At 39.4% G+C, this 144,179-nt stretch overlaps 5 protein-coding genes across 12 annotated transcripts in view; all 5 read right to left on the reverse strand.

The window, feature by feature from the left end:
• Positions 1 to 10,317: 10,317 nt before the first annotated feature.
• LOC134332161 (lysozyme C-like) lies at positions 10,318 to 13,584 on the reverse strand. Its single transcript, XM_063013683.1, is given in 5 exon segments — positions 10,318 to 10,510; positions 12,534 to 12,609; positions 13,199 to 13,292; positions 13,294 to 13,358; positions 13,458 to 13,584. Coding segments are annotated over 5 exon segments (429 nt in total). The 3' UTR covers positions 10,318 to 10,443.
• Positions 13,585 to 21,904: 8,320 nt separating this feature from the next.
• On the reverse strand, positions 21,905 to 25,171 carry LOC134332168 (lysozyme C-like). Its single transcript, XM_063013695.1, is given in 5 exon segments — positions 21,905 to 22,097; positions 24,121 to 24,196; positions 24,786 to 24,879; positions 24,881 to 24,945; positions 25,045 to 25,171. Coding segments are annotated over 5 exon segments (429 nt in total). The 3' UTR covers positions 21,905 to 22,030.
• Positions 25,172 to 35,204: 10,033 nt separating this feature from the next.
• macir (macrophage immunometabolism regulator) lies at positions 35,205 to 38,964 on the reverse strand. 2 transcript variants are annotated; one of them, XM_063014370.1, is made up of 2 exons: positions 38,879 to 38,964; positions 35,205 to 36,500 (listed from the first exon to the last, which is right to left on the reverse strand). In XM_063014370.1, exon 2 carries the CDS (start codon positions 36,491 to 36,493, stop codon positions 35,861 to 35,863), a length of 633 nt encoding a protein of 210 aa, XP_062870440.1. In that variant the 5' UTR covers positions 36,494 to 36,500; positions 38,879 to 38,964; the 3' UTR covers positions 35,205 to 35,860. The 2 variants fall into 2 exon arrangements, with proteins under 2 accessions (XP_062870440.1, XP_062870441.1); XM_063014371.1 differs by lacking the exon at positions 38,879 to 38,964 and adding an exon at positions 36,937 to 36,950.
• Positions 38,965 to 41,122: 2,158 nt separating this feature from the next.
• On the reverse strand, positions 41,123 to 72,266 carry ppip5k2 (diphosphoinositol pentakisphosphate kinase 2). Of its 4 annotated transcripts, XM_063014596.1 has the most exons (32): positions 72,013 to 72,266; positions 70,785 to 70,980; positions 70,283 to 70,373; positions 69,804 to 69,889; positions 68,058 to 68,212; positions 66,750 to 66,851; positions 66,331 to 66,492; positions 65,606 to 65,727; positions 64,255 to 64,356; positions 64,031 to 64,117; positions 63,681 to 63,756; positions 63,491 to 63,600; positions 63,326 to 63,411; positions 62,974 to 63,099; positions 62,080 to 62,201; positions 61,790 to 61,972; positions 60,900 to 61,041; positions 59,828 to 60,051; positions 59,558 to 59,685; positions 59,128 to 59,242; positions 58,779 to 58,886; positions 58,565 to 58,681; positions 56,632 to 56,802; positions 55,635 to 55,676; positions 55,329 to 55,502; positions 52,927 to 52,999; positions 51,384 to 51,503; positions 48,717 to 48,779; positions 47,129 to 47,149; positions 45,803 to 45,946; positions 45,597 to 45,701; positions 41,123 to 43,285 (listed from the first exon to the last, which is right to left on the reverse strand). In XM_063014596.1, exons 1-32 carry the CDS (start codon positions 72,166 to 72,168, stop codon positions 42,771 to 42,773), a joined length of 4,224 nt encoding a protein of 1,407 aa, XP_062870666.1. In that variant the 5' UTR covers positions 72,169 to 72,266; the 3' UTR covers positions 41,123 to 42,770. The 4 variants fall into 4 exon arrangements, with proteins under 4 accessions (XP_062870666.1, XP_062870663.1, XP_062870664.1 ...); XM_063014593.1 differs by lacking the exons at positions 47,129 to 47,149; positions 48,717 to 48,779; positions 51,384 to 51,503; XM_063014594.1 differs by lacking the exons at positions 47,129 to 47,149; positions 48,717 to 48,779; positions 51,384 to 51,503; positions 55,635 to 55,676.
• A 10,829-nt stretch (positions 72,267 to 83,095) lies between these two features.
• Positions 83,096 to 144,179, reverse strand: part of pam (peptidylglycine alpha-amidating monooxygenase) — a 96,551-nt gene continuing 35,467 nt past the window's right edge. For 2 of the 4 annotated variants that reach the window (XM_063013614.1, XM_063013612.1), the window contains exons 6-26: positions 138,613 to 138,704; positions 137,946 to 138,029; positions 134,394 to 134,442; positions 133,205 to 133,272; positions 131,462 to 131,542; positions 131,236 to 131,312; positions 126,356 to 126,459; positions 122,668 to 122,861; positions 122,055 to 122,117; positions 112,843 to 113,142; positions 107,643 to 107,769; positions 97,955 to 98,071; positions 97,784 to 97,856; positions 97,370 to 97,580; positions 96,189 to 96,392; positions 95,457 to 95,575; positions 93,809 to 93,908; positions 93,273 to 93,326; positions 91,143 to 91,433; positions 89,568 to 89,630; positions 83,096 to 83,907 (exon numbers count right to left, since the gene is read on the reverse strand). In XM_063013614.1, the coding sequence (XP_062869684.1) occupies positions 83,729 to 83,907; positions 89,568 to 89,630; positions 91,143 to 91,433; positions 93,273 to 93,326; positions 93,809 to 93,908; positions 95,457 to 95,575; positions 96,189 to 96,392; positions 97,370 to 97,580; positions 97,784 to 97,856; positions 97,955 to 98,071; positions 107,643 to 107,769; positions 112,843 to 113,142; positions 122,055 to 122,117; positions 122,668 to 122,861; positions 126,356 to 126,459; positions 131,236 to 131,312; positions 131,462 to 131,542; positions 133,205 to 133,272; positions 134,394 to 134,442; positions 137,946 to 138,029; positions 138,613 to 138,704 (2,650 nt within the window). In that variant the 3' untranslated portion in view covers positions 83,096 to 83,728. The remainder of the gene's footprint in view (positions 83,908 to 89,567; positions 89,631 to 91,142; positions 91,434 to 93,272; positions 93,327 to 93,808; positions 93,909 to 95,456; positions 95,576 to 96,188; positions 96,393 to 97,369; positions 97,581 to 97,783; positions 97,857 to 97,954; positions 98,072 to 107,642; positions 107,770 to 112,842; positions 113,143 to 122,054; positions 122,118 to 122,667; positions 122,862 to 126,355; positions 126,460 to 131,235; positions 131,313 to 131,461; positions 131,543 to 133,204; positions 133,273 to 134,393; positions 134,443 to 137,945; positions 138,030 to 138,612; positions 138,705 to 144,179) is intronic. The other 2 variants (XM_063013615.1, XM_063013616.1) reach the window with 2 other exon arrangements.

Here is a 144,179-nt window from a genome sequence, read left to right on the forward strand (position 1 = left end):
CTGTTATTAAGATTACATGTAATGGAGAACTCATTGATGATTTTTTTTTAAAACTGTTGCCTTAGCGTGGCTGCGTGGCTGGTATCTGTCAAGGTCAGTGTGTGTGTGTGTGTGTGTGTGTAACCACAAAACCTTAACAGCCATTAAAAGAGGTTATTATTTAAAAACAAATATAATATGTAAATAATCCTTCATGATTTTTGTGTACATCACAGGGCAGGATGAGTAAGAGAAGGCGGAACAGTCGGAGGAGGAAGAGTTCCTGCAATAGTAAACGTGAGTACAGTTCTATCTTGGGCCAGGATGTGATTGACTTAGTAAATCTTAATAGGATTTAAACACACTTCATCCAAGCCTTTGTCTGGACGCCAACACATGGACACGAGCAGGTGGAGGATTAGGTTTAATTTGCTGAACAACTTGAATAAATGCACTTAGTTGGATGAATATGGTAATCTTAAGATATGAATGTGCTAGATGTAGAATGTACAGAGTCAAAATGTCAAAACGGTTGTGGCCTTGGGTTTTAATTGATTTCTGCAACTGTTCCATTTCTGTAAATAAGTTGCAGGCCTGAAATGCAGGTCATACATCATGAATATCATTGCTGTTCTGTAGGTGCAAGTTTTTTGCTTAGTTTTCACAGGCCAAATAATAAAAGGCAGTGGGCCATAAGCTTTCCAGATGGCCTCATGTGTTGAATTCAATACTTATTTAATATTTTGTGTGTTTACAGAGAGCCTCTGTCAATACAGCCTTCCAGTCAAGAGTCCACAGGACAGTGTGGTTCAGGAAGACAATACTGCTGAGAAGGGAGAGACAGACTCCTTCTGCAAAGAAAACATTTTGTTGGATGATGAGGAAAAAGAGATGGAACCTACCGGAAAGAACAGAATATTTACATGTAGACGTCACACAGATGTGTACAACAGTAACGAGAAGGAACCCCAGGCTACAGTGCAGGGTGGTACAGACAAGGAGCCAAGAATCACACATTCATTGACAGTTCACGATTTGGGAAGGTCTATCCCCAAAATTGTAATTCAGAGAACAGGTGAAAAAGCTAACATTGAAGTAGCGGTCAATACATCAAACTCCATGAGCTCCAGTATCACATTAGAGATCAGTGAGGTGGAACTGTCGGAAGATACAGATGTCAAAACCATTTTTGTTTTCCGAAATAAGAAGGAAAAGGAAACAGAGGCTTGTAATGAAAGCTCTTCCCACCATTACTCCTTCAGTCAGTGCAGAAAAGAATGTAAGCAACATTACAATCACTGTGAGAACCAGAGGTTTGAAGTCAACCTTACAGAATGTAAAGACTCAGCAAGCAATTTAAGTTTTTTAAGCAGCCAAGAAGACAGAGACTGCTGCAAAAGCTGCTGCAAAGATCACAGCAAACACTGCGGAGGTGAACACATGGACACTGACTTTACACTAGTGGACGGATCATCTGTCTGCTCGTCACCTTCTGGGGAAATAACAATATGCAACAGTCTCAGCAATGAGATCTTATGGGATATCCCTGTTCCACTTGAGTTTGCCGATCAGGAAACCAGTGTGTTCCAAGACCTGACAGAAAATATAGAATCCTGTCATATAGGTGACAGTTATGTGTTTAAACAGCAGCAGGATTCTCAACATGAACCAGGACTGGACGATCCCCTATGGAAGTTAGGATCTAGGAAACAGCTTACAGTGAATAAGTTAAAAATAACTTCTAAACTAGCTTACTGCAACACACCACTCAACCCTGATCCTCATAAGTATGACTTAGACACTAAAAAAGTAATTAAAAGGCGGAGGACTTTCCCAGGCACAACATTTCAGTCAGACCAAGAGTCAGAAAACATTTTATGTAAAGGGGCATTTAGCTCTGGTCCACTAGCCTTTCAGGATGTACTAGCAGCTAGATCCTACCCTGAGGATGACATACTTTGTCTTTTACAAGATGGAAGTTGCAAATTCTCCAGCAGCAGCAATGTCCCACCAATTTCAAGTTCCATCTGTGGTGCCAGTACCATCAAGGAATACAATTCCTTAACATCTGATAAGACTTCTGATGAGGTCTTTTTCAAGGTTGGACATGAACAAGTAAAGCCAGAAGAGTTTGCAGAGTTACTACATGAGGACAGAGTAAACTGTAACTCCACAGCAGGCCCCATGGAAAACAAGGAGGTGACCGAAAGTGGCTTTGATGAAGAAATGGTTGAGATGGAAGATTACAGTGAAGAAGTTCATACTGAGGATACTCAAAGAAATTTGCTCATTCATGTCACCCGACCCTCACCTTTCAATTCTTTTGAGAACAAAAGTGACCCCCAAAGAGTCCCCCAAAACACCAATATTCAAACATCTAATCTGCAAGTCGGTGTTAGTACCCAAAAGAATCGAAGATGTTCGGTAGTGACCATAATTAAGGAGGAATATGAGCAGAGAGTCTTGCACAGTAACTTTTTAGGGGAGAACTTGGTGCAGAAGCATCATTCAGCAGCAGACACGCAGAATTCCAGTACAGTGGTTGTCTCTCCAACCAAAGAGCGTGGGGTCCAAAAGCAAGATGCAAATATGGACCCTTCTCAGCAGGACGATCAGACACCATCAAATATGATCTGTTGTCAAAAGGAAAGATGCCTGCATAAAAAGACACTGGTGGATAACCAAGCCGGTTCAGCTGATGGACAAACAAATACTAAATGTGAGTTTATCTTCGAAGCTGTTCAACACTTTCACTTTTAAATTTTATTAGTGATATGTTTTATTTGGTTAAGTTGCAGTAATCTTAAAGTGCAGATTACACATTGGTGCTCTTGATTGGTTAAAATTAGTTCAGTAATACCTTATCATATCATAGCTTGTTCTTTTTTTTTTTATCCAAGCTACCTCTATCAGAAACACACAATACTTTACCATGATTTAAAATGTATTGGTTGCCAGGTCGCTGGTTCAAGCCCCTCCACTGCCAGGTTGCTGCTGTTGGGCCCTTGAGCAAGGCCCTTCAATTGCTCAAACTGTATACGGTCACTATAATGTAAGTGGCTTTGGATAAAGGTGTCTGCTAAATGCTGCAATTGTAAATGATATCTGGGAGGCATTCTTTGACATTAATTGCCGTCATGAGTGTACTATTTTTCAAGAATCCATAATTGTTTATATTGAACTATATATTTATATTATTGTTTGATGTAGTCATCAGCACATTTCTAGTAGGCATCTAGCAAGCTTTCTTTAATCACACACACTCCTGTACCATAGCTACAGCAAAAAATGATGTATATAGTGCCCATCTTTACCTCACCCATAATCTAACCTTCATTACCTTCAAACCAGATTGCTGCATACCACTGATATTACCAGAGCCCTCAAACATATTCTTACTGATTTCTTTACAAAAATGAAAGTGCCAGGGTTAAACAACTTTGCTATATGATTTTTTTGTCATTCACAGCTTCAGCTGAGTTCATGGAACACCTAAGGCCCCCAGGGGGCTGCATCACTAAAGCTTCTGAAGAAAATTCAGACCACTGGGCAAAGAAACGCAAGCTTTTTAAAGAGAGCAGACAGTATGGATCAGCAGAAGAAAGTTCCATGACTAGTAACATCGCAGATGAATCAGGTAATCTGCTTATATTAAAAATCTAACAGTGGACAGCTGAGATTTGAAAAGATTTGGTAACAAACAGTCAGAAATTACAGAAAGTCTTATTATTCTGAATGCTGCACTGTAAGAGGTAAAACATTAGACCTACACTCAAACTAGACAAATATTTGTAAAGTACAAAAACTGTAGAACCAAACCTGCAATGCTTCAGAAAACACATAACAGGGCAAGCCGTAGCCTATAGTGGTTAAGGCACAAGATTAGTAATCCAAAGGTTGCTGGTTCAAGCCCCATCACTGCTAGGTTGCTGCTGTTGGGCCCTTGAGCAAGGCCCTTAACCCTCAGTTGCTCAGACTGTATACTATAACTGTAATGTAAGTCGCTTTGGATAAAGGCGTCTGCTAAATGCTGAAAATGTAAATGTAAATATCTAACATTAGCCGAATCATAAATTACATCCAGTCTGTGCAATGCACTACTTAAAGTGGGGAAAAAAACATTATGTTGTACCCAGTGTACTGCAGGTATAGTTAGTTGGATGATATTTGGTATTGTCTACCCTGGAATTTATTATCCTAGAAAAAGCCTTAAAATATTATTTTTTAACTGTTGAAGACATAATTTAAAGCAAAAAAATCTAGCTCTGCAAAAAAGTTTAAAGTTTAAGTCACAAATCCTTATTTCCTTTAGGGAGGTTGAATATTTTCTATTGCAACTGTATGAACACCTATCCTAATTATTAAGTTTAGCAACAATGTTTTCATCAAAAACATCAGTTGAATAAGATACAAATATCCAATCAAGATTAAGCTCAGTTTAAAAGCATTATGTAAAAAATCTCAACCCTGTTTGTTTTGACACTATGAATTCAGAGGACAACCGCTCAGTTGATGTGTCACTCAGGGACATTGAAGACAGAGGTTTTTATACTGAAACGTTCCACTCAGCATCTTGGATTTATCGGGGGGATGATGTCAGCTCAAACAAAGCCACTCCATGCCTTACTAACCACCCTCGACCTGTTGCAGGTGAGCATTAATCATTTAACTTATAAAAATATGTTTATGTGGGTATTGGTTTGTTTTTTATATTATGGTATTATGAAAAAAAAATCTGACTTTTAAATGTTTGTAAAAAAAAAAAAAAAAGACCCCATGTACCTACCCATAAAGAATGTTTCTGTAACATTAGCAATATAGACAATTGTCAGTTCTGGGTTTTTTTTTAGTTCGAGAACGGACTGTGAAAATCAGCAAAGGCGTGGGGGAGTATCCATGGGGTTTCAGAATTCAGTTCTCCAAGCCAATTATCGTGACAGAAGTTGACACGAGTAAGTGAACAAGATCTCAACAATTTACCAGCATAAGGCAAAACGACCTGGTTTTTGGACCTTATTTGACCTTTCATGTCTGCAAATCTTGAAAAGACTGCAGGAGATATAGATAGATGCCATGTTCAGGTCATCACTGTGCCACTGGCCTGGACATGTGCTCTTTAATTAAATTGGCTGAGCGAGAAAAGTCCGGATGAGGAATCTCCTGCTGTCTATTTAAGGCACCGGTGGCGAAAAATTGAAAAAGAAATATACTGCTTTACTTTAAAGCTAAGCACATTTTCTTGATGCACAGCGCCACAGGTTCACAATACACACTAAACTGTAGATTTAGAAAGCAGGTACGATGACTCCTTTGTACGCCAATGTGAGCTGTGCTTACTAATGAACTCCTTCTGTGTGTCTCAAGCACTGAATGTCACAATGTTTCTCTAAAACTGTGAAACATAACAGCCTAAACTGTTTTTTTGGACAATTTTAGATGGTGCTGCGGAGGAGGCGGGCTTAAACATAGGAGACTACGTGCTGGCAGTAAATAGCACTGATGTCACAAGCGTGCCACACTCTGAGGCAGTTGACCTCGCATGGCAAGGTATGGCAGGCTCACAGACACAACACCTGTCCGTTGTAGGATTATCAGCACATGGACAGGATGTATTAAAGCTCCCTGAAGTGCAGTTAGGTCCACAAGCAGTGCTTTACTAGTAGGATAAACCATCTGGCATGTCTAGAGGTGATGTTGGTTTAAACTTAAAACACACTACAGTTAGTAATTTATTTCAGTATGCATGTAAAATACAGGCAAGTATGACAAAAACAATTTGATATGTTTTAAAAAGTTTATTCAGGTTTCTATTATGTCGTATGTCTTGTTTGCAATCACAAAAAGGCCCTGATCTTCTGACTCTGACTATTGGTTCGGACATCAGCCGTAGTCCGAACACCCCTGGGCCTGCATGTCGAGGCTACCTGCACAAACGAACCCAGTCCAGTCTGCTAAAGGGCTGGAGAAAGAGGTGGTTCGTACTGAAACACGACTGCTGCCTTTACTACTACAGAAATAGACGAGTAAGTTGTGCTTGTTTTTTTTTTAAAGTTTACTTGCTTTGCACACAAAGGGAACAGTCATACTCATACAGGAAATGGAATTTATCAAACTGTTGTCACCAAGTATATCATTTATTTTATGAAACACCTGTTAGCAAAGGGTGTGATGGAAACACCTATAATAAAAAGTGATGTTGAACACATGCAAATCATATATTATAAACTAGTTTCAAATTAATCAAGCTTTAGTGCACTATCAGAAGTAATTAAACAATATTTCAGCAAAAAAACTCTTTATTTTGCATAATATTTGCTAAGTTGAAATCACATCTAAGCTTTTAAGATAAGAAGCAGGTCATTATGTGTGCTTTGTGTATTTATTTTTGGTTGAGCTAGATTGTGTGTGTTTATAACAGGACGAAGGAAAGAGACCTGCTTTGGCTGCCATGAGGCTGGAGGGTGCACTAGTGGGTGTTGACACCAGTCTGGGAAAGCCCTTTGTCTTCAAATGTTCTCCTGTGGGTGGGAACCGTGTTTACTACTTCTGTGCCACATCAAACCAAGAAATGAGAAGGTGACATTACTTGTTTTAAATAAATATATCTAGGGTTAGGGTTTTCCCTGATCTGTGCCTTAAATTTGATAGCTGAGATCCACAGACATAATCCTGGACTTAATGGTTTGGTTTTTTTCAAACAATGCAGTGTAAATTGTAGGCCCTTACAGACCCAAATGTACCCAAGTGTGTACCCAAGTGTGTCCAAACTATGTCCACTCAATACAAATTTCAGCAGGTGGACTCCAATGGAGTTCTAGACACATATCAAGTAACTAAGCAAACAGGATGAACTGGACCTCAATCTGAAGTACCACAGCAAAGGGTCTAAATACTTATGTGAATAAGAGTTTTTTAAATGCGAATTACATCCATTAAAAATACACAACAAAGTGGGAATGGTTTTTTTTACCATTATAAAATTATTTTTTCCTTTTTTCAGGTGGTTAGAAGCTATGGAACGTGCAGTACAGCCCATTAATCAGGTAAAAACATTATTATTCAGAAAACCCCATTTTAAAGATACCAGATATGACAGTATGTGCAAAGCAAAACAACTCAATTCCTAATTTCATGCCATATTGCAACATATTCGGAAAAAAAGCTGGGACAACACTTCACTCTGCTCCACTTTTACATCTAGATCTAGACTGGATACCACATACTTTATTGAGTTTAGGTGTTTTAGACACATTTATTGTTAACTGATGTAAAAACTTAATTATTTGAACTAAATAATATGCCCTCAACAGGAAATTCCAACAGAAAGTTGGTTTTATATTTTAACCTGACATTGCTTCAGTCATGGCCATGGTTTTGGAACAGGATGTCCAACAAGCTAATAGTCAAGTGTCTACATACTTTGGCCATACAATGTAACACATTGTTCAGAAATGGTGTATGGGTAATCTAAAATGATAACAAATGATGTTTCTGTAGCATGCATCCTAATACAACACAGTGCAAAGTTTGGTAGTTTAGCATTTAAGCATTTATATAAAAGCATGACTTACAGTAGGTAAATGGCCCAGCTTGTGTTGGCATGGTAACCATGAGGCTACTCACACTGATGACTCATTTTGCAGCATCATGTGTGGGTGGACGTAACACGCCACAACTCCAACCTGCCTCCACTTGCTGTGAAGAACCCTGAGTGTCTCGGCCTGCTGAACCTGCTGGACAGAAACAAGGACTCGTGGGTACAACGCTACTGTATCTTAAAGGATGGGTGTCTCTACTTCTACAACAGCATCCGATCTACCTATGCACTTGGTAAATCTGTTTGTTTTATGTTTTAAGACCTGTTCAATTCCTAAAAATAATGACTAAACTTACAACTGACAAATTAGAATTAACCTGGCGAAGTTAGTGTTTAAAAATGCCTATTGTGCCCCTCATCACTTTATCAGCTCCTCACAGTTTATGAATATAATCCATTATTCAAATATATTTATTCTTCATTAAACAAATCAGGTCACTGTAAGTCACACAAAGCCACTGTAACAGTCACTGTGAGTTGTGAAACTGTTTCTGGGTGCCAATTTATTGCAGGGCATTACAACTTTTTTTTATTTACTTACCAACAACCTATTGGCATCTTAAGATCCAGCCCACCCAATATACTATTTTGGGAGGTGGGTGGTAAGTACGCATCAAAGTGCCCCTACAGTAATAGGAGGAACACACCAAACTACTCACACATACATACAGTATATACCCATAAAAATGGGACTAGTTTGACTGCACCCATTAAGATCTTTGGTCTCCTGCTAAGGTTCAAAAGAAACCCACACATTTTATATGATGTTACTGCTCCAGATTAAACAGGTTATTGCTGGGTACACATTGCTGGTGTTTCACATAAGTCATCCTCTGCTTTCTGTTGTTTAACACACAGGTGGGATCTATCTGCATGGCTACACAGTAAGAGAACAGCTTTTAGGATTTAAGAGGTCCATTATCGAACTGAAACCTCCATCAGAGGAGTTCAGAGTCTTCCACCTGTGTGCTGAAAATGTCAGTGAAAACAAAAGGTACCAAGCTACACACCAAAGACAAAAGAGATTGTGATAATGCTCTCTTTCAGACAGTTTCAAACATACTTACAGAACATTAATTTTCACCATCCGCTTCATCCTGGTCAGGCTGGAGGCAACACACATTTGACAGAGTCCCAATCCATTGTAGTGCAACACAAAAATGCACTTACTCAAGTTTACACCTTTATGTGCTGCCACGCTTACACATAAATTGTAGCCCACTGTTTGCCTGCTAGAACTCCCAGCAGCTGAAACACTTAGCCCCACAAGCTAACTGGTGGCAGATATGTAGTGTGCATTATTTTTCTGTTTGACCATGACACCATCCTAAATCTACATTGTTTCCTTCTTTACCGTGTCAACAGGTGGATTGGAGCAATAAAAGCATCTATAGGAAAGTGGTTGCCGTTTCATAAGGCACTTCAACATTACATTAATCACCCTCCTGAAGAGACCAAAATGTGAGCCATCTGCAACTGAGTACCAGTTCTAGTCTTCAAAACATATTCTTGTTTCTTGTTTTCTGACATAAATAACCTGATATAACCCAGAAACATGAGTCCTTTATGATCATTATCAAGTGTTATAGCAGGAAACCACACAGAATAATAAATACCACAGAGCCACGTTAAGCTGATCCACCTGCATGTGTGAACATTATTTATAAAGCTTTGCACACATCTCAGTAAAGTCACCACGTAAACCTGAACATCAGCAGAGCACAGTACAATGACCTTGACAAAGAATATTTGTTTTATATTTGCATTAGAATTGCCTTTTAAGACACATATTTGGTCATTTGTGATATTTTGTACAAAAAAAGGGCATCTAGATCCAGATGAACAGTATAAATAGTTATTTATTATCCTCCACTGAATAAATAGTAGAACAAAAGCCTATTTTCCTTCTTCATGAACATGGAACACATTGCATAGTTAACAGTGAAGACGTGGTTAAAGTGGCAAAACATCTTGCAAAATTCGAAGATCACAGTTAAAAAGTCAAGCTACAACTAGATCCATGTTCATGCACCTGGGGAACATGACAGAGGAATATCTAATCACAAAAGTAAGGACCTGAAGTTTACTAGCCATTGCTGAAATTTTGTCTTTAGCCTTTAACACAGCTTTGGCACAGGACACACAGCAGAGGACCTGAAATGTTTAGAGCTATTTTATTTCCAAAGGCAGAGGGAACCTATTCGAAAAACTGGCATAATGAACTGGCTCTGTCTGCCTCTGCCAAAAAGCTAAAATGATTAAATGCCCACGAACTTTAAATCTTTAGATGGCTCTGCATTAAAAACTGACATGCTACTATAACTATTATAGCCTCATAGGCTTGGACATACTTTTGTTAGTAAACACCTTTGTAACGAATGCAGGTTGAGACTTTACATAAAGCAGAAAGCCGATATCATTCAATAACATTCAGCAATACAAGACTTCTCTGGTCCTAAGATTTTTTTGATAAATACAGATGCTCTTACTGGTATGTTCTTTGTTTTATTTACATTTTTTTTACATTACAATCATAACTTTTTGGGGAAAAGGTATGTTAATTGACATTTTTACAGGATTTTAAATAATTAATTATTAAAACAATTATTAGTATTAGTAAAGGTTGCTTTTATTATCAGTGCTTGTTTATCTTCACCAAGATGCAAATCATTCTGCAGCTGACCAAAATGTCAAATAAAAACACAAAAATACATATTAATGCTTTATTAGATGCTTTATTTTGAAAGATGTTTTAGTGTTGATCCAGATTTATTTTTAATGGTGTAAAATCAATATAAAGAAAATGGCTCTGCGTGATAAGACAGCTGGTTTGTCACTTGTAGCAGATGTTTGATTCAGATCTTGACTTAAACTCCACAGCCGGCAACGTATGAGCTCAAATTACGTCCCCTGCAGTAGTTACGCCAAGTAACCCTGCAAAAACAAAAGAAATAAAATATTTAATAAAAAACAATGCCTCTACATTACATTTATACTCTAACAACACACAAACAAGTGCTTCTCAAACCAGACCTCTAACATACTTCTACTTTGCTCCAATTTGTTCACCTTATATACAGTGTATCACAAAAGTGAGTACACCCCTCACATTTCTGCAAATATTTTATTATATCTTTTCATGGGACAACACTATAGACATGAAACTTGGATATAACTTAGAGTAGTCAGTGTACAACTTGTATAGCAGTGTAGATTTACTGTCTTCTGAAAATAACTCAACACACAGCCATTAATGTCTAAATGGCTGGCAACATAAGTGAGTACACCCCACAGTGAACATGTCCAAATTGTGCCCAAAGTGTCAATATTTTGTGTGACCACCATTATTAGCACTGCCTTAACCCTCCTGGTCATGGAATTCACCAGAGCTGCACAGGTTGCTACTGGAATCCTCTTCCACTCCTCCATGATGACATCACGGAGCTGGTGGATGTTAGACACCTTGAACTCCTCCACCTTCCACTTGAGGATGCGCCACAGGTACTCAATTGAGTTTAGTCCATCACCTTTACCTTCAGCTTCCTCAGCAAGGCAGTTGTCATCTTGGAGGTTGTGTTTGGGGTCGTTATCCTGTTGGAAAACTGCCATGAGGCCCAGTTTTCGAAGGCAGGGGATCATGCTCTGTTTCAGAATGTCACAGTACATGTTGGAATTCATGTTTCCCTCAATGAACTGCAGCTCCCAAGTGCCAGCAACACTCATGCAGCCCAAGACCATGATGCTACCACCACCATGCTTGACTGTAGGCAAGATACAGTTGTCTTGGTACTTCTCACCAGGGCGCCGCCACACATGCTGGACACCATCTGAGCCAAACAAGTTTATCTTGGTCTCGTCAGACCACAGGGCATTCCAGTAATCCATGTTCTTGGACTGCTTGTCTTCAGCAAACTGTTGGCTGCCTTTCTTGTGCGTCAGCTTCCTTCTGGGATGACGACCATGCAGACCGAGTTGATGCAGTGTGCGGCGTATGGTCTGAGCACTGACAGACTGACCTCCCACGTCTTCAACCTCTGCAGCAATGCTGGCAGCACTCATGTGTCTATTTTTTAAAGCCAACCTCTGGATATGACGCCGAACACGTGGACTCAACTTCTTTGGTCGACCCTGGCGAAGCCTGTTCCGAGTGGAACCTGTCCTGGAAAACCGCTGTATGACCTTGGCCACCATGCTGTAGCTCAGTTTCAGGGTGTTAGCAATCTTCTTATAGCCCAGGCCATCTTTGTGGAGAGCAACAATTCTATTTCTCACATCCTTAGAGAGTTCTTTGCCATGAGGTGCCATGTTGAATATCCAGTGGCCAGTATGAGAGAATTGTACCCAAAACACCAAATTTAACAGCCCTGCTCCCCATTTACACCTGGGACCTTGACACATGACACCAGGGAGGGACAACGACACATTTGGGCACAATTTGGACATGTTCACTGTGGGGTGTACTCACTTATGTTGCCAGCTATTTAGACATTAATGGTTGTGTGTTGAGTTATTTTCAGAAGACAGTAAATCTACACTGCTATACAAGCTGTACACTGACTACTCTAAATTATATCCAAGGTTCATGTCTATAGTGTTGTCCCATGAAAAGATATAATGAAATATTTGCAGAAATGTGAGGGGTGTACTCACTTTTGTGATACACTGTATAGTGCTAATACAGACCACAGGTACTTTTTTATAGATTCTAAAGCTTTCCTTTATTATACATCATGATGGCCCAGCTCACATGCTCTGAAGCTATTTTTTATGTCATAGACTTGATTCACCACATGTACTCTTCCAAAACTATCTAAATCTTTTTTGCTTAACACATAGTTACAGGACATTTCTGAAATGTTCTTTAAAGTTTGGCAGAGGGAACAACTTATTTTATAAACCTAAATTTTCACAGTAAAATGCATTCAGCCAAATACACAAAAATAGGACAGTGCCTTACCATGCAGTAATGCCCTGCTGCCTCACAATGGTCTTGGCACACTGGGCAGCTCTCGAGATGTTATCAGTCAGAAGCTCTGTTTAAGAAAAAAAAAGTTATGACAACTTGTAAACCACAAACCTTTTCTTGTTCACCACTGTGACTGTCTTGACTTTATGTTAATGTTATTTACTTGATAATGAATAAAACAGAATTTTATATAGAAATACAGTCATTTTATTTAGTGGTTCTCAACATTTACTTTGAGAATCTTTTTAAACAAAACATTAGTATAAATTCGTTGGCATGGTCCTGTTCCTGAGGCCCAAAGTTTAATCAATGCTTTCAGTTACTGTCTGCAAAAAGTACCCCACACCCTATTTTACCTTTTGACGGCATAGGTTTTCTCTCACCAACCAAAAACACAATGGAAAATGATATGTGTCAGCGTGTGACAGATTTGCACTCTATGCAAGACGTGCTTTTAACTTTTGCTCAGTGTTCCTGGGTGGCCCCAGAACTACCGCGTCCCTGACCAGGATGAAGCGCTTATCAAAAAATGATAAATAATTGAGCATAAGGATTTAAATCATAGACTGCATATACAAATGGTAACACTGTAGACAAACACTACTACATTGTTTAATGACTTTGCTACATTAGAAAACAAGCCTGTTGTGTCTTACCACTACAGGAGATTCCACAGCCATTAGCACTGTGAAATACACCATTACTACACCACCAACGGTTGTTGATCTGGAAAATGCCATAGTCTGTTGACGCCATCAGAGTTGTGGTTTGTAGCCCGGGTGTTGAAGTCAGACTCATGTTTGGTCAAGCAAACCCCTAGACAGTAGTGAGCATTTTAGAGAATACATATGAGATTAATGTGATTCCTATTTTTAACTTATGTATAAAAAAGTATATAAATGCCGGACTACTCACAGTTTGCCAGGCTGATGCCATGATATCCATCCATACCATTTGCTTTCAGAGCTCTTGCCAGCTCACATCTAGAATACACCTTGGCATTTGCAACTGCCAGGAGCAGCATAAAAACCACAGTCTTCATGGTTTTGAAATTGGAGTGCAAGTTGCAGTTGGAGTTCTGTGAAAGCTGGTGTGGATGTAGTGATCCAGTCCTGAACTTATTTAAATACAGGACGATTGCTCAAGCTTTTTGAAGGTTGTGTCAGCTTTTTCTGCCCTTGATAATTCTGCTATCATATTTACATAGTACTGTACTAAATCTAAATAAAAGTTATATCTACAAAGAACACATATCTGCACTTCTTTGTTCTCAGCTTGAAAAGCACCTCACTTCTGTGGTTATCTTTTTAAGATAAGAATCCTTTTAGGTAGGTGTAGTGTTGAAGTGAAGGGAACAAGGGTGTCATGAGCTTTTGTCTGTTATATCAGTATTTATTTATTTGGGTTTTACAAAAAATGTATGTGTTTATTCGTTTAATTCTTGAAACTGGCCTAAGAAAACATATATAGTTTTTTTTTTATATTTCAATAAATTTAAGCTACATTTTCAAATGAAAAAGACATACAATACTAAGATTTACTAATTGACTAAAATAAGACACACAAAATGAGACAGTAAATGCTTTGTACTGTTATTTAGTTCGCAGTGGTCACGTGTTAATATCTGTATGGACCAGTATGGAGCTGTATACTGTAAACATAAAACTCATGTATTATACTCATATACTATAAACAAACAAGAACATGTGATGAAGGAAAAAAAAAAGAGTTTACAGAAATGCATCTTCAGCGCTGCACCTAATTTAACTAATCTGCACAAATAATTAATAAATAAAATGTATTTTACCCAGTTGGTTTGTTTACAGATTCTTAAAATAATCCAACTGATTATTTAATAAAAATCTATAATCACTACACTCCAAAGGTTTTAGCTCTATATGGCTTCTTGTAGTGAGGATTTGTCTGTTATCGTAATAAAATCACAACTATATGCTGGTTATTACTATTACTATTCATTTATAAGACGTGCTATAACAAATAACGATGAATTCTGACAAACTGCTGAGGTTAATAGATTATATCATTATTATCAGCAACCTGCATGATTGCAATGAGTGCATTAGATTAACCAGATTTGCACAACTTTCATTAAAAATGTATGTGTGTAATAAGAATAAGAACAATTCATTTGCAGACATACTTCACAACCATGGTAGGCAACCCTAATTAAAGAGCTCCTGAACATTTAATCTAATGGCTGTGACATGCTAAATAGGTGTTTCTTTCTCAGTATATAATGTAAGATCCTGTTGGCCGGTGTGAATCGTTTGCAAACTATAACTATTAAAATAGAATAAAATGAAACAAAATGTGTCCATCAAGTAATCTAAAAGTCATTCAACAGTTTAAAGCCTATTTTTCAGCTCTTTTGATTATTGTATTAATACAAACCCCTTAAAGAAAGAGTAACACGTTTCACAAATTCTCTGGTGTAAAAGACTCTTCACTTTCAAATACTGTATGTCTTACTGTTAAATAATTTACCTACACATGGATTATATGGCCAAATATGTAGACTCTCCTCATTACTGAGTGCTGGTGTTTTAGCCACACACATTGTCAACAGATATATAACATTAGTTATATACATTTTATGCTTTAGACTTTGGGAAAGCCTTGTTCTGTTCTAGCAAGACAATCCAGTACTGTAGATTGGAGGCTGTCAAAGCATCAAGTAAGAAAGGAAACCCCACATCAATGCACATGTATGTAGTATGATATGTACAAGAAAGCTTACAGTCGGGTGTTCAAATACTTTTGCCCATTTGTGTATATCAAAACGATGTTATCTGACGTGATACGCTTTTTATTTACTATGGTAATAAAAATACTTTTATGACATCTAGTGGACGAAATTACAAATGACAGTCCAACCTGCAGCCTAACATTTACTCTTAAATAGCCCTAAATAATAATTAAGGGTGTGATATTGTAATTGTTAAGTGGTAAGGCTTATGGCAAATGTTAATAGCAATAATTGTTAATGTATGTTTGCATAAAATACTGAGGAAAATTATATTTTGATGGAATAACTAAGTATGGAATAAAATGTAACTGATAAGATGTAATAAAGTGTGCACCACCTGGCCTTTTTATTTAGTAATACTGATGACCTTAAAATAATCATTAACATTAAGAACAGGCCACTGCTGGTAAAAATGTACTTTTTGGGTTATTATTTGAGGACCTTTGTTTTTTAACTTTCATTCAAGTAGGCATAAAGCATGTTTAAAGGGGGGAAGGATAGTATACTGTTACTACAGCACCAATGTTGTTGACCTTAACACACAATTTTTTGTTATCCACACAAAAAGTGTTTATTTTTTAAATGATACACAGGAATGTAAGACCAGTGCATTGATACCTTTTGACTGAGACATCACAACAGCCTGAAAAACTGGGAAGGACTGATTGTTAGAAAGTAGTTGGAAGTTTTGGACCACCATTTCATGTACTTACAATAGGTGCAATCAGACTAGCCCGATTTAGAAAAATCACTGGCTGTATCCTAGCATCAACGATAAGTTGGAAAGTCATGCCACAAGTACTTACTGTACTTACTTGTAAGTCTCTTACACTTGGACTCTGACTTTTATTTAAAGTATTTATTTAAAGTAGCCTATGGGTCATTCTATAATTTGGGGTACATTTCACATCTCCAAAAAAGTACAAAAAAATTGTTCTCTCTCAATAGAACAATCAGTGGTTCAAATTAATATATTCCTTTAGTGTAACATATCCACTAGTTGCAAAGCTTAAACATAATTATTTTTTATTTTATTTAAAAGGGCAAGTAGATGTAGACTACTAGGTAACTTAGTTGACAGGTAACATAGTTGACAATTTCCCTATTTTGACCCATAACTTCAGTGGTAGACCTTGCCTGGCTGACCACATGTCATTTCTTGAACAGAATAATGTCTAATTTGAACATACATTTGAATTAAAATTATTAAACAAATTGTAACCATAACAATGTATGTAACATAGTTGACGGTCAATTAATATACTCATTGACAATGTTCTATTATAGATAAAATATTTTAAAAAATAAGAGGACATTCACCACAGTTTGTTCAATATGCCCTCCACAGAGAAAAATGATATCATGTAATGCTGGTCACATAGTTTTAGAACAAACCATTTTTGAGTTGCTGAGTGGAGTTCTGTTAGTAACATAGTTGACAGAACTTTTGCGGACAATAATAAATAAATATATTTAAATTATTTAAAAGAGATATTTAAAATATAAAATATTATTTTTCTTTAGTATTTAAACTATTGAAATAAATTTAAAAAAAGATGTTGATGCCCTTAATAATTTTATTCATTATTTTGAAACCAAGGCACCCTCAACTTAAAAAACAGACACAGCAAAAACTGTTCATTTAGGAACATCATGACAAATTTCAAGCTAAATGAAGCATAGGATGCACATAATGTTTTTGTGATATTACAACATGTTTTTCATTAATAGGTAAAATATGAAATTTTTAAAGAAAATTGTTAGAATAAATATAATTATCATCACTGGACATGGAATGTACCCCAAATTATAGAATGACTCCTATACGTGTTCCAATCATTCAGTTACAGAAAAAGAAAATTACAAAAATCATTAAAATCCCATCCATGTCTGTTTACCTTTGACCTTATATTTTTGTGTACTAATGGATCATACCATTTAATTTAGGTTTAAAGCAGAAAAGCTAGAGAACACACGCCTTATTCACCGGCGGGTTTAAATAATGAATGTAATGCATGCTATCTCACACTGTGTACATACTTTTAAAGCTGTAAAGCGTCAGATACAGACAGAACTTCAGCTGCGGTTCATCATGTTTCATCAGTGGCAACAGTATCCATCAGTGCTGACTGATGTTCTTATTTAAACACGCCGCCATAACAAAGAGAAACGTGATTAAAACAGGTGAAATCACTGACCACACCCGATAACCACATACTGCAAATACAAGTTAACCCCGCCCCCAGTTATCGACTGACCAATCATGGCTTCCGAGATATGAGCCAGAAACAAATTTCCTTACGTTAAGCTTCACTCACCTATCACTGTATTAGAAACACCACATTGCACACATAAGCACTATAACTAGGGTGATCATATTTTGGTTTTTAATGTCGTTGGTGACACCATGGCAATGTGTATGGGGTAGAGGTTTAAATAGTTGACAAATTAGTCAATAACCATTCAGCTGTGTTACTGAACTTTAATAAATGTACAGCTGTTCTTTAACAAGGGCCTTTATGGTCAGATAATCTTATTCCTTCACATTCAGCGTTAAGCCCTAAACAGTAATAACAACAAATAAAAAAAAGCTCTTTCTGTTGCACTGAACATGTACTAAAAGTTACTTCCATCAGCCCAATATTGAAAATATCTCATGATAAACTCAAATTAACAAATAGGCTAAAAAGGAAGAAAATTGATCAGACTCCAAAACTTAACCTTATTTAAATGCTTTTGCATGACCTGAAAACAGCTAATCTGTTAATAACTACAAACATTTACATCCCAAGAAGAACTGGAAGATGAACGAGTTTAGTAAGGAACTGGACTAGTAAGCAAGAAGGTCGCTGGTTCAAACCCCACCACTGCCAGGTTGCCACTACTGGGCCCCTGAGCAAGGTCCTTAACCCTCAGTTGCCTAGACTGTATACTGTAAGTTGCTTTGAATTAAAAAAAAAAAATGTAGTAATACTTGGAAACTAAAATTGTGTACCTACACAATCTCTATTATTATGACTTGATCGATAACATTTTATATACTATTAGTAATTATTATGACCAATCAGGGACAAAGTTTTCCTGCACCTGTAGCTGTTCATTAATGACAGAAACGTGCAAAGTACAGTGTAATGTTTTAATAATGTCAACTGTAAAGTTAAACCCAGGACAGATGAAAGCAATGCAGGGCACACAGACACTGAGCAGGATAAAGAGCTGAGAACTGATATTTAGTTATTGTACAGAATACCTATTAATGAAGCACAACATTTGCCTTAAGTATAAGTATAAATATGCATAAGTATGTGTAAGTATGTGTAAGTGTGTGTGTGTGTGTGAAAGGTGACATACAGTGCAAAGTACTCAGTTTAAACAGCGCTCAAGGCACTGGGACTTAAAATCACTTATTATATAAAAGTGTTACAGAAAAATAAAAACATGTTGCACTGTAAGCTTTGTGATACCAGAAAGGTTTTTCTTTTAGCCATTAGAATTCAGTACTATTTCATTCAAGCAGTGCTACTGTATTATGATAGCATTAAGCCTGCACACTTTAATGTTAAATTAATCGATAAATATCTGTTTTTACCTGGGTTACATTTTTGTTACTTACACAATATTACAAAACTAGAGCAGAGTAAGCAGTTCGACACAAGCTGAAATCTGAGAGGAAAAGTCTGGCTCAGTCCTGAGACGCAGTAATCATTACCTATACTGTACATGCACAACAGCAGATATTAATTCAGTCAACAACAGTCTTTATCCATTACATTAAAAAAAAGCAAGCACAACATAACAGTATTCCAGCCTTAAAATAATGCAACCAACTCAGACTCTGTTTACACTCATCGTTTCATGTTTTTAAAGTACCAGGATCATACTCAGATAGGGATTTTCCAAATAAATATGCAAGTATAATTGCACATAGTTAATACAGATTTAAATTCAATTGCTTAAGCCAATTCAAAAATGTTTAAAATGCAATTTAGCCACATTATTTACATTAACGCATCATAATATGCATTCATTAAACATCCATAAAGCCTTATATATCACCATAAACTTGTTGTGCATGGGCAGCAGCCCCAACTATATTTATTTATTAATTTATTTATACAATGATAAGCCAAAACTTTAAAACCCCACAAAAATGGCATCACAATGCCTCTTTCATAACAATTGTGCATGTCACGGTCAGGGACGTAGTCAACGTAAATGTTGACTGCAGCAGATATCATCAGCATAAAGACCTGAGTGACGAAGACCAAATCATTATGACCAAACAACTGGACTGAAGTATCTATAAAACAGCAAGGGATGCTTACAGACAGATATGGTGAATACCCACCAACAGAGGTCTGGAAATGGTCAGATCACAGACCGCCTACAGCTTTTTGTCCATGATAACCTGTTCATGTTAAAAGCACCTACACTGCGCATGCAGAAATATTAGAACTATATTGTAGCAACAGAAGAAGGTCGACTGGTATGCCGAATCCCAATTTCTCCAAGATTATCTAGAAGGGCAGGCATGTGCATGGTTTATCTGCAGAAGAGAGGGTACCAGGATGCACTGTAGAATGATCCACCTTGCAACATTCAGAGGTTATAGGAAACTACTAATAATGTCCTGGGAACAGATACCAACAGACTCCTTCTGATGTCTCTGCGGGTCAGAGCTGTTTTGATAGCATATTAAGTGTCTGGTCCTAATGTTTTGGCTCATCAGCATATAATTAATTAAATACAAGGAAATACACTCTTTACAAAGTGCCAATTCATTCCAGTGCATCACACATATTAAGGCACTTACACCTAGGGGCATGCAAATTTGCCATTGCACTTAATGCATTAATAACATTTTGCATAAAATAGTGCTAACTAGAAATCACAATGTTTATGCTGTTTATACCAATTTGAAGTTCTAAAAAGCATAAAAGAGAGGTGAAATGGAGTGCAACAGCCATTTAACAGAAAACACATAGTTAGATATACAAGGAAAGGTATGTAATGAGCAGATTTGGCTACAAACACTATTGACAAAATCTTAAGTTACTAGAATTAACTTTTAATTATGCAGATACTGCTTGGAAGCAACCCCTCAAAACACAAGCCATCCTGTACACAACAAGTGCTATAACTGTAAAATCATGACAAGGTGAGGTACTAGAAAGTTACCTTAAATTGCTATTTAGTTGTTAGACAGAAAATTATTTACAAAACCTCTGTTTTGAAGCAAGATGACACCTACCAAACTGTCCTGTTTTAAGTAGACAGACCTGAAGAAAGAAGCATCACTCCACTCTGTGTGGTTGTTTTTCATCCCAGACTTCACCATTATTTACTCAGAACAAGATCAAGTTTCCTTTTACCACATCCTAATGTTGGTAAGACACATAACTACAGAGTGTAGTTAAAGTGTAAATGCATGTGGTTCAAAATATATCAAGAAACATGAAACGAGCAGCTGTAAACAGAGTCCAATCATTTAAAAGAAACAATGTAGGGTCAGTAAAGACAGAATAAAACATGAGCAATGTGTCACTACAATACTTTCAGTCTAAGGTGCTCAGTATATTCCAACAACAGATCACTCATCTACAGGAAATCAAAATAAAACAGTGCATGATGCAGGAATTCAAGAACAAGACATATTGGTACATCAGACCCAGTTACATTAATCCAGTAATGAACAGTCAATAGAGTGACATAGCATTCGAGAACAGAGCACTATAAAACGTTGCATTAGGTAAGTATTGTCTGTGATAATGTAACAGCACATTGCATAGTTAACAGTGAAGACGTGGTTAAAGTGGCAAAACATCTTGCAAAATTCGAAGATCACAGTTAAAAAGTCAAGCTACAACTAGATCCATGTTCATGCACCTGGGGAACATGACAGAGGAATATCTAATCACAAAAGTAAGGACCTGAAGTTTACTAGCCATTGCTGAAATTTTGTCTTTAGCCTTTAACACAGCTTTGGCACAGGACACACAGCAGAGGACCTGAAATGTTTAGAGCTATTTTATTTCCAAAGGCAGAGGGAACCTATTCGAAAAACTGGCATAATGAACTGGCTCTGTCTGCCTCTGCCAAAAAGCTAAAATGATTAAATGCCCACGAACTTTAAATCTTTAGATGGCTCTGCATTAAAAACTGACATGCTACTATAACTATTATAGCCTCATAGGCTTGGACATACTTTTGTTAGTAAACACCTTTGTAACGAATGCAGGTTGAGACTTTACATAAAGCAGAAAGCCGATATCATTCAATAACATTCAGCAATACAAGACTTCTCTGGTCCTAAGATTTTTTTGATAAATACAGATGCTCTTACTGGTATGTTCTTTGTTTTATTTACATTTTTTTTACATTACAATCATAACTTTTTGGGGAAAAGGTATGTTAATTGACATTTTTACAGGATTTTAAATAATTAATTATTAAAACAATTATTAGTATTAGTAAAGGTTGCTTTTATTATCAGTGCTTGTTTATCTTCACCAAGATGCAAATCATTCTGCAGCTGACCAAAATGTCAAATAAAAACACAAAAATACATATTAATGCTTTATTAGATGCTTTATTTTGAAAGATGTTTTAGTGTTGATCCAGATTTATTTTTAATGGTGTAAAATCAATATAAAGAAAATGGCTCTGCGTGATAAGACAGCTGGTTTGTCACTTGTAGCAGATGTTTGATTCAGATCTTGACTTAAACTCCACAGCCGGCAACGTATGAGCTCAAATTACGTCCCCTGCAGTAGTTACGCCAAGTAACCCTGCAAAAACAAAAGAAATAAAATATTTAATAAAAAACAATGCCTCTACATTACATTTATACTCTAACAACACACAAACAAGTGCTTCTCAAACCAGACCTCTAACATACTTCTACTTTGCTCCAATTTGTTCACCTTATATACAGTGTATCACAAAAGTGAGTACACCCCTCACATTTCTGCAAATATTTTATTATATCTTTTCATGGGACAACACTATAGACATGAAACTTGGATATAACTTAGAGTAGTCAGTGTACAACTTGTATAGCAGTGTAGATTTACTGTCTTCTGAAAATAACTCAACACACAGCCATTAATGTCTAAATGGCTGGCAACATAAGTGAGTACACCCCACAGTGAACATGTCCAAATTGTGCCCAAAGTGTCAATATTTTGTGTGACCACCATTATTAGCACTGCCTTAACCCTCCTGGTCATGGAATTCACCAGAGCTGCACAGGTTGCTACTGGAATCCTCTTCCACTCCTCCATGATGACATCACGGAGCTGGTGGATGTTAGACACCTTGAACTCCTCCACCTTCCACTTGAGGATGCGCCACAGGTACTCAATTGAGTTTAGTCCATCACCTTTACCTTCAGCTTCCTCAGCAAGGCAGTTGTCATCTTGGAGGTTGTGTTTGGGGTCGTTATCCTGTTGGAAAACTGCCATGAGGCCCAGTTTTCGAAGGCAGGGGATCATGCTCTGTTTCAGAATGTCACAGTACATGTTGGAATTCATGTTTCCCTCAATGAACTGCAGCTCCCAAGTGCCAGCAACACTCATGCAGCCCAAGACCATGATGCTACCACCACCATGCTTGACTGTAGGCAAGATACAGTTGTCTTGGTACTTCTCACCAGGGCGCCGCCACACATGCTGGACACCATCTGAGCCAAACAAGTTTATCTTGGTCTCGTCAGACCACAGGGCATTCCAGTAATCCATGTTCTTGGACTGCTTGTCTTCAGCAAACTGTTGGCTGCCTTTCTTGTGCGTCAGCTTCCTTCTGGGATGACGACCATGCAGACCGAGTTGATGCAGTGTGCGGCGTATGGTCTGAGCACTGACAGACTGACCTCCCACGTCTTCAACCTCTGCAGCAATGCTGGCAGCACTCATGTGTCTATTTTTTAAAGCCAACCTCTGGATATGACGCCGAACACGTGGACTCAACTTCTTTGGTCGACCCTGGCGAAGCCTGTTCCGAGTGGAACCTGTCCTGGAAAACCGCTGTATGACCTTGGCCACCATGCTGTAGCTCAGTTTCAGGGTGTTAGCAATCTTCTTATAGCCCAGGCCATCTTTGTGGAGAGCAACAATTCTATTTCTCACATCCTTAGAGAGTTCTTTGCCATGAGGTGCCATGTTGAATATCCAGTGGCCAGTATGAGAGAATTGTACCCAAAACACCAAATTTAACAGCCCTGCTCCCCATTTACACCTGGGACCTTGACACATGACACCAGGGAGGGACAACGACACATTTGGGCACAATTTGGACATGTTCACTGTGGGGTGTACTCACTTATGTTGCCAGCTATTTAGACATTAATGGTTGTGTGTTGAGTTATTTTCAGAAGACAGTAAATCTACACTGCTATACAAGCTGTACACTGACTACTCTAAATTATATCCAAGGTTCATGTCTATAGTGTTGTCCCATGAAAAGATATAATGAAATATTTGCAGAAATGTGAGGGGTGTACTCACTTTTGTGATACACTGTATAGTGCTAATACAGACCACAGGTACTTTTTTATAGATTCTAAAGCTTTCCTTTATTATACATCATGATGGCCCAGCTCACATGCTCTGAAGCTATTTTTTATGTCATAGACTTGATTCACCACATGTACTCTTCCAAAACTATCTAAATCTTTTTTGCTTAACACATAGTTACAGGACATTTCTGAAATGTTCTTTAAAGTTTGGCAGAGGGAACAACTTATTTTATAAACCTAAATTTTCACAGTAAAATGCATTCAGCCAAATACACAAAAATAGGACAGTGCCTTACCATGCAGTAATGCCCTGCTGCCTCACAATGGTCTTGGCACACTGGGCAGCTCTCGAGATGTTATCAGTCAGAAGCTCTGTTTAAGAAAAAAAAAGTTATGACAACTTGTAAACCACAAACCTTTTCTTGTTCACCACTGTGACTGTCTTGACTTTATGTTAATGTTATTTACTTGATAATGAATAAAACAGAATTTTATATAGAAATACAGTCATTTTATTTAGTGGTTCTCAACATTTACTTTGAGAATCTTTTTAAACAAAACATTAGTATAAATTCGTTGGCATGGTCCTGTTCCTGAGGCCCAAAGTTTAATCAATGCTTTCAGTTACTGTCTGCAAAAAGTACCCCACACCCTATTTTACCTTTTGACGGCATAGGTTTTCTCTCACCAACCAAAAACACAATGGAAAATGATATGTGTCAGCGTGTGACAGATTTGCACTCTATGCAAGACGTGCTTTTAACTTTTGCTCAGTGTTCCTGGGTGGCCCCAGAACTACCGCGTCCCTGACCAGGATGAAGCGCTTATCAAAAAATGATAAATAATTGAGCATAAGGATTTAAATCATAGACTGCATATACAAATGGTAACACTGTAGACAAACACTACTACATTGTTTAATGACTTTGCTACATTAGAAAACAAGCCTGTTGTGTCTTACCACTACAGGAGATTCCACAGCCATTAGCACTGTGAAATACACCATTACTACACCACCAACGGTTGTTGATCTGGAAAATGCCATAGTCTGTTGACGCCATCAGAGTTGTGGTTTGTAGCCCGGGTGTTGAAGTCAGACTCATGTTTGGTCAAGCAAACCCCTAGACAGTAGTGAGCATTTTAGAGAATACATATGAGATTAATGTGATTCCTATTTTTAACTTATGTATAAAAAAGTATATAAATGCCGGACTACTCACAGTTTGCCAGGCTGATGCCATGATATCCATCCATACCATTTGCTTTCAGAGCTCTTGCCAGCTCACATCTAGAATACACCTTGGCATTTGCAACTGCCAGGAGCAGCATAAAAACCACAGTCTTCATGGTTTTGAAATTGGAGTGCAAGTTGCAGTTGGAGTTCTGTGAAAGCTGGTGTGGATGTAGTGATCCAGTCCTGAACTTATTTAAATACAGGACGATTGCTCAAGCTTTTTGAAGGTTGTGTCAGCTTTTTCTGCCCTTGATAATTCTGCTATCATATTTACATAGTACTGTACTAAATCTAAATAAAAGTTATATCTACAAAGAACACATATCTGCACTTCTTTGTTCTCAGCTTGAAAAGCACCTCACTTCTGTGGTTATCTTTTTAAGATAAGAATCCTTTTAGGTAGGTGTAGTGTTGAAGTGAAGGGAACAAGGGTGTCATGAGCTTTTGTCTGTTATATCAGTATTTATTTATTTGGGTTTTACAAAAAATGTATGTGTTTATTCGTTTAATTCTTGAAACTGGCCTAAGAAAACATATATAGTTTTTTTTTTATATTTCAATAAATTTAAGCTACATTTTCAAATGAAAAAGACATACAATACTAAGATTTACTAATTGACTAAAATAAGACACACAAAATGAGACAGTAAATGCTTTGTACTGTTATTTAGTTCGCAGTGGTCACGTGTTAATATCTGTATGGACCAGTATGGAGCTGTATACTGTAAACATAAAACTCATGTATTATACTCATATACTATAAACAAACAAGAACATGTGATGAAGGAAAAAAAAAAGAGTTTACAGAAATGCATCTTCAGCGCTGCACCTAATTTAACTAATCTGCACAAATAATTAATAAATAAAATGTATTTTACCCAGTTGGTTTGTTTACAGATTCTTAAAATAATCCAACTGATTATTTAATAAAAATCTATAATCACTACACTCCAAAGGTTTTAGCTCTATATGGCTTCTTGTAGTGAGGATTTGTCTGTTATCGTAATAAAATCACAACTATATGCTGGTTATTACTATTACTATTCATTTATAAGACGTGCTATAACAAATAACGATGAATTCTGACAAACTGCTGAGGTTAATAGATTATATCATTATTATCAGCAACCTGCATGATTGCAATGAGTGCATTAGATTAACCAGATTTGCACAACTTTCATTAAAAATGTATGTGTGTAATAAGAATAAGAACAATTCATTTGCAGACATACTTCACAACCATGGTAGGCAACCCTAATTAAAGAGCTCCTGAACATTTAATCTAATGGCTGTGACATGCTAAATAGGTGTTTCTTTCTCAGTATATAATGTAAGATCCTGTTGGCCGGTGTGAATCGTTTGCAAACTATAACTATTAAAATAGAATAAAATGAAACAAAATGTGTCCATCAAGTAATCTAAAAGTCATTCAACAGTTTAAAGCCTATTTTTCAGCTCTTTTGATTATTGTATTAATACAAACCCCTTAAAGAAAGAGTAACACGTTTCACAAATTCTCTGGTGTAAAAGACTCTTCACTTTCAAATACTGTATGTCTTACTGTTAAATAATTTACCTACACATGGATTATATGGCCAAATATGTAGACTCTCCTCATTACTGAGTGCTGGTGTTTTAGCCACACACATTGTCAACAGATATATAACATTAGTTATATACATTTTATGCTTTAGACTTTGGGAAAGCCTTGTTCTGTTCTAGCAAGACAATCCAGTACTGTAGATTGGAGGCTGTCAAAGCATCAAGTAAGAAAGGAAACCCCACATCAATGCACATGTATGTAGTATGATATGTACAAGAAAGCTTACAGTCGGGTGTTCAAATACTTTTGCCCATTTGTGTATATCAAAACGATGTTATCTGACGTGATACGCTTTTTATTTACTATGGTAATAAAAATACTTTTATGACATCTAGTGGACGAAATTACAAATGACAGTCCAACCTGCAGCCTAACATTTACTCTTAAATAGCCCTAAATAATAATTAAGGGTGTGATATTGTAATTGTTAAGTGGTAAGGCTTATGGCAAATGTTAATAGCAATAATTGTTAATGTATGTTTGCATAAAATACTGAGGAAAATTATATTTTGATGGAATAACTAAGTATGGAATAAAATGTAACTGATAAGATGTAATAAAGTGTGCACCACCTGGCCTTTTTATTTAGTAATACTGATGACCTTAAAATAATCATTAACATTAAGAACAGGCCACTGCTGGTAAAAATGTACTTTTTGGGTTATTATTTGAGGACCTTTGTTTTTTAACTTTCATTCAAGTAGGCATAAAGCATGTTTAAAGGGGGGAAGGATAGTATACTGTTACTACAGCACCAATGTTGTTGACCTTAACACACAATTTTTTGTTATCCACACAAAAAGTGTTTATTTTTTAAATGATACACAGGAATGTAAGACCAGTGCATTGATACCTTTTGACTGAGACATCACAACAGCCTGAAAAACTGGGAAGGACTGATTGTTAGAAAGTAGTTGGAAGTTTTGGACCACCATTTCATGTACTTACAATAGGTGCAATCAGACTAGCCCGATTTAGAAAAATCACTGGCTGTATCCTAGCATCAACGATAAGTTGGAAAGTCATGCCACAAGTACTTACTGTACTTACTTGTAAGTCTCTTACACTTGGACTCTGACTTTTATTTAAAGTATTTATTTAAAGTAGCCTATGGGTCATTCTATAATTTGGGGTACATTTCACATCTCCAAAAAAGTACAAAAAAATTGTTCTCTCTCAATAGAACAATCAGTGGTTCAAATTAATATATTCCTTTAGTGTAACATATCCACTAGTTGCAAAGCTTAAACATAATTATTTTTTATTTTATTTAAAAGGGCAAGTAGATGTAGACTACTAGGTAACTTAGTTGACAGGTAACATAGTTGACAATTTCCCTATTTTGACCCATAACTTCAGTGGTAGACCTTGCCTGGCTGACCACATGTCATTTCTTGAACAGAATAATGTCTAATTTGAACATACATTTGAATTAAAATTATTAAACAAATTGTAACCATAACAATGTATGTAACATAGTTGACGGTCAATTAATATACTCATTGACAATGTTCTATTATAGATAAAATATTTTAAAAAATAAGAGGACATTCACCACAGTTTGTTCAATATGCCCTCCACAGAGAAAAATGATATCATGTAATGCTGGTCACATAGTTTTAGAACAAACCATTTTTGAGTTGCTGAGTGGAGTTCTGTTAGTAACATAGTTGACAGAACTTTTGCGGACAATAATAAATAAATATATTTAAATTATTTAAAAGAGATATTTAAAATATAAAATATTATTTTTCTTTAGTATTTAAACTATTGAAATAAATGTAAAAAAAGATGTTGATGCCCTTAATAATTTTATTCATTATTTTGAAACCAAGGCACCCTCAACTTAAAAAACAGACACAGCAAAAACTGTTCATTTAGGAACATCATGACAAATTTCAAGCTAAATGAAGCATAGGATGCACATAATGTTTTTGTGATATTACAACATGTTTTTCATTAATAGGTAAAATATGAAATTTTTAAAGAAAATTGTTAGAATAAATATAATTATCATCACTGGACATGGAATGTACCCCAAATTATAGAATGACTCCTATACGTGTTCCAATCATTCAGTTACAGAAAAAGAAAATTACAAAAATCATTAAAATCCCATCCATGTCTGTTTACCTTTGACCTTATATTTTTGTGTACTAATGGATCATACCATTTAATTTAGGTTTAAAGCAGAAAAGCTAGAGAACACACGCCTTATTCACCGGCGGGTTTAAATAATGAATGTAATGCATGCTATCTCACACTGTGTACATACTTTTAAAGCTGTAAAGCGTCAGATACAGACAGAACTTCAGCTGCGGTTCATCATGTTTCATCAGTGGCAACAGTATCCATCAGTGCTGACTGATGTTCTTATTTAAACACGCCGCCATAACAAAGAGAAACGTGATTAAAACAGGTGAAATCACTGACCACACCCGATAACCACATACTGCAAATACAAGTTAACCCCGCCCCCAGTTATCGACTGACCAATCATGGCTTCCGAGATATGAGCCAGAAACAAATTTCCTTACGTTAAGCTTCACTCACCTATCACTGTATTAGAAACACCACATTGCACACATAAGCACTATAACTAGGGTGATCATATTTTGGTTTTTAATGTCGTTGGTGACACCATGGCAATGTGTATGGGGTAGAGGTTTAAATAGTTGACAAATTAGTCAATAACCATTCAGCTGTGTTACTGAACTTTAATAAATGTACAGCTGTTCTTTAACAAGGGCCTTTATGGTCAGATAATCTTATTCCTTCACATTCAGCGTTAAGCCCTAAACAGTAATAACAACAAATAAAAAAAAGCTCTTTCTGTTGCACTGAACATGTACTAAAAGTTACTTCCATCAGCCCAATATTGAAAATATCTCATGATAAACTCAAATTAACAAATAGGCTAAAAAGGAAGAAAATTGATCAGACTCCAAAACTTAACCTTATTTAAATGCTTTTGCATGACCTGAAAACAGCTAATCTGTTAATAACTACAAACATTTACATCCCAAGAAGAACTGGAAGATGAACGAGTTTAGTAAGGAACTGGACTAGTAAGCAAGAAGGTCGCTGGTTCAAACCCCACCACTGCCAGGTTGCCACTACTGGGCCCCTGAGCAAGGTCCTTAACCCTCAGTTGCCTAGACTGTATACTGTAAGTTGCTTTGAATTAAAAAAAAAATGTAGTAATACTTGGAAACTAAAATTGTGTACCTACACAATCTCTATTATTATGACTTGATCGATAACATTTTATATACTATTAGTAATTATTATGACCAATCAGGGACAAAGTTTTCCTGCACCTGTAGCTGTTCATTAATGACAGAAACGTGCAAAGTACAGTGTAATGTTTTAATAATGTCAACTGTAAAGTTAAACCCAGGACAGATGAAAGCAATGCAGGGCACACAGACACTGAGCAGGATAAAGAGCTGAGAACTGATATTTAGTTATTGTACAGAATACCTATTAATGAAGCACAACATTTGCCTTAAGTATAAGTATAAATATGCATAAGTATGTGTAAGTATGTGTAAGTGTGTGTGTGTGTGTGAAAGGTGACATACAGTGCAAAGTACTCAGTTTAAACAGCGCTCAAGGCACTGGGACTTAAAATCACTTATTATATAAAAGTGTTACAGAAAAATAAAAACATGTTGCACTGTAAGCTTTGTGATACCAGAAAGGTTTTTCTTTTAGCCATTAGAATTCAGTACTATTTCATTCAAGCAGTGCTACTGTATTATGATAGCATTAAGCCTGCACACTTTAATGTTAAATTAATCGATAAATATCTGTTTTTACCTGGGTTACATTTTTGTTACTTACACAATATTACAAAACTAGAGCAGAGTAAGCAGTTCGACACAAGCTGAAATCTGAGAGGAAAAGTCTGGCTCAGTCCTGAGACGCAGTAATCATTACCTATACTGTACATGCACAACAGCAGATATTAATTCAGTCAACAACAGTCTTTATCCATTACATTAAAAAAAAGCAAGCACAACATAACAGTATTCCAGCCTTAAAATAATGCAACCAACTCAGACTCTGTTTACACTCATCGTTTCATGTTTTTAAAGTACCAGGATCATACTCAGATAGGGATTTTCCAAATAAATATGCAAGTATAATTGCACATAGTTAATACAGATTTAAATTCAATTGCTTAAGCCAATTCAAAAATGTTTAAAATGCAATTTAGCCACATTATTTACATTAACGCATCATAATATGCATTCATTAAACATCCATAAAGCCTTATATATCACCATAAACTTGTTGTGCATGGGCAGCAGCCCCAACTATATTTATTTATTAATTTATTTATACAATGATAAGCCAAAACTTTAAAACCCCACAAAAATGGCATCACAATGCCTCTTTCATAACAATTGTGCATGTCACGGTCAGGGACGTAGTCAACGTAAATGTTGACTGCAGCAGATATCATCAGCATAAAGACCTGAGTGACGAAGACCAAATCATTATGACCAAACAACTGGACTGAAGTATCTATAAAACAGCAAGGGATGCTTACAGACAGATATGGTGAATACCCACCAACAGAGGTCTGGAAATGGTCAGATCACAGACCGCCTACAGCTTTTTGTCCATGATAACCTGTTCATGTTAAAAGCACCTACACTGCGCATGCAGAAATATTAGAACTATATTGTAGCAACAGAAGAAGGTCGACTGGTATGCCGAATCCCAATTTCTCCAAGATTATCTAGAAGGGCAGGCATGTGCATGGTTTATCTGCAGAAGAGAGGGTACCAGGATGCACTGTAGAATGATCCACCTTGCAACATTCAGAGGTTATAGGAAACTACTAATAATGTCCTGGGAACAGATACCAACAGACTCCTTCTGATGTCTCTGCGGGTCAGAGCTGTTTTGATAGCATATTAAGTGTCTGGTCCTAATGTTTTGGCTCATCAGCATATAATTAATTAAATACAAGGAAATACACTCTTTACAAAGTGCCAATTCATTCCAGTGCATCACACATATTAAGGCACTTACACCTAGGGGCATGCAAATTTGCCATTGCACTTAATGCATTAATAACATTTTGCATAAAATAGTGCTAACTAGAAATCACAATGTTTATGCTGTTTATACCAATTTGAAGTTCTAAAAAGCATAAAAGAGAGGTGAAATGGAGTGCAACAGCCATTTAACAGAAAACACATAGTTAGATATACAAGGAAAGGTATGTAATGAGCAGATTTGGCTACAAACACTATTGACAAAATCTTAAGTTACTAGAATTAACTTTTAATTATGCAGATACTGCTTGGAAGCAACCCCTCAAAACACAAGCCATCCTGTACACAACAAGTGCTATAACTGTAAAATCATGACAAGGTGAGGTACTAGAAAGTTACCTTAAATTGCTATTTAGTTGTTAGACAGAAAATTATTTACAAAACCTCTGTTTTGAAGCAAGATGACACCTACCAAACTGTCCTGTTTTAAGTAGACAGACCTGAAGAAAGAAGCATCACTCCACTCTGTGTGGTTGTTTTTCATCCCAGACTTCACCATTATTTACTCAGAACAAGATCAAGTTTCCTTTTACCACATCCTAATGTTGGTAAGACACATAACTACAGAGTGTAGTTAAAGTGTAAATGCATGTGGTTCAAAATATATCAAGAAACATGAAACGAGCAGCTGTAAACAGAGTCCAATCATTTAAAAGAAACAATGTAGGGTCAGTAAAGACAGAATAAAACATGAGCAATGTGTCACTACAATACTTTCAGTCTAAGGTGCTCAGTATATTCCAACAACAGATCACTCATCTACAGGAAATCAAAATAAAACAGTGCATGATGCAGGAATTCAAGAACAAGACATATTGGTACATCAGACCCAGTTACATTAATCCAGTAATGAACAGTCAATAGAGTGACATAGCATTCGAGAACAGAGCACTATAAAACGTTGCATTAGGTAAGTATTGTCTGTGATAATGTAACAGCAGACACCCCCCCCCCCCCCCCCCCAAAAAAAAATACTAATAAATGCAAGATGTTATACCACATTAAGACATAATGATTTTAATAAATTATAAGAAGGAATCAGGTTAAAGTTCAGTTTTTCCAGTGTATTCCACCAAGTGTATGTTTGTAGTGAAATTAAACAATCAGATAAGACACACAGTACACAACATTCAAGCAAACCACAGAAGCAGGAAAACACTGGTCTTAAAATCTATCTTCTCCATAAAGCTAAGTTCACAAGAACATTCTTGGCTTTCACCAGAAAACACACTGATGTGCATCGTTAGGCTCTTGTTGGTGGAGATTATTTACCCCACAGCACTGGGTAACTCATGTCTCACAGGCATTTCACAAATATAAAAAATTTCAGTAAATAATTAAATGTCAAAATAAATGAGTAACAATTAAAATGATTTCATTTAAAATGAAATTGTATATTTTTTGTACAATAGCAACACATTGTAATCCACTTAACAAATAATAATTTATCAATATAATCAAAAACAAAATCTAGGGTATTACAGACTTTCATATTTGCCTACTGCACATAGGGGCAATTTAGAGCAGCAAATTCACCTTTTGCTTGTGGTTAGGAGGTCAGAAGAAACCAAAACTGGAGAAACATGACCACAGACAGTGTCTAGAATCCACAGCACCCAGGAGCTGTACAGCACCCACATTACCTGATGCAACACTATGTTGCCCAGGAACAATTTTATCCCATTTTTAAAAAAGGAGACTAGCTGATGATGCATAAATTGTGACAAATTGCATACGACATTCTTAGTAGTATTTTAAAAGCACTTTCAATGACACTTATAATGGTGTGTACGTTCAGTATAGTGTGTGTTTAGTATATCAGTGTGCTTTAAGCATAGTGATGTTTGTTTAGTACCATGGTATCCATTTGCACTCAGAGAACAGGATTTCCCTTACAATGAATCTGAAGACTGAAAAGAGAACATGCTGTTCAAGTTGGTGAGCATGCACAAATATTTTCTCCTCTCGCTAACGTTTTCAGCTCATGGTCTTGTACTAATTGCTTATACAAAGAAAAAAAAACAACATTCAATACAACACTTTGCAGTTCTAGAAAACATCAGAAAGCTGTTATGAAATCAAAATAAAGAAAGAAGCCAAAAAATGTCCTTGTAAGCATGGCCTTATTCCAGTACAACAGATACACACTTTAACCAGTGGTTGTAATGCAATTAGTAAAGGTCAATAAATATTACATTTTAATATAAATGTTTAAAACAAACACCATGCTGCCTAACCAGCACCAGAACATAAATAAGAAATGAATGTCAGTAACTGTGTGGATTATTATTGGGTAAAAACTTTCAATATGATTGTCACGTGTTTCAACACAAAAATCACATTATTAATCAAGTTTTTCCCAGGACAGCCAAAGTTCATCCTTTGGTTTATCTTAGTAGCAACATAAGAAAGAAAAGAACTGTTGTCAATGTCTATATATAGTATTCACTTAATATAGCAACCACACATGATGGATTACTCAGTCTGAAAAGCTGGCCAATTTGCCAGTGTCCTGGAGTGTACGGAGCACAAACAGAAAAGCAGGATTAATGGTGTGTTTAAGAAGTGCTAATCTTAGCTCCTAATCCTCTCCTGTCTAAATCATCCTATAGCACATTGTGTAACAGTCATATTGTACATTAAGATTCTAAACTAACTGGAAAGTGAGCTCATCTAACACAAGGAATGGGCACATTTATTTTCTAATAATTATCTAAAGAATTCCTACTATTTATTTATGTAATATGGTATATTTGATGTACAGGAATGGGTAGGATACAGACAAAAATTGAAAAAGTACTAACAAAAATACTAAGACAAGACAAATAATTTCTTAGTGGATACGAAAGTATCAAGTAAAAGACCGCACAAGTTAGCACGTCATTTAGTCCAACAAATCAGATTTATATTCAAAAATATAAGCACTAGTAAAAATAATCCAATCACAAACCTGCCAAAACGTTTGTTCTGAAAAACAGAAGCCAGTTTGGAGGGACAGAGCAGGTAGGATGTTTTGGAGACAAATTTAGGGAGAAGAGATTGATAGTTTAGGCATGTGCAGAAGAGGGATAAAGAGTTCTGTCAGGAGAAGGGTGGTGAAGATGGAGAAGAAGACCAAGAAGGAGGTTTATGGACATGGTGAAGAAGGACATGCAGGTGGATATAGGGTGACTAAGGAGAATGTTCAGGACAGAGCAAGATGGAGACCAATGATCGACTGTAGCACTACAGATTTACAGTTTTACTGGATACAGACTAAGCGTAGCATTGCACTGAATAGTAATATTAGTAAATGTAGTGTATAGCTACATTTAAAAATGAATTTTGCTGAAAATCAGACAACTTTCGTGTTTTGACTATTAATTAGTTATAAGTTTCTTTCTGTAAGTACTTTCTCATTTTGAACATATAAGAAGTGTTTAACAATGCTAAAAATTTAACAGCAAAAATAGCCAAAATGCCCATCCCTATTACTGACACACCTAAGAATGTGAAGATGCTAATGCTAAAATGCTAAAGTTATGAGAACAACAAGGCAAGATATAATAAACTGGTTACAAAAAGAATCCATTTGTTTAACAGTAAAATCTAGTAGACAATTACCCACATTTCTGCAAAGGCATTTTCACATTAAAACCTCAGCACAGGCGTACACACACACTCTCTCACACACACACACACACACACACACACACACACACACACACACACACACACACACACACACACACACACACACACACACACACACACACACACACACACACACACACACACACACACACACACACACACACACACACACACACACACAAAGAGTAGTAGCAACTCTTAAGCATATGATTTATTGCTAATTCTGGACAATCTCACACTTACCCTGTCACACACATTATTAAATTAACATCATTCTGTTCACAGGTTAAAGTTTAAGTTAGTCAGGCCTCAAGGTGCCTCATAAAACCTTCTGGTTTAACAAAAAGCTCCTAAGATAGCAACGTTCGTGGCCTAAATGTGCCCTGACTACAGGAACCTCCTATGATTTCACCGGAGAAATGCAAGGCCCAAAAAGGCAGCCAGATCCTGTGAATAAAGGGCCTGGCTGTCAGTGCGAGAGGCCTTTCATCAGTTCATGTTTTGTTCCTGGTGAACATGCGCTCAGCACGCAGCGTGAGATGCTGAAGCTGGTACTGTAGTACGTCAGTATCGGCAGGCTCGCTCAGACTTATCTTGTCCAGGTTGAGGTAGTCCAGAGACTTCGAGTGTGCCCGCGTAGCCTTAAGCAGGCAGAGTGGCAGCGACCCATGCAGAGCTTTACTGGGCTCTCCGGGCGTAGGCGACCTGAAGCGGACGTCGCCTGAACTTGGCATTCGCCTCCTACGTCGCCCATCAATAGCAGGGATGTCATAGGGTTGGTAGTAACGGCTTTTGGTTTTGTAAACACGCGAGCTGCGATGCAGCCCTAAATCTGTAGGTTTCTGGATAGAGCTGGGCAAAGCCTCTGTGCCACTCTTCTCTGGACCAGACCACTTGTGGGCCAGTTTGAGAAGCTCCTCACCAGTGGTGAAGCCCACCAGGTAGTTAGAGTTCATGTGAAGGATCTGGTATCCTGAGACAGTACTTTTAATGGGTGAGCATGGTGTGCTAGAGCAGCGTGGTTTCTCCACCTCAGGTTTTAGTGTGGCTTTGACCTCAGCAGCAGGTAAAACAGACACGGGGGCCCTGGACACTCCACTGACCTCCAGTTCCATCTTCACAGACATGGCCTGGCTAGAAAAAACAACACAGAGAGCTTTTTATCAGCTTTTTTTTTTTTTTAAATCACTTCAGATATAAATTTGGATTTTCACAAAAACAAATATACAGTAATAGCACAACATGCTATAATCTGTGGTTTTTGAGACACAAAGTGAAGAAGTCCCTGATGAGTGCCCGTCTGCCAGAATAACATGGACATATGGTAGTGCATGCTGCCCGGCCAAACACATGGTCCATGATGACATATTGGCATAAATAAATCTTACAAACTACACTCAGACTGAGGCTTTAATCTGACTCATGCACGTAGTGTACACAAAAATGTTATGATCCATCAAACATAAACAATACAAAAAATACTAGTGAAAGTCGACTGCCACCAATGGGTGAACATTATAACACATTAATACAAAATTAAATTGGTTGAAAAACAGTCTTTTGCCTTTACCTGTATTACTCAGCTGACCTCCAGTTGCTAAGTAACAGCAACAACGCTGTCAGCTTTAGCCAATCATTTAACCATTAGTTTAAAACTGACTAATGCATTTACCAATGTGACTAATCTGATTTGAAAAACAGGTTTGCATACTAAGGTTAAAAATACCGTATTTGCTTGTTTTTATCAGATGTGGGTTTTAGAAAGTATACATGTGTAGCACGTGACTGCATACAGTAAAACAGACCCTGTGGATATACACTGATAAGCCATAAAGGGATGTTAAAGACTAACAGATTAAACATTAACCGAAAAAATCAATCATTGTTTGGTTGATGTTGTTGATTAAAAATGTCCTTTTATTTCATAGCTGAGGCTTGATTTAAGGTGAAAATAAAGCTCCAGTTGTCTATTCCATACAAAAAACAGGGGCACTGTTAATTTAAGACTCACCCAAATAATTAGGGCCACATTCCCCTGTTTACATTTAGCAGACGCTTTTATCCAAAGTGACTTACGGTACTGTGACAATATATTTTCTAAGCAATTAAGGGTTAAAGGCCTTGCTCAAGGGTCCAACAGTGGTAACCTGGCAGAGGTGGAGGCTTGAACCAGCGACCTTTTGCTTACTAGTCCAGTAACTTAACCATTAGGCTACAACTCCCCTTGTGCAACTGGTAATTAAGAATAAAACTTTAGGTTTGGTACACATAACACTGGCTTGTAATGGGTGCCATATTGCACTGAAGGGTACCATGCAACAGAAAAGGGGCGTGAATAGGATCTGTACCCCCAACTATCATAATTGGAATGAACTTATTAATGAATGATTCATACACTTACAATAGACATGCATTCAAACCAGTGGGGTGTACAGTACATAAAACTCATATAGTGTTATTAAAAGTATATTGAAGTCTGTATTAATGAAGGAATTGATGCTAAAGTCTAGGAAAACCTTTTATGCCGTTTCAAAAGAAAATCAACAACAACCCAGCACATTTAATTGAAATATGTGTAGTATTTAATATCAGATTTGTCTTTTATATATCAGATACATTCCATTATTGATTCAGGGTGGAGGTAGAATGCTTTTTAATGCATGTGTAAATTAGGCCTGAATTACTGTTGTTAGAAATGAGTGGAAATTAAATGAATATCATTGTTCAGTGTAAAAATTAATATAACAATATTTGAATTGTTTTGAATACTACAAAGAACCTGGAGGACTAAAGGAAACAGTGAAACAGATGCAGAACACAATGTGATCAAAGCAAATGTATGTTTTTTATAAAGGCTTTCCAGTTATATAAAACAAAGCAGATTCATTTCTATATTTCAGTTCTGTTTCTGAATATAAAGTAAATCTAAATGTAAAGTCAATAATACATCAACTGAATCAAGTAGGAAGTCATTTGGTACATTTCCACTCCAAGCCATAAACACCTGCCATAATCGTGCGTTTTTAGTGTTAACAATAATAAATCATTCTTGTGCTTCAAAAATATCAACCATTGCAGGTTTAATTTATTATATTAATATAATTTTACTCTGTTATAAAACGGAATTCAATGCAATTTGGACGGTTTGCGGCCTAGATGCTAACAGCAGAACTGCATTATAAAGAGCTGAGCTGCATCCTGCCGTCACTGCAGAATGAGCAACAGAAAACGCCGGATTATTAAATATCATTAATATTTTTACAATTATTAGTTAAATAAACCAAATGAATCAGAAGCCCTGCTGGTGTTCGCTCCAAGCTTATAATCATCTTTCACAGGGGAGCTGGACCACTTGTAATGTAGCATAACCGCCCCGGTTACACAATAGCACTGTTAATACACAATTACAGTCGAATTGTTAGATATGAAGTATTTCGTTTTGATTTAACAAGCTGCACCGATCACGTATTAAAAATGAAGTAAATACATGAAATAATGAAAGCACAACAGACCTGTTCGGTTAGCCAGCTCCGTCCCTACACGCCTTGTCTTGTCACTGTAGTATCGGTATTGTGGAAGGCCAAAGGAGCCCAAAACCTCTGATCCTACAGGCACCTCCCACAATCAGGGATGCGCTCGATAATAAGCATGTTTCTTACTACAGTGGTACCTTGTAACTCGAAGTTTTTACCCTTAAACTCGAAAAAAAATTGTAATTATTTAATTTCAAATTAACATTGAACAACCGCTTTGTTTAGCGCTTGGCTTGAGCGGTGCGGTAAGACGTCATCAGATTGCGCATATGAGACGAACCTGCATTGTGTGGAAAACTGTCAAATTCAATCTGAAAGCTCCACATGTATCTGTGTTTAGCTGGATTCTTCTCACTGTTTCACTTTTAATTTGTGTTATTTTGTAAATTCTAGTTTTCTTTCTTTAATATTGTTTATAACACTTGAGAGTATGGCACCTTAATTTCGTTATACCTGGTATAATGACAATAAAGATATTCTGATTCTGATTCTGTTACAGCTCGAGGTTCTGAGAAATCGTAAGAATCAGCTTTTCCAAGGGAGTCTAAAACGCTTATTGTTAAAAAAAAAAAAAAAAGGTTAACGTGATTTAATGTATTAAAAGAACGACATCGTTTTTTTCAGTTTATACGTGTCAAAAACAATCCCATTATTTTACATTAGCCATGGGACCATGGAATGCATTAACAGGTTTCCTATACATCCTTATGTGAAAAAATACATTGAAACTCGATGCCTTTTTAACTTAATGCCACTCCCATAACCAACTGACATCGAGTTTCAAGGTACCACTGTACTTGTTTACTAACCTGTTACAATTTGTACATAATTTAGTTCTTAATTTTTATGATCCACTGTATTCAGGCTCTGGCTATCCACAAGACAGTGATACACTATGTATACAGTGCCAATAATTTCAAGACAACATAATTTCTTACACTTTTACTCAGTACCTCACATTTAAGGCCAGTGTAGTGCAGATATTTAGGCCAATTTAAGCCTGAAGAGCATGGAGGCAACAGAGACAAAGAAGACAGAAGAGTGTGCAAAACCTCTCACAGTAACTGAGGATGAGGATTAAACCCAGGTCCCCAGGACCCAGGTTGCTTTGTGTCACAGTGCCATCACAAATATTACATTATTACTCAGTTATCAAGAATAATTTTAAATATCAAAAATTGTAGCAATTAATCCACACATATTTATCAACATATACAGTGTATACATATATAGACATACAGTACAACAAAATTCTTTCTTTGCATATCTCAGCTTGTTTGAAAGCTGGGGTCAGCCATCGTACGGCGCCCCTGGAGCAGAGAGGGATAAGGGCCTTGCTCAAGGGCCCAACAGTTGCTAAATTTATGATGTAATATAATCATGTGGCATCATATTTTAATTACTGGTGTTTGTAGTAGCAATTCCCCATGTGAGCGTAGGGTTGCCGAATTTGTCAACCAAATAATCCTTACTCCTGACCACCATCAAAAGCACCATAAAACAGCATGCAGGCATCAGAACTGGAAATCAGAGCTAAGGATGAAAGTCAGCTGGTTTAACAATCCTGTTTACCCCAAGACTACATGTACTGTTTACCCACACCAGGGTGCACTGTGGATGATTCACATTGTAATCAACAGAAGTTGAAGAATCTGCTGCTGATATCCTGGTACCATCTACCTCAGGTGTTCTCAGATGCTTTGTGGAATCCAGGTCCTAGTGGGTCAGAGCTGTTTTAATAAGAAATTATGCAGATGGTCTGTAACAACTGTGAAAACAATTAGCTTGACATGGTTTGGCTACACTTGTTTCCTTAGAAATTATTCTGACTAAACTATTGTTATTCTTATGATAATGGTCTATATATTTTACCATGGTGTCCCAACAATTCTATAAATGTGTAAAATATGTCAATTTTCATTAAGAGTTGAAGAGTAGTGTGAATAATATTACGTCAGTTAATAGTTTGTATCACAATAAACTGGTTGACTAATGTAGAAATTTGTGGATGAAAAAACATGCCATATTTAAAGCTCTTAATTCCATTGCCAGTAATTGTATATACATTTTAGTAATAAATATGTTGTATAAATAGTTAAAAAACTACTAAGAGGCCTTTTTAATGAAGGTATATGTCAGCCTAAAAGAGCAGCATACACATCATTGTGTTTCATTATCAGTTACATGAGCGTAACATGCATATAATTATCAAACCACACAACAGAAGTTCATCCAAGGTTTATTCCCATATAAATACAAACATACATGTATATACATTCTAATTTATGTAAGTTTATGATAACATATGGTTATGGTTTCTGGTTATCATGTGATGATGTGATGGAAATATATTTCACAAAGGTAACTCTAAGGCAGATTTTTCACCAAATTTAGTAAAATAAAAATGAAAGATTTTTCGTAACCAAAAATATGTATTAAAAATAGCACTTCTTTATTACTACATTTCACTTTAGATTTTAACTTGAGATCCAGAAAGTGCTGGGCTTTTAAGAAACTATTATAAAAAAACACTAAGATACTTCTGATCTGCACTGTATACATTTGATTGTACTTTCTAACATTTAAATACACAAATGTAATAATGACAATAAACATGGCATTGTATTTGGCATTTAAAGTGGGATGAGTGTATTTAATATTTTACATTCTGTCACTGTAATACAACTGTTAAAACTGGATTCTTTTGAAAATAAATCCCAATGTAACATGACATGAACGTTGTCAGCTTTCAAAAGTGGACACTGAAATTGGAATGACATGAAATGGGTTATTTAAAACATAAAAAGTGAAGGAAATAAAGCACTGACTGGTCTTGAGTGGCACAACAGACATTGACAATCATTCAGGGGTGACTGAACTAAGTATCAGCAATGCTATAAACCATCAGGTGGTCAAGAGCTGACTGATACAAGCAACAGAAATGCAGTTCCTGGGTCAATCATGTGACATGTCACATCTCTGTCAGGACAGTTAGCGCACTCTGTTTAGAGAATCCTGGGACATCAAATACACTGCTTGTCTTGAAGAAAGCATGTGCTAGCCTTACGAAATAGGTGGCTATTTCTATAGAGGGGGCATCAAATCATATGATGACCTAAACTGTAGTGTAAACTGTACTCAGATCATCTGAAACACAGCAAACAGATAAACAAAGGACAATCAACCCAGATTAGGATTATTCATACTTTCCAAACAGGCGTTTAGACTCGTCACATATCACAACGACAGTGGGAGCAGACCCTGTCCAACGATCCTACCATGAAACACGGCCAACTGTGTTTGTGTGGATGCCCAACCAAGTTCAGGATGGCGAGTTTAAACACGCCACAGTGTGATAGCGTGTTAGACCGCTGCACCTCCCGATAAACCCTGAATTGATAAATTAGCTAACACTGGCTTACAGCATGGTGTATTCCTGCCTTGTGCTAGTGTTTCCGGAACAGATTCTGGATCTAAATGTGATCCTGTTAAGTATGGAGTAGTTACTTAAGATTAAAAAATGAAGACTAATATGATGAGTTCTTAAAATGCATCAGCTTTTCCAACTAAAGCAGCATTTACAGTTTGTCACCCAGCACTGATACACAGACACATGGTGACAAGTGAACAGCTCTGAGTAATCTGTAACAATAAATAGCTTCTAGGGTTCTGTTGACATGTCAGTTGGCATCATGTAAACAATGTAAATAAATGTCTGAAGTGGATAATGAATGTAGAAATCAAAACAATCACAGTATTGATCACAGTTTATAAATATTGTCAGTGAGAGGCTTTGATAGGAACTCTGTGCTCAGTGTTGATAGGCTTATCAGTGCTCTCTGATTAACAGCACTGTTTAAGCAAAAGACTTTCAGTGTTTGTTCAGTTTAACAAAATCTAAAACTTCTTTTTCTTCAAGAACATTATTTAACAGGCATTTCTCTGTTACAGTCTCTGGTTTTGAAAAGCAAGCCTGCGGTGTGCGAGACGTTTGCTTGGCAAGCTGGTGAGAGTGAGCTGCTTCTGCTGCTCTCTGAATGTTACTGGTATTGATCTGTTTTGAAATGATATGATGGCGTTCATCATAAGAAGATGGCTGATGAGTTTTTGTTACACTATCAGGAGAACAGGGTGCATACTGGGTAGAGACCGTACAGCATGCTGCCCATGCTTGAGTTTGGGTTGATGTTTTATCTGGCTGGGTTTCCTGGCAGGCTGAGATGCTAACAGCATTGCGCAATGATGTGGTGCTGGGTTGAGCCGGTGCTTTCCTCTCTGTTGGCTGTGGAGATGAATTCTGCAGCCATGCCTTGTCGCCACGGGCAACGTGCTGAACAATGTCTGCTTCATCTAAACAGGCCGATCTGGAAGGAGAGCCAGTACTGACTAGGGAGAATAAAAAAAAATCTTTACATTTGTGAGTCCTTAATTATCATTAATGCATATGAACATCTGTGATTGAATTGCATGTTTGAACTGTAAAGAGTCAAACAAACTGAAAAGAATCTTTGCTTACAGATGCTCAAATAGTTATTCTCTGCTATACCAAAGTACAAGGATTTTCAGCATCCTAACCCCCCTTCCAAAGAACATCTACCACATCATACCAAATAAAAGCAGGAATTATATAATAAATACCTATATAAAGACGAAATAAAGTATGCACTGTGTAGTTTCATTTACCTCTCATTTAATCTCACAGTTTGGGGTTCGCGCTGCCTCTATAGAAGCTATTTTTGCCCTTTTTGGTAAAAGCAAAAATCCTCTTTGCATTTATTTCAGTTTGGTAAAACATGTACAATGTTTTTTTTTTTTTTTAAGGTAAAAGCAAAGTAGTGGAAAGCCAATTTTTAAAAAGCATTGGAAACCTGTACATACAGTGTATCACAAAAGTGAGTACACCCCTCACATTTCTGCAAATATTTCATTATATCTTTTCATGGGACAACACTATAGACATGAAACTTGGATATAACTTAGAGTAGTCAGTGTACAGCTTGTATAGCAGTGTAGATTTACTGTCTTCTGAAAATAACTCAACACACAGCCATTAATGTCTAAATAGCTGGCAACATAAGTGAGTACACCCTACAGTGAACATGTCCAAATTGTGCCCAAAGTGTCAATATTTTGTGTGACCACCATTATTATCCAGCACTGCCTTAACCCTCCTGGGCATGGAATTCACCAGAGCTGCACAGGTTGCTACTGGAATCCTCTTCCACTCCTCCATGATGACATCACGGAGCTGGTGGATGTTAGACACCTTGAACTCCTCCACCTTCCACTTGAGGATGCGCCACAGGTGCTCAATTGGGTTTAGTCCATCACCTTTACCTTCAACTTCCTCAGCAAGGCAGTTGTCATCTTGGAGGTTGTGTTTGGGGTCGTTATCCTGTTGGAAAACTGCCATGAGGCCCAGTTTTCGAAGGGAGGGGATCATGCTCTGTTTCAGAATGTCACAGTACATGTTGGAATTCATGTTTCCCTCAATGAACTGCAGCTCCCCAGTGCCAGCAACGCTCATGCAGCCCAAGACCATGATGCATGCTACCACCACCATGCTTGACTGTAGGCAAGATACAGTTGTCTTGGTACTTCTCACCAGGGCGCCGCCACACATGCTGGACACCATCTGAGCCAAACAAGTTTATCTTGGTCTCGTCAGACCACAGGGCATTCCAGTAATCCATGTTCTTGGACTGCTTGTCTTCAGCAAACTGTTTGCGGGCTTTCTTGTGCGTCAGCTTCCTTCTGGGATGATGACCATGCAGACCGAGTTGATGCAGTGTGCGGCGTATGGTCTGAGCACTGACAGGCTGACCTCCCACGTCTTCAACCTCTGCAGCAATGCTGGCAGCACTCATGTGTCTATTTTTTAAAGCCAACCTCTGGATATGACACCGAACACGTGGACTCAACTTCTTTGGTCGACCCTGGCGAAGCCTGTTCCGAGTGGAACCTGTCCTGGAAAACCGCTGTATGACCTTGGCCACCATGCTGTAGCTCAGTTTCAGGGTGTTAGCAATCTTCTTATAGCCCAGGCCATCTTTGTGGAGAGCAACAATTCTATTTCTCACATCCTCAGAGAGTTCTTTGCCATGAGGTGCCATGTTGAATATCCAGTGGCCAGTATGAGAGAATTGTACCCAAAACACCAAATTTAACAGCCCTGCTCCCCATTTACACCTGGGACCTTGACACATGACACCAGGGAGGGACAACGACACATTTGGGCACAATTTGGACATGTTCACTGTGGGGTGTACTCACTTATGTTGCCAGCTATTTAGACATTAATGGCTGTGTGTTGAGTTATTTTCAGAATACAGTAAATCTACACTGCTATACAAGTTGTACACTGACTACTCTAAGTTATATCCAAGTTTCATGTCTATAGTGTTGTCCCATGAAAAGATATAATGAAATATTTGCAGAAATGTGAGGGGTGTACTCACTTTTGTGATACACTGTACATATTTACAGTTTAATCATTCAGACACAAAGCACATTACAAGTGGAATGTGTTGGTTCAAGAGATGATTTTTCTCAGCTGCACCATTAAATTACTATAAAAAGGTAATAATGCTTTTCGATTAAACAAACTGTTAAATGTGTAACTGTTAACATTAAACACATGTAGGTACACTAAACTTAGTTCTTTTTGTAAGCTGTTCTTATTAAAATGTATACATGCCTGTTAATGGGTGCTCTGGTGACTTCTTTGCTGACTGAGTGAACGGGCAAGGTAGAACCTTCGCAGGAGTATAAGTGTTTAATGGAGCTTTCTTTCCTTGGACAGCTGAGAAACACAGACATGATAAATAAAGAATCAAACATTAGATGTTTTTTTTCATCTCATACAGACTAAGTGGCGGCTGCTTCATTTTGTCCTTCCTCTACCTGGTGAGGCTGTAGAAATGTCCAGCTGAGAGTCATGAGATTTGGCGATGGAGGCGAGGAACTCGTCGACTTGTTTGAGGGACAGCGAGTTGTGAAGGGTTTCCAGCGGACAGATGGAGGGAACCATGGAGTACAACTCAAAACCTTAAATGAAAATAAAACGCGCTAATAAGTGTTCATAATAATGGCAGCTGAACTGAAGTGAGTGTAATTATCTGATGCACCCAGACAGTCACACAGATAAGACATTCTGTTTCCTGAGAAAACGACAAGGAGCAACAGCACCATCAAACTGAGTTTGAGGTTGGCAGAATGGAAGCAGGTGAATAACAGAGTACAGCACACCTCACTAGAAGCTCTATCCACCACATCATCACTGGCCAGGATGATGAAAGCCACACTATAATGATTACAATTTACCATGAAATGCAAAGGTTTTCATACTCTTACAGCAAACTTACATTTATAACAACAAGGTACAGTACTTGACAGACTAGGTTTCACTGGTGTTCTGTCATTAACAGAAATGTCAAAATAACAATTAAATAGTGTATGTTAAGATATTAATAGTACAAATAAATAAAAGGACTCCTGTTTAAAGTTAACACCTCCCTTTCTGATTAAGATACCCTCTAGTACACTTGGAAGCCCACTCTTTGCCTACCAGTTTTCCAAATTGCTTGTATCTGCTAGCAGCTTTTGGAACATCTTGTTATATTTGCTGCCTATCCAATAACAGAGAGATTTATTGAATTACTTAGTGTTGTTAGATGACATACACTGCAATTCCTCAAATCATCAAAACAGGTCTAGAGACTACAATTGTTTTTAAAAAAAATCTATCAAATTTGCCTCATTTACATAATAAGCATAATCTTTCAAGCTGAAAACTAGTCCAACGTGGGCACTTGGGTAGCAGAGCAGTCAAATGTGCAAGTCCACTACCCAGGCAATGCGATCAACCTGGCCAGGGCAATTGGCTGTGCCCAATTTTTACTGACCAGTGGCAGATTCACTTAGAGAGCTGTAATGTTTAAAGAATCATACTATGCTCATTGCTTTCCTCCGTCACCTCAAAGGTTGCATGGCGCACTAAAATGCTGCGTCACCCAAAAACCCAGTATACTATTACAAACTGTAGGAGTACAAACATCGCTAGCACATACAGTGTTAAACTACAACTACTGCTAAGGATGGATAAGCAAATACAAACATTATAACCCAGAAAGAAAAAAGCTGCTTTCTACAAAAGGTCAGAAATCAGAGCCAAAACAAAAACAACAAACAACCGTTAAACAGGATACAAATGGTGAAATTAACACTTACCACAGAACATACTGGAAAACACTGACCCATTTAGTAAAGCAGAATAAAAACAAAACAAAACAAAAATGATAAAAAATAACACACTCAAAAAGAACTAACTTTTTGAATTTCATGAGAAAGCTTGAGTCACACAGCACATATTTATTTTATTTCCCTAAACAGCTTTATTCTGGTAAGAGTCACAGCAGGTCCATTTCATTTCTATTGGAAAATACTGGGCACCAATCCATAACAGGTTCACTTCCTCCCCGAGATAGCCAATAATGTCTGTGTAGACGCCCGGCTGACCGATGGCACAATGGTGGGTTAGCGTAATAGACTGCTGCGCCATTTGAGCGACTTAAAAAAGTGTAAATATTTAGCTACTAGCATAGAAAGAAGAAAATTGACACCTCCTTGGTTCCAGGCAGAATAATTTATAAAATAATTATTTAGCTTTTTTGTTTTCTTCCTGAAGAGTACTGAGAGTCATGTTATGGAAACTAAAGAACGACTGCATTTAACTAAAAACTGCACAGTACGGCGCATTCACAAACATGTGATCATTATGTCATTGCTCACACCCCAACCAAGTATGTCTTATGTTGGTACCCACAAAAATAGTCACAAAATCAGTTTTATGTTTTTCTGAATAGGTGGTTAAAATAGTGTAGTTATTCTGATTTTTTCTGATTATTTCTATTTCTTTCCAAGTGACTTTATTTTGCTTTTTGATGAATAGAAGACAACACCACAAGTTTGTTATAAATATTTAAATTATCAATGCTTTGTTTTTGTTAATTTTGGTCAATTTAAGCTAATTTGGGACACATAAAATATACATTTTTATTAAAATCTATTTCCTTTTCTCCCACACTACTCATACCCTATTACCCAGCTCCATCTTCTTCACTGCTGCAGAACCTGACCGATGAGGACCACACCCAACACACACCCCCTCCAACATGTGGGCAGTTTGTTAACTGCTTCTTTTCACATACCCAGGGTGGGTTCACAGAGAGATCAGTATCCTGTACGGAGAGTTGTGCACTGAACTCCATTATTTCCAGTCTTTGTGCATGAACCACTGACCAGCCAGCAGAGGCCACAATTGCAGCAGCAATAAGGAATCCCTTCTGCTAGCCCTCCCTCAGACATAGCCAAAGCTGATATTTTTTTAGCAGAAAAAGCTTGGGGTCTTAGCAATGGTGGGCTAGAGTGTTTTACCACTGCGCCACCTGAGTGCCCTTAAAATCAGTTTTTTTTAAACAATGACAAATCCCAAATGGCTTTATAGTCACTGTTTTCTTACTATATCTTCTCTTAAAACAAACTGGCACACAGATTTAAATTAGTCACCATACAGTGTGGTTAGAATGAGGCACTTTCAGTCTTCCACTCATATTAAGATCTAAATGACCTTGTATTGCATTTTGCATTATGACAATGGCGTAATAATATTTTCACGATCTAAAGGAGGGACAACTAAATGTTCATGGCACTGCCCTGCAGTCGATGAAGGTACTAAGAGGGGAGGTCTAGATCCAAAACAAAATAATGGGCACGACGGAAAGTAGGGTGTACTGGGAATTAACAAAAGCAAACATACCATTGGTTGGGTGTCGCGCAAATGAGATAGAAAATCTTTTTACAGCAGACCCGCGCGTGGCCTCTGAGAAAGAGAAAAACAGGGAACTGAAAAGTACAACAGCTAAAAGAAAAAGGGGTTAGAAAAGCGCAGAGAAAAGCAACCGTTAGAGGGCATGCAGGAGAAAAGGAAAAGAGAAAAAGAGTGGCAGTTTTAGTGAGTTAGCTGTGTTGGGATTCAGTCAGGGAAAAAGATGCAAAAAAAAAAAAAAAAAACCACTTTTCGGACCACCTTGGTTACAGTGTATCACAAAAGTGAGTACACCCCTCACATTTCTGCAGATATTTAAGTATATCTTTTCATGGGACAACACTGACAAAATGACACTTTGACACAATGAAAAGTAGTCTGTGTGCAGCTTATATAACAGTGTAAATTTATTCTTCCCTCAAAATAACTCAATATACAGCCATTAATGTCTAAACCACCGGCAACAAAAGTGAGTACACCCCTTAGTGAAAGTTCCTGAAGTGTCAATATTTTGTGTGGCCACCATTATTTCCCAGAACTGCCTTAACTCTCCTGGGCATGGAGTTTACCAGAGCTTCACAGGTTGCCACTGGAATGCTTTTCCACTCCTCCATGACGACATCACGGAGCTGGCGGATATTCGAGACTTTGCGCTCCTCCACCTTCCGCTTGAGGATGCCCCAAAGATGTTCTATTGGGTTTAGGTCTGGAGACATGCTTGGCCAGTCCATCACCTTTACCCTCAGCCTCTTCAATAAAGCAGTGGTCGTCTTAGAGGTGTGTTTGGGGTCATTATCATGCTGGAACACTGCCCTGCGACCCAGTTTCCGGAGGGAGGGGATCATGCTCTGCTTCAGTATTTCACAGTACATATTGGAGTTCATGTGTCCCTCAATGAAATGTAACTCCCCAACACCTGCTGCACTCATGCAGCCCCAGACCATGGCATTCCCACCACCATGCTTGACTGTAGGCATGACACACTTATCTTTGTACTCCTCACCTGATTGCCGCCACACATGCTTGAGACCATCTGAACCAAACAAATTAATCTTGGTCTCATCAGACCATAGGACATGGTTCCAGTAATCCATGTCCTTTGTTGACATGTCTTCAGCAAACTGTTTGCAGGCTTTCTTGTGTAGAGACTTCAGAAGAGGCTTCCTTCTGGGGTGACGGCCATGCAGACCAATTTGATGTAGTGTGCGGCGTATGGTCTGAGCACTGACAGGCTGACCCCCCACCTTTTCAATCTCTGCAGCAATGCTGACAGCACTCCTGCGCCTATCTTTCAAAGACAGCAGTTGGATGTGACGCTGAGCACGTGCACTCAGCTTCTTTGGACGACCAACGCGAGGTCTGTTCTGAGTGGACCCTGCTCTTTTAAAACGCTGGATGATCTTGGCCACTGTGCTGCAGCTCAGTTTCAGGGTGTTGGCAATCTTCTTGTAGCCTTGGCCATCTTCATGTAGCACAACAATTCGTCTTTTAAGATCCTCAGAGAGTTCTTTGCCATGAGGTGCCATGTTGGACCTTTCAGTGACCAGTATGAGAGAGTGTGAGAGCTGTACTACTAAATTGAACACACCTGCTCCCTATGCACACCTGAGACCTAGTAACACTAACAAATCACATGACATTTTGGAGGGAAAATGACAAGCAGTGCTCAATTTGGACATTTAGGGGTGTAGTCTCTTAGGGGTGTACTCACTTTTGTTGCCGGTGGTTTAGACATTAATGGCTGTATATTGAGTTATTTTGAGGGAAGAATAAATTTACACTGTTATATAAGCTGCACACAGACTACTTTTCATTGTGTCAAAGTGTCATTTTGTCAGTGTTGTCCCATGAAAAGATATACTTAAATATCTGCAGAAATGTGAGGGGTGTACTCACTTTTGTGATACACTGTAGCTGCTTTCAGAACGACAGCACGATGCCATGAAGATTAATTCAACGTGTTTAAAAAAAAGAATAAACGGGTGCCCCATAGAGTTTATACTAATTACATTACAACCCCACATCTGATCCAAATTCAAATCTTTCATCTATAAAAGCTGTTAGACATAAAAGTAGTTGCAAAATTCCTAAATGTAAATAAGCTGGGCCAGTTTGTCAACTAAAAATCTAGTCATTTAATTTTTTATATTTTTATATATATATGGGCCAGTGATAGCTCAGTGGTTAAGGTACTGGACTAGTCAACAGAAGGTTCCCGGTTCAAGCCCCGCCACCACCAAGTTGCCACTGTTGGTTCCCTGAGCAAGGCCCTTAACCCTCAATTGCTCATTGTGTAAGTCGCTTTGGATAAAAGCGTCTGCTAAATGCTGAAAATGTAAATGTAAATGTTATATCATGCAATTTGCTGTCCTTGTCTGAAGTTGAACCTTGATATTATATACAATTTTTTTTTAATTATGCTGAAACAAGCTTATATACATTTAAAAATACGATGTTAAAAAAAAAAAAAAATATATATGAATAATAATTAACAAATAAATAAAACCCCAAATAAATTATGTGCAACAAAATGTGCAAAAACTAAGGGTTTAAACGTAACACAAACCAACAAAAGGTGACATTTTCCAGGAATCCTTACAAGAAGGGATGAGGGTTGACCGTTTTTTAATAAGGATGTGTGCGCATGTTTGCACATACCATCTAAGAAGGCAGAAGAAGTCAGCTTTTTACGGTGTGTATGAGCATAATCTTGTAGGTTAGGAGCGCTGGAGGAGCCTCCCAGCACCATGGTGCTAAACAGGCCAGCACAATGAGACCCTGATGGAGTTAGAGAAGATACATACAGCAGTCGTGTGTTCCACGAGCCACACCTTTTAATGCATGCAGCATGCATGACTAAGAGATTCTTGCCACAGAAAGACTAGTGCAGCCTCATTAAAAGCATCCCATAATGACAGTAATGCCATTTGTCCTGCAGATAAACTGGTTTTCATGGGAAACTGAGTCTTACTAAAACAGTTGTGATCAGAATTATTCAGTCATAAGTTAGCAATACATGTACAAAGACATACAGGAAGAACCACTGTTGTTTGCTGATTAGTTCTGATCATTTGTAATTGCCGTTCTCTTATATGGAACAATTACTATCTACAGACCACTATCCAGACAAGCTGAAACAGTATGAGAAATGCTAATAAAGACATAAATCAGTAGTTTTTAAATTTAATTTGACCTCTTTTTAAACAAAAACCTAAGACAAACTGTTTCATGTTTTACCTAAGTAACTCTAGTCCATTTATTTTTATTAACACCTTCTCTCTTATGTCAAGAGTCATTTTGGCAATCACATATAGTTCTCATGACAGCAGATTTATATCAAGAGGCACTTTGTATTGGAGGTTCTAAAATCATATGGTGTGAGACCCACATCAGTGATTGATCATGTACTGTGTGCAGTGAGTGCCGTAGAGTGAATGAAAGAGTGATTGAGTATTTGAATGTGTACTGTTCACTAGGCTTAGTGTGCATACAAAATAAATTCCATTGATTCCATACACTGCATGAAACTGATTAGAATGCTTATCTACTGACATTGAGGTCATACCCAGACATCAGCATTTCTATGTTCTTTGTCTGAAAAGTAGTGATTTCAATTACAAGACGACATTAATACAAACCAGAACGCAAAAGGACCCTCTTCTAAAATCTGATTTTACCACTGCGAACTATACAGCGTACACAAAGGACATTACCAGCATGTATGAGAGAAACTGAGTCAGCACTGTTAAAGCTGGTTGTGTGGCAAAAATCTTGGTCCTGAAGTTTGTTAAGACTATGCCAATTAGAAGTATTGTTTTAAATTCCACATCACACCTTTAGTCATTATTCATTGGGTACCAGAGAATCAATAGAGAGCAGCTTGTGCAGGAGACTCTAAAAGTGCTAAAAGAGACCCAAAGCCATGACACAGAGTGAAGAGTTGAAATGGAAAGGCACAATTTCACTTCATGGCTTTACTTATTTCTTGAGGAACATGATGTGAATAACAATATGACAATCACAACACGACAAAACATTAAGCCATAAGAAATAAGTAAAATTTGCTTGTTTTATAGCAACACAATGCATAAACATCACAATATCCAGGCCAACACTAGTCAACACTAGTCAACACTAGCCAATAATAGCTACTGACTTATAAAGTATTGTTCATAGCAAATTTGTATAAGAGTCAGCTTACCAATCCCAGGAGTGAGCTTTGGATCTGTGTGCAGTCTGCCTGGCCTTGCATGACTATTGTTATCTGATAAAACCTGTAGATGCAAAACACAACATAAGCTCTTCCCATCAATAAAATGTAGACATGTTGAAACCTTCTGTAAGTAAGCAAGTAGGCCTTGTCCAGATTCGGCGGGTGTTAATAAGCCAAAAAACAAATGTTAGTACAGGCAATGATAAGATGATCTGAAAAGTAAATGGACCGTGCAACATCCCTACGGCCACAGAGTCCATTCCACAAAAGACATTCAACAGATGCAGGACAAAGCATGAGACATGGCACAGATTAGAAATGCAGAGGGGAAGGAAGAGAGACATGGCAACAGTTTGCAGAGATTCCACAAATCAACACTGCACCAAAAAAACTCCAACCAAATAGGTGCTTGAACCAGTGCCGAAATAAACAAGGAAACAAAATGAAAGAAAAAAAATAAATTATTCATTTTACAGTTTCATGCAAAACCAAGAACCAAGCAATGGCTGCATCATCTCTGGATTAACAAGGAACTATGAAAAAACATTATAGGATCAAAGGATCTAAAAGAATGAAAACTGAGGGTGAGATGGTAGAAGAAGGACACAATGGAAGATTATCAAGGTGCCCTCACATCTCCCATGGCTTACCTCAGGCCCATAGCAAACTTGAAGCAGCGACAAAAAACATTCATGCCATTTGGCTCTGCTTAAAAGTGATTAGCAGCAATTGTAAATTAAAAATACTAAATTCTAAAACTATAATTTACAGTATAAGTATTGTATGAAGTCCCAGAGTATAATTACTGTATGCAGTCCTGTTATCAAGCATCTAAAGCATTAAATATGCAATTTCTTTGCTTTGATGGCGCCACACATTCTTGTACAGTACTTAAATGGTCTGTAAAAAAGCTGTGAAATCACTTTAATCACTTTAATCCTTTAATCACTTGCTTAGTTGCACTATCCAATAAACCATAAATCACTGTAGTTTGTGATTTAAGGTCCCAATGTTTTGTTAAATACAGCAAAAGTGTGTTTATACAGTTCTGCTAAAAAAAATGAGAAAACTGAAATTATCACTTTCTCTGGTTTTACTATTGCAGGTAAGTAAGTACAAATATTTAATTTTATTAACTACTTACAGCTTTTCTTTGCAGAAAAAAAAACAACTGGTCGAAAAAAAATTTGTGGACTGTAATTTCTTTTTCATATGCAATACTTATAAATTCTACACTACCCCTAATAAGGCACAGTTTAGAAAGCCCAACCCTGAAGTACACAGAATGTAGAGTTCAGAGACATAACTATACTATATTCCTCAGATGTCAGGCAAAATAAAAGTGCGACGTCAGTGCCACATTCCGTTACTACTTTCCTTATTTCTACTTTGAACTTTTCACTTACACTGCTGTCTATATGCCATTTGACCAGTGAGAAAATGTGCATTAAATGTGCCAAAGCAGAGGTGGTTTTAAGCTCTGGAAGAAGCAAGCAGCAGAAGACTGAGGAGGCAAACATAGAACCAAAAGATTTTTTAAAAACCTACTACAATCTAGAGAAAAGGGGAGAAATTACTGGACACTACAATGAAGCAGATTGCGAAGGACAGCTAATAAGAGTCAGCAGATAAATAAAAAGAGCTACCAAGATCAAATGGCTAAATGACATTGCATGATAGGTAAATGACAAAATGTGATTTCTTTCACAGTGCCTTAGCAGACAGGTCAATAATTTGGGAGCAGAGTGCAGAAGCATAGGATGAAGGGTATCTAATAAAGCATTTGTGTAAGGTTGCTCAGTTGCTTCTAAAAGCACTGGTAAGAAAGATCGCTGATGAGAAATACTGTATGTAGTGAAACATGACAATGCAAAGAGGTTTTACAAAACACTTGGCACATTACAAATGAGAAATGCAACACAAAAAAGGCAGGTAGCGAATAAATAAACACAGAATGCATTAACACAGAATGCATTAACACTGAGAAGCCACTAAAGATGAATTATTTGTGGCTGAAACCTGCAGGCATGCCATCAAACTCAGAAATAAACATGTCAGTTTTTACATGTGCAGTAGTGCACCGTACAATGAAAAATGCAGGGTGGGTTTATACGTTACATATTTACAAACATGCAACTTCACCCACAATCCTCCACTGTTAGTTCAATACACTTAGGTCTTAAAAGATGGTTATTCAGGCGGTCACAAATCGCTTGAATTCATTCCGATGTGGAATGTAAAAGGAAACATGAACAGTAAAACGATAAACAAGAAGCACTCTTTTGATTGATCTGCTGATTAGGTGTCCTTGCTGAATGCCATCAGGGTTTCTTGGGTGCGCATGAACAAGTAGTTAGCGGTTATGAAGAATGAATTAAATTTGTAAAAACCTGTTGCCATGAGCCAAAAATACTTGATGTGAAAGCCAGTGATTTGGGGGAGACAGGGGAGGAAGTTATTTGGTCCCCTGATCTGCGTCTTCGACGCCCAGTACCAACACCACAGGTGTAATGTATCCAGGTACCAATAGACTCAGGGCTAGACACACTCAGGGGGCTTTCTTCCTGAAAGTGAGAGAGGGGGCAGAAACAGCACAATCATGCAACATTAACAACAGTCCAGCTACGAGTTCCATCAACATTCACAACGTAGGCCCTCTGTTCAAGGAGGAAAGAAAAACAAAAAGTTGGTCATACTTTGCCAGGAGAAGTCTTGATAAAGTCTGTCAGCAACGGTGACTACACATGTCCAAAAAGGAAAAAAAAAAAAAAAAAAAAATGCACTTTTTAAAGAACACATTTGGCTACACCAGTGCTCAGTGACCATGTCTTTGGGTTTCAGTTTTCTATTGATGGAAACATCAGAAATACTTAAAATAATACACTACCTAACAGACCAGATACAGAAAAAAAATAATCAACAAAAAACAAACAAAACTCATAATTTCAATGTATTTTTCCTGTTTTACCACCTTTACCACTCTTTATCCTGGTCAAGGTCATGATCGGTCCGGTTTTCCAAGAATAACTGGACGCAATGCAGTAACACAGCTTGGACATGATGCCAATCCTTCAAAGAGCCTCAGTCATGCACCCCCCTCCCAGACATAGCCAATCACGTCTGTATGTAGTCACTTGACTGACCACTGACACAGCTGAGAATTCGAACCTGGGATCCCAGTGGTAGTGGGCTAGCATAATTTACCGCTGCACCACTAAAGCACCCTATTCTGCAATTATTTATTAATACTGGTAAATTCCCCCCTTTAGCTACCTCAGAGATCATTCATTATTTATGTGTAGGCTAATTGTAAACAAAAACATCTAATATCTGCTAAAGCAATTTTTAAAAATAAAACCAAGTACTTGAGTGTTTAAATCTGCTGCATTACTAAAGTATCTGGCAGGAATACTGAGGGTGGTCACAACTGTTCAGGTAATTAATGTGGCATGAATCCAAACTTATGAGGAAGGAAAGCAGTCCAGGCACCACACCAGTGATTTAGATTAGTGTGGAGGAAGTGCTTTCTCAATAGCAAATGATTTATACTAAGAACAATGTATATAAAATCTAATTAAATTAATTCAGATTAAGTAGCTCTCTAGACCTCTGTTCTGCTACAAAATAAAACTTTTACAATTACAGAATTAAATTTAAAACAGCGGTAAAACTTGCCCAAGGAATCGCACTTACCTCTACAGAGCCGATCTTTTTGGAACGTGGGAGAGGAGACTTTCTATGAATATAGATTGGGTCAGACACCATAGGCCGAAACATCACCAGCGCTCGGTCTGGCTCGTCCCGCTTCAACACACTAGTTTCCTCATCGCTGTCGCTCTGCAGCTTCTTTTTGGGGCCTTCGTTCTAAAATGAAGCACCAGAAGATCACGTCACGGTGACGCTAATGCACAGATACCGTAACATATGGGTGTGTACATATACAGTGTATCACAAAAGTGAGTACACCCCTCACATTTCTGCAGATATTTAAGTATATCTTTTCATGGGACAACACTGACAAAATGACACTTTGACACAATGAAAAGTAGTCTGTGTGCAGCTTATATAACAGTGTAAATTTATACTTCCCTCAAAATAACTCAATATACAGCCATTAATGTCTAAACCACCGGCAACAAAAGTAAGTACACCCCTAAGAGACTACATCCCTCCAAAATGTCATGTGACTCGTTAGTGTTACTAGGTCTCAGGTGTGCATAGGGAGCAGGTGTGTTCAATTTAGTAGTACAGCTCTCACACTCTCTCATACTGGTCACTGAAAGTTCCAACATGGCACCTCATGGCAAAGAACTCTCTGAGGATCTTAAAAGACGAATTGTTGCGCTACATGAAGATGGCCAAGGCTACAAGAAGATTGCCAACACCCTGAAACTGAGCTGCAGCACAGTGGCCAAGATCATCCAGCGTTTTAAAAGAGCAGGGTCCACTCAGAACAGACCTCGCGTTGGTCGTCCAAAGAAGCTGAGTGCACGTGCTCAGCGTCACATCCAACTGCTGTCTTTGAAAGATAGGTGCAGGAGTGCTGTCAGCATTGCTGCAGAGATTGAAAAGGTGGGGGGTCAGCCTGTCAGTGCTCAGACCATACGCCGCACACTACATCGTCTGCATGGCTGTCACCCCAGAAGGAAGCCTCTTCTGAAGTCTCTACACAAGAAAGCCCGCAAACAGTCTGCTGAAGACATGTCAACAAAGGACATGGATTACTGGAACCATGTCCTATGGTCTGATGAGACCAAGATTAATTTGTTTGGTTCAGATGGTCTCAAGCATGTGTGGCGGCAATCAGGTGAGGAGTACAAAGATAAGTGTGTCATGCCTACAGTCAAGCATGGTGGTGGGAATGCCATGGTCTGGGGCTGCATGAGTGCAGCAGGTGTTGGGGAGTTACATTTCATTGAGGGACACATGAACTCCAATATGTACTGTGAAATACTGAAGCAGAGCATGATCCCCTCCCTCCGGAAACTGGGTCGCAGGGCAGTGTTCCAGCATGATAATGACCCCAAACACACCTCTAAGACGACCACTGCTTTATTGAAGAGGCTGAGGGTAAAGGTGATGGACTGGCCAAGCATGTCTCCAGACCTAAACCCAATAGAACATCTTTGGGGCATCCTCAAGCGGAAGGTGGAGGAGCGCAAAGTCTCGAATATCCGCCAGCTCCGTGATGTCGTCATGGAGGAGTGGAAAAGCATTCCAGTGGCAACCTGTGAAGCTCTGGTAAACTCCATGCCCAGGAGAGTTAAGGCAGTTCTGGGAAATAATGGTGGCCACACAAAATATTGACACTTCAGGAACTTTCACTAAGGGGTGTACTCACTTTTGTTGCCGGTGGTTTAGACATTAATGGCTGTATATTGAGTTATTTTGAGGGAAGAATACATTTACACTGTTATATAAGCTGCACACAGACTACTTTTCATGGTGTCAAAGTGTCATTTTGTCAGTGTTGTCCCATGAAAAGATATACTTAAATATCTGCAGAAATGTGAGGGGTGTACTCACTTTTGTGATACACTGTATATATATATACACAGTTTGCACTATTAAACCTTGAAAACTGCCACATAAATTAGAGCATAAATCAGTTCTCTGTGTGTGTAACCTCTCTGGATGCAGGTCTGTATCCAAATCCTGATGGCAGGTTTTTGTCCTCCTCACATCCCTTCGCTCCGGGACTGAAATGCAGCTCTACATGAAAACGCTCCTCTGATGAGGGATCCTAAAAGCACACAGCAGCCATTATTCAAAATCAAATATCACCCAAACCATGAGGTCAACTGAGCTTCATAGAACTCCTGATCAAATCACACTGTTACCTTATTGGGATCCTCATAGAGCATGATCACAATCTGAGTCATGTAATTCAGCTCGCTGACCACTCGTAGGTAGTCCATTGCTCTCTTCCACTGCTCATCTTTGGTCTCCTACAAAACCAGTTATGTTATCAGATTAAACCAGAACTAGCTGGCATGAAAATGCAAATTAAACTCTAGGAAGTCTATTGCTGCATACATTTAGCATAATATGAAATATTAACAAGTATTATAGGTGGGTTATATGTGCAGCTTTTAGATTCAAAGTTTCACATTTGTAGGTCAGTGTCTGGAAAAGAACAAAGGTCACCACCTCCGCACCCCAAAATTGTTTTACTTTGAAATAGCTTACATCACATAGGGCTCCATAACGTAGAATGGAGAGCAGGGAGTGCACATGACTCTCACTGGTGAAGTACAGCCTGGTCCGCACATGACGTTCAGGAGACATGACGCCTCTGGAATAACTGCAAACAATGCCCAAAAAACAATAACCAATATTAATGAATATGAAGTATATAGCATGACCAATACGATCTAACAAAGTTCTTCTTCCAGCTAGCAGATATGCCTTTTTCAGTCATACCTTTAGCTAACACCTGCCCAAAATCAAACATCCATGTAATCTCCATAAATTAATGTTAGCAGAAGAATGAATTGTGCGGATAAGATCATGGACTGTTAATGAATTAATGACATGCCATTTCAAGTCCAGCTGGAAACTACTGAGCTAAATGTGTGAATCTTAAACTTAAAAACATGGATGTATGGAAATGGCTTACACTGGGTGAAGCTTATTAACTGTGTCATCATCTTGGGTCCTCTGCAGATCTGAGCGGATCTTGCGAATGAGAGGCGTGCAGTAGCCTTTGGCAATGTCTACCTTCTCAGCTTGAGAAATACCATATTCCTGGTCAGGAGAATTAAAAAGAAGGCAGAAAATCAATGACCTTTCAAAATCCTTTTAGTGTAGATACACTACTTACAAAAATAGATGCAAAAAATATATGGACACCCCTTCTAGTTATTAAGTTCAAAAGACAACACCACACCTGTGGAATGACAATATCGGCCAGAGCCTTAGAAAGCCGGTAGATCTCCATGGTGTTGTCCAGCTTAAGTGAGCTGTTGTGTTGTACATCATATTTGATGCAATCATAGATGTCTGGGATTTTGCTGATGTTGTAGCGACCATTCTTCATCTTAAAATCCTTTTCCAGCTTGGACCAGCGCCGCAGCATGAGCTCCAGAGTTTCACTGTGGTACAGCTGAATATCTAAGAGAAACAGAACAGCGAGCTTTAGCACAGCGTGGACTAGGACTAGGAATGTACACTTGCAGTTCTCCATGGCACCCATGCCATGGGACTCGTGCTGCTATTAGACTGCAACAAGAATGATGCAAGCCTCGACACTTTAGTGCTGAAAACAAAAGCTATTTACTAAAAAGCCATGCAGCTATGGTGTTATTTTATCAGACAGAATAAAATGCTCACTCAGCAAGAGGCCTAAAGCACTCCTAGGGTTAACAAGGGGTTTAAACTTCATGTTAAAACTAAATCTAATTGCTTTGTTCTGTGTTCATTACAACCTTCTCTTGGAACAGTTTGTAAATCATCATCAGTAACCCCTTCATTCCTATTAGGCTTGAGGTGGGTTTACAGTCTATCCTGGGATCATTGGGAATACATCCTGAACAGACATTTATTTAAGTTTAGGGACACACCTATACATCACACCAAGAGCAAACTAAGACCAACCAATCCAAACCAAGGATCATGAATAGCCACACCTGCTGCACCACTACATCACTGTGTTGGAATTACTAGTTTATATTTTCGTTCATTGGTTCTAAGCAAACATTACCAAAGCAGAAGTACCTGTAGATGGAAATGATTAGAGATTTAGCATGAAGACATTTATGTGATGTGCAGTGGTAGCAAAGTCATTAAGGTACTGGACTACTGATGGGAAAACAGCTGATTCAAGCACCACCATCTCCAGGGTGCCACTGAGCATTGCGGATCAAATTCGGTCCTAACTGTAGATCACATTGGACATACAGTAAGTGTCCACTGAAAGCCATTTATGTAAATGTAGAAAAACTCTAGTTGTAGGCTCATACCTGCTGACTTTGGGTCTTCCATTCTCTGCCTGATCTGCAGTGTGAGGTTATGGATAAGGAAATAAACCTTATCGCACGTCTTCACTGGGTTCTTGATCATCTGCATGGACTTCACCAGTGATGTGCTTGTAGTGGGAGCCAGCTATAACAGAGAAGATCTAAGATTAGAACACATATTGGCCATGTAAAAAAAAATGTATGTCATTGTTAAGGAGGTGATTCTAATCCACCGACTGTTCAAGTTAAGTCAATCCTTTCATACAGAACAAAAGTTAAAATAATTTTATCTGACATGAAAGCTGCAGTTTGCTACAGTTCATACACTTAAATTGCTTAACTTACACTGAGTGTGTTTTAAAAGGACACCAGCAAATCAATTCAATTACAGGATTTCATGAGCTCTCTCTCTGCCTCTGCCTGTCTCTGTTTAAGTCTCTGTCCGTGTCCCTGTCTTTACTTCTTAGACACCAAAGTTAAAATTGTCTTTTATTTTTCTTTAAATACTATGAAAGGTTGTTTTTACTTGTGTTCTTGCATACTATCTGTTACTACAACACCCTTAATATTTTATGTTTAATCTTGTAATGAAAAAAAAACAAGTTTGCAATATTAGTAGACTGGTCAGCCCTTAAACCAAGCTGCACATGATGCAGCTGGTCTCATCTACAGCAAACCACAATAGCTTATGTCCAGGTGGCCTGGACTTGACCCAGTAATTGGATAATTTGGGTTATCTGTTTTGCCTTTCAATGCCGTGTACAAAAACAATGTGTACACAGAGGTGATTGATAATGTGATTGATTAATTTGTGACTACAAAGATTTCCCAGGCTTCATTCTGTGTCTGTGGTTCTAAAGATGTCCAGCATTCTGTGACGTTATTTCCCCAACCTTCTCATAATCCTCAGAGGAAAAGTCTCTGTCCTTCTGCAGAATTTCATGAAGCCGAGCTTTGACTCGCTGCTGGCAGCTGCTCAGAGAGTCACTGTCACTGTCCAGCAAGCCATTCATGTTGGCACTCTTCACCATCTGCACCAGGATAGGAGTCAACTCACCCTCCAATGCCAGCAGGCCCTGCAAACACCAGCATATGCTTAACATGAGTCTTGCAAACACAAATTTTTGCAAATTTAAAGAGGAAGACGACCAAATGAGCGGGAGAGCTCATTAGTAAACTGCACCTTGGCAAAAGCAGCTGCAGTCATCTGAACTCGCCCTTCATCAGAGGCGTAGATCTTTAGGTCGTGTCGATACGTACTGTGGAGACGCAACAGGCCGCAGCCAGGAAATCCTGCATAGTCCCCTGTGATAAGATATTGTTACATTTTCAGCTTTTCAACAATAGCCACTCTTCTGAGAAGGCTTCTCACAAGACTTTGAAATATGTCTGAGGGAATTTCTGCCTACTAGGTCAAAACAACATATGTGTGGTTTGGCATTGATGTTGGTCGAGAAAGCCTCAACTGATGTTCCAGTTCATTCCAAAGCTGTTTAGTTGGGCTGAGGTCAAGGCTCTTTTTCTCATAACACAGCATGTTGTCTGTTTAATCGGCTGAGTATAAAAGTTTTTTTGTTTTATCTTTTTTTAATTCTACAGCCTTTACGGAACATTTGTTGTGGTCTAAAACATTAACTCCACCACTTCCGCATTACCAAGCTCTCAAATTCTTATCCCAGCTGTGCTACACACAACTGGCTGTATTTCTATAGGCAGTGTCAGAATGGTCAAAGCAGGGTTCCTCGTCCCTGTGCTTTTTTTGTACATGATGCTGCGCTCTGTGAAACCCCAACCCTGGCAGGTAGAAAGTAGCGATTGGCAGCTATGCGCATATCAGTGGGGGTTTGTGATAACCAATGAGGGTTATCCACCTCAATCAAGAGTGGTGGCAGCAACAAGGGAGAGATAAACTCCAACTGAACATGTCTGAATTGGGTGTAAAGAAAAATTAATAAATAAAAGAAAAAAGGAAAAACATCTCAAAAACACATTACATCATTTTTTTTAACAATGAGAACCAGTTAAAGAATGAGACTTAAAGAGATGGATAAGAAAGTGGATGCTGGTGTGTCTGTACCTTGTCCTCCAGGGTACATGCACCTAAATGCTCGGCCCAGCTCCTCTGCCTGCACCCTGCCTGCTGGAGTCAACTCACCACCCCACTTGAGCACCAGCAATAAAGATGGGTCATCCCTCCTTACATCTAAACACACACACACAAATGTCTTACTGTATCACATCAAAATATGAAACACAACAACTTTATTTAATGAAACAGGCAAAAGGGATCTGTGTGGGACCCCAATACTGCCAGGTGATAAGAGGAGGCTGCTGATTGGACAAGCATCAGAAGGGGCGTGTATTGATCTGACTTTCAGAATACACAGTGGGGAATTGAAAATGAAAAAAAAAAAAAAGAATTGTCTTACCTTCTTCCTCACTAGATGTTTTTGGGCAACCATGTGGTAGATATGTTAACTGGACCTTGCGATTAATGCCTGAAAAATGGCCATACCTGAAACAAGACATGAAAGCTCTATAATTCTGAATAAAATAAACATCCTTGTGTTTATGTTAAACTGAACATTTCTTACATCTCAAGGACTGTTTTTAGCTGCTCAAGTTTGGCTTTACTTTCTTCAATTTCTGTATCATTATTCTGTCCAAGTTCAACCAACAGCTGTCGGGCAATGTCTAAAACTTTCTGTAAAGATGAAAACGTACAGCATTTCCATTCTGCAACAGGCACTTAAGATATCCATACAAGAACTTTCTAATTTTTACCTGAAGTTGCTTTGGCTTTTTTAATTTCAGCTTTCCACTTTTGTACCCATCACATTTTTCAAAGAGGTCAAAAAATCTGAAAGGAACAAAAAACAATTCAGCCGGAAGGTTGCTTATTTTACTCAACACCACTAGGACCATGGGTTACTACAGGCTGCATTTAAAAAATTTAAACATGGTAAAACCTTTACAAAACATAAAAACTCCAGCTAGTTTTTCTTAGAGGAAAAAGCCATGTTTAATAAATTGGCTAATGACCGTGGATGTGGAAGCATGACATTTTGATTCGGCCCCATTTATGATAGTTTAACGGTGAGAACTAGGAATTAAACAATGTGCATGATCCTTACCTCTGATGCCGAACCTCCATTTTCATCTTCTGTTTGGGAGTTCTGTCCCCATGCCGAATGACTGCAATGACACACCTCAGCTCCATCCTAACAATCATCATATACAGAGGTATAAATAAAGCATGTTGTATATTCTTGTGTACTTTTAACACTTCTGTTGATACAACAGTAAAAAGTGGCTGACTGGTGTATTAGTGTGATTAAGTTTTTAATGAAGGACGTACATTGTGCCTGAGGTGGTGGGAACTATTGGAATATCTTCTGCCTCCAGAGGGATAGACCATGGTATCTGGAACTGAGGAGCTAGTTCTCTCATGATGATGTTCCTGAGAAAACAGAGTTTAAGTCAGACATCCTGTTATTTATGTGAAATGTTAATCCCCAAATGTCAAATGTTATCAAATTAATAATAAGCCATTGAAAATATGCCACACAGTTCGAGCACCAGTGACCTAATCTATGTCATTACCATACATAAAGTGTTGTTACTTAATGAGATCAGAGGCTTTGCATCAATAATGCCTTATATCAGAGTTGCAAAGTGGAATACTGCCAGAGCCTATGGGTGGTCTTTAACTAAGAAGCTGTAGAAAATTCACAGTTCAATAGTGTCAGACAGATTATAAATGAGACCTTTGCTGGTGTTAACACAGGTCGTATGTTAATACAGAGGAACATGTACATCTAATGAAATGTTATCAAGCCACCACAGGCTGTAAGATTACAGCGCTTAAGCAGGATTTTGTACCTCTAATATTGGCACCCCAGGATTTAATTGAAACATAATTACACTGTTCATGGTGCAGCCTGTAAAAGTAGACTGTCAGATTTTTACCCAGACTGAAGCTTTCAGACCCTCTTGACTTTGGCACACTTCACTGTGTTGTGGATTTGATGTTTGATTGGAATGTTTGATTGGAATGGACGTAATTGCCATTTTACCCCCATTTTACTAATCTACACTTCACACATCACTTATAATAAAGTGAAAACGTGCTTTTAGATTTTTCTTTTTTTAAATAATGAAAAAACTTTAGACCCTTTGCTGTGGCACTCCAAATCATGGTCGGGTGCATCCTGTTTGATTTAATTATACTTGAGCTGTGTCTAGAACTATTCTCAAATCCACCTGTTGCAATTTATGTTGTTTCAACACAGTCTGGAAAGGCACACACCTGAGTCTGATGTAGGCTTAAAAGATCTTTTATAAAGAATGAGGTACACTACCCAAATCCAAGTGTGTAAAGTTTGTAAACATATTAAATAAGACTTAAGGCTATAAGGCTATAATATAAGTATTAAATAAAGGGACTGAATACCTCTGTGAATAAGATATTTAATTTTTTTTTATTTTTACTACATTTCCACCAGACAAGCTGTTTAAAAGGGCTTTTAATGCTTTCTGACTCCACTGTAAAACAAAGGGACTCTCTCCTGTCACCTTTGCTTTGAAAGCCAACTAAAACCTTACACAGTTCTATGACCACAACATTTCCCTGTGATGTGATGACCCTGTGATGTGATGAGGAATCTGAAGCAATGGTAGACATTCCTGCAATCTAAAATTGAACATACCCAAGAATTTTCGCGCAGTCATCATAATACTTCATGGAGTTCTTGACGAAGCTGAAGCCGTTTACGTCGCAAACGTATGACTGCCCATTAGCACGGAGAAGGTCAAACCCACACACAGTTTGCTGTTAGTAAACAAAGCAGACAAAGCATGTCAATGCGTACAATACTACAGGGATGAGTAAATATACAGGAGTGTTTATTGCTTATAGATTTCATATACAGAAGTGTTATAGTTTATAGATTTCATATACAGGCGTGTTAAGGCTTACAGGTTTTAAGAAGATTAAAACACATTACATTTAGGCATTTAACAAAAACATGAGTGACCCGCTATAAATGTATAATAGCAATAAAAATGTAAATGTGCTGTTTAAACACCTCTGACAATGACTGAATGAAACACCTGAATTCAGTATTAAAAGGTGTGTCCCAATACGGTTGTCTATAGTGTGAAATTTTGACTGTGGTATGAAAGTGGTGGACCGCACGGCAAAGCCCAGAACAAGACAACTGTACTGCACAGTTTCTGCTGTAGACTAAGCTTTTTCTGAAAGTAAACACTGAAACGGGCTAATACCCCATACTCCTCCTACATCCACGCACTGCTAAATGTGTGCTTTGATCAAGTCTGACTCGATAATGACTCAATAATTAAGTTAAACACTTGGGATAATGGGCTTAAATGGTCTGAAGATTGCGAGATCAATTTCACTTCCTGTGTTTACCTTGAATGCCAGGCAGACTTTCCATGCAATGAGCTTTTCTCTGGCGTTAAGGATGACCGGATAGCGAACCTCTTTTCCTTCACTGTCTCGTTCGACCTTTCCATCTAATGCAGGAGATTTACGAGCCTCTGCGTGAGCGTAGTCAGGGCCCACTGTGTACACCTAAAACAAGAGCAAGTATAAAAAACAAAAGAAACAAAAAGAAAATGATTAGGAAGTATGTATGTATGAGCAGAATAAATAATAAGAAAATTGTTTATGCCTGGCCAGGCAGTCCTTGACTAGGCAACAGCACCTTACTACTGATTAAACCACCAAAAAAAAAAAAAAAACAGCCAAAAAGTAATCAATCTGGGTTAATACATCATTTTAGCTCAAAAAACCCTTAACAACACACATATACAGCAACGCTTTATTACCTTCACATCAGTGCCATCCGTAGGCATAAACTCTTCATAGATGTAAGAACCTGTTTTTCGTACACTGCTCTCAGGGGAATAGACACTACTCCTGCTGCCAATCTGCAACCAGGCACAGGGGGAAAGAAAACATTACATTTACCTGTACTAGCAATCCCAGTTACCACTGTATCCTGGTCAATTTTACAGTGGATTCGGAACCTATCCAAAGAGAGAATACACCAAGGACAGGGTGCCAGTCTCTCAGGAAAAAGCACAGTAAGCAATACAAAATGTAGGTTTTGAAGACTTACTTAAACACTATGGTTTATTAACTGTATTTTTTCATGTAATCTACAAAAAGAAGTGTGCAGTGAAAGAATTCATCAAAATATCAGAAACAAATAACTAAAATTAACGGCTATGCTAATACTGAGTAGGATCCCAATTTGCCCTCAATTTACATCCCTTATAAATGTGACATGTATTCCACAAGGTGTAGGAAATACTCCTTTCATATTATGGACCAAATTGACAAGACTATGCAAGTGCTAAATGCACAACATTTTATCCAAGGCGACTTGCAATTGTGAATTATACAAGCTAAACTATTAAGGACCTTGCTCATGGGACCAACAGTGTTAACATGGCAGAGCCTCCCATTATAAGTCCAGTACCTTAACCGTTGAGCTACCACTGCCCACAGCCACATTTTTCTTTGCTGTACATTTATGGTGTAAACCAACCATTTTACCACAAAGGTACTCTACTTTAATGGCCTTTCCAGGGACCAGCACTTAATTTAACAGAGTGAATTCATTGTCATACTGAGTTACCATACCGGTCTGAAATACTAACGTTTACATTTATGGCCTTTAACAGACAATTTAATTTAAGGCAACTTACAATTGTGACCCAATACAATCTAAACATTTGAGGGGTTAAGGGTCTTGTTCAAGGGTCCAACAGTAGGAACCTGGCAGTATAGGAGCTTAAACCTACCGATTAACCTCCCTTGCTACCACTAATTACCACGTTTGTTATCTGGCAAAATGTCCCACCCATGGTAGTTCAGCAGCTGCCTAAAATTAAAATAAAGAATATATACAAAGCAGGAGAATTCTATAAAAGACAGCACAGTGTTTTCAGTTTATAATGTAATTTATTAATAATTGCATTTATTTCGGGGCTGTTTGCTGACTGAAGCGTCATCTCCTGGAAAATACGGCTCGGTCAGTTTATGAGGATCTTAGTTTTTACATATGACTGTAACCTGAGTTTTGAGAGTCACCATGCTAAAAACGCTGCTTGGTGGATTGCTCCATGTACCTTGCGGAAGAGCCGCTGGCTGCCTCCTCCTGCAGATGTGGGGTAGTAGATGTAGACATTGTGGTCCTCGGCACTCACTGGCTTCTCCACAAAAGGCTTTTGGAAAATTTCTCCGTTCACCTCCACATGGTCCTCTCCTTCAACCAGGTTACATTCTACAAACAGTAATAAACACACCAGAGCTGACAATCTCTTTTGAATCCCAGGAACTAAGTCCAAGCTCTGGACTCAAACACAGATAGTGTCCAATAAACTCAAGACTGATCTGTGTGAACAGTCAAAAGCAGCCATAATGTACAGTTAAATGCAACTGAACAGACCAAAAATAAATCTGTTCAGAAAAATTATCTGCCCTGCCCACCACTCACAGTATAAAGTCTGGGTCACATTAAAATCCATTCACATTGTTTGCAAGCTGAGACTGGAAGATGTGGTTCAGTTAAGAATATACTCACCCTTAACTTGTAATATGGAAATTCAACTTAATGTCCAAACATTTTTTGGGAAACTGAATAAGGTCATACTTTGGTGGAGGAAAATACAAGAAACTTTTCTGTTGCTGAAAAGGACCCTTGGTGTTCCTAAGCCAAAAATTCAGGTAGTTCCAATATAAGTTCCAATTTAATTCGTATGACTAAACAGCACATGTTTATTCAACACAGAACCCATTTTACTAAAACACAAAGTGACTTAGAATTGCGTTCAGCTACGGACTGTTGTAATCATCAGGTGTATGAGCCACTGGAGACAAAGGCTGAGCAATTCCCTGTCTAGCACTTCTATATGACAGCCTAATGGGGTCTGATTGAAGTAGGCACTTAGCAGAGACAAATATCGACAGTCAGGTCTTTGTGCAGCTAAAAATGTCTGCTAAATGACCTGGCCTGACCTAAATGATGTTTTATTAATAGTAAAACCACAAAGACAACAGGGTCTCACAGTGGCATTAAGTTCCATTTAGTCTTCACTGCAATACCGCTTAAAGGAATCCCTCGCCAATAAATGCGTGTTCAAATCTAACTTAGTGCCTTTCAGTATTTATAGACGTTACCGACATTAACAAGCCCTTTTTCAACATTCCCATGTGAGAGGGGTAGAAAACAAGTCAACATTCTGATTAAAGAAGGATGCCCAGTGATTGCTAGTGAAGCTGAACCTGCCACGACCCTGATCAGGATAAAGCAGCTAAAAAATAAAATGAATGAATGAATGCAATAATTAAATCAATTAATGAATAATAAATAAGTAAATGAGGGAAAAAAAACATGAAGACACACAAGTGACAGGGATGGAACTAAAAACTAAGCAATGCATGACAGTTGTTGCCATGGCATCAGTACTGTTACCACAGAGACAGGGAGGATTGATCGATAAGACCTTTAGCTGCACAAAAGGCCAGAACCCACTAAAATAGGGGTTTTATCAGAGGAATCAAATCACAGACTATCTATTTTATTTCCTCTGTACAGTGCAAATCAGAAAAGTGGAAGATTAAGGGAAGTTTTTCTCGTGTGTGCGAAGTCTTTATTTAAAAAGGCAGCATTTATTTTTAGTTTAGTAAACACCAAACTGCAGATGGCACCATTTAAATCTTAAAAACTGTGGAGAAGGCAGTTAATAAAAAAAAAAAACGGTCTTTTGTTTCACTTTATGCCCAACTCTGGTCATGTTGTTCTTTTTTTCTGTTAAAGCTGTTTTATAATTGTATAAGCTGTACAAAACCTTATAAAACACTCTTATACCAACCCTCTGGTCTGGCTGGATCTCTGTTTAGAACTGCAAAGCGAGGAAGCTGAATTCCCTCGGCCTTTAGAATCCGATAGACCTCTCTTCTACACGGAAAGACACAATACACAGATTTGTTCACATTTTCAAAACACAGCAATCAATGCTAAGGTTAAAAACTACATATTTTCGATTTCTGATAAATAATGTTTTGTTTGGGGGAGACACATGAGGCATAGCCTGGCTTTCCTTACCCTGTGTGGGAATCCAAAAGGGGAATCCAAAAACAGTGTTACAATTACTGATGACTTACCCTAATTTCAAATAATCGTGACAATGCCCCAATAAATTTTTTATAATTCTTAATCAAATTTTACATTTAAATGTATTAAATGACGTTTTTGCTGTTAAACAAACCCCATTGTCTGCGTGTTTATGCCTGACCTACTATTTTAGCAAAGCTGCTATGTGTAGGGTTCTACCACAGTCATGGAGCTCACCTGTCCTGAATACTGTACTGCAGCCCCAGATCATTCATCACAAACTGATTCCTGAGCTTCTCATAAGCCACAGCTTTGTCCAGCGGAAATCCTTAAAGAGATTACAAGAACAAAAAGTACAACCTGATGAACACACATCCAGAGAACAGAACAATTTTAAAACTGCCATTATTTTAACAGGATATTTAATAGAAAATTAATAAGAAACCCACTTCAATCAAAGACTGCAGCAAGATGCTCCTAACTGTTAGTGCACACAGTGATTATTAAGAAACTGAATTTTTTTCTGGCTTTTATGTTATGAGAATAATTATTCAAATTGCACCCTCACAAAATTAACTTCTCAATAAAACAGATTTAACTCTTCACCATTTCGAATCGCAAATAGCTTGTCACGTGAAAGCCTCCTTACTGTCTGTGTTTATACTTTCTTTTGCCGTGCATAACAGCAGCATGTGTGCAAACGGTGTTGTATGTGGAACACTAACGTGATCCCACTCACCTTTGGAGTGGAATGAAATAAGACAGTCGCACAGCGGCCAGTTTTGGACAGGCTCGTTGAGAATTACATCCTCTTCGAATGTAACAACAGTAATGTACTTGAACAGACACAGACGCTCCAGTATCTCCTTCATCGGCTTGGACTTGGACTTTTTGGCCATGGCACAGATGCCCACCACTATCTGTCTCTCTGGAGGCTGCAGGATAAAGAAAATACAGCATTTCAAGGTGTTACAGAGCAGTTGGATAAGCACTGAAGAGGTCAGTCTGCACTGCCTGTCCTTCAGGTCTAATGATGTCAGCTAAATTCTGGGCATTCTTTGTTTAGATGTAAAGACTGCATTTTTAGATGGGGACATAAATCAGTATGTATGCAGGGTGGACACAATACAAGCACACTAATATTATGATCCAAGGTTTATACAGTCAACAACCTCATAGGTTTTAGATTTAGTGCTGTTGATGTCTTTGAGTTAACTGAAATTTAGTAAACATGCCATTTTTAACCAGTGAAAATAATCAATGTATTAAAATTATTTATAGAGTTTTTGTTTGTTTTGACCTTAATTTTATTTATCACAAACATTGCTCAAGTTAGCTATCGAGCTATCTTAACACAGGCTGTAGCGAAAAGCTGTGGGCATACATCACCTTTAAAACAATGGCTAAACAGGCTAAATTTGTCAAGATCACAAACAGGTAATATTTTCAAATCCTTTTTAGCTGGAGAACCTAAATAGGTTTTTAACCAATTTAGTCATTCACAATTCCCATTAGCTAAGTTTTCCCTTAGGGTCAGCTCTACACTGTGCTCGCTTAGAGACCCATACATCTCCTCCTAAAGCTTCCTTTTAAGCTGCTGTTTATGCAACATAAATAGATGTACACTCTTGGAGAAGCATCATGCTGTCAATCCAGCGATTGAAAAGGTTGTGCTCTGCCCGCTCTAGGCCATATATGGCAATATGGGCATAGGTGCCCCCCTCAAAAAATAAGAATAAGTCATCTTACTGTAGTACACACCAAAAGACTTGAAATAAAAAAAGCAAAATTGCAGCCATATTTTAGTGTGTACAATAAAAGCTTGCTAACTCTAATGCACACTGGCTCTATTCCTGGCTTTTATCACAACTATGGTTACACAAGTACCAAACCATTACACAAAGACATACTGTATAATTTACATCCATTCCCAAACAGTAATAAAGAACTGCAGCTTTCAGACATACCGAGTCATACTCCTCCTCATCTTCGTCCTCTTCCTCAACGTTCTCATAGAGACAGTCGTAGCTCAGCACTCGTCCAGGGTCAAGCAGCTCATCTCCCTCTCCATCATCAGCCCCAACAAAAAATCGTGGGTGATCGGCATCCTCGTTTTCTGACATGTCCGCCCACTATGCCTGGTGCCCGCTGTGCCGCAGGGACAAGCTACAGCTCCAGGCTGCGCCCGCTCCACGGCCTCACAAGGCAGGCAGAGTTGAAAGTAGGCACTTCTGGTGCAGGCTCATATACCAGCACGGTTAAAGAAGCCAAGCTGCAACCGTGTTGCCCGTTTCCTGTTCTGCACAGCCAGCCATTGGGGTATTCTTCACTGTGATTGAAAAAACAAAACAGATGCGTAAGTACATTTGCACTAGCACTCTGCCAATTAATGCAATTAAAAGGAAAAAGAAAAAGTTGTTCTTATGATTAAATGGGATAGTCCGCAAAGCATTCCCTAGAAAAGGGCTTCAGACAACTTGTTTTTTCCTTTTTGTTGACTGTGGCAGTCTATTTTCAGGGTCAGCCTGAGCAAATGCTTGGAAGTCCAACAGTGCAATTAATAATGATTTTAGCCTAAGACAAAGCCTTTGGCAAATTAGTGCTGACACTGCACCAGCCCTTGGCTGAACAGAATGATAAAGTTACAGCATTAAATTGTTAGTAGTTTATTTCCAAGTAAAAACATTTTAGAATAAATCATAACTGCAATTTAATAAATCATGATTAATAGTAAAAAGGTTACCAGCTATTACTGTTAGCATAGCAGCAGGAAGAAAGCTCCATTTTACAGTGTGTCATCATTTAATATGATCTGCATGTCAAATGTAACTGATTCACAATTGTCATTTATTTGTGTAATTTACATGGACACTCCTGTTAGACTAGAATAAATAAATGCTAGTGCAATAACATTTGCTTGGAACGACTACATTCTCCTATTTTTTTACATGAATCGTATTGACAAGCCAACATAAAAGCAGAAAATGAGGTGGAATGAAAAAAGCTGTTTTGTAAGCACCCGACACAATAAAGCCACTTTATACAGTGCAGAGTGTGTAATGTATTTTTAAGCAGAGATGGAACAGAAGTGTAACACCCTGAGAAGAAAACAACCCCACAGCCAGGAACACTGTCCAACTAAATCACTGCAATAATGATCAAACCAACAAGGTTTAACAGAATTATAAAACTCACTTGTACCAAAGTCACAGGTTGAAACATAAAAACACAAACATGGACATTGAGCCTCAGTGACCAATGACGCTGAACATCTGTTACTGGCACCCATCTGTCTGGCAGCATTCTAAAAACAACAATACCATGGGCTTTGGGCACAACACACTGGTCCTGTTGGAAAAAAGCAGGCACAAAGTATATGTTGTGCATGCCAAATAAATTTATTACTACAATTTTCATGTACAAAATACTACATTTTAATTCAAATTTGTTTAGTCATTGAAACACACAAAGACAAATAAAACTGTAAACGTAACATGTTATTATAAATTAGCAAATTAGGACAGTATTAGAACAATAACTGCACAATTGAATACATAGTAATGAGTCAAAACCTTACAACCACCACCCAAAACATGCACAGCAATGCCTATTTCATAACGATTGCGCATGTCTCAGCCAGGGATGTATTAAATTTTGGGCTGATAGTAGTTACATGTAGTACACTTGTCAAATGCAGCAGCAGTTACTTTGATAAGGAGCAATTATAGCAATTATAAGTTTGGTCAGACAGCAGGGTAAAGAATCTCACAGTGGCCACAGTGAGAACCCAATGACCATGGTCTGAGGAGAGACAAACCACGAACCGCCGACATGTTGTTAGTAAGGACGCTATTGATTAACTGGTTAACCGACAGCCAACAAAGAAGTAATTGTTTGATTGAAGCTGTCAGGTGAAAATGAAATGCACCTTCACCCACGCTCAGACATGTGAACGGTTTTTTTTTAATAATGCCAAAATTTGCATAAAAGTATAAAGGTAAAAAAAATGCCTTCATCTAATATTAACAACACTAACAAACATGTCTGTGTAGGCGTCTGGCTACATATGGGGTAAATTAGCAATTGTTCGTACCATTAAAATGAATTTTGGGTTTGACCCATTTTTGTACCAATATCTAAAACTGAATTGGTTTCTAATAGTCCACTTATTTTTTTTATGATGTTCCTAATCAGAATCAGAATCAGAATCAGCTTTATTCGCCAAGTATGTTTACACACACAAGGAATTTGTTTCCGGCTGTTGTTAGCTCTCTACAATTTACAAACAACACAATATACAGACAAGACTATGTAGACTCTACAATTTACAAACAATACAATATACAGACAAGACTATGTAGACTCTACAATTTACAAACAATACAATATACAGACAAGACTATGTAGACTCTACAATTTACAAACAATACAATATACAGACAAGACTATGTAGACTCTACAATTTACAAACAATACAATATACAGACAAGACTATGTAGACTCTACAATTTACATGTTCAGCAGAATTTGCATATGTACAGAAAATATAAAAAAAGCAGAGAGCGCTGTGCCGAGGCTGCCATCTGCGGCGCCATCGTAACCGTGTGTGGGATCCAGGATGTATTTGGTGTGTAATGAATGCTTAAATAAGAATAGTTTTTAATTAATTAACACTTCACCATAAATTCACAGTGCAAAGGAAAACCATTTATCAGGCTACATAACAAGAACACAATTAGTTGACTACTTTAGCCTTTCACTTTGCATCTCAGTGTGCTCTCTGCATTCAGCCAGGGATGCTGGACCCATTAAAGGTGCATTAAACTATTACGTTAAAATTACTTTAAGAGACCACCAGACTTCTGATAAACACCTCTAAATCTCATTAGAAAGGCACTCAATAGATTGAGGGAATACCATGCACAGGCTAACCTTGCCATGAAAAAGGAAAGAATTACATTTGCCACACTTTTGCCAGGTCTAATTTTGAACTAAATAAAATATTCGATAACTTAAACAGACATAGCATCACGTTACAGAACATCATGTTTCACCAGCAATACTGCACTCCTTCTGTAAACTTTTGTAAACATAATCATATATAGAATCTGATGACTGCAGGCCAAGTTCAGGACAGAGGAAGGTTTACTATTAAGTACCGTCACCTTTTCTAAAAATTACACCTTCTCATCGTGGGAACTGAAAATTGTAATGTCCTGCTGAAATAACCATGGACTTATTGGAAAAAAATACATCATTCTGATGCCAGAATGTCTCTTTAAACTCCCATTATATGCCACGTTGTTAAAGGTGCCACCACACATATGCAAGTCAGCCAAGTCAGCCAGGTCCAATTTCATGTTTTACCGGCTTTTCAACTGAAAGAAAGTTAACAGATACTCACATTTTTCGAAATGAAGAAATAAATAAATTGGGGTTTTTGGCTACTTATTTGTTTTTTTATTCATTGAATTGAACATGTTTGATAAACCTATCGTAACTGTTGCACACACCACATTTGTATTCGTTTATCAAATGTGCAGAGGAGTTTGCAGAGGATGTGTTAACATATTTTTACCTTAAAAATTAACATATTCATTAAGGCATTTAGCAGACGCCTTTATCCAAAGCGACTTAGAGTAGTGTGACAGTATACAGTCTAAGCAATTGAGGGTTAAGGGCCTTGCTCAAGGGCCCAACAGCAGCAACCTGGCAGTGGTGGGGCTTGAACTAGTGACCTTCTGATTACTAGTTCAGCACCTTAACCACTAGGCTACAATGTCCCTAATTAACAAAACATGAAACATAATCATTTACATGATGTTTTTTTATCTAAAGCGACTTACAGTTGTTACTGTATCCAATCCATGCAACTGAGGGTTAAGGGCCTTGCTCAAGAGCCCAACAGTGGTTCTTGCAGGTGTGGCTTAAACCAGGGATCTTACAGCTTACTAGTTCAGTACCTGAAGTGCTGAACTAACATTGCCCTACAATACAACAGTGGTAATCAAGGATGCCACAACCTATTAAATACTAACTCAATAAATAACAACACACCAGTCAGAACTATAGCAAAATAAGCACTGCAGCTTTAAAACCTAGCTACAAAATACTGGTTTGCATCTCCCTGAAATGTTAGGTAAGGTCACAGGGTTCTGACAGCTTCATAATTTTACAGTAATTAAATGTTTAATCAGTTTAGATGATATAAGCAAAAATACACCATTGCAAACTGCAACCTTTGTTCTTATTATTAAAGACAGTTTGTCACAACTGTAACCCTGAAGTTTACCTGGCTCTTGTTAAACAGCTCTGACTGCGCAGCGTAAATAAAATAACATTAAAAGCCGATATAAACTCCACAATAAGTAATAATGAGTGAATATTTGTCAGAACAAATTCAGCCCTGTAGTTATTGTTACTCTTTGCAGACCCACCAGCCGCGCTGACACTGTTCAGGAAATGTTACGAAGCTCCTCGGAGTAAATAACATCATTATAATGTGAATTCCTCACCTTTGACTGTATTGCTGAAATAACAGGACTTTTCATCTGAGGTCACGGCTGTAAAAATGAATCCTAACGGAGTCGGTTCAGCCCGCAGTGAATTTTCTCTACACAGAAGCAGGCACTAGCGGTGAGATCCTGAGGTAAATGTGCTGCTAGCCTTGTTAGCACTTTAACCCCGAGCTAGCCTAGCTAACGGAACTCTGGTGCATGATCAACTCACTGAGAATAAACACACTCAGTGGAGTTATACACTTCAGTACCGCTTCATCTCAGCATCTTTATCAGACCACTGTGTTCTCTCCGTCCTGAAGCTATCAGCTACCGGCCACCGGCTAATCCGCTCCTGGAGAGACTTTACACCGAGTTACTGCATCAAAAAGCCTTAAACAGCAGCAACGGCGCTCAGCCACGTCACCATGACGTCACCGAGACGTAGATCAGCGCCAGAGAAGCAAACCGGTGCGTCGATTAATCGATCAGTATTACCGCTTGTGTTACCGCTTCATCCATCACCTGCACATCACCGAACTGCACTTACTCACACCCAAGAGCAGCCAATTCATCTTCTAACCAATAATAGAGTGTGATAGAGTGGGTGGTGCACAGTAAAACGGGTCCTGGAGGCTTGGGTTCGATAGCAACTGTCTGAGGAGTTTGCGTGGATGTCTTTTGAGTACATCCTCTGGTTGTCCTTATTTATTTATTTATTTATTTATTAGGATTTTAACGTCACTTTGGTTACATTAATGACAGGAAGGGTAGTTACTGGTTACACAAGATTCATCGGTTCAAAAGTTTAATACTACTAATAATAATAAGTTGGACTTATATAGCACCTTTCACGATACCCAAGGAAGCTTTACAAAATAGAAAAATACATCAAGATACAATAATAGAGACAGATACATGAGAAACACATAATAATAAGACTCAACAGGATACAAGAGAAGAAAACAACACACTTAAGAAACACATAATTTAATATCAAACATTCATGGACAATTTTGTATCTCCAATTTACCTCACTTTGTTCTTTATGTCTTTGGACTGTGGCAGGAAATCTACGCAAAACATGCAAGTTCCGAAAGGACCTGAACCGCCCCACCTGGGGATTGAACCCAGGACTTTCTTGCTGGGAGGCAACAGTGCTACCCACTGAACAGTGGCGGCTGCTGGTCTTTCAAAGAGGGGAAGCTCATTGTCGGCTTACATCATAAAATTTGTCAATTTATTTATACATAAATGTATAAATTCTCCCCTTTGTTAGTTTTCAAGAAAATGGCATGAAATGGGTTGCAGTTTGTCTTCCGACTTCACTCGCAAAATCCGCGATGGTACTGAAGCTCCCAGCAACAGCTGTCAATCAAAACGGGATTCAGCCTTTTGACTGATCCTCCAATCATCTTGCAGAAGCTCAGCGTCCAGACCCGCCCACAGCCCCATTTACCCCCAGAGACGCTCAGCGTCCGGGGGCGGGACAAAATCGTGGCATTTATCCAATGACCGGCGAGTTTCGAAGTCCCGCCCATGCAGCCCCATAGAAGCAAAGAGACGCTCAGCGTCTGCGGGTAAATGCATTGACGCTCCGGGAATGTATGAGTTAAGTTAACAAAATCGAGTCGATTTGTGATAAGTAGCTGATTCTGAACGAACTCGTCTTCGAGATGAACGTGTTCTAACGCATTTGTAGTCAATGAAATGTTAACACAACTGTACATGTTTGATTATTTAATTTTTGACATTTTAGGGGAAGCTGAGCTTCCCTTGCAGTCTTAGAGAAATCGCCACTGCCACTGAACCACCCCAGTTGTCCTATATTTTATAAAATCATTCAGAAAGTAAGCAGATTGGTAACGCCTAAATTCCTGCCTTGCACCCAGTGGTTCCAGGTAAAGACACATTATTAAATCCACCTTTCACATGATTTTATGAAGTGAGGTAAAACCACACAGACATTGGGGTTAGCATGTCAAACACCTTACAGACATACAGAAGTGAGGATCAAACAGGTCTGGAGGAAATATGTTTGTGTGGCACCAACCACATCGCCTGCCGTGCTGCCATGCCTCAATCTTGGCCAAATTTCTATTGGCTCATATCAGATGAGATATCCTTCACTGTCCTTTGGCATTCATGTTTTTGGCCACCCAACAACTTGTCACTGGTTTCTGATTTATCCCTCCTCAAACCCCAGTCAAAACTTTGCTGGTTTGGAGATGCTGGCCATAACAATTTGGCTCATATTGAAGTCATTAGGTCTTTATGCTTGACCATATTTGTTGTGTTTAACATGTTTACTTTAAACAACTACCACCAATGAACGTTAAGTATAGGTTTTTGCATTTTTGGTTAAATGTTTTGGCTCGTCATATTAATATTGTCAGAACATTATTTGCTCATGTTAAAAATACTGCATGTCTTTGTCCCTTACTAATCACTCCTGTGGTTAAAATGCCAATACATCTGTTTGTTTTTCGTTGATTGGGTTACAGCAATGCTGTTTTCCAGACTACAAAAATCAGCAGCAGGAGTTTTGATGCTTTTTAAAGTGTCTCTTTCCTGGCCAGCCTTACAAATAATCTGTTTGCCTGGAGGTGGCATCTGATGGTAGTTTTGGAGACCCGGTGACCCAAAGAAACTAATGTTTTTGTATCTAACAGCCAAAAAAACGGCCCTTTAGCCAATTATATTGTCATACAGAATTGTTGTCTTGCTTTTAAGTGGCTGAACGAATATTGATCCCACTGCAGGCAACATGACTTTGGACTTTTTTGGAATTGTACAAGAACGAAAAATCTGACACTGAAAAATTTAACTACAGGCTTTACCCGTTGGCTATGTGGAAGTGCTCAGTGAAATTATAAATGTAGATTTTCCTGCCTTGTATTGCAAATACGTGCACAATATTGACCAAAGAATTGGGACACACCTCCTAATTACAGAATTTATGTGTTTCAGCCACAACATTTGCTAACAGATGTAATAAATCAACTATATAAAGGAAATTATGTGCTTTCAACTTTGCAGAAACAGTTTAGGGAAGGCCCTTTCCTGTTCCAGCATGACTGTTCCTCTGTGTACAAAGCAGGGTCTAGAAAAATGTAAAGAAAAACTTGGTTTAAAGAAACTCCAGTAATCTGCCTGACCTTAGCCTAAACAGTTTTGGAATGAACTGGAACATCAATTAAGATTTTCTTGACCAACATCAGTGCCCAGTCATAAAATGCTTGTTTGACTGAATGGGCACAAATTCTTACAGACGTACTTCTAAGTCCTGTGAGAAGCCTTCATAGAGGAGTGGCTGTTGTTATAGCTGGAAAGATCACATAGCGGTCACTCTGTTTAAGAGTCCAACAAGCTTATGGTCAAGTGTCCGAATACCTTTAGCCATATAGTGTATGCTATGATGCTATTGTGACTGAGAAGTTGCATTTAAACACTCAAACATTCTCTTTAAATAATTGTAGTAAATCACGTGTTTTTCTTGCTGAGCTCGTACATGCAATAACAGAACCTGCAATATTTATTGCACCAGAACTGAAGTGTGAAGTTGATTATATGTAGTTATACGTTGTGACCACCAGATGTCACTGCTGGTTAACTTTCTGATGATTTTACCAACAGCATGTGAAGCTCTAATCAGACGATGTATTCCTTCATTGCCTGTTTTACCACACATTTACATGTCAGAGTCGCGGTGGGTCGGATTCTTTGGGCATAAGGTAGGAAACCCCCCAGACAAGTCGTCAGACCGTGACAGGGCAAACACACACACACGACTAAACTTGACTGCATGTCTTGTGTTTGGATTTGTGGAAGAAAACCGGAGCACCCATTAAATTCAACACTTACAGTGTATCACAAAAGTGAGTACACCCCTCACATTTCTGCAGATATTTAAGTATATCTTTTCATGGGACAACACTGACAAAATGACACTTTGACACAATGAAAAGTAGTCTGTGTGCAGCTTATATAACAGTGTAAATTTATTCTTCCCTCAAAATAACTCAATATACAGCCATTAATGTCTAAACCACCAGCAACAAAAGTGAGTACACCTCTTAGTGAAAGTTCCTGAAGTGTCAATATTTTGTGTGGCCACCATTATTTCCCAGAACTGCTTTAACTCTCCTGGGCATGGAGTTTACCAGAGCTTCACAGGTTGCCACTGGAATGCTTTCCACTCCTCCATGACGACATCACGGAGCTGGCGGATATTCGAGACTTTGCGCTCCTCCACCTTCCGCTTGAGGATGCCCCAAAGATGTTATATTGGGTTTAGGTCTGGAGACATGCTTGGCCAGTCCATCACCTTTACCCTCAGCCTCTTCAATAAAGCAGTGGTCGTCTTAGAGGTGTGTTTGGGGTCATTATCATGCTGGAACACTGCCCTGCGACCCAGTTTCCAGAGGGAGGGGATCATGCTCTGCTTCAGTATTTCACAGTACATATTGGAGTTCATGTGTCCCTCAATGAAATGTAACTCCCCAACACCTGCTGCACTCATGCAGCCCCAGACCATGGCATTCCCACCACCATGCTTGACTGTAGGCATGACACACTTATCTTTGTACTCCTCACCTGATTGCCGCCACACATGCTTGAGACCATCTGAACCAAACAAATTAATCTTGGTCTCATCAGACCATAGGACATGGTTCCAGTAATCCATGTCCTTTGTTGACATGTCTTCAGCAAACTGTTTGCGGGCTTTCTTGTGTAGAGACTTCAGAAGAGGCTTCCTTCTGGGGTGACAGCCATGCAGACCAATTTGATGTAGTGTGCGGCGTATGGTCTGAGCACTGACAGGCTGACCCCCCACCTTTTCAATCTCTGCAGCAATGCTGACAGCACTCCTGCGCCTATCTTTCAAAGACAGCAGTTGGATGTGACGCTGAGCACGTGCACTCAGCTTCTTTGGACGACCAACGCGAGGTCTGTTCTGAGTGGACCCTGCTCTTTTAAAACGCTGGATGATCTTGGCCACTGTGCTGCAGCTTAGTTTCAGGGTGTTGGCAATCTTCTTGTAGCCTTGGCCATCTTCATGTAGCGCAACAATTCGTCTTTTAAGATCCTCAGAGAGTTCTTTGCCATGAGGTGCCATGTTGGAACTTTCAGTGACCAGTATGAGAGAGTGTGAGAGCTGTACTACTAAATTGAACACACCTGCTCCCTATGCACACCTGAGACCTAGTAACACTAACAAATCACATGACATTTTGGAGGGAAAATGACAAGCAGTGCTCAATTTGGACATTTAGGGGTGTAGTCTCTTAGGGGTGTACTCACTTTTGTTGCCGGTGGTTTAGACATTAATGGCTGTATATTGAGTTATTTTGAGGGAAGAATAAATTTACACTCTTATATAAGCTGCACACAGACTACTTTTCATTGTGTCAAAGTGTCATTTTGTCAGTGTTGTCCCATGAAAAGATATACTTAAATATCTGCAGAAATGTGAGGGGTGTACTCACTTTTGTGATACACTGTATATTATGTGCTAGATGTGGGTAAGATTATGGAGACAATGTAGGTTCATTTTAAAGTGATTAATTACAACCTTTAATTTTAAATCCTTGACTGAGTTTGATCATTTTGATCTGAAAGTGTATAAACAATCTTAATGCTTTCTAATCAGACAGGAAATAAAGTAGCAACGATTTTATAATGGAATCAGTGCCGCTGCCAGGAATTGAAAATTGAGGGGATTAAATCTGCCAGGATAGGGATTTCCTGCCATTCTAAAACATTCCTGCCATATCAACACCTGATGGGAACACTGACATATCCTAATATTACACAAAAGCTTGTGGGTACAATATGTTTATTTTTTGGGCCTTGAATGGAGTGTAATAGAGTTTGTTTATTTGGCTTTTTAAACGTCATGTTTTACGCACTTTGGTCACATTCCTGACAGAAACGGTAGTTATTCATCAGTTCACAAGTTTTAATATTGAACACAGTCATGGACAATTTTGTATATCCAGTTCACCTGACTGCATGATGTCTTTGGACTGTGGGAGGAAACCAGAGCACCCGGAGGTTTTAATGCAAACTCCACACAGAAAGGACCCGGACCGCCCCACCTGGGGATCGAACCCAGGACCTTGCTTTGAGGCTACAGTACTACCCACTGAGCCACCGTGCTGCCGAATGTAACAGAGAAGTTGCCAAAATTAGAAAGAAAATAAATGTAGACGTCAGGAAACTCTTGCACAATGTGAAAATGTTAAATTTGAACTTAAATGACTATTTGTAAGTGGGCGCATTAACTCCATTACTTTTGTTCTTTAAAGAGCTTTTTACAGAAGATTAAGTGGCCTCTAACTTTACAGCTGAGATGCTGTTACTCCTAGATGCTTCCATTTCCACTGGCAGTGCAAAAATGCTGACTAATAATTTATGACTACATTGCCAAACCAACTACTTATAAAACTACTTATAAGGGGTGTCCACATACTATACATACCACACGTATTAGTAACAGTCATGTTGTGAAACAAAAAAGTCATGGAATTAGACACATGCAAGACGAGGGTGATGCTTTGCGGACACTTTATTACACAAATAACATTGTTACTGAAAATAGTATTCTTGCAATAAAACCTTAGTATGTCACAACAAATATCAGACACATTTTACATCCTGCTTGGAAAATGTAGTAAATACAGATTTAGATACATCATAATAATTCTCTTTTTTTTTTTCTCTTTTCATGTAATGCGGTACAACAAAAATGAAAATACAGGTGATGATAGCAGCGAGTTGAAGAAAGTGGCACATCTGTAGTATTATAGGTGCTGCAGAAGGCAAAATACAGAATCAAAAAGGCACAAATGTACAGATAAAAGATCAAACATCTGGACCAGTAATCTAAAAACTTCAAAATACTATTAAGTTTCTTAATAATAATTAAAAGTTCAATCTACCATATTCCTACTCTCCCTTAAAAATACATATATAGTCTCTTGCTTAGATGCACCAGTGTTTGCTCCTCCACACAGTCCCTTATAGTTATAAATTAAAGACAGCTGTGTCTCCTAGAAGGAAAAAAATTGTGCACAAATAAATTAATTATACTGGCAGCCAATGCAAACAGTTACATATATGATTGCAGTACATTTTCAGGGTGCGAGCACTGAGGGAAAGGGGCGAAGCCTGGTTTTGGTCATTAGGACGAGGAGACGGGGGGAGGCGGGGCAGAGTACTCCTCGTTCTCCGAGTCGGTGACGTCCTCGTCGTCCTTCTCCAGGTCGCTGCCCTCCGTGCTGAGACGGTCAAAGCCCTGCCGTGTGTAACCTTTGTGGGTTGCAAAGAAATTTCCCAAATTTAACGTCCCTGCAGCTTTGCCTGAAAGAGGACACAGAGAATAAGAGATGTGAACAAATCTGATTTAAAGCTGTTACACTGTTACATTCTGACAGCAAGAACAAAAGAATCTGGAGCTAATTAGCTCTGTTTTAGCTCAGCAGGATGCCATGGGCATTACTATGCAGTTTATTCTCCCCAATTCAATTTTTTCAGCTGTAACATCCTTCATGTTTCTGGGAAGGCTTTCCACAACATTTTGGAACGTGTATAAGGGAATCTGTGCCCATATTTAGTCAAAAAAGCATTGTCTGTGGAGACAGGCACTAATACTACACCATAAGGCCTGGCATGCATTTGGCATTTTAATTTATCCCAAAAATGTTACATTTTACAGTCAATTACCCAAGATAATGAATGAACTTTAATGTCTCTGCATTGCTGCAGAAGTGTGGATGCAGATCTTCTGTATACTGAAATAAGTAGGAATGACTGGACTCCAGCTATTGATGCAACCTCAGTTAAATGTTTGGCAATTTATATATAAGTTACATTTGATATGGCCCAAAAAGAAGCCTGTCTTTATTTATTAAGATACCAATTACCAGAGATAAAAGGAGATTTGAAGAAATGGGTTAAATCCTGAGTTAGCGCTGGGTTTATTTGCCATTTACATTTCAATGTCCATGTGACTTTCTTCAGATACTCTGGTCTAAATTGCCCCAAGGTAAGTGGGTAAATGAGCCCACTAATGGCCAGGGTGTATTTTTTTCTTACACCCAGTGTTTCCAGGTGGAGCATCATTTACTGAGACAGGCGCTGATGCTGAATAAGAAGGCCTGACATGCAGTTGGCATTCTAATACATCCCAGAAGTGTAACTTTTTTTTGTAGATGTGCAGAACCCACTCTAAGTCTCTTGCCATTAATGGGAAACTGCTCAGCACTGCTCTGAAGCTAAAAAAATGCACTTTCCAACATTTTGTGAGCTGTCACTTTTTTAAATGATCGGATTTGTTCCGTAAATGACTTTCGTATTGGAGCGAACCGTGAAAATGAACACCCAGGTTTACTGGCTTTGGTAATGATAAAGTAGGCAAGGAGTTATGATGAAACATGGTGTATAGTGTTTAACCACTGAGCTACAGCAGTGGTAGATCAGCGGTGTAAGTACTAGACTAGTAAGCAGAAGGTTGCCGATTCAAGCCCCACCACTGCCCCATTGTTGGGCTTTTGAGCAAGGCCCTCAATTGCTTAGATTGTATACTGTCACAGCTGAAAGTGGCTGTGCCCTCCCTCAGACAGCCAGCTCTAACAGCAGAGCTGAGAGGTGCATTTTTTATTTAACGTTTTGCTTTATTATCTTAACAGATGGCTTATCATTGCTTGGCTCATAAAACACACATGAGGTTTTTAAAAACCTTTTGTAAACATATTGAACAAACAGTAACTGCACCTTACCAGAGATAAAAAAGACAGAAATCTTTCCTATTGACACTCATAAACCATGCCAGGGTACAGTAGTGTTCAAAAAAATAGCAGTCCAACACCATTAACTTGATAAATCACTGTTTTTAGTAGAAGTGATATTTCTACATAGCAAATAATTTACTTGAAAGTGTAGTAGAGTAATGAAAACAAAACAAACCCAACAGTTAGGACGTGCATGCCACTCATTCTGAGTAATCGAAGCATTGATTGAAAGGGGGTTGTTCAAAATAATAGCAGTGAGGAGTTCAATTGGTGAAGTCATTCATTCTGCAGAAGAACGGGTGTCAATTTTGGCCCTTATTTAATGTAGGAGGGGGGCAAATGTTGCACAGGTTGGTCATAGCTCATTTCCTTTTGAAATATTGGGTAAAATGGGTTGTTCCAGACATTGTTCTGATGAACAGCGTACTTTGATTAAAAAGTTGATTGTAGAGGGAAAAACATACAGAGAAGTGCAGCAAATTATTGGCTGCTCAGCGAAAACGCCTTAAAGTGACAACCAAAACCTGAAAGACGCAGAAGGAAGCGTGGAACTACTGTTCGAATGGATCAGAGAATAGCCAGAATGGCAAAGGCTCAGCCAATGATCACCACCAGATTGATCAAGGAACATCTGAAGTTACCAGTGAGTACAGAAGATGATTAAATGAAGCCAATTTACCAGCAAGAACTCCTTGCAAAGTCCCGTCGTTAAGAAAAAGACATTTCAATGGGTTCAAATCTGCCAAGGAACACATTGACTGGTCCAAAGAGAAATGGCTCAACATTTGTGGACTGATGAAAGCAAAATTGTTCTATTTGGGTCTAGTGGCCGTAGACAGTATGTCAGACGACCCCCAATCACTGAATTCAAGCCACAGTTCACTGTGAAGGTAGTAAAGCATGGTGGTACAAAACTATGATATGAGGATGTTTTTCATACCATGGTGTTACGCCTATTTATCGCATACGAGGGATCATGGATCAATTTAAATATATCAGAATACTTGAGGAGATCATGTTGCCTTATGTCGAAGAAGAAATGTCCTTAAAATGGGTGTTTCAACATAACAATGACCCAAAACATCTTGGTTACAGACAAACAAGATTAAGGTAATAGAGTGACCAGCCCAATCCCCTGACTTCAGTTCCAGAGAGAACTTGTGTTCTGATATCTGAAACACATTTTTTTGAGGCAAAACCCAAAATTGCAGAAGAACTGTGGAATGTAGTCTAATCATCCTGGACTGGAATACCTCTTCAGAGGTGCCAGAAGTTGGTCGACTCCATGCAACACAGATCTCGGAAACAATTGTTATGCCACTGAATATTAGTTCAGTAATTTAAAGTAAAGTGAAACCTCAAACATTTTTTCATGTTATAGATACATTTTTTTAGTTTTAAAGAAAAATGCTGGCACTGCTATTATTTTGAACAGCCTAATATTCATTTTTCTTAACTTTCTGTAAAGGATTAACACAAACTGGCTACATTTAGTTAATGTTTTGATTTAGAATGAAAAGTGTAGTATTTTCAGTGCATTTGCATTTATGGAAATAAAAGTTATTATAATGATTTTGTGCTTTATTCACTTTTTTAAAGTCACTGCTATTTTTTTGAACACTACTGTACCTGCACCTCTCATTGTTATGTGAATGAACACAAAAGGTGCTTTACGCATGCACTCATTATCAGTTCAGACTAAGCAGCATGAATACAGAGATTCAGAACTGTGCATACAAACAGTATAGTCAGAACTACAATCAGGATCAGTTTGCTCAGCTTGATAAATCTCTTTTCACATTAACAAAGCCAGTGATTGGCACATTTTGATTCTACTGATAGGGCAAGCCTGAACTCTTGGTGCATTTCATTCTACTGACTAATAAACAGGCCTGAACTTGAAAATGGCATTCTCCACATCAATCAGCGTATCAAAAACAGTAAAACAGTGCATTTTTATTACAGGTACAACCCCAAATCAGAAAAAAGTTGGGACAGTAAGAAAATTGCAAATAAAATAATAAAATAAATGTGTGTGGAGTTTGCATGTTCTCCCTATGTCCGCATGGGTTTCCTCCAAAAGCTCCGGTTTCCTCCCACAGTCCAAAGACATGCAAGTGAGGTGAATTGGAGACACTAAATTGTCCATGACTGTGTTTGATATAACCTTGTGAACTGATGAATCTTGTGCCAGTGATAGCTCAGTGGTTAAGGTATTGGACTAGTAAACACAAGGTTGCCGGTTCAAGCCCCGCCACCACCAAGTTGCCACTGTTGGGTCCCTGAGCAAGGCCCTTAACCCTCAATTGCTCATTGTGTTCAGCTCATTGTGTTCAGCTGTAAGTCGCTTTGGATAAAAGCGTCTGCTAAATGCTGAAAATGTAAATGTAATGTAAATGTGCAATGAGTAACTACCGTTCCTGTCATTAACGTAACCAAAAAGTGTAAAACATGACGTTAAAATCCTAATAAACAAACAAACATCCATTCCTGCATTTCAGGCCTGCAACATATTCTAAAAAAAAGTTGGGACGGGGCAATTTAGGGCTAGAAATAAGGTGAGGTGACCAGACAAAACATGAAATATTTCAGGTTCATACTGTCTGCAATTAAATAAAAGTCAAAGTAAATGTAAGAAACTCTGTGTTTTTATTATTTGCATTTTCCATGCTGTCCCAACTTTTTCTGATTTGGGGTTGTAGGTTCTTTTGGCTTTGAACTACATTTTGATGACTTCAATATAATTTAGGATTTCTTTTAGCCATGTGTCACTTTACCGCTATGCACTAGGAGGCCAAGGAAGCAGGAATGTACCTGCATGCCCACCTCATCCTACACAACCATAATTTTATATCATAACTTCTTGCGTACTTTATCATCACTGCAGCTACTTCATCATCACTAAAGCCGGTGAACCCGGGTGTTCATTTTCGCAGTCCCCTCTGATACAAAAGTCATTTACAAAACACATCCGATCATTTAAAAAAGTGACAGCTCACAAAATATTGGAAATTGCATTTGCTGCATCTTCTAGTACTATATTAAAAGCACCTTCAGGGTTTTTTATTTTTGCTTCAGAGCAGTGCTGAGCACTTTCCGATTAATGACTAGAGCTTATTCAGTAAGAATGTCTTTAATGTCTCTGCATTGCTGCAGGAGTGTGGGTGCAGCCTTCTGTATATACTGAAACAAGTCCAAATGACTGGACTCCAGCTATTGGTACAACCTGAGTTGATTCTTTGGTAATTTGGCCCAACTGATTTCACATAAAACCGCCCTTATTTATGTAGGTACGTAGGTAATTACTAGAGATGAAAGGAGAATTGAAGAAATGAGTTAAACCCTGAGTCAGAGCTGGCTTCACCATGTACTTGGTTGTACATTTATATATTTATTTGGATTTTAATGTCATGTTTTACACACTTTGGTTACATTCATGACAGAACAGGTAATTACTCTTTACACAAGATTCATTAGTTCAAGTCTTTAATGTCAAACACAGTCATGGACAATTTTGTATCTCGAATTTACCTCACTTGCACGTCTTTGGACTGTGGGAGGAAACCGGAGCTTTTGGAGGAAACCCACACAGACACGGGAAGAACATGCAAACTCCACACAGAAAGGACCCGGACCGCCCCACCTGGGAATCCAACCCAGGACCTTCTTGCTGTGAGGCCACGGTGCTACCCACTGAGCCACCATGCTGCCACTTGGTTGTACAAACAAAATGATTAATGTTAAACTGCAAGTTCTTACAGTGTCCATGTGGCTTTCTTCAGATACCCTGGTCTTCTCCCACCTCCTAGTCCATGTAAATTCTGGATTGGCTATTCTAAATTGCCCATAGGTAAGTGGGTAAATAAGTGTTCACTGCCCTGTGATTGACATGTGGCTTGGCCGGAGTGTATTACTTCCTTGGACCTGATGTTTCCAGGTGGGCCAAGATGAAGGCGTTAACAAAGATAAATAAAGGATAAATGATCCTGTAATCAAAACTAATACAGTGATTTAGTTATCCTTCACAACGTTGCCCTTGTTTGTACAAACTGGCACTGGTCCCAAGCTAGGCAACAGTTTCTGCCAACAAAAACTATGACAACAAAGTCTTGACATGCTGCTACGCTCCTCTTATCCAGCGTGTGCACACATGCACTATACAACAGAACACCTTGAGATAATGATGTAATAATAAGCCCTTCAGCTTGAGAGAAAACATGCTTTACCCACCTCTGATTTTACCCAAGATTCCTCCCGATGATCCTGATGGTTCCAGCTTTACCTCATGGCCATCTGTAAAAAACACAAACTACGATTGCGACAAATCCAAATCTGGAGCAGCAGTTACAAACGTTAGGTGGGTGTTAACTTTTAAGTTTAGTTCAGTTCAGCCTCAGCTGTCTCTGTGGCTTTTTTGTTGTTGCAGTTGTTCCCCAGTGTAATAATTGCCAGTTCCTCTATTGCAATTCTCTCGAGGCTCATACCTGCCTCGAGCTGGCCGGGGAGAATTGAGACCATCACATGCCCCCCATGACACATGGGAATTCGCCGACTGCATCTTTTCATCTGCTCGAGGTGGAGTCTCACAGAGAACCGTTAGGGCGTTATTCACATGAGAGGCGTTGTGTGCTTTGCTCGCAAATTGCCGGTTTGCTCAAGGCTTGGCTTGAGTGGTGCAGTAAAACAGCATTTAAAGTGCACCAGGACACAGATATGCATTTGTGTGAAATAACCATCAAATCCTTTCTAAAACCATCCACGTATATCTATGTTTAGCTGTATTTTCCTCACTGTTTGGTGAATTTACTTTTGAGCTTGTGTTATAGTTTAGGGTGCTGAGAAATGGTGAGAATCAGTCTAAAATGCTTATTGTGAATAAAAATGCTTAACGTGGCTTAATGTACTGAAAGAACGACATCGGAACACTAAACCTCTCTTAAGTTCTCTCCACTACTGGAAATCATCAGTCAATGTTTTAGTTCATTAAGCCATGTTAAGCTTCGTCCATGTTAAGCGCAACATCTCAAAAATGCATGTGTACGCCGCTTTGGAAAGCGCAGTGGCCAGCAGAAGTTGTTGTACAGCTGCAAAAAAGCCCAGTCAACTTCCCTTCCTCAGGCACAATGTGTTAGGACACATTGTTCGGATGCCGGCCCAGTTCGATAGCACCGCCTGGGATTCAAACTCCAGAGCTCAAGATCTTAACGGTGGTGGAATAGTGCATTAGAATAGTTTGAACACTTATTAATGCTTATGATTACCATTATTAGCCAGTTGTAAATAATTGCTTTATTTCAACAATAATGAAATGCATAAAAACTATTAATGATAAAAAATACAGATGTGGTATGTTTTTCACCATCTCTGTCCTAATACTAGATCCCTCATCCACTGTGCTCTGTGACTTTCATGTATTAAAGGGGATCAGGGTCACTACAGCCTTTCATTCCTGCTTCAAAAACGTTCCACATTAATTACTTTAGTGCTCAAGACGATCAAAGGGTTCGATGTGCCAAAATCATTTTGTTCTGGGAAATCCAATTATTAGACAAGCTCTGACCCAAATCCTACATCAATTGAAAGATTTTAAAGTGGAGTACAGGGTTTAGGAAAGCTGGAATGAATAATTACAAATATACTGTATGGCCAAAAGTATGTGGACACATAACCATGGGCTAGTTAGACATCCTGTTTCAAAACCATGGGCAAAAATGTAGTTTTGACCCCCAATTTGGAAATGTTAAAATAAGTGAAAAGGACGTTTAGTTAGTTACAAAGGTTCCACTGTTCTGTGAGATCGTTTACCTCCATACATCCTGTTCTTCTTCCAGCGGATGAAGACACCAATGGTAATGACGAGCACCAATGGAAGAAGCAGTAGCAGAGTGGTGATTACTGCAGGAGATGGACCCTGAGACTTCCCACTCTTCCCATCATCCTTCTCTTTCTCTTTCTCTTTCTCGTCCTGAGCTTTAATCTGTTGAACATGAGTCGGCTCCTTCTCTTCAATCTGTGGGATCTTCTGCACAGCGGCTTCAGGAGACTGCAATGGCTGCTTGTGGACCGGCTTTAGCTTGGCCACAAACGTCTCTGTTTCTGGAAAAACAGTCAAGACCATTTCTGTTAATCATGATGTTTCCTACAACTGGGTAATTGGATACAACTAGATTGAAAAAGACAGAAACAGAAAAAATAGCAAATAAAAAAATAACATAACAAGTAGCCAAAAGGCAGCAACTGCTCCTCTGTGGCTAAATGACTGTATATTGATTGCATGTAATAGTTCCACTGATCATCTTCTCATGTGCCAACTAAGCACTGTAGACATAAAGGAAGTTAAGACATTTATGTGCTTGTTGTTAACAGGTTGCTTTTTTGAGAAGCTTTGTTCCCCCTCAAACAATGTATCTTTACGACCGTCTGGATGCAATGTCCGCCTTTATAACCAGTAGTATAATACAGGCCTAATCACCAATGTGTCTTATTGCAATTTCTAAAGCACAGTAATCTATAAAGCATGTAAAATATTAATACTCCCATTAATATTTAGCTACATTTTCACAGGAGTGCATCAACTGGCTGGTGGGCTGTACCCTGATTGCCCTACTAACCAATGGTAGGAATTTATTCTGGTTCCAAATGAACTTTTTAGGTGAGGTGTGTAAAGTCATTTCTAGCAAAGTGAGTTTTGTGACATTTGCAATCTTGGTCAGTAAAGCATGTGCATGAATTAGACCTGGCAATGCCAATGAACCTGAGAGCAAACCGTATGGAAATGAATAGAAGCTATTGCTCTCCAGTTCTCATAATAATCAGACTGCAATCCTGGTGGAATTACTACATTTGGGGTAAGTGGACACTGGGGTACAGTACAACATGTGCATGTAAGATTTTTATTTCCACTGAACTGTTCCTTTAACCCAGGCCTGTAGGCAAATATCCAATCTATGATGTACGCAAATGTTAAAAGAGGCCATTCGAGGTGTCATACACTATATGACCAATACTATATGACAATCCATTCTAAAACAAATCGATGGAGTGACCTCTGTGTGATAATTTTATCTATAACAACAGCCACTCCTTTAAAAAGACTTTTTACAAGATTTTGAAGTATGTCTGTGGGAAATTGTGACCATTTGATCAAAAAAGCATTGTAAGGTTAAAACTAATGTTGGTCAAGAAAGCCTTAATTGATGTTCCAGTTGATGTTCCAGCAGCTGTATGCATTTTGTCACCTACACTTTGACGAGTGCAATGCGGATCAGCACTGTGTACGGAGAGACACACCCTGACAGCACTCGTTTCCCGTCTGTGCAGGCGCCATAAATCAGCCAGCAGAGGTCGTAATTGCATCAGTTATGAGAGAGACCCTATCCGACTGTTTAATATCCCACCCCTATCTGAACAACAGGCCAATCGTTGTTCATGTGGCTGCTCAGCCCAGACGGCAGGCAGAGCTGAGACTCGATACGATGTATTTGAGATCCCAGCTCTGGTGTTCAGTGCCACCTGAGCGGCATGTTTTTAAAATTCTTAATAAATAGAGTTAAAAAAGTGTGGAAATATATGCAGTTTCACAGGACCATGGAATGCATTAACAGGTTTCCCCATTTATTCTTATGAGAAAAAATATCTTAAAACTCAACCTCTTAAACTCAACGCCACTCCCAGTACCAACAGACGTCGAGTTAGCTGAAACACTTAAATTTAACAATTAGAAGAGGGTGTCCTAATACTTTTGTCCAATTTGTGTACTTGAGGAAGGTTCTCTATCTCATTTTTTTATTATAAGCAGCCCTTAAGAGGTAGATTTCCTCTACATGCTGGTACAAGCTGGGTTTGACGGGCTAAAATGTCAACCAACACACCAAATGTAGTTTTTGTTGTTTCATCCACAACACAGCAAGACATGGGAACGAGCTGAAACTTTACCTTCGATTTCCTGCACCTCGATTCCTCCCTTTTTAACTGAGCGGTGCTCTGCCTCTGAAAGGAAAGGAAACGAGGAGAAAAGTGAGGCTCATTTTCTGTGCAGTTAACTCGAAGCTGTGTAAAGATGTTTAATAGCTGGCCATTAGGCTCCTCTCAATCAAACAGCTTCTTTGTGTGACGGTCGAGCCCAGGAAGGACTGAAAACTCGCTCGTGGAGGGTTTTTTTTAACCTTGAATGATATTACAAAAACAGCTATGAGTCTCAGCTATGAGTCATGACAAGGCTGAATTAGGAGGTTGTAATGCAGCTTTTTAATGGAAAGGGAAATATGTGTGCAGAACAGTCAACATCACAAGTCTGAGCTCTACTTTTTACTGTGGACAGACTGGAAATTTCCAGTCTGTCCACAGTAAAGTGTCTAGCTCAGACTTGCGATGTTGATTGGACAAGGTAATCCTCATGCACCCAGGGTTTCCGGACCAGGCTATACAATTCCATAAAAAAAAAACAGCAATTAAATCGAATCCCAACTTACTTTCCGACGAAACAAACTTTATAACCGAGTCTGTAGCGGCGTCACCGACAAAAACACTCCCGTCCTTGGTAACCACGATGTCGTGAGGCATTTTAAATTTCTAAAACAAAAGCACACACACACAAAACATCACAATTTAATATCTGGACATTTGTAGAAAAAGGTACAAAACAGATTTGCCTCAGACAAGGTGATTAATCAAAAACAAAAGCCTTCAGAGCGATCGATGAGTATTTATGGAGAATGCTGTGGACGGTCATTTTTTCAGAATGTGCACAGTGAACACGTTTGCACTGTAGGGACAAAAGTTTTGGGACACTTCTGGTAATTATTAAATGTCAAGTGTTTTAACCGCAAATACTGACTTCGGGTCTGTCTGAAAACCTAGTGAGCTGCCTTGCTGCCTACTGCCTACCTAGTCAGCTGCCTAAGTAGAGATGATGCTAATAAGACATCGAACTTCTAAGGCAGGATACTTAGATGCACTACTTAGACAACGATTACGGCACTGCAAATTTCGCTTACACGGTTAGCCTCGGGCCATTCAAACCAATTCACCTTACTTGTATGTCTTTGGACTGTGGGAGGAAACCGGAGCTCCCAGAGGAAACCCACACAGACACGGGGGGAACATGCAAACTCCATACAGAAAGAACCCAGACCACTCCACCTGGGAATCGAACCCGGGACCTTCTTGTCAAACCGAACCTACATGTCCCCTATAGATGTAACCAAAGTGTAAAACAGGACCGTAGAATCCTAATAAACAGAGTTCTAACAGACTCAGAGGGGGGAGGTTGGAGATAGGGATTCACCTTTTTGGCCCAGCCACAGTGTACCTGATCTGTCTGAGCAATGAAAGAATACAGAGAGAACAGTGTGGTCCGCCACTTGTGCTGAGACTCTGCAGGAATCCACTGCTGGTTGGTAAAAAGATGAACAGGTTCATAGAGACTCTAGTCTTGTCCCCCTTAATTTCTTTAGATTAGAAATGTCTCTAATATTTATTGTAGGCCTTCATATTTATTTATTATTATTTTTAAAAATTTTCCTCCCAATCTAGTAGTACCCAATTGCATTACGCTTCCTCTCTACTGATGTTGATCTCCACCCTGGTTGAGGAGAGCCAAGACTGACACACACCTCCTCCACATTTTAAAGGCAGTGGTAGCTCAGTGGTAAAAGTACTAAACGAGTAATCAGAAGATTGCTGGTTCAAGCCCCACTGTTGCCAATTTTAGTTTGGGACCCTGAGCAAGGCCCTTAACTCTGAATTGCTTGAACTGTATTTAGTCATAATTGGCTTTGGATAAAAGTGTCTGCTAAATGTCATAAATGTAAATCAAACACTAAATGTTTCCTTGTATGGTCATGGTGCATTTTACAGTGGTTAAAATATCAAAGTAAAGCCTTGCAGGGTGTTTTAGCGTATGAAATCAATTAAAATGCTCTTCTAGTCTTGCTAAGTTAAAACAAGTTTCATAGCCTGTAATAAAAGATTCAATCTTACAGAAATAATCCCTTCACTGTCCATTTCTGGACTTTCAACCATGAAGAAAAATCTGAGTGCATATGACTGACTTCCTCTGTTCGGCTGTGTATCAGACATGTACCACTGTACTACAGCGTGAATGCTGTGTGTCAGTACCTGTGTTTCTGGTGCAAACGTATCCAGGATCTCCTTGGTTGAATAATTGACCATGAAGCCTCGCAGGGGGGCCGACTGGCCATATGCTGATTCTCCGTTCACCACGTAGACTAAGCCACCTGAAAACAGCACATTAGCATGAGAGAGACATCGTCTGAGAAACCGGCCCACATAAATATTGATTCTGCTTATGAATTAATCATCAAAAGAGCTGCCAGAGGGGCCGGTTCATCCAACCAACGATGCATATTAACACAGTACAGCGGAGCCAGTGAACTGAAACTGATGCAGCAACGAGCACTGAGGTTCAAATCAACACACGTATTTCTGAGTTTTATTAGCAAGATGCCAATTTATCAAGGTTGTCCATTCAACATATTAATAAATAGTAAACTAAGTGTACATGAAATAACATGATGCACTGGTTTGCCAGTTTGTTAAGTACTTAAATGGTTTACCAAATTAAAAGTCTACTCTGTATTTCTCTGTACTTCACTGGCTTGGAATTTATTTTAAAGTCTATGAAGTCTGAATATGCTATATAAGCATGGCCAAAAGATTGTGCATACTTAAAGAATACATTTAAATTAATACGTATTTATATGCAATTGGTTCTCCCTTTTGCTGCTGTAACAGGCTCTTTGGAAACACTAGTCACTAGATTTTACACACTGTAGGAATTCACTTCCATTCACTCATTATTTTAAAAGGTGAACTACATATGATGTTTACCATGTACAGGAGAATAGGACACGGCAAACACCTCTCCTCCAAACTCGTCCTTCTTTATCTCCTTCACAAACTCGCCGGTGTCAGCCATGAAGCACTGCACACGGCCGTTTTCACGGTCAGCCACTAGCAATTCCCGCTTATCTGGTGCGAAGGCCAGGCTGTGAGGGATGTGGAAGGGCACACGCCTTCTCCGGTCCAATGAACCTGCAGCAACAGCGGTATGAAATAAAGTTAGCAATAACAAAATGGATACACTTGATTATGATTGTGTAAAATTGTAAGATTGTGAAGCTAAAATTAATAAGTGAATGAGAACGTGTGCGCCACCCAGTAGTTGATTGATGCCCTGTCCTGCCTTGTGCCCAGTAATTCTGGGAGGCACCGCATTTGCGGGGACTCTACACAGGGTCAAGCAATTCATTTAAATAAACAAACAAATAAGTGCTTCATTGGCACAGCAGATAATGTAGAGACTGGGTGGCACTGCAACCATGATCGGGGTGCAAAGGGTTCTGACTGCTTTTTTACATGTGCCAGTGACCAGGTCTCACAGAGAGCAGTTATGCGTATGAAGAGTCACGCACTACTGCCTGTGATATTCCACATGTGTTGTGCAGGTGCCTCGACCAGCCAGTAAAAGCCTCAATAGCAGCAGCAATAAGGAACCCATTTATCTGACTCCCTAGCGCCACCTTAGACACAGCCAAACGCATCCATGCAGCCATTAGGCCGGTCGATAGCAGAACTAAGATATGAACACTTGAACCAAAAGCACTATGGGTGTGTTCGAAAACCTAGTGAGCTCTCTACATAGACAGCATTTTACGTCGTCCTACACACGCTCACAAGAGGAAGGCTGTTCGAATTCTTAGATACCTTACAATGCTGTCTAGTAAGGTACCTTAAATTTGAACTGTATTTTGACTCAAAAATGAAAGAGCATGCAATGCTTCCTTAGCGATGAAGGCAATCCCAGCATTCAGTGCGGCACAACTTTTTTACAAAAAAATTAGGCTAACTGTGTTAGCTTAGAAAGCGAAAATGAATATAATCGCTGTCTAATAAGTTGATGACTTATTAGAATCCTCTCTACTTAGGCAGCTGCCTATGTGGGCAGTAGGCAGCAAGGTAGCTCATTAGGTTTTCGGACAGACCCTATGTACGAATAGCAGACTGTATACCTGCTCCCCAGTGGAACAGGTATTTGCCCTCAGGAGAGAATTTAAGAATCCTGGCATTGCAGTAGCCGTCCGACACGTAGATCATGCCAGTGTCCGGGTCCACGGCAACGTCAGTGGGTTGGCAAAAATGGTTCCTGTCGCTGCCTGGCACAAAAGCCTCTCCCAGAGCCAGCAGTGGCTTCTCCTTCCCATCGCTGCTCAGTTTGAACACCTACGCCAAGAGGAATGAAAAAACAAACACAATCTAAACAAACACAACCATTTTAGCACAAAACATCTGCATTATAACGTCTATGCAGCTGAAGTGAGTCATTGTGCAAACCTTATTCATTTCATGCTGAGCAGCTGTTAAGCCGAGTAGGAAACATAATAAAGGCACATTTAAACAAACAGTCAGTGACATTTCAGCCTTACCTGATGAAGAGCTACATCTGTGACCCAGTAGTTATTGTCCTTATCGGTTGTGATGCCATGAGGCAAATAAAACCTGTTCAAACCAAACAAATCCAGAGTAACTACCACTTACACACACAAAACACAAGCAGAACAAGATTAAAAAAGTGCAGAATAAATATTGGAACTTGCATGTTTCTCCCTGAGGCTTTGATGACATTGCCCTTTACTGGATCCACTACCAGGATGGTGGACTGCTGAATGGGACCGAGAGACTTCTGCTGGTATATTGCATCATTGTCAAACGAGCTGCAGAGAAAAAGCAATATATTGCTAATATAAAACACATTCCATTCAGTCCAGATACAGCATAATCTCACAAAATAAGAAATACAATAATATAGGTCATTTAAGAGGGTTTGCCAGTGCTCATAATTTTGTCAAATGCACCACTATTGTTGCACTAAACATGTAAAGTAGCAAGAAGTTTGTAGCTAAACCATAAATATTGCAGAGAGGGAAAAACATATTTACATTTTCCTATACTTTTTAACCATGTTCAAATGTGTTCCTATGAATTAAAACTCATCATTTAGGACCAAACTCTTGCTTTTACTGTTGTGTGATGTTTTCATTCATTCAGAAACAAACGATAATGAATGTTCATTAAAGGTCACTGATGATAAACAGCACAAAGGTCAAGCAGAAAAAAATAGGAAAAACACATCCCATAATTTCCCAGAATTACAATTTGTTACAACCCTGTAATTATTACTGAGTGTAATTGTTATTCAAGAGTCAAATTGGTTGGAAGCACCTTAATTAACCTCTTAAGACCCTGTGGTCACATTGCATTTTGGCTTTGTTATGCCTTATACTTTGATGAAACAAGATGAAAATGCATAAAGAAAATCAAAGCTCAGGTCTTAAGAGGATAGCTAGAGGTGTTTTACCCAAAGTATAAAATGCAATTGTTGGAATAGAGGTCCAGCCATGAAAGGACTCTTGAGGAAAGAGACACTACTTTAGTGTAGTCAATTTGTCTTCTGCCACTGGGGGATCCCTGATTTGCACTCGAGGTGGGTATATTGCTGCTCACGCCACCTCTGACCCGCATGCATCCCTTAGCGGAACCCTTTTTCACCTCTGCACAGGCACCTCTCTGTCTGCCAATCAGGGTCCTTACACAGCGTTTGAAGACCCCACCCACATTGTCCGGTCACCCCACCCTAGCAGGATCGTGTCTGCTGCAGGCACAAAGTGAAATGGAATAAAGCTATTCTACACTGCACATTTACTCTGCTGTACTTAAAAGATAAGATGTCTTTTAATTAAAAGATAAAGACAATAACTTATATAATAAATAAATAAATAATTATATGAACCCCACACATTATTGCTTTTAGGCACTGTCAGTACCTTAATGGTACATTTGTGATACATTTGTGCTTTAAAGGAAAGTACTTGTTGGACAGGAGTCCCTCATTCCCAGTCCAGTTAAATTTTAATTCACCTGCAGTGGCGGCTGCTGGTCTTTCAAAGAGGGGACGCTCATTGTCGGCTTACATCATAAAATTTGTCAATTTATTTATATTATTCATAAATTCTGCCCTCCGTTCCTTTTCAAGAAAATGGCCTGTGATCCTATCGTACCAAGTAGGCGTCTTTTCCAGGGACTTGACCAGTGTCCTGAAACAAATACTATGAGTGTGTTTTATTTACACAATGAACAATGGAAATGGTCAAGTAATTTCACCAAGCAAATACCAAGAAATGGGTTGCAGTTTGTCTTTCGACTTCACTCGCAAAATCCGCGATGGGACTGAAGCTCCCAGTGATTAAGTGACGTGTAGATCTCAAAATAGCTGTCAATCAAAACGGGATTCAGCCTTTCGACTGATCCGCCAATCATCTTGCAGAAGCTCTGCGTCCAGACCCGCCCACAGCTCCATTCACCCCCAGAGACGCTCAGCGTCCGGGGGCGGGACAAAATCGTGGCATTTATCCAATGACCGGCGAGTTTCGAAGCAGTAAAAAAAATTTGACGCTACGGGAGTTAACAAAATCGAGTCAGTCGATTTGTGATAAGTAGCTGATTCTGAACGAACTCGTCTTCGAGATGAACGTGTTCTAACGCATTTGTAGTCAATGAAATGTTAACACAACTGTACATATTTGACCATTTAATTTTTGACATTTTAGGGGAAGCTGAGCTTAGAGTCTTAGAGAAATCGCCACTGTTCACCTGATACCAATTCTTAAGATGTAATCGGTACAGCCCTACAAATTACAGGTACATTTTTCAAGAGAGGTTTCAGAATGTGTTATAATGTCTTTTGTCTTTCAACATAAAACAGAGAGGGGCAAAAGGGACTGGATAACCCAAGCCCAGAGGAGACGAATCATTTGTCTGGTGGGAGCAAATTAAACAGGCTTGGAAAAAAAAATCTGACAGCAACCAAAGCCTAGAGGAATACAATAATAACCATCTCATCTGCATCTTCATGCATACCAAGTACCCATTTGATCCATCACAATCTTTAGCCTCCCTGTAGGCCCCCTAATATAACCAGTTATGCATAACAGATATTACTGTCAACCATCCCACACAGGAACAGACTCTCAATCATTCGTTTATCTAATCGCCTTGCATAGAGAACAAAACCGAGGCTCCGTTCTGTAATTCTGCTGAGACTTGCCTGCTTAATGCCTGCCGCTCCCCAGTGATAAATTTCCACTGAAGTCTGAAACCAGATCTGGAGTGGTTAGGGGCAGAGGATGAATGGAATTAACAGGGCTGCTCCCTCACCTAGATACCCGGCCCATTAATTCTGCTGTCTGTGTTTCTCTCAGTCTCTCTTTAGCTTCCAAACATTTTCACTAGAGATGTACCGATCGGGGTTTTTGGCACCGATTCCGATCTCCTTTCAGGGACATCGGACGATAGCCGATTCATAAAATAAATAAAATAGCAGTAAATAAAATAAATAAACTTAAAAAGAGCCTCACAGTGAAGATAAACCAAAGCAGCGCGCTCGTGTGTGTGTGTGTGTGTGTGTGTTTGTGCCTTTAGAAGAGACGCTTTGTTCACAGTATCGCTATAAGTGATTCATTGATTCATGAGTTGATTCGTTTTATGTGAAGCGTAAGTTTCTCTTCTCAGTTATCTCTCCGTGTTTACTGTTATTAATTAAATGTCGTGGTTTTAAATAAACACCAACTAATACAGAACATTTTGTGTGACTCTCTTACATTAAAAAGCTTAATTAAAAAGCTTAATTAAACTGCTATTACCACAGATCTGTAACCGAGTCAGACTCGTTCCGTCTAAGGAGCTAAAAGTTTTCTGATCCTAAAAGTTCAGCAGATGATCCGGAACTAACGAATTTGCTAATGAATAAACTTTTGCCTCGGATTGGCTCTGTAACGTTTTCTGTTCTCATCTACATCACAAGTAAGAACCGCTTACGATTTACCAAAGTGAACCAGGAGTTTATATAACGTGCTGATAGAATCCACTCAGATGTGACCGGGTTGAATTATCTTTTCAAAGTAAATATTACAATCAGCAAAATTACATCGTATGTATGATGCACAACGTTAATGATGTTATTTTAGGTCATGAAGAGCTTTCACTGTGGTTTCTGTACGATGGTTGATGAATTTTGATGCGATGGTTGGCGCTTCGTAGCTCAAAGTCTGGATCAATCCACTGAGCTGTTAACTTAACATGGTCTTTATATATCACACGATCGGATCGGCTACTTTTAGGAAATATCGGCCGATCGCCGATAGCATATTTTGATTAAAAATCGGCCGATACCGATTCGTAGCCGATCGATCGTCCCATCTCTAATTTTCACCCACACAACCTCTCAATCTCTCTGTCTCTTATACAGCAGGACTGTGTCAGAAGCACTCGGACCAAACACCTCAGTCGGAGCATCACCAAAAGATGGCTGACACCAAACTAGTCTTATTTACATTGACATTTCCAGCATTTAGCAGATGCCTTTATCCAGAGCGACTTACAGTATTGTGACAGTATACAGTCTGAGCAGATGAGGGTTAAGGGCCTTGCTCAAGGGCCCAACATCAGTAACCTGGCAGAGATGGGGCTTGAACCAGCGACCCTGTACTAGTCCAGTACCTTAACCGCTAAGCTACAACTGCTCTGTCTTATCTAGATGTTATCTGGTACAGCTTTTAGGTTGAGGATTTATGGAGATAAGCTTGAGTCATTTAGGCAGAAGCGGGTAATTAATAGTCTTTTCTTAAATCTTTCTGCTGTGCCAGGGCAAGTGGGCACTAAAAAAGGTATAGTATTACAGGACATAAGGAATAACAGACTTCTTGTGAATACAGGCTTAATTTATTGGGTTTTAATATGTTCCATAATAGTTTAGTTATTAACTCTATTAATAATTCTGCACCTCCCACACCAGACATTCTTAAGTGCCTAACAGTGGATTATTTTGTGGTTCTCAGCCTTTTTCATAAGCTGTGGCACACAACAGCGAGATGCCAGCTGTTCTGGGTAGAAACATGCATCTACATAAATGAACAACAGGCTTATATTTGCTAAGTAAGATTCACACCTCCATGTGCAATGAGCCATAGGTTTAGAAGCACTGATTTAAATGGTATCACAAAGTGTGTATATAAAGGTTAACATATATATATATATATATATATATATATAATATATATATATATAACATATATATATATATATATATATATATATATATATATATATATATATATATAACATATATAATATATATATAACATATATATAACATGGTTGAATTTGAAATTACAAGGTAAATTATAGCAACAGATGATGTTTTTCATTAGCTGTTAAGCAACAAAAGCCTGACGTTTTCACTGAGGCGTAAAATGGTGGAGTGGGATGGAGTAAGAGGCTCTTGGGGGAATGTTTAAAATATAGGAAGGATGTAAACAAGCCAACCAGGATTTGTTCTTCAGGTGCTGCTATTTTTATACTTGCTGTGATCACACTGTTTATCAATTCTGTTTTTCTTTTTCTCAGATATTTGCATCTTTGACCAGTGCACGTGTGGTTCCACTGCTTGTTTTAACAATCTCAAAAAGGAATAAAAGTGGTAATTTTGTTAAAGAATAAGCAAAAACATTTAACCCAGGCTCAACCCTGCATATCTGTAAAGTATGAATGATTACCAGCGAAAATAAGTGTTATTAATACATCTATGTAGTGACAAAAAGCCTTATAATTTACAGCTATAAATAAATATAAAGAAAAACAATGCTGATTTAGAAGCAAAATTAATTTTAATATGGCATCTTATCATAAATAATCAAAACAATAATACACCGACAAGACATAACATTATGAGCACTGACAGGTGAAGTGAATAACACTGATTTTCTCTTCATCATGGCACCTGTTAGTGGGGGGGATATATTAGGCAGTAAGTGAACATTTTATCCTCAAAGTTGATGTGTTAGAAGCAGGAAAAATGGCCAATCGTAAGGATTTGAGCGAGTTTGACAAAGACTAAATTGTGATGGCTAGACTACTGGGTCAGATCTTCTCCAAAACTGCAGCTCTTGTGAGGTGTTCCCGGTCTGCAGTGGTCAGTATCTATCAAAAGTGGTCCAAGGAAGGAACAGTGGTAAACCGACGACAGGGTCATGGACGGCCAAGGCTCATTGATGCACATGGGGAACGAAGGCTGGCCCGTGTGGTCCGATCCAACAGATGAGCTACTGTAGCACAAACTGCTGAAGAAGTTAATGCTGGTTCTGACAGAAAGGTGTCAGACTCCATGCCTCGACAGGTCAGGGCTGTTTTGGCAGCAAAAGGGGGACCAACACATTATTAGGAAGGTGGTCATAATGTTATGCCCGATCGGTGTAATGCACAATCACACTGTTTACCACTTTTTTGTTTTCCTTTCCTATTTTCCTATTTTTAATGTAGTTCAGTTCCCTGTTTATTACTTCCTCTGTCTCTCCAAGGAAAGTCGCCCAGTGCTTCCGGTTGGTTACACAGCTGAGATTCAACTTGAGAGCTTGAGACCGCTGCACTTCCAAAGCGCCTAGTACTGTTTGTAAATATTAATTGCTTTGTTAGTTTAAAATTTTTAATACCTGATTATTCTAGCTTAACAGGAAGCACTTCTATAACCAGCTTTGCTTAGGAGTAAATACATGTATGCCCTGAGAGTTCTGCTCAGTAAAAAAAACTGGTGACCCCCAAGGTAAAGGTAAGGTTAAGAAACTAAATGGGTTGTTCAGAAAACCAAAGATATTTATATATATATAGCATATTAGTACTGTAGTCTGGATACACAAAACTCTCTTAGCATCTACATACATATTTAAGTAACCAGCTCCAAATAAAGTCCAGGGCTGCGTCCGGAATCGCATACTTAGAGAGTATGTACTAGATTGGAGGAAGTATGCACTACTCTGCCGGTAAAAAAGTACATACTTCCAGTACAGAAGTATGCAGTATGCACACAACACCGCTACGCACTACATCCGCCATCTTTCCAACGTCAAGTGATGACGTGGGACGTGATGACGTAATATCACCATGGTTACAGACTCATTACAAACCCCACTCGCCAAACTTTTGGATATTTATCGTGTTTTTGTTATTAATTCGTCTTTAAAATGTTTTATTTTATTTATCTTACTTACACTTGTAAACAGAGGACTCTGCTATCTTTCTTGTTTCTTATTACGCTTCGAACGCCTACGCAGCTCCAGTTGCATTATGGGATACATTAACGGACCGCAAGTGTGCATCGCTTGCATACTCAAACATGGCTGCCCAATAAGTAGGTCATCCGGGTACTTCTCGCGTACCTCTTTGTGTATACTATGTATTCGGACATACTAACCGCTCTCGCGTACTCATTTCGCGTACTATTGAGTATGGAAGTATGCGATTCCGGACGCAGCCCAGGTATTGTGGATGGAATATTTCTGTCATCAGTGCATTCACTTTGATAAAGTGATTTTATTGTCTAATAATCCTGTATTATTTGTTAATAACTGCGATGTGGCATGAGTGTGTACCATTGCTGTTACAGCCTTCAGTACAGACACATCATGCTTTGTTAGATTTATATGTGATCTATTACCATTAAGATACAAATCAGGTCCCATTACCCAGAATGATTCCTTTTAATCCACTCATGGACGTGAAGAAACGCTTGATAAAGCCACGGCCGGCCAAATAATGAGAAGATTATAAAGTGGCTATCAGCCTCCATTCATCATGCGCTGTACAAGCAGCTTTGTTTGCGTTAATGCTGTAGGATCCTGCTAAAGCTTTGTGGATTAAGCAGCCACACGTGACTAGCGCTGGTGTTAAGGCTAATGACACCTCAGTCAGGGCTGTAAGCCTTAAGCAACTCAAATGACTTCAGTATCAGAACAGCTACTCTGTTTCACTCCTTAGCTTTTAAGTACATACAGTGATACGAGAGATTCATTTGCTACAGCTTTACAAATGGCTTTATGCTGTGCGTGAATTTTTAAAAGGTCGCTCTGCTTTTACAGGGCATTTAGTGCATGTCAGAATGACAGTAATTACACTGGTCTAACTCAGAAAAAACATTCATGCTTTTTCCACAAATTTGTCAGTTAAAAGCACAGGTGACTAAAAATGACACAGGTCAGGGCAGTTACAGTCATAGTCACTGGATAAAACTTGATTTACTTGCATACATAGCAGAAACATGACATGGACCAAGTTGCCATTACAAACAAATCTGCACAGCGAGTTCTTATATATTCATTACACATTAACAGCTTGTATCAACACCTATAGAAGTTATAAACATGTTGAAATGTGAGATATTCTAAGCAACATGAAGCAGCTGACAAACACTGAATAAACATCTAACAGCCATGATGAGTCAGCTTCAGACACATTTATTTTTGGAGAAAACCAACCTACAATGTTAAATGCAAAATCCAAAAATAGTTCAGGACCCGAGTCCATTTTTAGTCATTTATAGTCAAAGAAAAGCAACATACAGTATATGTGACCATTTTGGTGTGAACCCTTTTCCCCGATGATGCTTCCATATTTTAGAATGAATTTCTTTCTTCTTTCTGCTACTCCAATTACTAGGCTGTTCGAAGAACATGCAAACTTCACATGGAAAGACCTTGGCCCTACCTGGGAATCAACCCCAGGACTTTCTTGCTGTGCTACCCACCAAGCCGCCACCCCCCCCCCCCCCCCCCCCCCCCCCCCCGAACTGCAGAGATTGTATTGTGTATGGAGAGCCACGCTATGCTTAATGAAACACCCCCATTTCACACAAGTGCCCAGATGGCAGTATGCCAGAGATGGCATGTTGCAGTGGCAGCCGAAAGAGACCCTGCTGCTTTGTGTTGTGCTAGCGCATTAGACCGCTGAACCACCCGAGCGGCCCTGCTTAAGATTTAAAACGTCAAATTGTTTGAGGTGGCCTTAGGGTGATGCAAAACACGCACAAGGAAAACAATCTCAGTGTATATACACAACTGACCTTTTTCTAGACAAGAGTAATGGCAAACAATATACAGCTGAATACATGTTCAGCAACAGAGCACAACACAGTGCAAAATTAATTTCTTAGGAAAGACAGACAGAAATGAAAGAAAAGGAAAGCAAAGGAAAGGAAAGAAAGAAAGAAAGAAAGAAAGGTATTTAAACTCTGAGATCTGCTAACTGCCCACCAGTAAGGAGATTAATGCACATCATGCACTGTTATGAAATATTATGAAATAGGCGTTGCCATGCACATTTGAAACATCTGACCATAAGCTGTTTGGACATTGTGTTTAAAAACCACTGGCATTATTATAAATTTGCCCCACCCTGTGTGGCAAGAATGGCCTCCACTCCTGTGGAAATGCTTTTCACAAAAATTGTGGGAATTTGAATCCCTATTCAGTAAAGGTCTGCTATTAATGTAATGTAATGTAATGTAATGAATACAGAATGGCGTGTAAGGTGTAAGATGAGTTCTTTAAGGTAGTTTCGGAGCTGGTCCATTTTTGGCTTTGTAGGCAAGCATCAGTGTTTATACTGAATGTGGGCAGCTACAGGAAGCCAGTGAAGAGAATGCAGCAGTGGGGTGACGTGGCAGCGTTTAGGTTGGTGGAAAGCAGCTGCATTTTCAATGAATTTCAGGGGTTGAATCGTGGACATGGGAGATCCTGCCAGGAGGGAGTTGCAGTAGTCCAGCTGACAGATTACAAGTGACTGAAGAAGAATCTAAGTGGCTTTCAAAGAGAGAAATGGCCGAATCTTTTTGATGTTGTGAAGGAGGAACCAGCACATGTCATGCTGGCTGTCATGTTAATGTTACACACCTTTAAAAGGTGAGTGTGGTTAAAACACCTGAACTCAGTAAGTAGAAGGGATATCCACATACTTTTAAATATATGTTGCACAGCATTTAGCATTGATCGTGTTCCTGCAGGACATTTTATGACTACTTTTCCAAAGCAGGGTCTGACCCTGTAGTTTGGGTGTGTAATGTGCTGTCCACTAAATGTACACAGTATTAATAAACAGCAACACTGATGTACCTGACACCCTGCTCCCAGCACCACACATGCTACCATGTCAGTGTCACTGCTATGCTGAGAATGGTCCACCACCTAAATAATTGGGTCAGTGGTGCATTTCTTTCTACTCATGGCTGATTGGGGTGGTTGGGGCTGGTGATAGGTTGTGCACAGATTAAATTCTTACCTACAAAGTGCACCTGTATAGCGGGTGTACATGACAAAATCAGATGTAAATATAAGGTAAGTTTATCTAATAAACTAGCAACTCCAGATTTATAAGGAAGGCCACGTGTGTGTTTTAAATACTTACTTGACTCCCCATCGGTGGTCTCCTCTGTGGAAAACAACCAGATTCTCATCAGAGTCCAACGCCAGACCAGACACCTGACCCAGCTGCAGCCCAACCTCCGGCCAGCCAGTCATCTCCACCAGATGGGCTGCTCCACACATACAACCACACACAGACATAAAAGAGCCAAATATTAAGTAAACACCGTCACGGTTTCAAAAATAACATCACAGCATATGGTGGCGTAATCAGAACTGTTAACGTAATGAACCTGATGACTGACTGATCCAAATGCTGAACTGCGCTGTTAACTTCTCAAGCTTCATTTAACATTGTAATGCACACCCTGGCAATCTGCTAACTCGGGTCTAATTTCCAGTGCATGAAATCCAAGCGACTGGTGGAATGCTGCTGTTTGCCGTTCAGGAGTGTTTGCTCTGAGGCAGTCAGTCAGCAGGGCGGGTGTATGCCTGAGAGAGCAATGAAGAATCATGACGCATTAAATTCAAATCAGGGTGCGTGGTTAATGGAATTGTGAACACATTTATGGAGCCTCATCAGACATGTTGTGAATCATCGAGGGACGTGATGATGGAGGTGATCTTCCGAAGCAAGTCTGATAGTTGAGTAGTGGAGGTCAAATATCTACATTATGTGGCCTAAGAATGTTTTGCAGTCGTTGCCAACAGATGTTTAAATTAATTAATCCAATGTAGAACCTTTGGCCAATCACATTACTTTATTCCCAGCCTCATGAACAAATCGCTTTTAAAGCACACAGTCTGGCATCAAGTTCCCCTAAAGCAAATGTTAGGACCCCATTGTTCTGTGGATCAGAGATTGATAACTAAGACTGCACCCAAGCTTAAAATCAGTTTTTACACATGCTTAAACAGACCAAGCTTGGTGACAAAACAAATTGGGGTCCAAAATAAAGTTACAGTGTGAAAATAAAGTTTCAAATGCCACCCCTCCACAAAAAAACATGAACGTTCTGTTCTTCATCTATTTGAGTGTTTAGTGTGGTTCTTAGTTGTTGCCAGTTGTTATTATGACCCAGATGAGACCATCTTAAATTCATTGTTCAGAGGTGTCAAGCTATCCAGACCAAAATACATTATTTATCCCAGATTTAAATAATCAATCAGTGTGTAAAATACCGAGATAAAGTTATTAAATCAATAACTCAATATGTGATGGACCATTTTTATAAACTAGTGGATTTGACCACATTCTATGAGTAATATTTTCATTTATTTCTATGAGTGGTGCTCAGGTGGTGTGGTGGTTGCTTCAGGGTGTGCTATCGTCCGGCCAAGCATCTACACAGACATGAATGGCTATGTTGAGAAGGCTGAAGGGGGTCTGAAGCCCTGCAATAGATTGGCACCCTGTCCAGCATGTATTCTTAGCTCGTGCCCATTGTTTCTGAGGAAACCTTCCCCACTGGGACCCCGACTAAGATAAAGCAGTGATGAAAATAAAAATGAAATATTTACTGGTACATCATATGGCCAAACTGATGTACAGTATATAGGGCAACATTTTTTATACCTTCTTTAATAATTATTTGTTTGTTTATTAGGATTTTAATGTCATGTTTTACACTTTGGTTACATTCATGACAGGAACGTTAGTTACTCATTACACACAAGGTTCATCAGTTCACAAGGTTATATCAAACACAGTCATGGACAATTTAGTGTCTCCAATTTACCTTACTTGCATGTCTTTGGACTGTGGGAGGAAACCGGAGCACCCGGAGGAAACCCACACAGACACGGGGAGAACATGCGAACTTCACACAGAAAGGACCCGAACCGCCCCACCTGGGGATCAAACCTAGTGCTACCCACTTAGCCACTGTGCCGCCCTCTTTAATAAATAAAGGAATTAATATGGAGATTAGCTTCTATTTGTGGCTATTACAGCCTCCACTCTTAGGGAAGGTCACACAGTTTGGGAGTGGGTATGTGGGAATTTATGCCTATTTAGTCAAAATTGTTTTCATTGTCATGGAGGAACAAGAATGAGTCTCTCTTGTTCCAAAACTGTAAGCATTTAATTTGGATCTACAATTAGATTAAACCACCTGTTATTAATGTGTGCAGCTAAAACTCCTGGACTTGATCATTTTGAGGGGTGTCCACATATATTTAGCAACTTCTGAAAAATGTACAAAAAGTTTGGACCTTACTGAAGTCAGGGCCATAATCATTTCACGAGCAAATAAAATTTAGTAGTGCCTATAAAAGTTACTGAGACCGGCAAAAAGCCAGATATTACAAAAATGTAATATTGTTTTACGTCCTGTGAGATAATTCAGCAGATTTCACTTTAATAAAATGGTTTCGCTTCGGGAAGCCAGACATATTTAGGTATTTCAATAGAAGCTATATCTGTGCTGCATTTCCCTTTGGACGTGTAACAGCGATGACTTTAGATTGCTGTGAACGGCATGCATTAGTAATGGAGCATGAAATCACTGTGAGGCCCAAACAATAACACAGCCTATTCCAAGCCGGCATCATGATTAATATCCCTCTCACCCACACAGAAATGAGGATAGTGACACGTCACTGCTGTGCTTGATGAGTTTTGTTGTCTTGGCAAAAAAAAAAAAAAAAAAAAATGATGGCAGATGAATAAACTATAAATAAGCATAGCAGAGCTCAGGACTGTTTAGACTGTATTATAGGATCAGAAACGAACACAAGCTGAGAGTGAGAGGCCTAGAGACACAACAAAGCTCCTCCTAATGACAATGACATAAACTGTACACTGATCAGCCATAACATTAAAACCACCTACTTGTTTCAACACTCACTGTCCACTTTATCAGCTTCACTTACCATATAAAGGCACTTTGTAGTTCTACAATTACTGACTGTGGTCCATCAGTTTCTCTGCATGCTTTGTTAGTCCCCGTTCATTCTGTTCTTTAATGGTCAGGACCCCCACGGGACCACTACAGAGTAGATATTATTTAGGTGGTGGATCATTCTCAGCACTGCAGTGACACTGACATGGTGGTGGTGTGTTAGTGTGTGTTGTGCTGGTATGAGTGGATCAGACACAGCAATGTTGATGGAGTTTTTAAACATCTCACCGTCACTGCTGGACTGAGAACAGTCCAACCAAATATATCCAGCCAACAGCGCCCTGTGGGCATCGTCCTGTGACCACTGACGAAGGTCTAGAAGATGACCAACTCAAACAGCAGCAATAGATGAGCGATCGTCTCTGACTTGACAGTATGTGTAGAAACAAGGAGGTGGTTTTAATGTTATGGCTGATCAGTGTATATATGACTTGAAAGATACATGGTCACGGCTGACGCTAGCACGCTTGAAAGCAATTCGAGTGCAAGAGTACAGCTGTCTGACCCTACTCTGGGTCAGTACCGAGCTCAAACAACTTACCAAAACAAACACAGCCACTGCAGGCTACAGTGTACAACATAGACGTTAACTAAAAGCAGTCTCGTAGCTTTGTGTGTTTTCCCGGCAGCTGCCGCCAGCACTGTGGAGCATGAACACAAGAGCATGACTGAACCAGCCTGAGCTCAGAAACCACAGCCCTCGTGAAATCTTCCCAGCAAGCGGTGAACAGCAGCAGCGATTACACCAACTGGGATGAGAATGAATGCAACAGCTTTGGCCTCAATCTTTTACCAGCAATTGCGTGCAATTTTGTTTGTTTTGTTGGCTTTGGATTTGTAATTGGTTCCTACCCGCGGATCTACAGCACCTTGGCAGCGAGCTAATACGCACATAAACATAAGTTGCACAAATCATATACTGTACCAGCAGGCGATTGCAAAATAAATGAGGCAATTTGGATAGTGCAATAAACACAATGTAAAAGCGTCTCCACCCTTCATCCATGCTGGCTTTCAAATCTGCAAGTGTTTCCTTTATGCATTTTCCTTTTTCTCCCAATTCATCATCAATTAGTCTTCCACTGCTGGGACTCCGGTGGTCCGAGGAGGGTTTGCCTGCCTTACGCCCTCCGAGGCTTCCGCAACGCAGTCCACAACCCTTATTCGCCCACACCTTTGTAAATTCCTTTGTGAATTTAGATGCGGAGAGCCACACCCTGATCCCCGGGCTCCTCCACTTTCTGTACATGCGCCTCGGGCAACTAACTGGAGCCCTTGCACGGCATTGAAGATCCCACCCACTTTTTCAAGCCAGTCTTTTCTCACCTGGCAGACTTGTTGGCTAATTCTGTCTCCTGCTGGCACTGCCAATTATGCCCGCTAGGGGGCGCCCAGTGCAAGTGTTTTATTAAATGTTCTTTATTCTTATAAAGTTTTATATCATAATATTTTCATCAACGCTTTATCCTGGTCAGTCCGGTTTGGTTTCACTGGGAAACACTGAGTGTAAGGCAGGGATACCTTGAACAGAGCAGCAATCTATCTACATGTGTTGTAATTTTACAATTCTGTAAAATTTACTTTATGCAAATTAGCACTATTAAAATCCTTAGTAAATCAGGACCTTAATGTACAGACCTTAATTAAGTCAGTCTGCTGACAGACACCTTTCGCGTCTTTAAACTGGGCGCCATCTAGCGGGCATAATTGGCAGTGCCTGCAGGGAGGTACGACCGGAATATGTGGGCGGGGTCTTTAAATGCTGTGTAAGGACTCTGATTGGCGTATAGAGTCGCCTGTGCAGAGTGCATGGGTGGACACGGGTTCGGTTAAGGGCTGCGCGCGGGTCGTCGGAAGTGTGAGCAACAATATGCACTCCTCAACTGCAAAATATTGGGGATCCCCAGCAGCAGAAGACAAACTGACTACACTAAATTGGGAGAATATGGGAGGAAAACGCATAATATATATACAAGTCATCGCAGTAGTTGCTGCATTGGCGCCCATTATAATTTCTTCTCGCAAGTGCCAAAAAAGGCCCAGAGTTTTAACACCACCATTACAGTCTTCCCAGTAAGATTAATATCTGTAATCTGATGAGAGCACTGCATATGGGAAACTGTCCAAAGAAAAGCATTTCCAGTCAGCCAGCCTCTCAGTTCTCTTCTAATAACTTGGATTACATACTGTAATTTAGCCGCTGACCTCACTCTTCTCAAAATAAAAGATTCATGATGAGAATGAGATGAGCATCAAAAGAAAAGCTCTAAATGAAGATACGAATAAGAAAATAACACCATGCCCCTTTTTTATTTCATGTAAACCAAGACCAAAACCCACCTTGTTTATTTGCCTTTGCACCCACTGTGCCAGGCAGTCTGGCAGGCACAGGCTGGGTCCCTGGAGGCCTGACTGTAGATTCTAACTGGTGGAACTTATGCATTCTGTCCCTCATCAGAACTGCACCACCTCTGTTAGTGTAGCCTAGCCTGGGAGCCGGCCAGCCCAAGTCTTTCTTTTGCATTATGCTATCGATTTCAGCCACCAGATCCGCCTTAGCCTCCACTGGATTATACTTATGCACATGGACAATATCCTCCCTCTCCCCTAGAAGTTTGGACAGAAGGGAATAGAAGTCACCTGCATAGGAAAACAGAGGGGGAGGAAGAAAAAAAGAAGACAAGATAAAGGAAGAAAGAGAACAAGCAGAGGAAGAAAAATTGGCCATGTGAATAAAAGCTTTAGAAAACGAAGGAAGCGGGATTGACTCAGTAGCCAGTCTAGAGAATGCAAGTAATGGCCAAAAGACTGTGGACACCTCTTCTAATAAGATCTGTTTAGGCTGTTTTAGCCACACCATTGCTAAAAGGTGTATACACTCAATTATATAAAATTCAAAACGCTTCAAATTCTTTATAAAGCCTTTGGCCGCAAAGGGGGTGGGAATCATATTAATGCCCATGGTTTTAGAATGGGACGTCCAACAAGCTCATTGACACGTGTGCACATACTTTTGGCCATATAGTGTAAAGGAGTTAAGCATCATACACAGCAGAAAGGCAAAGATAAAGAGCAGGATAATCTGTGGGGTGTACAAAGGCTTAATTGCTGCAATATGATAGTGAGAGGAACTGACTTGTCAATTATTTGCACCTCCAAGACCCCCGGACAGCCATAAATGGCAAGGCAGAAGGACAGGATTCTGAAACAGAACCCCCCTGTCCATCTTCATGGCAGGTGAGCCAAAACCATTCTGTACAATAATACATTCAAATATCTGTTTTATGCCAAGAAAATCTCTGTTTGGCATAGAAAATGAATATCTGCTTAGCATTATCACATTGGATGTATTAATCATAGAAACCTGATCATTTGTTATTAATAATTATATGTAGAAGACTTTTTTGACAACACCCTCTTTTATATAATATTAATTCCAGTGAGCCTACTTTATATTCACTCTGGTAAGTGACGGGTTATCAGGCTAGAAAAGGTCAGCCTCTCATTAAGCACCATCTCTTATTCAGTCATGTTTTCTCAGCGCTCCACAAATGCGTCATGTCTGCTGCACATCCTCCACTGCATTTAAAAAAGGAGAGCTGAAATTACCCAGCATTTAGCACAGGATGGTCATCTACAGCAACTGAACAAAAGTCTCTAACCATACACAATTAAATAATGGATCATTTAATTCCACTGTCTGTTATACACGTATCTATGCCTTCTATAACATTACACATGATTAGTTACCCAGCTCTATACGATACATAAATGAGTACACGGCTGCACTGCATGATTCGCAGCAAACCTGAATTAGTGCTGGCTATGCTATTGTTTTCTACAGAGTGAGGCAGGGTGCCATCCTGAGTGCTGCGAACGGCACAGATTTACCGCTTTAAGGCTCAGCTTTTACCTCTTGCCACTGAACTCAAAGTTCAATCAGATTGAATCTGATTTGCCAAATGAATCAAGCTGTTTATATGATGTACATATATGGTGACTAGTTTTAAAAATAGGTTCAGGGCTTAAAGCATTTCAGTTACATAACCTATCATTGTTCTGGTTTAAAATGTTAGTCAGTATTAAGCTAATTATGTGTATGGATTGAATAATTCTAATGACTGGACTCCAAGCAGCCATACAGACTAGTTACTATTATTATGTGCACTTGATCCTTTTCTAGTGTCAAAAATTTAACTGATGATAACCGTTAAGATGGGTTAGCATGAAGCTACACTGCCAACACAAGCCTTTCCCCTTGTAAATTCAGTCAAACCCAGCCAGAAAAATGGGTTCAGTTCCAACACTGGATTGTGGTTGGTTAACTGATTTTGCACGCTAACTGGCTTCATACCAATCATCATAACATCTGTCATTATTTCCCAGAACTTGGCATCAGATGCTTGCAAAGACAGTACCGTAATGAAAAATGACAAACGGGACTGCCACAACCCTAGATAAAAGTAGGACTAATACAATGTACACTGTGTAAAGTATGTGGACACCCATCCTAATGACTGATTGGCACACCTTGGACTGTTTTGGGAAGACCCCTTATGGTCGTGACTCCGTACACAAATCCAGGTCCATCAGAAAATGGTTCAGTTCATTTGGTGTGGAGTAAATTCAATGAACGCCCCTCACCGTCCACCAATGCTGTTTGACTGTGGGGCACATATTACAACAGACTCTTCAAAAGCTTGTGAAAGGCCTTTTCAGAAGAGAGAAGACTGGCACCCAGGTGGCGCAGCGGGATATTCCGCTAGCACACCTGCGGCGAGTTTCTAAACGAGTTTTGAAACTCGCCGTTGCCACCGGCCGGCTGGGCGCCATCTGGAGGGCATAACTGACAGTGCCTGCAGCAGATGCTAATTGGCCACCGTATCTGCAGGGTGGGGGCCGGATTATTTGTGTGGGTGGGATCTTCATACGCTGTGTAAGGACCCTGATTGGTGGAAGAGACGCCTGTGAAGAATGCATGTGCACGTGTCGGAAGAGGCGTGTACAGCGACATGCTCTCCTCGGATGCAATCGGGTATCCCTCAGCAGCAGAAGACAAATTTACTGCGCTAAATGGGGAGGAAAATGGGGAGAAAATGCATTAAAAAAGATGAGAAAAGACTGCAACAGAGGGAATCTAATGCTACACTAATGCCCCTGGTACAGGAATGGCATGTCCAGCAAGCTCATGGTCAGGTGACCACATACTTTTGGCCATAAAGTGTATAATTTCTTTCTAGTAATTGCAGTCTATAAAGATTATATTCTTGTGATGTTCACACAAGTTGAAAGTTTAATTATTTCAGAATCCAGAACTGGCACTGTGTGAGTAAAAAAGGTCAACAAACAATTCCACTTCCATCGTCTTTGAGTAAGCACTATGACCTAAAGCCCCGCCTCCTGTAATATACGAGTAAAGGTTGTTTCAACTTTATTGAGGCCATCCATCACGGGCTGACCAGCAAACACACACAGACAAACCGTCTGACAGTTCCTGGATTTGTGCCCTAATAACAGCAAAGGCAAATATAGTAAGTCATTTATCAAGCTGTCCAGCTGGGAGCTTGAGAGTGTGAAGATAATGAGTGTCACAGCTTTACCCGCCGGCGATGGTGAAGACCGAGGTGCGGTTTCACCTGGAAATGTCCTCTTTCCCATCCTCACCCACTTCTCTAAATACGAGTGTCACTTTCACCCCGAGAAAAACCTTTAAGCCATATCGAAACCTCAGATCTCGAGCTCTGTACACCACAGGCAATGTCAATACTCTCAGAAAGCAGCCGATCCTTCACTTCTAATCTTTCATGACTTCTAATATCTACGCACATCAGCTGTCATTTGCAGCTGCTTTACCAAAGAGCATGTCTCAATAACAGGGTTGCCTGGTGGAACAGCTGGTAGAGTGGGTGCAGCATAGCAACATGGTTCTTAAGGTCCTGGGTTTGATCCTTATATTCAATCACTGCCTGTCATAGAGTTTTGCTCTTTCTCCTTTTTTCCTGGAGTTTTTTTCACCCTCCTGAAACATGCTAAAGGTGGATTGGTTAAGCTAAATTGCTATTAAGTGTGGATGAGTGTGTGGCCTGTGTGATATATTGGGGTGTGTTTGCGATCAGTGTTTAATCCCAAGACTGCATTTACTTGATACACGTCAAAACAGCTTTTGTGCTGGCTTTGCCATTCTTTCCTATGGAGTGACGCAGTGCCGCTACCTTAAGTGTCGCATACCACATACATTTGCCGCTTTGATGCTTGTCTCTAAATAATTAGTGTATCTAAATAAACAGCCAGTACTCTCAGTCAGTATTGTGTATTGTATTTAAGCTTGGCACTCATTGGCACAGCTAGCAGAAAGCAGTTTTGCCATGCATCATGTGTCATACGAAGGACCCCATGCATAACATGGATTCACGGGTGGTGTCCTCCATCACACCACCTCTGGGGCAATCCGCTCTCCCAGAGGCCCAAAAATGCTGTGACACCGGATGAGTTTCCAGAAAGAGATAAGTGTGTTAGTGTCACACACCAGTGGACAACCAGACCAGACTAAGCAACCTGGTATCAAAACAAGCAGGTTTGCCAACAAACCTGCTTGTTTTGATACCAGGTTGCTTAGTCTGATGGTATGCTTAGTTTGCTTAGTTTGATACCAGGTATGCTTAGTTTGATACCAGGTTGCTTAGCTGGCAAGCCTCCCAGCCAAAGTGGCAATGCAGAAGGACACAACTCTTCTTGCTGTGTGGTGGCAATGCTACCCAAGTGTGTAAAAATACAGTATACAGCATTATAGCATCATTCAAAACATGTTCTTTGTATAGGATCCTATACAGATGAGTGACTAAGTAATGTTAAAAGCAACCTAAAGAGGATTATTAAGTATTATTAAGTATTATTAAGAAAAGCTTAAATGTGTCTTGGTATAGTAGTATAGTAGTATAGATAGTACAAGTACTGAATGAATGAAACACCTTTCTTTCGAAAGACATCTCCCATAATTGTCTAACTGTCAAAAAATTCCTACAGCTGTTAATTTCCAGGAGTCGGTCGGAAGTGCATAACTGCTCCTGCTCCTTCAGTGCAAAGGATGGAATTTATGTCACTACTGTCAGACAGAGTGACAGCAGCCAGTCTTTACTTCTAAAAGCTTGTGCGCAGAGAGAGCATTTATCACACAGTGACTTTTCATGGGAAAGAGCTTCAAAAGATGAGGTGACAGATTTTAAGTGTCTTAAAGGAAGCAGACATCCATCAGAAAACACAAAAACTTGTACGCTTCCAGGTTTTCTGTAGACTGGATATAAAGATCAAAATCAAAAATAGTAAGTGTGTGCCAGGTGCAGTAGTGTTGTTGGGATTTTTAAATACCATTTATACTTACTGGCATCCTTATTAGGAACAGACACACTGTTAACACTAGTTGTAGGTGTTGTTTTCATGCACAATGCGTTTATCAGTGGACACTTTTTGATCACAGGATGCTGTTGGCTTCATATTTTTAATTGGTGCACTATTTTTCTTTCAGCATTGATCCTAACAACACTGTTGCGTCTGATACATTCATACCAGTACAACACAATAATATAAATATGTTAGTGTCAGGGTAGTGCTGCTAAAGGTCCATCACACAAACAGCATCTGGTCAGTGGGGTCCCTTTCTACAGATGTATAGGAGAGGTTGTTGACAGTCACTAATAATTATATAACCACAAAGTGCATCTATATGCTAAGTGCAGCTCATAAAATGACCAATGAATGTACGCACCAAACAGGTGTTCCCAATAGTGCTCGGTGAGTGTATACTTTTGATCCGACAGATTCTGTCAAATGTTTAGAAAGCCCACAATAAACAAGTATGTTTCAATCATTTAGTCACAAACCAATCCTATCTGACAGAGTACAGCCACCACCCCACACTATATAATCAAAACTAAACCCCTCTGTATTAACAGTGAGCTGACTTATGGATTAGCTGATGGCTGAATGGCTTAGCGTGTTTGCTTACTGTACCTGAGCAAACAGTGTGATGGAACAGAGAGCCTCATTCCTCATGTGGAACGAACAGTATGAACAGAAACTGAGGCCACTAAAAAATACCCTCAAGACTAAAATGAAATTAAATCCATTGAAGAGAGAAGCACAAAGCGCTTAGATGAAATCTTTGTGTGGGCAAGGTCACATGAAGACTGATAGAAAGGTTTTTTACCCACTTTGGCTGAAGCGTTTTAGCAGAGTATGACTCATGGCCACCTCCCGAGCACAGACACACAGGGCGTGTGGGTGGATCTGCGCAGGGTGTTAGCGATAATGACAATTTGGACTGAAATCCTTGGTTTCTGAGAGGTGGTTCAACTTTTGTTTGGAAACTGTAGTCAGATGTTGTAATAGTCGTGTTGTTAAACCTATGCATTGCTAAACTCATGTATGCTGAGACTGATCCAGTTCAGAAACACTAGGCATGTAAACAGCTATTTCTTTCCCCATGAAAGAGCCAATCAAGTCTGTGTAGTGTTGTTGGGATTTTTAAATACTGTTTTCACCTACTGGCATTCTTATTAGGAACACATAGCTGTTAGCACTAGCAGTAGGTGTTGTTTTCATGCACAGTGTGTGCTAATTATCCTCTAATCTTTTATCATTGTACACGTTCTGATCACAGGATCCTGTTGGCTTTATATTGTTGGTTGGATCACTATTGTAATTCCAGCATTGACCGTGTTTAAAAATCCTAACAATCCTAAATGCTATTGCGACAACAATATTAACATGTTAGTGTCAGGGAAGTGCTGAGAAGGGCCCATAACTCAAACAGTGTCTGGTCAGTGGGATCCCTGCATTGCTAAACTTATATATACTGAGATTGATCCAATTCAGAAACACTAGGCAAACACGCAAATGGCTATTTCTCACCCAAGAAACGGCCAATCAAGTCTGTGTAGATGACTGGCTGACTGATAGCAAACCCAGAATTTATCTGTAGTGGGCTAGCGTAATAGATAGTCGCACCCCATTAGCAAGTATGGCTGGATGTTCATTTTCCTTATGCAATTATGTCAATTATGCAATGGATCTGTGTAGACACCCAGCCAGCTGACAGCACAACTGAGATTCAAGCCATAGATATTTTCCCCTGTGCCACCTGAGCACCCAAAATCATGAAGCTACAGTCAAGTAGTACATACACAGCCGAGTCACATTATTATGTCCAGTTCCTACTTTCGACGCCGGCTGCGCGTAGCTCATGAAGGCAGTCATGTTTGTGTGCTGACTTGGTGGGTATGTAAGGTGTGCAATAGACTCTCTTTCCAGGGGTGGATGGGATCTTCCAGCAAGACAATACAACATGTCACATGGCTAGAAATGTCTGACATTGGTTGGAAGAACATGACCAAGACTTCCAAGTACCACCCTGGCTCCCAGACTTGAACTCAATCGAGCATCTGTGGGACCTCGATCATCGTATTCGCTCTATGGATCCTCCCCCACGCCCCCTCCAGCAGCTGTGGTATGCGCTGCAGTCAGCATGGCTCCAGATACCTGTGACAACCTACCAGGACTTTACTGAGTCACTCCGTGCTTCACACGGTGGTTATTCTGGATATTAGCTGGTGGTCATAATAATGTGACTCGACTGCGTATCAAGGAGTACAATCACCCTTCCCCTCAGAAACAGCTTTACTTTGTTTAGAAACGTACCAGCTTAAAAACACTTACTGGAAGCTATAAAGAGAAAAATGCTTCTAACTTAATGAACTACAGAAAATAGCTTAAAACTGTACATGACATGCAGTATGTAAATAAAATAATGCACTACTCAGTACACTTTGCTGCTTGGTTAGTAAAATAGCTGTATTTATAGATGTATTAGTCCCTGGCACTTAAATGTATTCCTACATTATTAATTAGCCCTCCATGGCACATTTACATGATCAGATCTTCTCTACCCAATCAGATATTCTGTTTGTTCTTTATGCAGAATTTGGATTCCAGCTGCATTAGCAATGAGAAGTAGAAACTTGTGTCTGTTATGCTGATTACATGGTGATAGCGCTGTGTTCTGAGCCTGAATCGAGCTCTCAGCAGGTGTGCATGGATTAAAGGCTCACATCCTGAACCCGCCACTAATAAAGCAGCTACCAATGCAACCGTCAAGCTCGGCAACATCAAAGCTAACCGTCCTGATCTGCATTCACTCCTCTTTCATCTCTAGCTCATCTGGGACACATGAGAATCTGAAGGAGCAACATGAAAAAAAGAGAACGCAAAAAAGGGGGAAAATAAGGGGGTCGAATGAGAAAGGCATGATGGTCCGTTCGCTACCTTTAGTTTGTTGTGGTGCTACAGAAGAATCCATAGTTTGAGGCTTAGTGAAGCTTAACAGTCAGTGCGACACCAATGTGTCACCATTTACCTCGGAGACTAAAAACAATAAAAGCAAAACGGTAAGCTTGTCAGGAAGAGTTCCTGTGTCCGCACACATCAAGGGAGCGGTTACTAGGCAACACTGATTCAAAAAAGCAACCCGGACTGTCTGTCTGTCTTCATTCACATCAACTCTGTCCTGCAGCAGATTGGATGAGGAGCATAAACAGCATGATGCTTTCATTATTCTTATAGGATTGTTACATGACTGTGTATAAGGAGACATCTGTAAAATCTTGGCTGAATTTAGTGGCAGTAGAATGTGTTCTCCAGATGTTTTGGTGAAGCAGGGGTAAAATACGCTAGAGATCCGGGGATCTGGGGTTCGAATCTCAGAGGTGGTATCAGGCGGTTGGGCATCAGCATCAATATGATTGGCTAATGTCTGAGAAGGGACTGTATGGCTAAAAGAGCCTAGCAATAAAGAAGAGGAATATGTGATTTGTTCATTTATTTGTTCATTACCTTTATTTAACTGATAAAAGTAAAACGATTTTTAATGTTTTTATTGATCAACTTTGTTGTATTTTGTAAATACAAACACATTTAAAATTCTGCTTCACACAAAAAAGTTACACCTGTCATCGCTGTCCAATGAAAAACACGTATCTCCACTTTTAGTGGTTTTCACTTTTTTACATGTGTTGATTGTGGGTATAAATCTCTGTCTGTCCATAGCAGCTAATATTAAAATGATTAATGAAAAGATGAAAAATCACTTAATCTCCTTAACGAGTATCTCAACTGGCTGCTAGATTAAATGTGCTGACCAGGTATAGTCTAGAAGAGTAATTACAAATCATAAAGTCTCTAGTGATAGAAAAAAACAAAACATCTGCAACTGCACAATCGAATATCCAGTAACTGAGTTCAAAATTGGCTTAACCAGAACTGAAAAGCGCTTAATGGCTAAAAGACTAACAGCCACTGCATGATCATTTGTCTTGATCTTTCTTTTAATTGCACTGTGTGATGCTACTGCACATCTAATGCGACTGAAAGTGGGTCTTTTCCTAACATGTCAGTGCTTTTATAAAAAGCAGAATGACGTGTTCAGGTGCGACTGGCAGCCATCAGCAGGTTCTGCTTTTCATTAGTGCTGTAATATGTCAACATTTTGAAAAAAGACTCACCCTGATCCAGAACCTCCTCCTCCTCCCTCTTCGGCTGCTGGAGAGCTGTATCTGTGTCGCCGTCTTTGAAAATGAGGAGAGAGAAAACATCAAATGAGTGAGAAATAAGGCTTTAATGATCTCAAGGGCAGAAATTATTCATATAAAGGAGAGCGTGGAGTGAACGCAGATCTTATCACATGCAGATTTGAATCATACAAAGATTTCAAATTCTTCCTAAAAATGAACAAAAATTTTAATATAATTAATATTTATTTTTATATGTTGGGCAAGTGTATTTCCATACATCACTAATAGCAAAAATAAAAGCTGCAAATAGTATTAATAGTAAAAAAAAAAAGGTACCTAATGTCCAAAACAACCAACAAAAAACAATGCTGTAAATTTAAATAAATATCCAGAAATTACCATATGTATCTGGATAAGCACACTAAAGAATTCACTTGCCTGGTAAACTATGTGTTAAATGCTCCTAAACACTCATTTAATTTTATTTATCTCTATACTAATAAATTTTAATTAACCAGCATAAGAAACTCAACATCAGCTAGTTTAAAACATTTTAGCACAATGTCCTCAGAGTAGTGTGATGCTGCCAAAAGTCATCATGTACCATTATGAGCTGAGCCGTGCATCATGGACATCATGTGGTCAGGGGTGACGGCAATGGGTACGTTGGCTTCAGCCGGGATGTTTTTGAACAGGTTACTGCTCCCGTGGTCCATGCAGTCCATGTAAGGTACGGCATGCTTGCTGTCCATGTAGTACATGATGTAGAAGTTACACATTTCATCATTGGCTGTACCACTGATAGAGAGGAGAAACGTAAAAAAGGACTGTAAGACCCTCGATTTAATAGAAAACATGTCACCAATAAGCCAAGCTTTTTAAAAAGCTAAACAATTTACCACAGTACATTTACTCTTAAAAGATCATCTCAGAACTGTTTCATCTAAATCGTATTTCATTCTATTCTATTCACACAAGCAGTGAATAAGCCAGAAAAGATATTTTGCAATACAGCAATGAAATTATCAATCAATTTTTCAAATCTAATCATTTCCAATTCCCAATTGTGAATCCGCTGCCACTTGCACTCCAGATCTGAACAAGTAGAGCCTGATCAACACACACCCCCTCTGACATAAGTCCAACGATTCCCACACAGAGCCGTGTAGTGTACAGAGCACCACACTAAGCTCCATGTGACTCCCCTTCAGCTCGCACAGGCACTTGGACACCTTGCCTCCCACGACCAACTGTGTTTGTGTGGATGCCCAGCCAGGTTGCTGGCTCTGCTGAGATTTGAACTTGAATTTCGAATGCTTCTAAGAGGTGTGCTAGCACATTACATCACTGCACCACCCGAGTGCCCAGTTAATAACATAGGTTTATAACATTGATCCTATAGGTTAATAACATTTGTACATTGTTGCAAAGCTGCTGTTGGCCATTGCGTCTTGTAGGTGTCTGCTTTAAGAAAGGTTACAAGGTGGTTACAAGGGTGTTTTACACTAACTTGCAATTTATGGGGCAATATTTGGGGCTGTTTGGTTAGTGTCACTGTTCCAAAAAGTTACGCATCGTCCATAAACTTCCCAATAAAGATTATCAAACCAATTCTACTGGAAGGGATGTTGAAAGTGAGCCTCTAGCTCATAAAAAACCTTCCAAAAAAAGGTTGTTATTAATTTTGTTCCTGAAGTTCCTTTATGATTTTTATGATTTTCTTGCATGATATATGTGAGAACATCAGCACTGGTTTATAGAACTTGATTTATTTAACTTTTATTTATAATTATTTTCCAATTATTGTCATATTTTACCACAGCTTTATCTTGGTCAGGGTTACTATGGGTCCAATTTCACTGCAGTAACACAACCCACACAGAATGGCAACCCACTGGGGATTTGGGAGATAAAGTGGGAGAAATAAAAAAAAAAAACCAATGTGTGTGTGTGTGTGTGTGGGGGGGGGGGGGGGGGGGGGGGGGTCTCAAAAATAAATAAATACATTACAGGAATGCATGATAGATTAAATAATAACATTCACTTGTTATTTATTCAAATTGGCAAACATTAACAAAGAAACGGAGATTTAAAATGGAAATGGCACATCATTATAAACTACGACTAAACCATGGCTTTAGGCCCTCAGTTAAAACTCCTGGTGCACTGTACCATGTGCCTATTACCTAATTGTTTTAAATGTTGTGAAATAACAGGATTTTTTTTCCCTATCACCCATCCCTATTAGACAGGATGTGATGCGTATACTCAGATGAGAACTGGGGTACATGGCACTCTCTGACATCAGCATTGTGCACTCCCCTATCTCCATGGCAACAAATATGGAAAAGAGAACCATCCACTCTCTCCTAATACACACATGCCGCTTCACTCATAATAAAAACTGCAAGTTCCCCTGGAGACAACGTTTCTTTAGGCTCGAGAATTCTTCAAACAGTCCACAGCTCAAACACAGAAAACACAGAGAAACTCAAACAGAAAGTCAGACAGAAACACACAGTAACCAATAGGGAGCGGTGACTGAGAGCTACACTGGGCTGGGCACTGGCCAGCACTAACGACCGCCTGTCATACAGATGGCTGATCTTAAGACAGGAATCCCGCTGCATGCAAATACAGAAAGCACACCACACAAGCTCTCGAACTACAGCTATAGAGCCAAACTCTTAAACACAATATATGCTGTTTATATATCACATTAACGGTATACACTTACTAAGCACTTAATTAGGTTAGGTATGCCTACTATACGGATCAACTTTTGGGTATACAATTGCTGACTGTAGCCCATGTGTTGTTCTGTACACTTTGTCACCCCACTGTACTGTATTTATAAAGCGAAAAGAATGACCACTGACCAGATGATTTGGGTGGTGAACCATTCTTATACTATAACAATGAGGATATGAGTAATATAAGTGGGTCATAACATACAATACAATGCTGCATAGTGCAAGAAATCCTTTAACTGACCCTATGAGCATTTACAAGAACATAAAAAATAAAACTAAACAGATGAATCTGAACAAAAGACATCAAACTACTTGGTTTATCATCACAAAGGCTGTTTGGAAAAGTCTAAATTCAACTTAATGTATTACAAAAAAAATTATTAGATTATTTAATGTATTACAAAAAAAAAATTAGATTGTTGAAGTACCAGTAGATTTCTACAAATTAAAATTGCCAAAACATAAGAAGTAGAGAGTGAAAATACAACAGTAAATAGGACAGTGGTAACCTAGTGTGAGAATTTTGGGCTATTAATCAACAGGTTGTTGGTTTGAATCCTGGCACAGCTCTGTAGCCACTGTTGGGTCATTGAGCAAGGCCCTTAACCCTCTAAAAGTGTTTAACCAACAAAATGGTTTATACTTTGAATTTCGAATTTCATGTCTGATTTTGCGGGCGGCACGGTGGCTAAGTGGGTAGCCCTGTCGCCTCACAGCAAGAAGGTCCTGGGTTCGATCCCCAGAAGGTCCTTTCTGTGTGGAGTTTGCATGTTCTCCCCGTGTCCGCATGGGTTTTCTCCGGATGCTCCGGTTTCCTCCCACAGTCCAAAGACGTGCAAGTGAGGTGAATAGGAGATACAAAATTGTCCATGACTGTGTTTCATATAACCTTGTGAAGTGATGAACCTTGTGTAATGATCAACTATCGTTTCTGTCATGAATGTAACCAAAAAGTGTAAAACATGACATTAAAATCCTTTTTTTTACTTATAATCTATTTTAAAACGTCTATAGAAAAATAAGCTGAGAATTTATTTTGAAATGGTGCCAAAAAAGTAGGCCGGCATCGTTTACCCTTTAATTGAGTGCATGTTTGGTTCTTTTCAACAGTAATTTCCTTAAATAATCATGGTGCCTGCTTTATTTGGGAAAAACACTGACAGAGCACACCTTCCTGTGCAGAAATATCAAAGGTGGTATTAAATATTTGAAACTAATAATATGATAATATAGTTGGCGTTTTAATACACACTCTCCAAACAATAATCCCACATTACACGCACTTTCTAACAGATAAACCTCATTTACTCGACAGAAAAATCTCTGAACCAAAAAGCAGTTTAAGCTTTTCTTCCAGGTTAGCACTCTCAGAGAGGGATGCACATTAATCTCTCCTAGACTTGACATCACTGTTATGAGCTGAAACACGGTATTATTATATTAAATAATGACAAAGCTGAACTTTTAACAAAGGATTCAACAAAAAAAGAAAGAAAAATGCACAGCACACAGTTTTCCACTAGAGTAGTTTAAACATACCCGATCTGTGTCCTAGTGGTCTTTCCTTCTCCTGTAAAAACGCAGCGGGCGGCCAGCGTGTCTCCGTATCTCACATCGATGGCATTGCTGACTGGATAAAAGGCCTGGAATGAAGGAAAAAAAACACAGCAGCTGCTCATTGGAAAACCACTGTATTCACTGCTGTTCACTTCACAATGTTACAGCCAAGACATCAACACACACAATACAGAGCTCAGACAGAACAATAAACCCTTCAGTACAGTGAAAATGTATTTCTTTATTCTCTAGTAATTACTTCATCCTGATCAGAGTTGCAGTGGGTCTCATTCATTGAGCGAAAAGCAGGAAACACCCTGGGTATGTCACCAGTCCATTACAGGGTAGATTCACACACACACACACACACACACACGCACGCACGCACGCACGCACGCACGCACGCACGCACGCACACACGCACACACTCCCAGAAAGAGCAATTTTAGTAGCTCCAATTGGCCTTGGACTAGTGGGAGAACATGCAAACTCTGCCGCCCCTTACTTTACATTTAGGGGCAGTTTAACATTTACATTTTCGGCATTTAGCATACGCTTTTATCCAAAGCAACTTACAGTACTATGACAGTATACACCGATCAGGAATAACATTATGACCACCTTCCTAATATTGTGTTGGTCCCCCTTTTTGCTGCCCCATACACAACAAACTGTGATGCACTGTGTATTCTGACACCTTTCTATCAGAACCAGCATTAACCTCTTCAGCAATCTGAACTACAGTAGCTCGTCTGTTGGATCGGACCACACGTGCATCAATGAGCCTTGGGCGCCCATGACCCTGTTGCCGGTTTACCACCGTTCCTATCTTGGACCACTTTTGATAGATACTGACCACTGCAGACCTGAAACACCCCACAAGAGCTGCAGTTTTGGATATGCTCTGACCCGATTTGGAGATGCTCTGACCCAGTCGTCTAGCCATCACAATTTGGCCCTTGTCAAACTCGCTCAAATTCTTAAAATGTTCACTTGCTGCCTAATATATACCACCCACTAACAGGTGCCGTGATGAAGAGATAATCAGTGTTATTCACTTCACCTGTCAGTGGTCACAATGTTATGCCTCGTAAGTGTATATTATCTAAGCAATTAAGGGTAAATGGCCTTGCTTAAGGGCCCAACAGTGGCAACCTGGCAGTGGTGGGGTTTAAACCAGTGACCTTTTGATTACTAGTCCAGTACCTTAACTGCTAGGCTACAACTGACCTAGTTTAAAACATCCATTTGTCCTTTTGCATATGTTTGGCACACAATGCAGTCTTACAGAAAAAAAAAAAAAAAAACCCTAATGCTGTAACAGTATGTCCCGAATCATGGCTGTATGGTTAAATAGGGCAACAAGTATTTCCTTGGAAAAAAGGGGGAAGAGAAGAAGGTACAGGCAATTTCATGGTTGAGGTGAAATTAATTTAGCGAGCATGTGCATGAGAATAAAATGGTTTTAATATTGTCAGACTCGTTGCCATGTAAAAAGTTGTTTCAGGCGGCCAAATGAAAGCAGCTAAACCTGATGGGAACAGAAAGCACCAGTGGGCTGGATGTTGCTATAAATACTTCTCAATGCTCTTCACATCCTGTTGGTAAACACCAGTGGGAGTTTTTCTTGATGTAAAAGACCAGTGGGAGTTTTGCCTAACCTGGGGTCAAAACAAAACAAGAACTAAGTTTCTGCTCCACAATAAGAAATAAACAATAATTTCCCTTTCAGCAATATTGAAGACACTCTGTGACACTGCTGTGATGCCCATGTTCTTTTTCTGAAGACTTCTGAGCAATAGATGTCGGTTCCTACAGTTTTATAGTCCTATAGTGGCTTAATAAAATGCTAAATAAAGAGTACGATGTAATTTGTACAGTGAAATAGACTGTTAATGGACACATTGCAGGTCTACTGTAAAAAGTAACTGATAAATCACAAACATACACATTGACTGTGAAGAAAAATACAATCCTCCACAGACACTGTTCATTATCAGCTTGTAATGTTTTCATGGGATCACAATTAAGGTTTCCTGCTGTCATTTTCAAACATAAATGAATAAATAAATGTTTTTGCATCCCTGCAGGTGGCTTTAATTGTTACATGAATGGCATTAGCTGCTTATATACACTGCCTGGCCAAAAAAAGGTCACACACTCTAATATTTCGTTGGACCGCCTTTAGCTTTGATCACGGCACGCATTCGCTGTGGCATCGTTTCCACAAGCTTCTGCAATGTCACAACATTTATTTCTGTCCAGAGTTGCATTCATTTTTCCCCAATATCTTGTATTGATGATGGGAGATTTGGACCACTGCGCAAAGTCTTCTCCAGCACATCCCAAAGATTCTCAATGGGGTTCAGGTCTGGACTCTGTGGTGGCCAATCCATGTGTGAAAATGATGTCTCATGCTCCCTGAACCACTCTTTCACAATTTGAGCCCGATGAATCCTGGCATTGTCATCTTGGAATATGCCCGTGCCATCAGGGAAGAAAAAATCAATTGATGGAATAACCTGGTGGTTCAGTATATTTAGGTAGTCAGCTGACCTCATTCTTTGGGCACATAACATTGCTGAACCTAGACCTGACCAACTGCAGCAACCCCAGATCATAGCACTGCCCCAACAGGCTTGTACGGTAGGCACTAGGCATGATGGGTGCATCACTTCAGCCGCCTATCTTCTTACCCTGATGCGCCCATCACTCTGGAACAGGGTAAATCTGGACTGATCAGACCACATGACCTTCTTCCATTGCTCCAGAGTCCAGTCTTCATGCTCCCTCAAATTGAAGCTGTTTTTGCCGGTTAGCCTCACTGACAAGTGGTTTTCTTAAGGCTACACAGCTGTTTAGTCCCAATCCCTTGAGTTCCCTTCACACTGTGCATGTGGAAATGCTCTTACTCTCACTATTAAACATTTCCCTGAGTTCTACTGGAGTTTTTCTACCATTTGATTTCACCAAACGTTTAAGTGATCGCTGATCACGATCATTCAAGATTTTTTTCTGACCACATTCCTTCCTTGAGGATGATGTTTCCCCACTGTCCTTCCACTTTTTAATAATGCGCTGGACAGTTCTTAACCCGATTTTAGTAGTTTCAGTTTCTCCTTACATGTTTTCTCTGCTTTATTCATGCCAATAATTTGACTCTTCTGAAACAGATTAACATATTTTCCACGACCACAGGATGTGTCTTTCGACATGGTTGTTTAACAAATGAGAAGCTACTCACTGCATCAGTTAGGGTTAAATAACTTGTTGCCAGCTGAAACATAATCACCCATGCAGTAATTATCCAATGGGAGGCTCTTACCTATTTGCTTAGTTAAATCCAGGTGGTGACCTTTTTTTGGCCAGGCAGTGTATAAAGTAATACAACAAAAGTAGAACAGAAAACACAACTTGATCATTTGAAAGGGAGGAAATAGTTGACAGTTGCAGACGTGCCAAGACCAGTCGGCTTAAGAACAGGTTCTTCCCACCTCAATTACCTTTCTGAACACACCTATTATCATTTATACCTGCACTTTACATAAAACTGCCTACCTCACACAAATATGGACAATTATATACCCATTAAGACCCTATTTATAGTTATTTATTCTACACATTATTATTATTATTATACATACCCAGTATTCCCATTTTGATGCTTATGCTTTATTGTTATTATTATTATTATATTATTATTATTATTACTACTACTGTTATTACACGTCTAATATTCACATTTTGATGCTTATACGTTTTATTATTATTATAAGTATTATTATTATTACTATTATTATTATTATTATACACCGACCAGGCATAACATTATGACCACTGACAAGTAAAGTGAATAACACTGATTATCTCTTCATCGCGGCACCTGTTATTGGGGGGGATATATTAGGCAGCAAGTGAACATTTTATCCTCAAAGTTGATGTTAGAAACAGGAAAAATGGACGAGCATGAGGATTTGAGCGAGTTTGACAAGGGCCAAATTGTGACGGCTAGACGACTGGGTCAGAGTATCTCCAAAACTGCAGCTCTTGTGCGGTGTTCCCGGTTTGCAGGTCAGTATCTATCAAAAGTGGTCCAAGGAAGGAACAGTGGTAAACCGGTGACAGGATCATGGGTGGCCAAGGGTCATTAATGTAGACCATTTATACCTCGCAACTTAGAGGAGTTAAAGGATCTGCTGCTAACATCTTGGTGCTAGATACCACAGCACACCTTCAGGGATCTAGTGGAGGCCATGTCTAGAGGGGTTAGGGCTGTTTTGGCAGTAAAACGGGGACCAACACAATATTAGGAAGGTGGTCATAATGTTATGCCTAATTCTAATTATTATACGATCACGGGGCGAATTTTTACAGCACTGTATGCCCTTAAATCTTCGAATAAATGAGGGTTTAAAACCGGATTAAATCCTGATTAAGACAAGTGGAGAGAGAGAGAGAGAGAGAGAGAGAGAGAGAGAGAGAGAGAGCTGTTAATGTGCCCACAGTCCTAAATGCTATCTGCTTCAGTAATCATGCAGATTTTAATGTCACTCGGTGAGTGTTGTTATGGTCAGGACTGCAGCGGCAGGATGTTAAGTGGAAGCTTTTTAACCCTACTGAATATTTAACATTTTTAGAATGAAGGCAGGAGGTACGATAAGTGGCCTTAAGAGTGGTCATTAGGTGCAAAAGTTGTCTGTCAGACTTGCTACTGGCTCCAGACGATCCAATAAAAAACAGTGTGTGTGAGATGTCAACAAAATGCTGTAGTAATGTTTTTTATTGGATCGTCTGGAGCCTGTAGACATTCAGAGAGGCTTGATAGACTCGTCATCAAGAGTAGAAGAAAAAAACAAACATACCTGTGGTAACTGTGGGGACTGCCGCCCAATTAGTGTCCACTGATCATTCCGAACTCTGTAACCACTGACAACCTTACCTAAAGCACACACACACACACACACACACACACACACACACACACACACACACACACACACACACACACACACACAATGAAACGCTTTCTAGGATTTTACAAAACTGCAGAAAATATCTCATCCTGTCTCCGTAAATGAAGGTACTCACCGAGGTGATGGGTGTGGGTCCTGAAGGCAAACGGATACATCGGAAATGATAAATAATTGCAAGCAATGTCTGCATTGGTGACTGCAAAGCGGAAAGAAAAAAACGGCTTCGTTATTATATACACTATATTGCCAAAAGTATTCATTTACTCATCCAAATCACTGAATTCAGGTGTTCCAATCATTTCCATGGCCACAGGTGTATAAAACCGAGCACCTAGGCATGCAGACTGCTTCTACAAACATTAGTGAAAGAATGGGTCGCTCTCAGGAGCTCAGTGAATTCCAGCGTGGTACCGTGATAGGATGCCACCTGTGCAACAAGTCCAGACGTAAAATTTCCTCGCTACTTAATATTCCACAGTCGACTGTCAGTGGTATTATAACAAAGTGGAAGCGATTGGGAACGACAGCAACTCAGCCACCAAGTTGTAGTCCATGTAAAATGACAGAGCGGGGTCAGCGGATGCTGAGGCGCATAGTGCGCAGAGGTCACCAACTTTCTGCAGAGTCGATCGCTACAGACCTCCAAACTTCACGTGGCCTTCAGATTAGCTCCAGAACAGTGTGTAGAGAGCTTCATGGAGTGGGTCTCCATGGGCGAGCAGCTGCGTCCAAGACTTCCACCACCAAGCGCGATGCAAGGCGTCGGATGCAGTGGTGTAAAGCACGCCGCCACTCGACTCTAGACCATTGGAGACGTGTTCTCTGGAGTGACGAATCACGCTTCTCCGTCTGGCAATCCGATGGACGAGTCTGGGTTTGGCGGTTGCCAGGAGACGATACTTGTCTGACTGCATTATAGTGTACATACCAGGCATGACCACCTTCCTAATATTGTGTTGGTCCCCCTTTTGCTGCCAATACAGCCCTGACCTGTCGAGGCATGGACTCCACTAGACCCCTGAAGGTGTGCTGTGATATCTGGCACCAAGATGTTAGCAGCAGATCCTGAAAGAGACTCCTGAAAGTTGTGAGGTGGGGCCTCCAGGAAGGTTGCCAGTTTTTCCCCAAAACTCACCAAGTTGCTTAACCCTCAATTGCTTAAATCGTATTTAGTCGTAGTTGTAAGTTGCTTTGTGTTTGTTTAGCTACTTTAGCTTTAGTGCAAATAATTCAGAACTTCAGAAGCAAACATGGTCAGTGAGTTTCTGTTGTTCTTGAGCATTTGTTTAGCTACATTGGCTTTGTAGCAGACCTCTGGCAAATATAAACATACCCAACCTGACAAAATACATTTGAGGTAACGTTGTGTAAAGTGTATTTTCTGGCGAAGTGTTCCTTTAAGACCCAGATCACAGATTGGGCCGCTCAGGTGGCGCAGCGGTAAAAACACTCGCTAGAACACCAGAGCTGGGATCTCGAATACGTATGAGCAGCCACATGAACAACGATTGGCCTGTTGTTCATATAGGGGTGGGGTATTAAGCCGGATAGGGACTCTCTAATGACTGATGTAACTACGACCTCTGCTGGCTGATTGATGGCGCTTGCACAGAGACGAGGAAACAATGCGCTGATCAGGGTGTGTCTCTCCATACACAGTGCTGATCCACATATGCACTCATCAAGTGTAGGTGACAAGATGCATACGGCTGCTGCCCACGTGTCGGAGGGGGCGTGGGTTAGCTTCGTTCTCTTCAATCAGAGCCGGGGTCGGCATTAGTGGAGAGGAACCAAAAAAGGGGAGAAAATGCATAAACAAAATACAAAACAGTAAACAGAAAGTAACAGATTTACATACCTGTCTTTCCTGGAAGGATGACGGTGTCCACAGACATCATCAGGTATATGCCGGCTATAAAGGGTTGTCTAAAAGAAAATATAAATACAATTAGATTCTGATCCAAATAACATCACATTGATTTCACTAATAGTTTTACATCTAAAAATGTAATTAAATTACATTCATATGATTGTTTCTAACAAAATATATGGACCAAAATATTGGGACACCCCTTCTGATTACTGAATTTATGTGTTTCAGTCAGAACAATCGCTAACAGATGTAATAAATCAATTATAGAAAAAATATTATATGCTTTCAACTTTGCAGCAACAGTTTAGGGAAGGCCCTTACTTGTTCCAGCCCCTGTGCACAAAGCCAAGTCAATAAAGAAGAAACAGAAGAAGGTGGCCTGGTCTGATGGCCTCTTTCAGCAGGATAATGAGCCCTGCCACAAAGCAAGAATGGTTCTGGAATGGTTTGAGAAGCACAACGAGTTTAAGGTGTTGACTTGGCCTCCAAATTCCCCAGATCTCAATCCAATCAAGCATCTGTGGGATGTGCTGGACAAACAAGTCCAATCCATGGATGCCCCACCTCGCAACTTACAGGAGTTAAAGGAAAAAAAGCTTGGTTTTCTTAAATGGGTATGCAGTAATATGCATGGATGCTGGTGTTTGTTATGAGGGGAAAGATCTGGTATAAAATTGTAGTATTACTACAGTACTGATCTGATTGATTTCGCCTCTGACTTAATACCCACTGTGTCAGTCAGTCAATTGGTTAGTTTCAAAGCAACTCAAAGAATAAAAACCTGATTAATTGTATTTGCTGTTTCTGTGGCTATTAAAAGCACGACTCTAATGACTTCCACAGAGAGAGAGAGAGAGAGAGAGAGAGAGAGAGAGAGAGAGAGAGAGAGAGAGTCTAATTAATCACATTAAGAATTGATTCAATTAACTTAAATGCATTAAAAAAGTCTTAGGTTAAAAAATCTAACAGCTGGTAAGATTTCTGTTAAAATTTATAAAAAACCCATTAAATTCTAAACGTTTACTGAGCTCATTATAACGTCCAAGTAAAAATTCCAATTAATACAGCACCGAGTCTACAAGCCCAGAAGGAATTCTAACCACGAACAAACTTTTCAAATCTGTTCAAAAAGAAACATAAAAGAGACACAAAAGTAACAGGGATTAAAACTCACGGTTTGGAAGTCATTGTTAGAGTAAGTCCTGAGCAGTCTCTATGGTGATCTAGAAATGAATAAAGCAGCATTAGCTCAAACCATTCATCCTAATTTACATCACACAATTGCAACCACAACCTCGCTCACAGATCTTTTTACTGAGAGCCCTGAGATTTCTCCATGTCGTTTGTAATCATTTTTCATTCTAAATGAACCCTGAATAAAATAGATCAATTACAACAGTGGTATCATCAATAATGAGCAGGAAAGAGACGACAGCATTAATGGATTTCATTCAGATCTGCACAATGCAATAATAAAACCGGCTATTTTGGATTTTCTCTGTCCGATAGCAAAAGGGATTTTATGATTTTTATATTATGTATCATTTTTTTCTCTCTCTCTTTCTCCGAATTTTCCCCCCAATTTTCTCCCCTAATCTAGTCGTATCCAATTCCCCTGATCGCGTTACTCTTCACCTCCACCGATACAACCCTCCACTGCTGACTGAGGAGCTTTGCAACTGACACACGCCCCCCCTCCGACACCTGTGCAGTACTGACTGCCTCTTTTCACAAGGCGAGTGCATGAAGAGCCACACCCTGATCATCATTATTCCCCAACCCTGTGCAGACACCATCAATCAGCCAGCAGAGGTCGTAATTGCACCAGTTATGAGGAACCCTGGTTCATGTGGCGCCCAGCCCAGCCGGATGGGCAAGCTGAGATTCGACACAATGTGTTCGAAATCCCAGCTCTGATGTGCTAGCGTGTTTTACCACTGTGCCACCTGAGCAGCCAATAAGTCAAGTCAAGTCAAGTCAACTTTATTTATATAGCGCTTTTTACAATATACATTGTCTCAAAGCAACTTTACAAAATCCAGGACCAACAGATACAAAAACCCCTGTTGAGCAAGCAGAGGGCGACTGTGGCAAGGAAAAACTCCCTGAAAATTACAGGAAGAAACCTTGAGAGGAACCAGACTCAGCAGGGCCCATCCTTCTTGGGTGGCCTGGAGGATACTTTAAATAAACAACTGTTTTTTATTATTATACTGTTATTACATTTACCAAAACGTTAGTGGATTACAAGCAACACTGACAACACACCAACATATCAACCTTATAAAAGCACCAGTGAGGTCATTCATGTTTTAAATTCCATAATGTAGTAAGTCTCTGGATCTTATGTGGCTCAGTTCAAAAAAACAAACAAAAAAAAAGAAAAAGAATAAAAGAAACGTCATGGCACTGGGTAAATGCAGTCAGCCTTTAAAGTAAAATAGTAAAGTAATACTGAGTGGGTCAATAGTTTTGTAGGTGCTGAAAAGATATTTTCTTGAATTACACGGTGTACGAGGCAGTTGAGAAGATGGGAGAGAAATAGTGGCTGAAATGTCAGAAGCTTCACTGAAGCTATTAAACATCATAAAGTAACAAGTCTCTTAGTCAGGAAAATAACTCAGCAGGGTGTGACGTCATTTTATTAGCTGTCTATTCTATCCTAGTCAGAGGAATAATATTGTTGTTTTGGTTACTGCTGCCTTAAGTCTTACTGGGAGGATCAGCTCTGCACCATTTTAATTTCTTTTAATACTATCCTAACGTTTGCCCATTTGACACTATTATACATTATATACATTCATATACTTAAATTATCACATTTTATTAAACATGTGCCAGCAATTAAGTATTGTTATCTGTGCTTGAACCACCTTAAATTTCACTGTTAAAGCTAAATTTATTTTAGATAAGCCTGGAGTCTGGCAGGTTATTTGGTGGGTTGTGGTGTGGAGTGATTTTAAGCCCTGTCCATAGAAATTCGACTGAATACAGGTCAGGTTTCCAAATGGGTCACTGGCACCAATCTGACAAATTTTTGCTGATGTCTGATTTCTTGCATCAACTAAATGATTCTATACTTGTAAACACCCATAACGTTTGATGGTCAAGTAGTAAAAAGGACATAATTCTAAACCAACTGTTAGTCCTAGTTATAAATGTAACACACATTTTCCACACAGGCATTTTAAACATAACTGGAAAGGCAAATAAATTATTAGACCAATTAAGTCAGAGAATGTGCAGGCAGACTGACTGCAACCTAATTTTTCTCATTATAATTTCAGCTGCTAGTTTCACTCGCTTGTTTTCGCATCAGTCCTTGACTGTGAAACAGAAACACTGTGCCAGCATTCAGTCAGAAATCATCTGCATCTTTACTCCATGCTCACAATTTCCATACCACTGTGGGATCATCAAGGGACCTTTACCTACTAGCCAAGGTCCCGGTACTGCCTCCCAACCCCTAAATCCCTCCCAAACCTTCCACACACTAGCACCACCCAAAAAACCTAGCTCCAACATTGACCAGTAAACCAGGGTATGGGGAAACATTAATGCTATTCCAGCAATATCAGCAAGCAGGATTTCATGACCACCATTTAGGTTATTTAAAATCTCTAATTATGTCTGACTTATTAACATCATTAAATAACAATAATTTCCTAAGCACAATGACAGCATGGACTATACAGTATATACAATATGAACAAAAGTATTGGGACAACCTTTGTAAGTTTTGAATTCATGTGTTTCAGTCACAACAATTGCTAACTGGTGTAATTATACAATTATAAGAAAATCATATGCTTCCAACTTTGCTGAAACAGTTGACTACCCCTGAGCACAAAGCGAGGTCTAAAAAGACATGAAGAAAAGCTTGGTTTAAATAAACACAGTGGCCTGCACAGAGCCCTGACCTCAGCCCCACTGAAAGGCTTTGGAAAGAACTGGAACATCAATTCAGACTTTCTTGACCAACATCAGTATCCATCCATACAAATGCTATTTGACTGAATGGGCACAAATTCCCTCAGAGCTACTTACTACAACATTTTGTGGGAAGCCTTCTCAGAAGAGTGGCTGTTGTAAAAGTTTATATAGCCTATCTGACATTTGTCAAAATCAGTAAGAATTGTATAAATGTCGTATTATGGGCCAGGTGTAATGCTGCATTTGACTTAACTTAGAACTGGAAACTAGATACTTGGACTTTAGGTGATTAATGTCCTTCATCCATTTGAAGAAGTCCAAGTCAGAGGACATGGACACTTCAACTAAAGCCTGCATTTACATTGTCTGTCTGAACACCAAAAATGTATAAATATATTATTGGTCCACATATTAAAGATGTAATATCTGATTATAAATCTAAAGTAAATTCTACAGTTATCATATTTATAACTAGATTAAGGGTTTGAGGAGACGGTTCTAAGTAGTTACCCTGTATACAGCATTTCCGTCTAGACAAACCCAGCATAAGAATGCTGACCTTTTAATTATTGTTAGGTTTTTAAATGAAAACTTGTAAGACCTGTAATATCACAAGCACATCACATTCTAAAACTGTTTCATTAATCATGCTATCTCAATTACTAGGTATTATGGGATTGATGCTAAATATTGTGATCATGTACGTTATTAAGAGAAACATGAACTAACAGGATAAGAGGGTCAGTTCTGATTTTTCTTTTGGTGGGAACATGACCTGATTATTGCAACTCACCTCTAAAGTTACTGATGTCACCATAGTGGATTTGCAGCACAAAGTAGGTGATCCTGGTTTCTCCCCCAACTCTAAAGCCAACATCTGTACGAGACAGGAAGGACCAGGGTTAATGTGAATAACAGTGCAGTAAATGTAAGATAGAAAGAGAAAAGAGTAGACAGATAAAAAATGATGGTGTCAAGGAACCAATTAATGTCTCTGTGGTTTTCTGTTCTTTGGAGATAAGTAGATCAAGTGACACACTGCAGAGCAATTACACTGGCCTGGGGTAAATCCTCCGGTTATTAATGATCTCACTAGTTAGTTATCTGAGGTTGTTGATAACACAGGAGAGAGTCACAGAGTTCAGAAAAAGCAGAGAAAAAGAGACAGATAAAACACTTCATGGCCAGAAATATTTTTGGAGTGGAGCAACGTAAGTGGCCTGTAAACACTTTTGGAGTGAATTGGATCGTCAGTGGTGAGCCAGGTCTTCCTTACCAACATAAAAATCATCCACAAAAATACTCAGTCCCAGAGGACTGTTATAGCTGCAAAGCCCATGGTTTTGGAAATGGCCCAACATGCTCATAATCAGGTGTTTACACACTTCTGGCCATACAGCTTATGTATATAAATATGATGACAGGTCGAGCATATGAAACGAGTGAAAACGTGATCTTACCTTTAGGGAGCTTGGTGGGCGAGGCATTCCTGGCCCAGGCGTACATGATTTTGGCCTCGTCCTCACAGGTGCCCTGCTCGGTCCCACAGTCCCTGCACAAACACACACGCGTACGTCATTCAATACAACCCACCTGCAGCTGTGTTCCATTATTCATTCATCTCTAAACACTGAGTACGGCACAGCACACACCTGAGAGCTGCGTGAATGAAAGATAACAGAGGTAAACACGTCTGTATCGGGGAGATCTAGTAAAGTGGTGGACCTCAGTCTGCAGTACACACCTCTGTACTCCTATTACAGAAATGTCCAAAGGGGTTTGGGGTGCTTGGATGGCACAGAGGTAAAGCACGCTAGCCCACCAGTGTTGACATCCCAAGCTTATGAGTTTGAATCTCAGCTCTGGTTACGGCCTGCTAGGCAACTACACGGATGACGATTGGCCAGTACGAGGGTGGGAATGCTGGAGGGGATTCCTCATAACTGCTGCAATTATGGCCTCTGCTTGCTGATCGATGGCTTCTGAGCAATGAGCCGGGAAATAATAAAGATTAGTGTAACTCTCCATGCATTATACAGACACCCATATGAAAATACCTCAAACAGGTCAAAAGAAGAAGTTGGTACTACACCGGTCAAGAGTGGAGGTATGCAACAGCAGATTGTAATGATCAAGATGTAGTCGCTACTGCACACGTGTCGGAGGAGGCGTGTGTCAGTTGCAGCAATCCTCAGTTAGCAGTGGAGGGTAGTATCGGTAGAGGGGAAGCGTGATGCAATCAGGGTAATTAGATACGACCAGATTAGGGAAGAAAATTGGATGGAAAATTTCAAAATAAAAATAAAAATATATGTATTTATTTATTATAGATTTTTTTGTGCAACTGGACAACAAGATATTGTTTATTTTTTTAGTTTTTAAAAACTAAAATAAGGTGGATTGTTAAGGGAACGTTTGGGTGGATTTTTGTGAAAACGTTTGGGTGGACTGTTGAGGGAATGGTTGGGTGGATTGTTGAGGAAACGTTTGGGTGGATTGTTGAGAAAACGTTTGAGTGGATTGTTGAGGAAACGTTTGGGTGGATTGTTGAGGAAACGTTTGGGTGGATTGTTGAGAAAACGTTTGGGTGGATTGTTGAGGAAAAGTTTGGGTGGATTGTTGAGGAAACGTTTGGGTGGATTGTTGAGGAAACGTTTGGGTGGATTGTTGAGGATAGATAAATTTTTTGGGTAGATTGTTGGGAATGTTTGGATGAACTGTTGAAAAAATGGTTGGGTGGGTTGTGGAGGGAATTTTTGGGTGAATTGTTGAAAACGTTTGGGTGTATTGTTGAGAAAACTTTAGGGTGTATTGTTGAGGGAACGTTTGGGTGGATTGTTGAGGGAACGTTTGGGTGAATTGTTGAGGGAACGTTTGGGTGGATTGTTGAGAAAACGTTTGGGTGGCTTGTTGAGAAAACGTTTGGGTGGATTGTTGAGAAAACGTTTGGGTGGATTGTTGAGAAAACATTTGGGTGTATTGTTGAGAAAACGTTAGGGTGTATTGTTGAGAAAACGTTTGGGTGTATTGTTGAGAAAACGTTAGGGTGTATTGTTGAGGGAACGTTTGGGTGTATTGTTGAGAAAACGTTAGGGTGTATTGTTGAGGGAACGTTTGGGTGAATTGTTGAGGGAACGTTTGGGTGGATTGTTGAGAAAACGTTTGGGTGGCTTGTTGAGAAAACGTTTGGGTGGATTGTTGAGAGAATGGTTGGGTGGATTGTTGAGAAAACGTTTGGGTGTATTGTTGAGAAAACGTTTGGGTGTATTGTTGAGAAAACGTTAGGGTGTATTGTTGAGGGAACGTTTGGGTGAATTGTTGAGGGAACGTTTGGGTGGATTGTTGAGAAAACGTTTGGGTGGCTTGTTGAGAAAACGTTTGGGTGGATTGTTGAGAGAATGGTTGGGTGGATTGTTGAGAAAACGTTTGGGTGTATTGTTGAGAAAACGTTTGGGTGTATTGTTGAGAAAACGTTAGGGTGTATTGTTGAGAAAACGTTTGGGTGGATTGTTGAGAGAATGGTTGGGTGGATTGTTGAGAAAACGTTTGGGTGGATTGTTGAGGGAACGTTTGGGTGGCTTGTTGAGAAAACGTTTGGGTGGATTGTTGAGAGAATGGTTGGGTGGATTGTTGAGAAAACGTTTGGGTGGATTGTTGAGGGAACGTTTGGGTGAATTGTTGAGGGAACGTTTGGGTGGATTGTTGAGAAAACGTTTGGGTGGCTTGTTGAGAAAATGTTTGGGTGGCTTGTTGAGAAAACGTTTGGGTGGATTGTTGAGAAAACGTTTGGGTGGATTGTTGAGAAAACGTTTGGGTGGCTTGTTGAGAAAACGTTTGGGTGGATTGTTGAGAGAACGTTTGGGTGGATTGTTGAGAGAACGGTTGGGTGGATTGTTGAGAAAACGTTTGGGTGGATTGTTGAGAAAACGTTTGGGTGGATTGTTGAGATAACGTTTGGGTGGATTGTTGAGAAAACGTTTGGGTGGATTGTTGAGAAAACGTTTGGGTGGATTGTTGAGAAAACGTTTGGGTGGATTGTTGAGAAAACGTTTGGGTGTATTGTTGAGAAAACGTTTGGGTGGATTGTTGAGAAAACGTTTGGGTGGATTGTTGAAGAAAACGTTTGGGTGTATTGTTGAGAAAACGTTTGGGTGGATTGTTAAGAAAATGTTTGGGTGGATTGTTGAGAAAATGTTTGGGTGTATTGTTGAGGAAACGTTTGGGTGGATTGTTGAGGAAACACTTGGGTGGATTGTTGAGGAAACGTTTGGGTGGATTGTTAAGGAAACGTTTGGGTGTATTGTTGAGAAAACGTTTGGGTGGATTGTTAAGGAAACGTTTGGGTGGATTGTTAAGGAAACGTTTGGGTGGATTGTTGAAGAAAACGTTTGGGTGTATTGTTGAGAAAACGTTTGGGTGGATTGTTCAGAAAACGTTTGGGTGGATTGTTGTGTATTGGGTGTACGTTTGTGTTTTGTTGAGAAAACGTTTGGGTGGATTGTTGAGGAAACGTTTGGGTGGATTGTTGAGGAAACGTTTGGGTGGATTGTTGAGGAAACACTTGGGTGGATTGTTGAGGAAACGTTTGGGTGGATTGTTAAGGAAACGTTTGGGTGTATTGTTGAGAAAACGTTTGGGTGGATTGTTAAGGAAACGTTTGGGTGGATTGTTAAGGAAACGTTTGGGTGGATTGTTGAGGAAACGTTTGGGTGGATTGTTGAGAAAACGTTTGGGTGGATTGTTGAGGAAACGTTTGGGTGGATTGTTGAGAAAACGTTTGGGTGGATTGTTGAGGAAACGTTTGGGTGGATTGTTGAGAAAACGTTTGGGTGGATTAATGAGGGAATGGTTGGGTGGATTTTTATGAAAACGTTTGGGTGGATTGTTGAGGAAACGTTTGGGTGGATTGTTGAGGAAACGTTTGGGTGGATTGTTGAGAAAACGTTTGGGTGGATTAATGAGGGAATGGTTGGGTGGATTTTTATGAAAACGTTTGGGTGGATTGTTGAGGGAACGTTTGGGTGGATTGTTAAGGAAACGTTTGGGTGGATTGTTGAGAAAACATTTGGGTGGATTGTTAAGGAAACGTTTGGGTGGATTGTTGAGAAAACGTTTGGGTGGATTGTTGAGGAAACGTTTGGGTGGATTGTTGAGAAAACGTTTGGGTGGATTGTTGAGGAAACGTTTGGGTGGATTGTTGAGAAAACGTTTGGGTGGATTGTTAAGGAAACGTTTGGGTGGATTGTTGAGAAAACGTTTGGGTGGATTGTTGAGAAAACGTTTGGGTGGATTGTTGAGGAAACGTTTGGGTGGATTGTTGAGAAAACGTTTGGGTGGATTGTTGAGGAAACGTTTGGGTGGATTGTTGAGAAAACGTTTGGGTGGATTGTTGAGGAAACGTTTGGGTGGATTGTTGAGGAAACGTTTGGGTGGATTGTTGAGAAAACGTTTGGGTGGATTGTTGAGAAAACGTTTGGGTGGATTAATGAGGGAATGGTTGGGTGGATTTTTATGAAAACGTTTGGGTGGATTGTTGAGGGAACGTTTGGGTGGATTGTTAAGGAAACGTTTGGGTGGATTGTTGAGAAAACGTTTGGGTGGATTGTTGAGGAAACGTTTGGGTGGATTGTTGAGGAAACGTTTGGGTGGATTGTTGAGGAAACGTTTGGGTGGATTGTTGAGAAAACGTTTGGGTGGATTAATGAGGGAATGGTTGGGTGGATTTTTATGAAAACGTTTGGGTGGATTGTTGAGGGAACGTTTGGGTGGGTTGTTGAGAAAACGTTTGGGTGGATTGTTGAGGAAACGTTTGGGTGGATTGTTGAGAAAACGTTTGGGTGGATTGTTGAGAAAACGTTTGGGTGGATTAATGAGGGAATGGTTGGGTGGATTTTTATGAAAACGTTTGGGTGGATTGTTGAGGGAACGTTTGGGTGGATTGTTGAGGGAACGTTTGGGTGGATTGTTGAAAACCCAAATGTTCCCTCAACATTCCCCCCCTCAAAGTTCCCCCACGAACGTTCCCCCCAAACGTTTTCTCAATTTTCCTTCACGAACGCTCCCTCAACGTTTCCCCACGAACGTTCCCTCAAAGTTCCACCACGAACGTTCCCCCTGCGTTCCCCCCAAAAGTTTTCTCAACAATTCCCCACAAACGTTCCCTCAACGTTTCTCAACGAACGTTCCCTCAACGTTCCCCCAAGAACATTCCCCCAACGTTCCATCAAAAACGTTCCCTCAACGTTTCCCCACAAACGTTCCCTCAATGTTTCACCACAAACATTCCCTCAACGTTCCCCCAAGAACGTTTCCCCAACGTTTCCCCACAAACGTTCCCTCAACGTTACCCTAAGAACGTTCCCCCAACGTTCCCCCACAAACGTTCCCTCAACGCTACCCTAAGAACGTTCCCACAACGTTTCCCCACAAACGTTCCGTCAACGTTACCCCAAGAACGTTCCTTCAACGTTTCTTCGCATACGTTCCCTCAATGTTTCCCCACGAACGTTCCCTCAACGTTCCCCCCCAAACATTCCCTCAACGTTCCCCTAGAACATTCCCTCAACGTTCCTTCACGAACGTTCCCCCAATGTTCCCCCCCAAACGTTCCCCCAACTTTTTGTAAGATCTTTTTGATATTAATAACATCATGTTTTTCTTTTTCTCCAGGTGTCGAGGCTTTTGGGGGGGCATTCTTTTCTTTCTCTCTTGTTTTTTTTTTTTGTTCCTGCTTTCACCACCTCTTGTTCATCATGTCTTTCCGTAAGGAGATAGAAAAGTATCGGGACGTGGATGAGGATGAGCTTCTGCAGAAACTCAGTGAAGAAGAACTAAGGAAATTAGAGGATGAGGTGGAGGAACTCGATCCTGATGTGAGAACAAATTGTGTTATTGTTGGGTGGATTGTTGAGAAAACGTTTGGGTGTATTGTTGAGAAAACGTTTGGGTGGATTGTTGAGGGAACGTTTGGGTGGATTGTTGAGGGAACGTTTGGGTGGATTGTTGAGAAAACGTTTGGGTGGATTGT

Source organism: Trichomycterus rosablanca, chromosome 18 (genome assembly GCF_030014385.1).
Source record: "Trichomycterus rosablanca isolate fTriRos1 chromosome 18, fTriRos1.hap1, whole genome shotgun sequence".
Taxonomy (NCBI): Eukaryota; Metazoa; Chordata; class Actinopteri; order Siluriformes; family Trichomycteridae; genus Trichomycterus; species Trichomycterus rosablanca.

Coding starts and splice junctions, on each gene's coding strand:
- ppip5k2 (XM_063014596.1), bottom strand. CDS start 72,168: ATGTCAGAAAACGAGGATGCCGATCACCCACGATTTTTTGTTGGGGCT. Junction 68,213..69,803: donor AGATCCAGCCAGACCAGAGG/GTTGGTATAAGA, acceptor TACTGTTTGTAG/AATGTAACCTGGTTGAAGGA. Junction 63,412..63,490: donor CTAAAAACAGTCCTTGAGAT/GTAAGAAATGTT, acceptor GTCTTGTTTCAG/GTATGGCCATTTTTCAGGCA.
- macir (XM_063014370.1), bottom strand. CDS start 36,493: ATGTCTGTGAAGATGGAACTGGAGGTCAGTGGAGTGTCCAGGGCCCCC.